The 144,179-nt window shown below is 36.4% G+C and overlaps 1 protein-coding gene across 1 annotated transcript; it reads left to right on the top strand.

Annotated features, from left to right (window-relative positions):
* The first annotated feature begins 50,502 nt into the window (after positions 1–50,502).
* Positions 50,503–139,310, top strand: ATG4C (autophagy related 4C cysteine peptidase). The gene is made up of 11 exons (XM_061186492.1): positions 50,503–50,598; positions 79,177–79,315; positions 85,628–85,711; positions 106,094–106,327; positions 108,506–108,836; positions 110,689–110,759; positions 116,678–116,814; positions 120,980–121,058; positions 121,718–121,794; positions 126,704–126,823; positions 138,961–139,310. Exons 2-11 carry the CDS (start codon positions 79,240–79,242, stop codon positions 139,126–139,128), a joined length of 1,377 nt encoding a protein of 458 aa, XP_061042475.1. The 5' UTR covers positions 50,503–50,598; positions 79,177–79,239; the 3' UTR covers positions 139,129–139,310.
* The last annotated feature ends 4,869 nt before the right edge of the window (positions 139,311–144,179 follow it).

Here is a 144,179-nt window from a genome sequence, read left to right as displayed (position 1 = left end):
CAGGGTGGGGGGGGGGGGTTGTGAAATCTTACCTTTGAAGGGATCAGTACCTGAGTTTTTCCCTTATTAAAAATAATGAATTTGTACTGGTACAATCTCTCCCTTAGAACTTTTATGATAAAGAACAGACATTCAAATGCCCACTACATGCCAGTATGTCTCTCTAGTAAATAGGCTGAGTAAGAGAGAAGGTCACCATAGGTAGGGATGGGTAAAACTGAAAACTGAAAATAAATAGGAGTTAGCCAGATGAGGCTGGATGCTGCGGCCAATAAAGAGGAAAGCAGAGCGAGCAGGAGCTAGAGATATCTTCCTGATGCCTTGTTTTAACCTGCACTGTCCAGTTTTGTAGCCACCAGCCCCTATGGCTATTGAGCATGTGAAATACAGCTCGTCTAAATTGAGATGTGCTATAAATGTAAAAATCACACTGCATTTCAAAGATTTAGTACGAATAAAAGAACTTAAAATTTCTCATTAATAATTTTTTATATTGATTACTTTTTAGAATGATATGTTGGATATTTTGGACTAAATAAAATATATTAGGAAAATTAATTTCAGCTGTTTCTTTTTCCTTGTTTATGCAGTTAGTAGACTATTTAAAATTGCATATGTGGTTCATATTTGTGGTTTTCACTGTATTTATACTGAACAGCACTGGTTTGAGCACTTGGGTCCAGCCATGCCTAATGTTACATTAACTCTGGATTAACATAAGCCAGTAAATTCGTATTTTTGCTTAAGCCATTTTGAGTTGAGTTTCTGACCCTTGCCACTAAAATATTTCTAATTAGTATATTAGCTAAAAAGAATTAGTTCAGCAAATACGTTGTTTCCCATACTAGGAAACTGGAGAAGATGCTAGAGACATAGCAGTCTAAAAACTTGATTCCCTGGGAACCAATAATAGAGCGTTTTGTTCAGGCAATATTGCTTAAGAGTAGGGAAAAAAATCCCTTAATTTTATTATGCCAGTGTCAGAAATCAATCTAGTTATTAAAGTATCACTGGTTGTCTGGCTTGACCAGATACAGGTTTTTAGTCATTTATTTGATGCATTTGATGTATTCTTATGGCTTCCCCTGTGGGTGAGCACTCCAGTCCAAAGAATTCTATCTCTGCTTAGGCTGGCTCCTTATATGAACCCTCTATAATCAAAGGCCGAAGCATGGAGCTCTAAAAATCTACAAAATGGTCATTAGTGCTTTGCAAAAACACATAGCATGAAAGAATTGTTTTAGTTTTCATTCATTTTTTATATAAATTTATTTTATTTTATGTATTTTTGGCTGTGTTGGGTCTTTGTTGCTTCACGCAGGCTTTCTCTAGTTGCGGTGAGCGGGGGCTGCTCTTTGTTGCGGTGCATGGGCTTCTCATTGTGGTGGCTTCTCCTGCTGAGGAACATGGGCTCTAGGCATGTGGGCTTCAGCAGTTGTGGCTCGCGGGCTCTAGAGCACAGACTCAGTAGTTGTGGCACACGGGCTTAGTTGTTCCGCAGCATGTGGGACCTTCCCGGACCAGGGCTCGAACCCATGTTCCCTGCATTGGCAGTCAGATTCTTAACCACTGAGCCACCAGGGAAGTCCTTAGCGTTCATTCTTTGATTCTAGTTTTATTTGTGTTGTTGCTGATGAGTAGATTTTGTTTCAGAATGATAAGAACTATGAAAGCACTAACAGACAAAATGAAGAGTTTTACCTGCTTTACACGTAAAAAGTCTGTTTGTAGAGAAAATATTCTAGATATAAACTTCTAGGATAGGGGACTTCCCTGGTGGCACAGTGGTTAAAAACCCGCCTGCCAATGCAGCGGACACGAGATCGAACCCTGGTCCGGGAAGATCTCACATGCTGCGGAGCAACTAAGACTGTGCGCCTAGAGCCAGTGCTCCGCAACAAGAGAAGCCACCGCAATGAGAAGCCCGCGCACCACAATGAAGAGTAGCCCCCAGTAGCCGCAACTAGAGGAAGCCCGCACGCAGCAATGAAGACCCAATGCAGCCAAAAATAAATAAATAAATAAATAAATAAATTTATTTTTAAAAAAAAGTAGTAAAAAAGAAGTAATCTCTGAGAATGTACTTAAAAAAAAAACTTCTAGGACAGCAAAGAAAATGTATAAAGAGTATCCTCTTAAGAAACAGCATAATCTAAATTAAATCAATTTACATTATTTTCCAGTAGAGTTTTAGGTCACAAATTCATATAGAAGTTTTTCATTTATTTGAGCTAAACATGAAAATCTCTAAACCCAATGAACCTTGCAAAGCATGCATCAGAAATATAATAGAAACATACCTGGGTTCTTTTCATAAATCTGTCATCCAGCCACAAAACACTCCATACCTTTGTCAACGATGAATTGAAATCAGCGGAGATGGGCTAGGATGGCAAAACTGTGTTCAGGAAGATGCCTATGAGGGGAAAAAAACTAGATATGTTATGTTGACTCAGACAATTCCATATATGGAACATTAACTTTAAGAATGAGGGAAGGGACTTCACTGGTGGCGCAGTGATTAAGAATCCACCTGCCAATGCAGGTGACACGGGTTTGATCCCTGGTCCGGGAAGATCCCACATGCCATGGAGCAACTAAGCCCGTGCACCACAACTACTGAGCCTGTGCTCTAGAGCCCGTGAGCCACAACTACTGAGCCTGAGAGCCACAACTACTGAAGCTCGCGTGCCTAGAGCCCATGATCCACAACAAGAGAAGCCACTGCAATGAGAAGCCCGCACACCACAACTAGAGAAAGCCCACGTGCAGCAATGAAGACCCAACACAGCCAAAAAATAAATAAAAAATAAAAGAAATTAAAAAAAAAAAAAAGAATGAGGGGACACAAAGAGTCTACAAAAGTAAGATGCCTGATTTGTTCTTTCCCAACACACTTCCCATCATGCCTGACTTCAAAGAAGACCTTAGGACTAGCAAAGTTTTCTCTATGATAATCAAAGGAAATTAACAAACTGAAAATAAACACTTTCACTCCAATTGTGCTCATTATCGCCCCGAATTCTTTCTTTTTTTTTAAGGTTATACTAATTTTTTTTTTATCTTTATTGGAGTATAATTGCTTTACAATGGTGTGTTAGTTTCTGCTTTATAACAAAGTGAATCAGTTATATATATACATATATCCCCATATCTCTTCCCTCTTGCGTCTCCTTCCCTCCCACCCTCCCTATCCCACCCCTCTAGGTGGTCACAAAGCACCGAGCTGATCTCCCTGTGCTATGCTCGCCCCTGAATTCTAAGGAATTTATTGAGTGACCAAATCATTTGAAAACATGCAGTGTTTTACATGAGAAATGTATTTTAATTATGTATTCAAATGCATATTAATGTATTCAAAAGTATTTTAGCTAAGTGATAAAAACATTTCATTTAAAAGTTAAAATTTTTAAAAATTAAGTTTAGTATTATCTCTTTAAAGAGACTTGTTTCCATGAAAGCAGAAATGCTTTTTTTAACTCTCCCAGTGCTGGGTACCCCAAATCACTACTACTGCTGCTGCTGCTGCTGTTACCAGTTACCATTTATTAAATGCCAGGCATTGTGCTTGGTACTTTACATAAGCTATCTTTTTTTCCTGTTTTGGCCATGCCACGAGGCTTGCAGGATCTCAGTTTCCCAACCAGAGATTGAACCCGGGCCAAGGCAGTGAAAGCCCGGAATCCTAACCACTAGGCTACCAGGGAATTCCCTTCATAAGTTAACTTTCATCTTTGCAACAATACTAGACATATTATCCCCAGGGCACCAAAGAAGAAATGAGATTCTCTGAGGCTAGGTGGCTTAACCAAGACCCCACAGCCAGGACTCAAAACCCAGGTCTGATGTCAGACCTTGGGCTCATTCCACTAATTTTTAAGTTTTTCTTTACTTAGTTGTTGGGACAAGTTTTACTTAATTTAAAGGGCCAGTAACTAGCCCTTTTTCCTCACCTGATTTCTGAATCAATGGGAAAGCAAGTCATGAGTACTTCAAGTGGGAGCCAAAAGAAATCACCGTTGTACGGATAAAGGTTAGGTTAGAGGGCTGATGTCTGAGCAAGTGGGCTTCCTAATATTGAGTCCAGAATTATTCAGACATACGTCCCCAGTTGCAGGCAGTGCTGGAGCTGGGCAGACCCCTCGGCTACCCCCAGCATGGGCGGCACCTGTACGCAGAGGGGCAGAGAGATAAACACATGCTCTCTCTCTTTAACTGTATCCCAAGAGGAAGAAGCTAAGCTGTTCATGCCCAACTTCTCTTTTCAAATATCACCTCTCAGGGTGGAGTGAGTGGGGCTGGCAGAAGATCACAAGCTCTACTAATTTACACACTAATGGGCTCCTGTCAAATGGAAAAACATCAGAAGCAGGGAAATGTATCTTCAGTAACACTAATAGCATACTCACAGGTTAAACACATCTATTTGTCTATCTAGAAGAGCCCAATTGATTGATTTATAGCTCTTTCTAATATTCTTGATAAAAATTTATTTTTTCCATTGCCCTGCCTATACTCAGAGCTTTAATAGTATCATCACTTTATCATTACAAAGCGATTATCCTAAGCACCTACCTGCATGTAACCTTGGGATAGATACTTTAATCTGCCATTTTACCACTGCTATGATTTCAACAGAGGGCATTTATTTTAATAGATTATGAAACATGAGAGTATAGATGAGCTCAATGCTAATAAAAGCTCCCAAACGCCTTTATCTATCTTATTCAGCACTGCTCCCAAGTTTAGTGCCTGCCACATAAGGGGTCTCAATAAATATTCGTTGGATATATATGACCATATTTTCCAAAAATCCCACGTTTATTTAGATGGCCCGTATATAAGTTAGCATTTATAGGAGAGCCTTAATATTGGCAAAGAAATATGTTCTGGAAGACTTTACAAATGGGAAAATTCTCAGTACTGTATGAATGTCCTAGAGAGAGAGGAAAGCCAAGAAGAGGCAGTTAAAAGAAAAAATACGATGCTCCTTTTTCAAATGGATATTTGCACATACAGTATTCTTCTCTCCCCAGCATTTTCTCCTCTCCACACACTGTGTTTCCCCACTACCTCCTTCTTTCATTTCTTTGTACTCTTCTTCTACTGTTGCTTCTCCTCCCTCCTATCCTTCTCTCCCTCTTCTACTTCACAGAAAGAGGGAGAGGTTTTATGCAGGAAAGACCTATATCAATTTAGAGAGCCCGATCTGCATTAGGGGAGTCAGGGGGTTCTCTGGACTGGGGAGCTTGAGCAAATTGGAGAAGACTAAAGTCTGCAGCTTTCTCAACCAATCATGATATCAGTATTTCTCAGCACACACCTTGCTCACTATAGCTAAGGAATCACTTTTAGGTCTGTAATGGCTCTGACCAGGACCACAAGCAAAATTAACAAAGTAGGCAAAGTTTGCTGATTCTCATTTACCTTCATACCTGCTTCTTTATTTCTGCTCCACTGAGGATCCATGGTCCTTATGTTGCTGTTCTCCTGTCCAAAGTCCCCCATCCTTCTTCTAGCTGGTCTTCCCCAAAGCACCACATTAAGTACTCCCCTCTTCCTCCCTTCATCTATTAGTCCATGGTATAAGATAGAAAGTCTAGGAATATATTCTAGCTAGTTTTAGCAGAAAAGGAACTCATTAAAGGACATTAAGGAGTTCACAGAATCTCCTGAAAGGTGGGAGAACCAGGCCTGGAGGATCAGTGCACAACTCACATACCAGAGAAACATCACAGCCTCTACCACTGACTCTAATGTAGGGCAAAGACCCTTCCGCTAGAACTTTTGCTACTGTTCCCTGGGAATTTGAACACACCTGCCTCACTCTTGCTAGACTGGGTACTGCCTACTTCTTTATCTCTCTAGCTTCCCTTTCTTTCTTTCTTTCTTTCTTTTGGCTGCGTCGGGTCTTAGTTGCGGCACAGAGCGTCTTCGTTGAGGCATGCGGGATCTTTCGCTTCCGCATGAGGGCTTCTCTCTAGTTGTGGCGTATGGGCTCCAGAGCGCGTGGCCTCTGTAGTTTGCGGCACGCGGGCTCTCTAGTTGAGGAGCGCGAGCTCAGTAGCTGTGGAACGCTGGCTTAGTTGCCCCGCGGCATGTGGGATCTTAGTTCCCCGACCAGGGAAGGCAGATTCTTTACCATTGGACCACCAGGGAAGTCCCTAGCTTCCCTTTCAAAGTCTGGCACAAATATATCCAATTGGAGGAGCCTAACTGCAAGAAAGGCTGAGGAAGTGAGGGTTGGCTTCTATTTAATTGGGTAGAGAAATCACCAAATACAAGAGTGTTCAGAGGTGCTGGGCAGCCAATAAGAATAATAAAAGTGTACTACTCTGCTCCCGTTAATCTCTCAAGTCCTACTAATCTGAGCCAGGCATTCAGCAGCTTGAAGTAATTCACACAGAACTGTGGTTTCCATCTTTGAGAGTTGGCAATTTAAAAGAGTACCTTATTAACTCAAATGAACCTTCAGTTGCTAAGTTATCTGTATGGAGAAAAATACTTTTTAAAAAAGGGAATTTCTAGAGTTCCTTTTATTTCTTCGTTCAATACACATTTTATTGAGTTTACAGTGTGCCATATAGTAGGCTATATTGAGGAGACCTGGTCCATGCCCATAGAATTTGATACTCTCATTGGGAATAGAGAAAATTTAATACATATAAAACAATGCAGTAAATGCAGAAATGGTGATGTATATAACTATTTTATTATGTGCATATGCATATATAAAGCATTCCTAAAATGTATATTCCCTATAGGTGTGTGTATATGTACATGTGTGCATATATATACACATATAGTATTCCTATATTGTGTATATGTATGTGTGTGTGCATATATATATGCACATAGCGTGTAGTATTCCTATATATTTTAAGGCAGTTAGGGAAAGTTCCTTGGAGGGCAACTTGAGCAAAGACATAAAAAAGAAATAATTTGGTAGTGAAGATGGGCAGAGGATGTGTATTTGAGGGAGCCTCATGCAATATGATTTTACTAGAGGAAAGACTAGCAGGGAATAAAAGGGTGAAAGATAAAATGGCAGAGACATAGGCAGGAGAAAGATCAAGAATCACCTTCATATTCTATGTTAATGAGCTTAGCCTCTACCCTGTAATTGATGGGAAAACTTTAAGTGTTAAAGGTGGGGGGTGCAAAATGGGTAAAAGTGGTCAAAAAGTACAAACATTTAGTTATTAAATGAATAAGTACTGGGAATGTAATGTACAGCATGATGACTATAGTTAACAATATTGTATTGTATATTTGAAAGTTGCTAAGAGAGTAGATCTTTGGGGGGGGGTTGTTTGTTTTTTTGCCGCACCCTTCGGCATGCAGAGCTTCCCCAACCAGGGACTGAACCCACGCCCCCTGCAGTGGAAGTGCAGAGTCTGAACCACTGGACCATCAGGGAAGTGCAAGAGAGTAGATCTTAAAAGTTCTCATCACAAGAAAAGAAAATTTGTAACTATGTGTGGTGATGGATGTTACCTAAACTTATTGCAGTAATTATTTTGCAGTATATACGTATGTCAAATCATTATGTTGAACACCTTAAATTAATACAATGTCATATGTTAATTACATCTCAATAATTTTTTTTTAATGAAACAAACAATTCAAGTAAGAGATAAGATGATCAAATTTGTGTCTTAAATAAATTGCTCTGGCTGGTGGGGGAAAGATGGATTTGAAAGGGTTCCACACTGGAGACCTGGAGAATGTAGATTGTTGGCAGCCATCCAGCCAAGAAGTTTTGAGGGCCTGAGTTAGTGATTTTAGGAATGGAAAGGAGGGAACTTGGCTAATAAATAACGTAAGCTTGGTCTTGAAGAATGACTAGGCATCAACCAGGCAGAAAAGTGAAAGAACATTCCTAAGCAGGTGTAGAGGCAGGGAGGTGTGGAAAAGCAAGAAATGTTCTGAGAAGTGGAAAATAATTCAGTATGACTAGAGCACAGGATCCCTACAGGGGATTGCCAAAGAAAAAACAGTGCTGGATGGTAGTTAAAGTGGTAAAATTGTTGTCGAGTCCAGGTTCATGTGCCTGACAGATGCACAGTGAGGCCAAACAAACCAAAATGTCAGAGTTTGGAGCAGAGAAAGGCTTATTGCAGACCGCCAAACAAGGAGAACGGGCAGCTCATGCTCAAAAGACCTGAATTCCCCAATAGTTTTTGGGGAAGAGTTTTTAAAGGCAACATTTGGGGTAAAGGCTATAGGGTGGGTGACTTTCTTCTGATTGGTTGGTGGTGAGGTAACAGGCTGATATTTCAGGAATCTCAACCTTCTGGTTCCAGCCAGTCTGGGGTCTATGTGCTTGTGGTCAGCATGCCATCACCATCCTCCACCTGGGTGGGGAGATGTTAGTTTCTGTAGAACAACTCAAAGATATGTATGAGATAGTTTTCTGTATCCCTTCAGGGAACTAGGAGCCCTGTGACCCTATTGTCCTATTTTGGGACTTGGGAAAGGCCTAAGAGACTAAGGTCTTTTTTTCTTCTACAAATAAGAAACAGGGAACACAGAGGGGCTTTTGTACCTGGGAGGGCCCCGCAGGGTCCTGCTCTGTTTCAAAAGCAGATTTTATTCAGGAACTATTACAATAGGGGAAAGGGGACCTCAGGATAGAACTGGGCTCAATTTGGAATATAAGGGAACGTGGGGATTTAGAGCCAAGCAGTGGGGTGGGGGCATGAGGGTGACAGTGTCAGTCAGTGGATGGAAAATTACTAAGGGGGTAGGATAATTCTTGCTGAACTGTTCTAATAGGATTCTTGCAGAAAGTAGGACAGAGTGATCGGATATCACCTGGGAGATGGTGGAGGATGACGAATTTGACCAGATTTTGAGGGTGATCAAGGGTGGGGGATTCTCTCTAAACTGATGTAGCAGAATTCTTTTGTTTTTTTGGCCACGCCCCATGGCTTACAGGATCTTAGTTCCCCAACCAGGTATCGAACCCAGGCCCCAGCAGTGAAAGCGCTGAGTCCTAACTACTGGACCGCCAGGGAATTCCCAGATGTAGGAGAATTCGTGCTAAAAATAGGTGGTGTGGGTCCAGCAAAATTGGATGCTGAAGCCCAAAGTCAAGGCCTAGTTGAGAGGAGAGCTTACAGGAGCCTGATTAAGTTTGGTCAAGGAGACAGTCATTGTCAGGCTGAGGCAGAAGGAAAGCTGTTTGGGTAGTTAAAATCCAATTCTATGCTATGCTTAGGAGTTTGGTCTCCTTGGTAGGTTATGCTTGTATATTATGCACACCCACCTTTTCCTTCTTCGGAAGACAGAGGCTCTGAACTTCATAGGGTGCAATAAAATCAAGGAGTCATTGATAGGAAGCCCACAACCCTTCCAGAAATACTCAGAACCATAATCAAGAACCCTCACACTGGGAGGACCTGTAGTTCTTTTGTGAACTGCCTTTCAATCCTGCAAACCTCATCGCCTAAATTACCAGTGTTATCTGAATACAGACTGTCCCTGAAGCCCCTAATTTCATTGCATTGACTGAGGCTTTAGTGAGTCTATTGTTGGAAAAGGAAGCATTTGTGCCTCAAGTACAGGAAATCACCAAACAATTAACTTCCATGGACTCGTGCAGCCTGGGTCAAATGCCTCAGTATGATTGTCTTTGTTTCATGTCAGGCTATTGAGGAAACATTTTACAGGCCAGAATCTTGGCCTCAATGTGTTGTTTTGTGTCAATGGAGTCAGCTGTGAGACCTCAAACAGTGATAACTATCTATAGTAAAATGTGAATATAGCAGTCAGTGGTCTGCCAGGGGAAGGGAAGTTTTCACGGGGGCAGAGAGTTTTCTCAAAATACATTGTAATTTGGATATTCAGAGGTGGGAAGGGCCACTTATACAGACCAGAAGAGAAACTAGTGTGGGAAGCAAGGGAAAGGAAAACAGTTATTATATTTTGTGGTCAGCGAAGACTAATCTCTTGGAGGCAGAGAAGTTGGTATGTGTTGCACGCAAGGCCAGACTTATGGGCAGGCAGAAGCAATTGAGGGGCACTAGAAAGACTTCTCTGACCCAGCATATGCCTCAGAGAGAAGTGTCAGAGAAGGCCCCCAGAGCAAAAACAGAGTAAGATGTCAGTAAGGATGAACTTCCACAAAATTTTCCAAGAAATCATTTTGGATGGATCATTTTGCCAGGTGAAGAAAACTGTATTCATACTCTGGGACAATATTATACATATATTAAGAAAATGACAACTGATTACTATTATTTTTTTAATGAAAAAGGCAATAGGAGCTAAGGGCACAAGCTTGAGATCAGGTGGTTCTAGGTACAAAGCCTGGCTCTATTACATACTTTGTCACTACAGATAAGTGACTTAATTTCTGTGTTATCATTTTCCTCATTCATTCTAAAATATTTGCTGAGCAGTGTAGGGGAGGAAAAAATATTTTCCCCTCTACCCATCTTAGGTTCATTAGCTGGGGCTCTATAAATTAGGGTGACAAAAGAGAGATTAACAAAGACAAAAGACAGAAGAACAAGCAGAAGTTTATTAACATGGCATGGAAGCATTTAGAGATGGGTAACTTAAAGGAATGGCTAGAACTTGGGTTTATGTATCATCCTAAGAAAAGAAAAATCAATAAATTATTAGACAAGTGACAAGACAATAGAAAAAGGTCTTTGAATTTCTAGGGAAGGCAAACATATGGGGGAACTAATGCAAGATAAAGGTTAATTAGTAAAGTTTGTTATGTAGATTCCTCTGGTGCCATCTCTGGGCTATTAAGGATCTAAAGTTGTCTCCAGTGATTAACTTTTGTCCGTCCCAGTAGAGATGGGAGGGGAAATATCTATACAGATTTGCAACCTGCTTTTAGGCAAAGAGGAGGAGGGCAGAGAGTTTTTCTTATATCTACTCCTTTTCAATTTCCTTCAGCCAAAATAGTTCTTATGCCAAAGTGGCTTATTTTGAGGTGGCATATTTTGCTACCCTTCAGCAGCTACTATGTGAACAGACAAATAAGATTCCTACTTTTGAGAAACTTACATACTAGTTTTGAGTGTAGAGGAAGAGAAAAACAATAAATAAGTAAATAAAAAACAAGATGATTTTAGAATGTGATTGATAGATACTGTGGGGGAAATACAGTTTTAAGTGTGTAGACTCTGGAATTTAGTCTGCCTGGGTTCGAATATTGGCTCTGCTATTTACTAGCTATGTGACCTGCATGAGGTATTCAATCTCTGTGCTTCCATTTCCTCGTCTGTAATTGGTGATCGTAATAGTATCCACTTTATAGTCTCATGAGGTTATTATGGAGATTAAATGAAGAATCCATGTAAAGTGCTTAGAACTGTGCATGCCACATATAAGTCCCTAATAAAAGCTACCTACTAACACTATGAATAAAATAAATGGGATGATATAACAATAAATTGGGAGGGTGTAGCTTAAAATAGGGTAGTCAGTGAAGGACTCTCTGATGCTCTTACAATTAAGCTGTCACCCAAGGGATGAAAAGAAGCCAGTCATGATTAGAATATTTCAGGAAGAGGGAAATCTAAATGCAAAGATCCTAAGGCAGGAAGAAGCTTAGCACATCTGAAGAAGAGAAATTTGACCTGTGTGATATAAAACACAGTGAACAAGAAAGAAAGTTGCATCGTATTAATTTTCTATTGCTGTGTAGCAAATTACAACAAACTTAAAACAATGCGCTTTGCCATATAACAAAATATAATCACAGGAATAACACCTGGGGTGAAGATCATGGGGGCTAGAATTCTGCCTACCACATGCATGAAGGAAATTGGAGCCACATCATGTAAAGCTTTATAGGACTGATAGGGAATGTTGATGTTATTCTAAAAGCTAAAGGAAACCCTTAAGGTTTCAAGCTAAGTGTCATGATCTGATTTATATTTACAAAAGTTCATTCTGGTTACATGTGGAGAATGGATTGTAGAGATGGTAAGTAGAGGCAGAGAGGATGGCTGTCCAGATGTGACATGAAAGTACCTTGGACTAAGGGAGTGACAGTGGAGACAGAAAGAGAGGATGGATTTTGGCCTTCTTTAGATAAGGCCAAAGAAGTCACTGATCAGATTTGATGTAGGAGATATGGAAAGGAAATAACTTAGAGGATGGTAATGCCATTACTGAGATGGGAAAGAATGAGGAATGGTGAATTAGGGGCAGGGGATGGGCTTGGCAATCAACAGTTCTGTTTGAGATGCATAATAGGAACCCAAGTCTTTTCACTGGTTTTCCTGCTTCCGTTCTTGCCCAATTCCTCCCCCTCTTCAACTACTCTTAGCAACTACAGTGATTCTTTTAAAACGTTAAGTCCTAGTATATCACTTTCCTGCTCTCAACCTCCAAATGGCCTTGGTTCACAGAATAAAAGGGTTTTTACCATAGTTTACAGAGTTGTACACAATCTGACCTCTGGCTACCTCTCCAGCTTCACTTCCCGTCATTCTTCTCCTTGCTTACTGTGTTTCAGCCACTCTGGCTTTCTCCCCGCTCCTCAAACTTGGCAAACCTCTTTCCATGTCTGAGCTTTCAAAATTGCCCTTTTCTGTAGATCCTAGAAAGCCCACTCCCTCATTTCATTCAGGTTTCTGCACAAATGTCTCCTCCCCAGATAGGCCATATTGACTAATCTATAGTAAATAGCAACATCGTCACTTTATTTTATTTTTTTGACCATGACGCTGCACAGCTTGGGGGATCTTAGTTCCCTGACAAGGGATCGAAACCGGGCCCCTGGTGGTGAGCACACCGAGTCCTAACCACTGGATTGCCAGGGAATTCCCGTGACATTGTCACTTTAACTCTTTGTCCTACTTTACTTTTCTTCAAAGCACCTGTCAGTATGTAACATTGTAATTTAAGTTTGTTTCTTATCTGTTTCTCCCAGAAGTTTCACCAACAGAACTTTCAAACGTTTACCTATCTGATCTATAAAAAGTTGTATATATCAGTGAGTTTTAATATGCCTTTCTATGAATGAAGTTGAAAAGTTTTTCATAACTGTTTTGCGCAAATTTGTTTTTTCCTCACTTTAGTAAATATTACATGTTATATACTTTAGGACCTATCTTCTCCTACCCACCCCCCTTTTTTTAAACATTTCCAGCCTATTTATTTATTTATTATTGAAGTATAGTTGATTTACAATGTTTCAGGTGTATAGCAAAGTGATTCAGTTATACACATATATATATCTATTCTTTTTTAGATTCCTTTCCATTATATATTATTACAAGATATTGAATATAGTTCCCTGTGCTATACAGTAGGTCCTTGTTGGTTATCTATTTTATATGTAGTAGTGTGTATATGTTAGTCTCAAACTCCTAATTTATCCCTGCCCCCCCCTCCCTTTTCCTTTGGTAACCATAAGTTTGTTTTCTATGTCTGAGAATCTGTTTCTCTTTCGTAAGTAAGTTCATTTGTATCATTTTTTTTAGATTCCACATATAAGTGATATCATATGATATTTGTCTTTGACTTAGTTCCCCTTATAATAAAACGTTTACTTTTATATTAAGTGTGTGTCTTAGTCCATTTGGGCTGATATAACAAAAATACCATAGAATGGGTAGCTTAAACAACATTTATTTCTCATAGTTCTGGAGGTTGGGAAGTCCAAGAGCAAGGCACTGGCAGATTCGGTGTCTGGCGAGAGCTGTTTCCTGGTTTATAGACAGCCTTCTTCTCTCTGTGTCTTCACATGGCAGAACAGGTTAGGCAGCTTTCCTTAGTCTCTTTTATGAGGTCACTAATCGCATTCATGAAGGCTCCACCCTGATGACTTAATCACCTCCCAAAGGCCCCACCTCCAAACACCATCCCATTGGGGATTAGGTTTCAACGTATGAATTTTGGGGGTACACAAACATTTAGTCCTTAACAGTATGTTAAGTGTATTTATTTATATACACTCCTTTCCACAAAATATTTGAAAAAGTTTTTGGAGGCACATATAATAAAGTAGTAAATTATAAATAAAAGAAGAAAATGAAGACTAAGATAAAGAAGAATGTTAGCATGACTATCCATTGGGAGTTAACGTAAATTACTATGTTTAAATTACAACTTTTTCCATCAACTTCTTAGTGTTACCAGGTATAAAATTGTTCTAAAATTTGTATTATAGACACAAAGATGGCCCCAAATTATCCTCACTTCATGGTATTCATGACAGTTTTACCTTGTGTAAAACTCTCTCATTGGTGTGGGCAGGGCCTGTGACTTGCTTCTAACCAATAGAATATGGCAAAGGTAATGGGATGGCACCTCTGTGATTGCATTACGCAAGACTGTAACTTTGATCTTGCTAACAGACTCTCTTTATTGGCTCTCTGATTGATGGCTTTGATGAAGTAAGTTGCCATGTGGAAAGTCCATGTGGCAAGGATCTGAGGGCTTTCTCCACTCAACATTGGAGGAACTGAGGCTTCCAGTCCAACCACGTGCAAGGAACTGAATGCTGCCAGCAATGATATGAACCTGGAAGAAGAACCTTCCCCAAATGAACCTCAGATGAAACCTCTGCCCTGGCTGACACTGACTGCAGCCTTGTCAGAGACTCTGAAACAGAGGACTGAGCTAAGCCATATCCAGGTTCATGACCCAGAGAAGCTATGAGCTAATGCATGAATAATGTTTTAAGCCCTTAATAAGTGAGTGATATTTTATATCACTCAGTTTGTGGTAATATTGCTACACAGCAATAGTTAACTAATAAAACTAAGGTATAGGAAATAACACATTTCATTGTTTTTCTAAATTAAATTAAATCCTTTGGACTCTCACCTATCAAGGTTGATAATTCGATCAATGTTATTTTTAGAGGGCCCCATCTCATTCTTCATAAAAGGACTCTAAAGCTTACCTAATTCAGGGAAATTGAGGAGAAGAGGTATATAGAGAGTTCTCAATCCATCAATTTGTTGCTGAAATGCACATTTTGTAAATCTATCTATCTATCTATCTATCTATCTATCTATCTATCTACCTGTCTATCTACCTGTCTGTCATCTATTCTAAGGGGGCTACCTCTGCTGAAAACAGCATCTACTCCCTCTGTGCCAGATTTGGCAACTGGAAACTTCACTACAGACGGATGTTTACAACTTAGTGTTCAGTCCCCAGGTACACACAAAGCCATGCCGTCAAAATTCCTGCAACTTTTAGGCCACTGTGAGGAAGTGGAGTGCAAAGCCCCACAGCTAGAGGACAAAGCACTATGCATCTGCCTACTCTAGATAATTTACCTCTGCTCCAGCCCCTCCTCTCTTAACACCGGAAGCTCTTTCTCTTTAGGCCAGTCCAGCAGCAAGCCTCCAAAAACCTAGATTTCAAAAACAAACAATGTTCTCTTAACTAGGTAAAGGAAGCCTAGATCTTACCAAATAGTACACAAAGTCCTGGCTACTTGCCCTCTCCCACCCCCATGCTCCTCCCAGACAGAAAGGGAAAATGGTGTGTCATTCTTTTGTGATGGTTCTACAGCAACTGGAAGTCATTTAATTTGTCATTTAGGTTGCTAGCCACACAGTCTATCGGGGTATGATGAAAACAAATACTCAATCATGAAGTTCTCAATATTGTGAAAGATTCTATTTCCTCAAGAAAAACAGTACTTTTTCTAGCTCCAGGTTCTACAGGGGACTTTTCTTTTAAGAAATAAGAGGGTAGCAGTACTAAGATTTGCAAATTCTAGTCAACTTAAAGTCTGGATGTTGGTGAAACCCTCATGCAGTGACCCCGGGCCTGGGCTCAGTTAGGGTATAGGGTATAGAGCCCAAATAGTTTGAGGTAAGGAGAGGATTGAATGTGTGGTAGTAACCATATTGTGGAGGGACATGTAGGCACCATAAAGGAGATAGATTAAAACTGAACCAAATATACACATGTATATTTCACTAGCTTTAAAAAAGATCTATATTATTTACCACCATAGTCTTGACTGTTATGGTTTCTGATGCTCTTTTTATTTTTTTCCTTTGAAATGCATTGGACAACATTCCAAAGGATTTATATAACCAAATCTGTGTTCTTCCGCAGAGTTATAAATTTAGTTTTTCAGCTGTTCAAAAACATTTTTTTCCCTTTTTTCTTTGCCATTATCTCTGATAATGCTGTGTTATTCCTCCCACTCAAAAGCCAAGAAAGACAATCTAACTACTTCCTCCTCCAACGTACTTACAGGAAAGAATAGAAACAATTTTATCAACTCCAGCTTGGGCAGCACAAATGCCAGAAAGATTTTCTTAATCCTTCGTGACACACACTGTAGGTGCTTTCCAACACTTTGGTTTCTTTTTCTTGAATTCTGTTCTTGCTACAGAAACCTTCAATTGTCTAACACTGGTGGCATTTAGTAATCTTTGCCAAGTTTAATTCCAATTCTGTCACTTGGAAGGTTTCAGTGACCCTGGAAGAAGGTTTTGTTTTGTGCAATGGGAATTTGCTCAGGAAGTGTGAGTCAGGCCCCCTCCCTCTCCCTCCCAGCAAAATAGATTGAACGATTTCCTTTTTTTTTTTCAGGATAGAAACTGAAGACAAACCAAAAAATATGACCATCACCCTTGCTCCTACCTCAGTACAAGTTAAATCTGCCGCATTGCAAGAAGCAGTGTTTACCTCAGGGAAGTATATGTATCTCTGATAGTACCCAAGGTCATTTTAGGTAGTAAGCAGGCAAAATTTTTTGTTTAATAATTATGTATTCATGTTAATGTGTATTAGAAAAGTATAACAACATATGAATCCATCATTTCATGGACGTTATTATTTCAGATTAGGCTAACAAATAATAAAAGAAGGTCCAAGGAAAATATGAAGTAAATGATAATATGATTGGCATGCATATCCTGAAAGTGGTACATGAACAATGGTGTATGAACAGCAGACGTTTAAGAACACTGTCCAATTAAAATACAGTGGAATTTGTCTTAAGACAAAACTGTTTTGAATTCCAGTATTGCTACTCTGCAGCTGTGAGCTTTAGATAAATTTACAAATCTCTTTGAACCTCAGTGTCTTCATTTGTAATGTAAGGATAATTTCTACCTTGTAGAGTTGTTGAGAGAAACCAAGCTACTGGATTTAAGTGTAGTTTTATAATGAGCATAGTGGGTGCTCATTAAATGGTAGACATCATATCTGATTCCTCCCGACTCTGTTTATTGTCATTTATCTTAAGGAAAAATCTTGTAGCCACAAAGCAAGTAACCAGCTTTCCTGTTCAACTTTAGTGTCAGAAAATACTGGTGCCCTTGAGAAATAGGGAATCTAATGAATAGGGCACTGTTTCCGGAATCAGAGATCTGGCTTTCACCCTGGACTTACTGCAGCAAGTGACTTAACTTGCAAAGCGACCGTGAAAACAAGCCTTGTGCCTGAAAAAATAAACCATCTCAACTCTTTTCCTTGATGCGTTTGATTGTCATGGGATTTTTTTTCAGGATTAGGAGACTATGACTCAAGTTCAGTTCAGGTCAGCAAACATTATTTTTTTCAGCACTTAATCTGTGTCAGGCACTGTGCTACTTCTCAGATATGAAAATGAATAAGGCAAACTTCTTGAGCTTTCGTTCATTCATTCAGTAAATGTTTAGGGAGTACCTACTAGGTAATAAAAACCTTGCAAGACCTGGGGAATCAAACAGAAATAGTTACTGGCCTCATGGAAATTATAGTATAGGGAAAATTATAGAAAGTGATGTATTAGTAATTGTTTAAGAACTAGTTCTCCAAAAAATAAATTAAAAAGTATGTGTATGTGTATGTTAAATTTTATTAAGACAAAGGATGTGTAGCACACAATTTATAAATAATAATATATACCTTATTGTAAAATCATTATAGCAAATTGATTCTCACAGAATGATTTTGTAGATTGCAAAACTCTTGTAAGCATGTAACCAAACTATGGTTACAACGGACAAATGAGTGTGGGTCCACCTGAATGTTGGTTGATATTTTCATTTCAGTTAAAGATTAAGATGAAAGTGAAACAAGAAAGAGGAATGTCAGAACTTCATTTGTTTGTCAATGACTGATTTCTTTGCTGAATGAGATAAAAGTTTTCAAATACCGGAAGACTATATCCTTAATTTTTTTGTGCTATTCACAATCTAACCGTTACAGACACAGCATACTTTTAAGTTTAATTTGTATTATTAATATTTTCTCCATCACATTCTTAAGTCTAGACAATGAAAAGAACAATATCAATTCCTTATTTGTAGCATTTTCTGATTTCTATGATATAAATACTCCCACTATAGCCACTTTTAAGCTACTAATATGACTTCACTGAATATGGAGTTGGGAAGAGATATATAGCACATCATTACAATAGATGTAAATAACCTGAAGAACATAGATGATAGTAAAATTCACTAAACTAATGAGGAAGTGATAAATTTTGAGTATTTATTACCTATGTTTTTAATATAGTTTATTTCACTGTAAGTTGTAAACTATAATAAACATTGTAAGTTTAATTAATTTTTAATAATGATTACCAACTGGCTCACAAATTCCTGAAAATAAAACCATGTATTCTTGTGAGCCAGTATGTGCTAGCTCCAGTACTGTTGGAAATGTTATAATATCATGAAATATTAACATTTGTGTTTTCTCTTTTTTCTGCTTTCTTGTACTTGATCTTTTCCCTGTAACTCAGAGGTAGCCATGTTGCCTTGAAAAGAAGCATAACAGTTATAGTGGGAAAGTAACAAGGGTTCTGACTATATACAGTGGATTGAACTCATGTATTCACCACAGTTTTCTCCTGAAATCCCAATAAAGGCATAAGCCGATAAGGACCAAGAGAATGGGAGAGGAGACAACATAACAAAATTTGAAGCATGGAAGCAGGTGAATAAATGAGAACTAATATTCTAGTCTAGAGAAAGCTCAAATCTAAACTTGCAGAGGGGAAGGTAATAACAATCTGATTCATGCTGTGAAATCTCAAAAAGCTCAAGAATTAGAAGAAAAAATTGGAGGAAATCCCTGAGAAAGTAGAACCAAAAAATAAAAATGAAAATGAAAAAGAGATGGAAAATAGAAAATATAAGATAATGAAAGACAGTTCAGCATCTACATAATAAAAATGTCATGCAAAAAAGAATAGAGAAAACAGAGGGGAGGAGATTATCAAAGTAGTAATTTAAGAAAGTTTTCCACAACTGAAAGACATGACTTTCCAGAGTTAGAGAGCCCACTACATGCTGAGCACAATAGATTTAAGAAGACCCACACCGGGCTTCCCTTGTGGTGCAGTGGTTGAGAATCCGCCTGCCAATGCAGGGGACACGGGTTCGAGCCCTGGTCTGGGAAGATCCCACATGCCGCGGAGCAACTGGGCCCGTGAGCCACAACTACTGAGCCTGCGCGTCTGGAGCCTGTGCTCCGCAATAAGAGAGGCCGCGATAGTGAGAGGCCCGCGCACCGCGATGAAGAGTGGCCCCCGCTCGCCACAACTAGAGAAGGCCCTCGCACAGAAACGAAGACCCAACACAACAAAGGATAAATAAATAAATAAATAAATTTATAAAAAAAAAAAAAAAAAAAAAAAAAAAAAAAAGAAGACCCACACCAAGGCATCTCATGGGAAGTTTTATTTACTAGGGACAAAAAGAAGCTCCTAAACATTTCCAGAGGAAAAAAGAGGCCACAAAGAGCTAGAATAAGGAAGGAATTGACTCTTTCAGCAACACTCCATGAAAGAAGGTAGTGGAGCAATGTCTCCAGAATTCCAAGGAAAATGGTTTCAACCTAGAATTCTATATTCAGCCAAACTGTCAAGTGTGAGGATAAAGACATTTGCAGATGTTTGTGTTCTTAAAGATTGTGCTTAATATGTACCTTTTGTCAGGAATTACTGGAGAATGTACTCCACAAAGCAAGGGAGCAAAACCAGGAAGAAAGAAGTGAGATACAGAAAATAGGGGATCCAGCACAAGGAGGAGACGGGAATCCTCAGGATGAGCATGAAGGAGATCCCAGAGCAATAACTGCACAGCATTTCTAGAGAACAGTCTGTTCACTTTGGGGACAGGAAAGCAGAGGTATCCACCAGGGATGTTGCCATGAAAAGAATAAAATAAAAACAGCCTGATGTATTTGAACATCATGAAAGGAAATGTATAATTCTGGAGGAATGTTTGAGGATGAATTAGTTATAGGAACATAGAAAACTAAGCTAACAATAAAGGCAATTTTTTTTATTCCAGGAAAAACAAAAAATTGTACAAGAAAGGAAGTATAATTGTTTTATACTGCATGGTCCTGTTGAGTTAACCAAAAGTTACGGATCGTGTAATCATATAAGTAGACATGAGGGCGGAAAAGAATGTATGTGAATGTGTGAGATAGGGTGTGAGGTGGGCAGTGTTGTAAGAGAGCTTAATCTTCACCCTCCATAGTAGGAAGCTAAAAGATATGAAACTGAGCAATGTCAAAATAGCAGCAATACAAGGATGTTATTGAGGAAGATGGAAGCAAGTACCAGAAGAATATTCAGCTAATGTAATGGAAAAAATGTTGTGTTTGAGAAGTGGGAATCAAGGGTAGAGAAGGAGGAACAGTGTACCACTTTTTTTTTCATTATGAGTCTTATAGTATTATTTGATTTTTAAAACTCTGTGCAAAGATAAACTACTGTCTTAAATAAAAGAGCAAGAAATAACTAACATTTTTTCCAAATAATCTTTTGAAAATAAAGGGAATGAAGTGAGGGAAGTAATAGTGATGTATAAGGGAAAGCTTCAGCCCTGATGGTTATATAGTACTGGACAGTGGTAATTACCATCCCTATTGCAAAAATAATCACATCCATAATTTCTTTTTCAAGATTTCATTGTATTTTACTTTTTAATTTTTGGCTACACCCTGTGACATGCGGGATCTTAGTTCCCCGACCAGCGATCAAACCTGTGCCCCTGCAGTGGAAGCGCGGAGCCCTGGACCACCAGGGAATCCCCACACCCATAACTTTTATAAAGAAAAACCATAGGGAATTGGGGATACTTGCAGCAGGGGAACTCAATCCCATCTGGAGTGTGTGGAGGGTTTCCATATAGAAGCTTACAGTTCAGCCAAAGACACAGATTATGAATAGATAATTTCAATACAAGGCAGAAGTAGAAACAGTAGAAGTATACATAGAGGGGCTTAGAGCACATAGGAGGGCATTTAGCCCAGCCTGGATGGGTCAGTAAAGACTTTCTAGAGTAAAGAATGACTAAAGATGTGCAGGAGTGTAATGAAGGCTGTAAAACAATAGTCAAGTGTTTCCGAAAGGTTTTGAACCTTTGCATAGATAGGTTGGAATTTTCTAGACAAATGTTTTGACTCAACAATCAGAATCATATCTGGTTTTGATATTTTAATATCTCTTTATGGATTTGGTAAAGAGAGGGAAAATAGACCACATAATGGTAATGTTTTTAAACAACTGTTATAGAAAAACTTTATTTATTTGGGCATATTTCTTTCACGTTATATTCCTTGTCTTGTTCTGGAGATATAAGAAAACAGGAGAAGGCAGGGGGTGTTGGGAAATATTCACCCTAATCCTTACTCTTTTTTTTTTTAACTTTAAAGCACTTATTTCGGGACTTCCCTGGTGGCACAGTGGTTAAGACTCCATGCTCCCAATGCAGGGGGCCTGGGTTCGATCCCTTGTCAGGGAACTAGATCCCACATGCATGCTGCAACTAAGAGTTCACATGCCACAACTAGGAGCCGGTGAGCCGTAAGGATCCCGTGAGCTGCAGCTAAGAAGCCCACCTGTCACATCTGAGATCCAGTGCAACCAAATAAATAAATAAATATTTAAAAAATAAAGCACTAATGACTCTACTACCCAAAGCAATCTACAGATTCAATGCAATCCCTATCAAACTACCACTGGCATTTTTCACAGAATTAGAACAAAAAATTTCACAATTTGTATGGAAACACAAAAGACCCCGAATAGCCAAAGCAATCTTGAGAACGAAAAATGGAGCTGGAGGAATCAGGCTCCCTGACTTCAGACTATACTACAAAGCTACAGTAATCAAGACAGTATGGCACTGGCACAAAAACAGAAATATAGATCAATGGAACAGGATAGAAAGCCCAGAGATAAACCCACGCACCTATGGTCACCTTATCTTTGATAAAGGAGGCAAGCATATACAGTGGAAAAAAGACAGCCTCTTCAATAAGTGGTGCTGGGAAAAATGGACAGCTACATGTAAAAGAATGAAATTAGAACACTCCCTAACACCATACACAAAAATAAACTCAAAATGGATTAAAGACCTAAATGTAAGGCCAGACACTATCAAACTCTTAGAGGAAAACATAGGCAGAACACTCTATGACATAAATCACAGCAAGATCCTTTTTGACCCACCTCCTAGAGAAATGGAAATAAAAACAAAAATAAACATATGGGACCTAATGAAACTTAAAAGCTTTTGCACAGCAAAGGAAACCATAAACAAAACGAAAAGACAACCCTCAGAATGGGAGAAAATATTTGCAAATGAAGCAACTGACAAAGGATTAATATCCAAAATTTACAAGCAGCTCATGCAACTCAATATTGAAAAACCAAACAACCCAATCCAAAAATGGGTAGAAAACCTAAATAGACATTTCTCCAAAGAAGATATACAGATTGTCAACAAACACATGAAAGAATGCTCAACATCATTAGTCATCAGAGAAATGCAAATCGAAACTACAATGAGGTAATACCTCACACCGGTCAGAATGGCCATCATCAAAAAATCTACAAACAATAAATGCTGGAGAGGGTGTGGAGAAAAGGGAACCCTCTTGCACTGTTGGTGGCAATGTAAATTGATACACCCACTATGGAGAACAGTATGGAGGTTCCCTAAAAATAGAACTACCATACGACCCAGCAATCCCACTACTGGGCATATACCCTGAGAAAACCATAATTCAAAAAGAGTCATGTACCAGAATGTTCATTGCAGCTCTATTTACAATAGCCAGGACATGGAAGCAACCTAAGTGTCCATCAACAGATGAATGGATAAAGAAGATGTGGCACATATGTACAATGGAATATTACTCAGCCATAAAAAGAAACGAAATTGAGTTATTTGTAGTGATGTGGATGGACGTAGAGTCTGTCATACAGAGTGAAGTAAGTCAGAAAGAGAAAAACAAATACCGTATGCTAACACATATATATGGAATCTTAAAAAAAAAAAAAAAAAAGGTCATGAAGAACCTAGGGGCAAGACGGGAATAAAGACGCAGACCTACTAGAGAATGGACTTGAGGATATGGGGAGGGGGAAGGGTAAGCTGGGACAAAGTGAGAGAGTGGCATGGACATATATACACTACCAAACGTAAAATAGATAGATAGTGGGAAGCAGCTGCATAGCACAGGGAGATCAGCTCGGTGCTTTGTGTCCACCTAGAGGGGTGGGATAGGGAGGGTGGGAGGGAGGGAGACGCAAGAGGGAAGAGACATGGGGACATATGTATATGTATAACTGATTCACTTTGTTATAAAGCAGAAACTAACACACCATTGTAAAGAAATTATACTCCAATAAAGATGCTAAAAAATTTTTTTAAAAAAGCACTTATTTTAACTTCACTCACTTATTACGTTTCTTGGATTGGAAATACATACATTATTTACCAATAAATACTTAATGCTTTACCATTACATTTGCAGAAACTTGAAAACAATTCCAATTAAATGAAAAAAAGGTACAAAAAAATCTTTATTTTGCTTTTATAATTCAAAGTATATTCAAAATAACGTTTTTGTAGCAGCTAAAACTTCAACCAAAAATTCAGAACTGCCGTTTTATAAGCTCAACAAAACTTTAAGTTAAATTATTTTGATGACCCTGACTCTCTTTGCTAGTCTGATTAATCCAAGAATTTACAGCTGCTGGCCCATAAAAAACAAGCTAAAGAGGAATTCCCTGGTGGTCCAGTGGTTAGGACTCTGCGCTGCCACTGCCGGGGGCATGGGTTCGATCGGGGCTGGGGGGGCGGGGGGGAAGAAAAAAAAGCTAAAGGAACTCTAGTCTGTTTCTAGCTGTTATCCAGGGCTTCTATGTTTCTATGCTTCAGTCTGGCTCCTCAATCAGATTCATCATCCAGCAGGTTCTGGACTTTGTCTCCTCATTCTGGCCATGTGTTTCATTGCCTCCAGGATTTGATGATGAAATCTGCCTTCCTAACTTTGACTGTTGGCCCAAAACCTCACTTATCCCAGCTCCATGGAACGATGGGAAAGAGATTTCATTCTGATCAACCAGTCACCTGATCAAGTTTGTTTGAAGATATTCTTTGGGGTCTGGAAAAACATAGTTCCACAAACAGTTCTCTATGTGGTAGAATTATTACTGATTTTTGTTTTTTCTTCTTGTTCCAATTTTTCTCTGATAAACATAAGAAGAAGCAAGAGTAACATACCAAATTTGTATGAAAGGCTCTGCCCTTCATAACCTCTTCAACCAGAGCAACTCAGCCTTTTTGTGTTGTATTTTTTAACTTCCATAGTAAGATTTTAACAAAGGACTCTTAGCAAATAGAAACAGTGCTTTTTAAATCACTTGTACATTCACTATTACATTTGATCCTCAAACAACCCAGCATGGCTGATAGATCATTTTTCAAAATTCTACTAGAGAGATAAATATATGAAAGCAAGTGACTGATTGAGCGTCTTTTATACAGCTAGTTAGCTTTATATATGAGACAAGAATTCAAGGTCAGAAGTAATTAAGATGCAAATTGGGAATTCAAGGTGGTAGTTTCTTGTAGTTACCAAGTGTGAGCCCCAAATTAGATTTTTAATATCCACAACATTCATATCTCTCCCTGATCCTGTTTGGGTCACCAGTACCACATTACCCTATTGGAGGATTAATTGTTCCAATCCTGATGCTTTGTTGGATCATCTTTCTAAATTAAAAATGGGATTTGTAATCTAGCAAAAGATATTTTACTCAAATGCATGAATTTATTTACAGGAAAACTCTTTGAGAGATATAAAAGTTAAAATCCAATAAAGGAATGACCTTTGCTATGGAAAAACAAAAGAAAGAAAGAAATCAGGTCTTCTCTGGAAAATCTGGGACATCGAATCATTAGACATAATGTGCTTCCCCCTAGGGACATAGGTCACTTTCAATATTTGCCAAAGCATTAGATCAGCCAGGCACTAGGAAACATTTCTAAGCTTAATAACTGAGCTGCTTTGATGTGTTTTGGTAAAAGTTTAAAACCTCTCCGGCCCCATTTTATCAAACATATACCTTTAGTATACAGCATCTCTCCCTTAGGATATTACTGAGAGAATAACCATCTATTTAACAATTTTTATTGTTCTTCTAGTAAGTGTACCGTGTATACGGTTGTTAAGTTGTAAAAGTGCAAAGATTAGAGCTCTGTAAGAGGGTTTGGGGAAATAGGAGCAATTTGTAATCTGAATAGGAAAGGACTTAATTATTCAACTGACTAAAATTATGTCAACCTTCTCTGCTTTGCAAATAAACTGGAAATTGGGGTAAACTTTAGATCAAAAACAAAACCTCAGAGGTCAACTAAGACAGGCAGTAAAAAAAAGAGTTGAAACAAATTTGTTGTAGGATGGATAATCCAAAAACACAGATACTTTTCTTTTTAAGGATAAAAACTACCTGAAATTCCACCAGCCAGAGAAAAGGATTATTAAAGTTTTTTTTTTTTTTAATTTAATTTAATTTAATTTATTTATTTATTTTTGTCTGTGTTGGGTCTTCGTTTCTGGGCGAGGGCTTTCTCTAGTTGCGGCGAGCGGGGGCCACTCTTCATCGCGGTGCGCAGGCCTCTCACTGTCACGGCCTCTCCCTTTGCGGAGCACAGGCTCCAGACGCGCAGGCTCAGCAATTGTGGCTCACGGGCCTAGTCGCTCCGCGGCATGTGGGATCTTCCCAGATCAGGGCTCGAACCCGTGTCCCCTGCATTGGCAGGCAGATTCTCAACCACTGCGCCACCAGGGAAGCCCTATTAAAGTTTTAAGAAACACTCTTCCACACTTTATATGCATATATCCATATGCACAATAAAAACTATATATTCTGTTTTATAACTTGGAATGGAAATATTTAATTTTTTAAAAAACGAATCAATATATCATAAGCATATTTCTATGTCAAGTGAGAAACTAAAATGTCCTGTTAGTTATTACATAGTATTTTATTAGATTAATTTGCATAGAAAAATCTTTGGGAATATCAGAAAATCTGAGTTTTGACATTTATAAACATTAAAATGATAGACATTCTTATAACCAAAGTCTTTGGAATTCTTTGTTAGTTTCTGAAGATAACTTCGGAAGTGGAATTGTAAGGTGTATTGGCTAAGATTCTTTGGTTGCAAGCAACAGAAACCCAACTAGAACTAGCTTAAGGAAAAAGGGAGAATGGACTGATTTGCATTCATTCAAGAATTGTTTTTAATTACTAGAGTTTTTGTTCATCGGAAACTATAAAAATATATTTATTTTCCAAGTTGGAACACAGATCTGCTCAAAGAAAATTATAGGAAACTTTTTTTTTTACAGTTCCCACTTCAGATTGTTCCTCATATATATCCTCTGATCAATAGTCAGCTAAACAATAAAGAAGAACTCTGCAGATCTTCCGAGCGCTCTCTCTGTGCAGCAATCTCCTCTCTGGTATGCTGCCCTGAGAACTCGAGCTGCCTTGTCGTCCCACGACCCCAGCTCCATCTTCTCAACTCAGAGAGACTGTGAGACTCCACCAGCATTCCCCCTCTTTGCAATGCAGTATGAAAACTCTCCAGACAATAAAAAGGGGTACTTATAGGGCTCACTTTGTTTCTTCTCTCTCAGAAATCACACTGTTCTGTACTGTCTGAAGTCCAATGTCTAAAAACCATTTTTGGGGACTTCTCTGCTGCTCCAGTGGTTAGGGCTCCATGCTTCCACTGCGGGGGGGTGCAGGTTCCATCCTTGGTCGGGGAACTAGGATCCCTCATGCCACGACCAAAAACATAAAAATACAAAAATAAATAAAAACCATTTTTTTTCATGTATTTTCTCTGTCTTTTAAATTGTTTCAGAAGGGAGTGTAAATATGGTTCCTATCATTCCATCTTGGTCCAAAGTGAAGTCTCTATCTCAACAATTATTCTTGGAGTGGCTGTCATGTGCCAGGCTTTTCTAGAGCACATGATCGAACTACAGGAAGGTCAGAAGTTGAGATAGCTCCCAGGCCAGCAAGACCCAGGGATATAAATGCTACCAGATTTCAAAATCTCTGTCTCTCTGTCTCTGTCTCTCTTTCCATATCTTGTGTCTCTGTATCTTTTTGCACAGTGGTGTCAATCTTTCCTTCTATAGATGAACTGAATTCATGAAGAGTACACAGACAAAGCAACCTGTAATTGCCTTCTTTCAAGCTTATTTTTTTTAGAAGAAAGTGAATCTCTTTTTCTCAGAGTCAGTTTGAAAAATCTCTAGGAAGGTATGATGAGCCCATCCATTGGATGAATCACTGTGGCTGGGGAATGAGGAATTTAAACTGACTCAGTCTGGATCATATGTCTCCTTTGTGCCCAGTGATCTGGAATTTCTTAGCAGATAGAATCACAGGGGAATTATCAGATGAGCAGCCATCCCAATCTGTGTCTACAATTTTGGGTATACTATTTTTTGATACTTAAAGAACTACTTTGAAGTAATTTCAAACTTCATGACATTCGCCACTGGTTAATATTAAGGGTCAAATGCTTACCTAATATAGTGTATAAAGAAGCTAAGGTAGAAGTAGCCTTAACCTTTAATTAATGAATATGGTTCAGACAAGCAGTACGTTATAAAAAGAAGCATATGAGGATCCAGAAGAACAAGAGAGAACTTTAAAGGGCAAAGGAGACATTTATAAGCTTAGTTTAGAAAACACCAAAAAGGAACTTTATGATAAGCTCGGGGAATCTTTTCTCATTCATGGACCCATAGCCAGGAAATTCTTAGGACATCTAGGCTAACTGTGTCACAGCCTGAGAAGGAAAAAAATTTAATCTTGGAGTGATCTTTGATTAGTCTCCCCACTCTTTACCTTTTTATCCAATTAGTTCTCATGTCCTGTCCATTCTCTCAAGCTTCACTGGCCTCTCCTTATCCAAGTCACTTTCATCTCTCACTTGGATACTGGAAAGGTCTTCTAGCAGCCTCTGTGAATCAAGTCTTCCTCCCTATAAAGGGGTGCTTGTGCTTGCTGCTCAGCACAAATTTCTGCTTTTTCTTTGTAGCTGTACCCAAAAATCTTCTTTGGGAAAAAATCCCTCCCCCATTCTCAATCATGTAATTTGGGTGGGATTAACCTCACCTTCAGCTCCAGAAGGGGATTCTGGTTAGTTTAGCTACTCAGTGAATTCCTATTGAGTGAATTCATCTATTCCTCAGACTATACGGATTATTTCAGGCCTAATGAGACACAGTAACATGTTTGTTGGGGGCTTCTGGGAGCTAATTTCTACTCTTCCTTCAGTTCTCTATAGAAATGTCACTTTCTCAGGGACGATTTCCCTAATCTCAATTTAGGTTGTGCTATACACTCCCATAATTACCTTTTGTGATACATATTGCGTTTGTAATTACTTGTTTAAAATCTGCCTTCTTTTTAAAGAATATACACTCCCTGGGGACAGGGCTTTCTGTCATACTCATTGCTATATTCCCAGAGTCCAGCACAGGGCCTGGGACCAAATACACAGTGAACAAATCACTAGACCAAGAATGAACATGGAGCTCAGAACCATAGAAAAGGCAAAAAGTGTATTTTAAGAATAAATGAGCATTCCACCACACTTAGCTTAAATGTCAACCAAAGGCTACGTAATATTGATGAATCTGAGTATCTTGGGTGAAATTCCAACTTAGATTGGGCTAAAAGAAGGAAAGTGAAATCTGATAGGCCAAATATGCCTTTCAAGTCAACATTTGACTATCCTTCCCTTACTTAATGTGCTCTGTGAACTTATCCATGTCTATTCTTGTGCATTATCTATCGTTTTGGTGTTTTCTTTCTTTCTTTTATTTTACTTTTTGGCTGCTTTGGGTCTTCGTTGCTGTGCGTGGGCTTCCTCTAGTTGAGATGAGCGGGGGCTACTCTTCGTTGCGGTGCGCGGGCTGCTCACTGCGGTGGTCTCTCTTGTTGCGGAGCATGGGCTGTAGGCGTGTGGGCTTCAGTAGCTGTGGCACAGGGACTCAGTAGTTGTGGCTCACGGGCTAAGTTGTTCTGCGGCATGTGGGATCTTCCCGGACCAGGGCTTGAACCCGTGTCCCCTGCATTGGCAGGTGGATTCTTAACCACTGCACCACCAGGGAAGCCCTGTTTTGGCATTTTCTTATTCATTAATTCAACAAATATTTGTTCATTATCTCCTTTACTTACCACTGCCATAGATGCTACAGATAGGATGAATGAACTATGATCCTATAAGAAATTTACTGTCTAATTAGAGAGATAGATGTGTAAACAAATAAATTATGACCTTGTAATTGCTGAAAGAATAGAAGAGTGATTATTGCTTTCTTCAAACATGAGGTGTTATTGATCAGAGATCTTTCAGTTACAAGTGACAGAAACCCAATTTCAAATAACCTAAGCAGAAAATGGAATCTATTGGCTCATGTAACTAGGAATCCCAGGGATGAAGCTGAGCTGAGGAACCCAAATAATATTATTGGGTCTCCATTTCTTTCTGGATTTATTTCTTGCTGTTTGGGACTTATCTTCTTCTTCTAAAGATGGACTCTGAAGTAGATTCTGTGGTGCACCACCCAGACGCCACTTTTAGGATGGAAGCACTGGTTTCCCCCAGCTTTGGGGAGTGTTGGCTGCTGACGGCTTAAAGCTGAGTCTCTCTCTCTGGGCATTGCCCTTAGACAAAGTGGGGAGCCTCAATCAGGGTGGGGGTTATGACACTTCCCTGGGAGCAGCTTGCATCCAGAAACTGATCAATGAGGGATACCAAGGCCTGGCCTCTTTCCTTGACTGAAGACATATCTGAAGAGCCATCCCAGCTTTAGGGCTACCCATGGGATCAGCTGAGAAGTCTGTGGAACTTGAGGTCTGACCTCTGGCAGATCTGTTCCATAAAGAAGAGGGTTGAGTTTATTTTTAGAGTTCTGGATATATAGGGAAGAAATGGAGAGAAGTGAAGAGGAGGAGATACGAAGTGAATCAAAAGAATACTCCAACAAGCACCTTGCCCTATGACCCCTCTCTAGGATTCTACAGATCTTTATCAAGTGCTTGAATGCAAGTATTTTTTTGTTTTGTTTTGTGTGTGTGTATGTGTGAAAGCAGTGAAGAGACTGGGCATCCCCCACCAGAATGGCCTAGGAAGGGATGGAACTGTAGAGCACAGGTGTATTCAGGAGTTTAGAGATATAATCTGAGAAAATAAGTTCTATAATTTTGCAGAAACAGTGGGTAGGGTTATGAACACTGTAGGTTATAAGGTTTAAATAGTGAATATCTGGATATACCTGTCATAGCAACAAATATTTTGGAGACTAGAGTATAGATTTGTTACCCACTGGAGTTCTTGGCCTTCCCCAATCATTAGAAATTGACTAGAGGCCAGACCAGAAATTCAGGCAAGGCTTCATTGAGGCCCCTGCTGCAGCAGCAGGGAGCGAGAACAAACAACAGTTTCCCTTGCTTGCTCGCTTGCTGGGCCGGGGTGGGGGGGGTGAGCTGATCCCTTATATGGGGTGAGGGTAGGGGTGTGTCCAGGCTTCTGGCCGGAGGGGTAGCTTAGGTGGTTTGCCCACCCCTTAGGTGGTGTTGTGTGCAGGGGGCGTGCTCAGTACCCTGCTTTTGCTCCTGACACCCTGTTTTTGCTCCAGGCTCTTCAAAAGTGGCAGTTGGGTTTTTTGGTCTCTTTGTATCTTTTGGGTCCAGAATTTGCCCCAGCTGCACATGCACGCAGTTATTTTTAGTCCTATATAGTTTCTTTGCATTTTGTTGCTTGAGGAGAGGTATGTCCTGGTACAAGCATTGCAGCACTTTAGCAAAGGGTCACAGGTCCCAGCAAAGGGTTCCAGATCCCAGCCTGTCTCAGCTTTATTCTCCAAACATTTGATGAACTAATAGTAAAACTAGTAAAAGCCAATAAATCACAATATAATAAAATAAAGGTAAAATGCTATGGGAGGGACTTCCCTGGTGGCGCAGTGGTTGAGAATCCGCTGGCCAGTGCAGGGGACACTGGTTCGATCCCTGGTCCTGGAAGATCCCACATGCCACGGAGCAACTAAGCCTGTAGGCCGAGCGCCTAGAGCCCGTGCTCCACAACAAGAGAAGCCACCACAGTGAGAAGCCTGCGCACTGCAACGAAGAGTATCCCCCGCTTGCCAAAGCCCGCACATAGCAATGAAGACCCAACGCAGCCAAAAATAAATAAATTAAAGAAAAATGCTATGGGAATAGAAAGGTCCTGCACAACTAACTGATATAGTAAAGTTAGAGTTTTATAAGTCATTGCTTATCTTTATAACACGAAGAAAAACTAAGGGAAGAATTAGCCATGTCTAAAGTTATTATAAAAAAATGACATATCAAGAAAATTGGAAGTCCATTTTCCATGAAAAATTCAAGGTATAAATTATGTTCATCCGTCTATCATGACAGATAAAAATAGGCTCCAATGAAAACATTTCCAAAATGGTTTTCATATGTTTTCTTACAGACAAACAAAAAACCCCGCAACTATCCACTGAAGAAGTACCTCTGCAAATGAATTTACATTTCCAAAAGGGCTTTCTTATGTTTTCTTAATTAAAAACCAAACAAACAAACAAAAACCCTACAACTATCCACTGAAGTACCTCTGCAAATGAATTTGCAACTGCGGATTGTAAATCCTACCAGAAGATAGACAAATAAATTATAATAATTCCTGGAGAGCCATTTCTACCCTGTTACCAGGGTTTTTTGAAGGTGTGACTCCATGCATAAAAGCACAAATCTGAACTGAAAATAAAATAGCATATTAAGAGAGCCATCTACTGGCAGCTCATTGAAATCTGTTTAATTCAGTAGGTTTCTATGCCAAATATATTTCCATATGTAATACTGTGATCAACTTTCCGGAAAAATTTAATCTGACCAACTTTCATGCTATACTTTGTATGAAGGAGGGTATCTTTAGTATCACAGTTATAATTTGAAACACAGATACCCATGTTACGGAGTTATTCTTTGAAATTAGCCAACTTGGCTATTACAGTAAGAATGATAACAACAGGGTATATGATGTTTACTAAAGTGAACATAATAAGAGCAGAAAATATATGTCCAGCACTGTTCCATTCATGTACTTTACTTACATGAATTCTTGTAATCGTCACAAGAACCTTATAAGGTTTGTGCTATTATTTTTTTCTCTTCTTTATTTCCCATTCATTCTTCTTTTTTAAAAAATTATTTATTTATTTATTTTTTTGAAGTATAGTTGATTTACGATGTGTTAATTACTGCTGTACAGCAAAGTGATTCAGCTATATATATATATATATATATGTACACATTCTTTTCCATTATGGTTTATCATAGGATACTGAATATAGTTCTCTGTGCTATACAGTAGGACCCTGTTGTTTATCCATTCTATTATAAAAGCTTGCATCAGCTAACCCCAACCTCCCATTCCATTCCTTCCCTAAACCCCTCCCCCTTGGCAACAACCAGTTTGTTCTCTATGTCCATGATTCAGTTTCTGTTTCATAGATATGTTAATTTGTGTCATATTTTAGATTCCACATATAAGTGATATCATACGGCATTTGTCTTTCTCTTTCTGACTTACTTCACTTAGTATGATCATCTCTAGTTGCATAGTAGGTGCTGCTATTATTCTCACTTTACAGGTGAAGAAACTGAACACAGAGAAGTTAGATATCTTGGCCAAAGATCAAGCAGCTACGAAGTGTCAGAGCTTGGATTAGGATTCAAGTAATTTGGCTGCAGAGTGGATACTCTTTAACCATAGCCATATACAAACACCTATTGAGTTCGTATTATTTAATCAGCATTGTTATGGCTTACAAAGATGGTAAGTCAAATTTGAGAAGGTTACAGTTAGGATGAAAAATGCAAGTGTAGATAAATTTTAACACAAGTGATGTGGTAAGTTAATTAAAACATGTAAAGTGTGCTCTGAGACCACAATGAAGAGGCACTTAGCTCAACTTTATGAAGAAAGAATGGAATAGTATCTTAGCTTGTTCTCCTAATCATAGCACCAACCACACTAAAATATAACTACTTGTTTACTTTTCTAAACTGCAAGCTCCCTGAAGTCAGGGGCTATCTATGTCTGCTTTGCTCACTCATTTATTCCTTGTATTGAGCACTAAATATTTGTTTAATGAATGAATATAGTTCAGTTTGTTGAGAAAAATATCTGAGACACAGAGTGATGAAAGATCAGGCTGAGAAGAGTGCAAAGGTCATTGCTAGAGGGCTTGATATGCTGTATTAAGGAGAGATTTTGTTGAACTGCTCTGCTCTCCATACATGATCTCACATTTTTCGTGGTTTCAAAACTCACCTGACTTTTGGACTGTCTCCAGAACCGTAGTGAAGTAATTCCAAATGCCTGCTTGGGGTATCTACCAGGATACTCTGGAGGTACCTAAGGCTTAACATATTAATATCTTCAAACAGAACACATTTCTCCTCCATCACCAAATCTGTTCCATTACCTACATACTTTTGTTGTTGTTGTTGAGATATAATTCACATATTATTAAATTCACCCTTTTCAAGTGTACAATGTAACATTTTTTCACAAAATTTTCACATTCACAAAATTGTGCAACCATCACCACTAATTCTAGAATATTTCATCACCCCAAGAGAAATCCTATATCCATCAATAGTCATTTACCATCCTCTCCTTCCCCCCAGAATCTGGCAACCACTAATTCAGTTCTGTCTATATGGATTTGCCTGTTCTGGACATTTCATAGAAATGAAACAATACAACACATAGCCTTTTGTGTCTGGCTTCTTAACATAACATAATGTTTTCAAGGTTCATCTGTGTTGTAGCATATGTCAGTACTTCATTCTTTTTTGTGACTAAATACCATTCTATTGTAAGGATTTCTTTATGTATTAAACAATTGATGGACATTTGAACTGTTTTCACTCTTTAGCTGGTATGTATAATGCTGGTACAGATATTTGTATACAAGTTTTTGTGTAGATATATGTTCCCTTTCTCTTGGATATGTACCTCAGAGTGGCATTGCTGGGTTTTATGGTAATTCTATGTTCAACTTTTAGAGGAACTTCTTATTTTCCAAAACAGCTGCACCCTTTTATATCCCCACCAGTAATACATGAGAGTTCTGATTTTCCACATGCTTGTCAACATTTGCTATTATTTCAATTCTTTTTTTAATGGCTGAGTAATATTCCACTGTATATATATATGTATGTATGTATGTATATATATATATATATATATATATATATATATATATATATATATATACCACATCTTCTTTATCCATTCATCTGTCAGTGGACATTTAGGTTGATTCCATGTCTTGGCTATTGTAAATAGTGCTGTTATGAACATTGGGGTGCATTATCTTTTTGAATTACAGTTTTCTCCAGATATATGCCCAAGAGTAGGATTGCTGGATCATATGGTAACTCTATTTTTAGTTTTTTAAGGAACCTCCATATTGTTCTCCATAGTGGTTGTACCAATTTACATTCCCATCAACAGTGTAGGAGAGGGTTCTCTTTTCTCCACACCCTCTCCAGCATTTATTATTTGTAGACTTTTTGATGATGGCCATTCTGATCAATGTGAGGTGATACCTCATGGTAGTTTTGATTTGCATTTCTCTAATAATTAGTGATGTTGAGCATCTTTTCATGTACCTCTTGGCCATCTGTATGCCTTCTTTGGAGAAATGTCTGTTTAGGTCTTCTGTCCATTTTTTTTTTTTTTTTTTTTTGGCCACGAGGTGCGGCATGTGGGATCTTAGTTCCCTGACCAAGGATCAAATTGTGCCCTCTGCACTGCAAGCACAGAGTCTTAAACACTGGACTGCCAGGGAAGTCCCCTTCTGCCCATTTTTTGATTGGGTTGTTATTGTTGTTTTTGATATTGAGGTGTATGAGCTGTTTGTAAACACTTGCTATTGTCTGTGTTTTAGATTATAACCAAAACTAGTGGGTGTAAAATGGCATCTTTGTGGTTTTGGTTTGCATTTCTTTGATGCTAATGATGTAGAACATCTTTCTCCTTTGGAGAAATGTCTATTCAAATCCTTTGCCCATTTTTAAATTGGTTTGTCTTTTTATGGTTGAGTTGTAGTGTTCTTTATATACTCTGGAGACAAGTCTTTTATCAGCAACATGATATGCTTATTTTTTCACTTTCTTAATGAAATTGAAAACCTTTTGAAGCAAAATACATTTAATTTTGATAAAGTTAAATTTGTAATGTTTTTGTTTAATCATTTATGCTTCTGGTACTGTATCTAAGAAATCTTTGCCTAACCTACAATCATGAAGATTTACTCCTATGTTTTCTTCTAATAAATTTATTGTTTTAGCTCTTACATTTAGGTCTATGATATATTTTGGGTTGATATTTGTGTAAGGCATGAGGTACATGTCTAAATTGATTGCTTTGCGTTTGGTAATACAATTTTCCCAGTACCATTGAAAAGACTATCCTTTCCCTATTGAATTGCCTTAGCACCTTTGTTGAAAATCAATTGATTGTAGATGTAAGCACTTATTTCTAGATTTTCAATTCTGTTCCATTGATATATAGGTCTACCTTTATGCCAACACCATGTAGTCTTGATTACTGTAGTAAATTTTGAAATTGGGAAGACAAATCCTCTAAAATTTGATATTGGGAAGGATAAATCCTCCAACTTTGTTCTGCTTTCAAGATTGTTTTGGCTATTCTGGTTTCCTTGCATTTTTATATTAATGTTAGAACAGTTTGTCATATGCCCATGCTTGAATTGATTGACTTAGGGGTTGAAGAATTATGGGCCAGCCTAGGTCTATGGTCATAGAGGGGTGGGGTCTGAAGAAGAAGGGAAGGTGTGCCTAGTGAAAAAAGCTAAGACTAGAATGGAGTTGCTGTGTCTTTCTTTAATCTTTATTCCTGGAGAGAACAAAAGGTTGTGTAATGGAGGAGGGAGGTAAAGAGGAAATTTGAACTTCCTTGCTAAAGATCAACAGGTGTGGATAAGAAATGCCTGATTTAGGATTTTTTGAGGTAGAACCAGTGGAACCTGGAGGCTGAATAGATATTGGAGGCAAGGGAGAGGGAGAAGTAGATTTCTCCAAGGATTCTCATTTATTCAATTATATAAGATCATTAATACAGGTAAACATAATCCGTATATATGTATATCATATTCATAGAATGAACAACAAAAGCAACATGATCATCAATCATACATTTGAAAAAAATCTAATGCCCTTTCATGATAAACAACACTCAACAAACTAGGAATACAAGAGAACTTCCTCAAACTGATAACAGACATCTATGGAAAATCCATAATGAACATCATACTCATTGGTGAAAGACTATGGTCACTAGTTGCCTGATACCTGGCCCTGGGATCATTTAGAGCAGGGGAAATAGTGGCTTAGTGTGTGAGAGTTAGATAAGGAGATGGTTGAGTGTATAGACTCAGTATTGGTTGGTTTACATATTAAACGCATGCTCAATTGGCAAATTGTTATTATCTTTAGGAATTAGCCAGCCCTTGGAGGGGTATTCTCTCTCTGGGTCTGTAGGGCCCCCAAATGCCAGAGCATCAAGAATACAGAAAATAGGGACTTCCCTGGTGGTGCAGTGGTTAAGAATCTGCCTGCCAATGCAGGGGACACAGGTTCAAGCCCTGGTCCAGGAAGATCCCACATGCTGTGGAACAACTAAGCCCACATGCCACAACTACTGAGCCTGCATGCCACAACTACTGAAGCCCATGCGCCTAGAACCCATGCTCTGCAACAAGAAAAGCCACAGCAATGCAAAGCCTGTGCACCGCAACGAACAGTAGCCCCTGCTCACTGCAACTAGAGAAAGCCAGCGTGCAGCAATGAAGACCCAATGAAGCCAAAAATAAAGAAAGAAAGAAAGAAAGAAGGAAAGAAAGAATACAGATAATAAGAAAATATAAGTAATATAATATTTGCCCTGTGATGAATGGATGCCAAATAGACAAACAGAATCTAAGAAAATACAGTTAGAACAAGTTCACACCTACTAAGATGCTATAAGCAAAAAGTGAAAAATAGGGACTTCCCTATTTTCCCTATTTATCCACTGGTAGCGCAGTGGATAAGACTCCATGCTCCCAATGCAGGGGGCCCAGGTTCAATCCCTGGTCAGGGAACTAGATCCCACATGCATGCCACAACTAAGAGTTTGCGTGCCACAGCTATGGAGCCAGGGTGCCACAACTAAGGAGCCTGCCTGCTGCAACTAAGACCCAGCACAACCAAATAAATAAATATTTTTTTAAAAAGTGAAAAAATGATGTGTCATAATAAGTGTTGGAAAAGATGTAGAGAAGTGGGAACCTTCACACATTTGCTGATGGGAATATAAATTGGTTCAGTTGCTGTGAAAAAGAGTTTGGCAGTTCCTCAAAAAGTGAAACATAGAGTTACCATATGATCTGGAGTGGAGTTACCAATTCCACTCCCACATATACACCCAACATAATTGAAAACAGGGATGTAAACAGATACTTGTATGCCAATGTTCCCTACAGCATTTTTCACGTATCCAAAAAGTGTAAATAATCCACATGCCCATCAAGAGATGAATGAATAAGCAAAATGTGGTATATCCATACAACAGAATATTTTTCAGCCATAAAAAGGGATGAAGTACTGATATATGCTACATCATGAATGAACCTTTAAAGCTATATGCTAAGTGAAAGAAGCCAGACACAGAAGACCACGTGTTGTATGATTCCATTTATATGAATAAACAAATCCATAGAAACAGAAAGTATACTAGTAGTTTCCAGGGGTCAGGGGAAGGGACAAATAGAAAATGACTGCTTAATCAGTATGAAGTTTCTTTTTAGGGTGATGAGAACATTCTGGAACTAGATAGTAGTGATGGCTCTACAACATTGTGAATTTACTAAATGGAACTGAACTATAAATTTTGAAATGGTTGAAATGGTGAATTTCATGCTATCTGTATTTTACCACAACAACAAAAAAAGCAGCACCAAAAAAAAGTCCATCTTCTGCTGGGTACTTTAGGTCTGAATGTGATAGCTACAACTTTAAGAGTTATTAAAAGGACAGAATGAGATAATATATGTAAAAGCTCCAGTCACAATAACAGGCACCCAATACATAGTAGCAATTATTATTCTGAAATAAATGAATATTAATATGTAGATATTTGGGTTTATGACACAATAGAATAACTGTCTCTCTACTAGTAGCCATTGTATTACCCACTATCATGAACTTGAAGTAAAAATGCCACCTTAATTTATAATTGTCATTGATGAAGCAGTAGAAATGACTAATTTCATTGAATCTTAACTCTTTTTAAAATAATTAATTAATTAATTTTTGGCTGCGTTGGGTCTTCGTTGTTGCGCCACAGACTTTCTCTAGTTGCGGCAAGCAGGGGCTACTCTTCATTTTAGTGCGCGGGCTCCTCATTGCGGTGGCCTCTCTTGTTGCAGAGCACAAACTCTAGGCACACGGGCTTCAGTAGTTGTGGCGCACGGGCTTAGTTGCTCTGCGACATGTGCGATCTTCCTGGACCAGGGCTCAAACCTGTGTCGCCTGAATTGGCAGGCGGATTCTTAACCACTGTGCCACCAGGGAAGTCCCTGAATCTTAACTCTTAAGTGCAAACCTTTTGGGTGATAAAATAGGCAGTATGACTAAAGCACTTCTGCTGCATACCAAAGTGGGATGGTTGTCTTGAGAAGAAGCATATGTGTGATTATTTGAGTTGCCAGCTAAACTAGACAATTTTTCTTGGAATGCCATTTTTTTCATGAAAGAGTAACTGACAAACCACATTTATTTAGATTTGGCATCTGACAGAAAATTTTTTAAAAATGAGTGAAACGAACCTGTTACTTCAAGGAAAACCAGACTAATTTTAAGTGAAAATTAGAATGTTGGAAAACTAGTATCAGCCACAGCAAGCTTGTCAGCTTCCATATACTTAAAAGATCTTTTCTGACTAGAAAAGTGCACAGGTAAGGCACATGCCCACCTTAGGACTTTTGTACTGCCTGCCCCCTCTACCTGAATGCTCTTCCCTCATATCTGCTTGCCTCATTCCCTTATCTCCTCTAAATTTTCATTCACATGTCGCCTTCTAAATGAGATCTACCCTGACCATCATTTTAAAATTGTAATCCATCCTTCAGGACTCTTGGTCCTTCTTTTCATCCTCTATTATTTCTTCCTCTCTCCACCTCTCTGTAGGACTTATCACCTTCTAGCATTCTACATAATTTACTTGTTTTATTTTTTGTTTATTCTCTGTCTCAATCCACTAAAATGTAAGCTCCTTGAACAGAAATCCCTGTTTTTGTTCAGCTATAACCCCAACATCTAAAACAATGCCTAGATCATTGTATACAGTCCAGACATACTCATTAACATTAACAAATGTTACGGCTTCCCTGGTGGTGCAGTGGTTGAGAATCTGCCTGCCAATGCAGGGGACACGGGTTCGAGCCCTGGTCTGGGAAGATCCCACATGCCGCGGAGCAACTGGGCCCATGAGGCACAATTACTGAGCCTGCGCGTCTGGAGCCTGTGCTCCGCAACAAGAGAGGCCGCGATAGTGAGAGGCCCGCGCACCGCGATGAAGAGTGGCCCCCACTTGCCACAACTAGAGAAAGCCCTCGCACAGAAACAAAGACCCAACACAGCCATAAATAAATAAATTAAAAAAAAAAAAAAACAAACAAAAAAACATTAACAAATGTTTGTAATAATAATATTTCATGTTAGCATAGTCATAGAAAGTTAAGATTATACATCAAGTTATTATGGGTCATTATTTTGGTTGTGTTATATATTCTTTAATGTCTGAATTTTTATCAAACAACTGGGTTATTTTAAAAATCAGAATATATATATTCTGAAGTATACACATACTTCTATGCCACAATAAGACTTTGTATCTTTATTAAGTCCTGTTCACATTCTGCCTTGATTTATAATTTAGTATGTACATACTTGTCTTCCTCAGTAGATTTCTAGCTCCTCAAGGGCAAGATAATATCATGTTCTCCTAGGCACCTGACCAACTGAGTGCGTGACTGGCCATGCCTCAAAGTCTAACTATTTTCAAAACTAGAGTAGATTCATTTAAAAACTGGCTTTTGGCATTCAGAGGTACAAACTTTGTGAATTATTAAGTAAATAATATCCTTTAACTAAGTACTGAGACTTAATAAACAAGATCCTTGCCAGCTTTCGTGTTTCTGTAGAGAAGTCAAACAGAATTACATGAGGTCGCTTCTGGCTGTCTTTTTACTTTAAAATATATAAATTGAAGCTTTTTATAATTTTATTTAAAAACTAAAGTTTTTGTGATATCAATATTTAATATTAAGTTAGTAGTTCCTTTCTGAACATTCCCCCAATTCAGAGTTTGAGTTCTGGTTTTTGGTTCAAGTGACAAACTGCTGGTATTAGACTCTTTCCTCTTCCTCCAAGCTCACTGAATTCCTTAGTTTCCAAACACCCCAAATAGTTTTCTATCAAAAGAAAGAGAGAGAGAGAGAGAGAGAGAGAGAGAGAGATTATTTTAGATTCAGAAGAATCTGAAATTGGGTCAGGCTGAAATTTAGACTTAACAGAAGTAATGTTTATGAGCAGTATTTAGCTTGCTGTTTTTCCCTGGAAAGCAGTGTAAGGTGGAAAAAAGAGCACAGGTTTAAAAAATTAATGTTGAAAAATAGTTCGTAATAACATGGAAAAGTGCTTTATGTTTTAATGGTAAGCAAAAAGAGCTGAATAAAAAATTGTTTGTAAAGTAATCACAACTCTGTCAAACAAACACATGAAAAACTACATTTAGAAGAAAAGATACCAAGAAATACAGATCAAAATGTCAACAATGGTCACCTTTAGATAACAAAAATAATTTATTTATTTATTTTTACAGTAGGTCCTTTTGGGTTATCTATTTAAATAAAGCAGTGTGTACATGTCAGTCCCAAACTCCCAATCTATCCTTCCCCCCCATCCATCCCCCCTGGTAACCATAAGTTCATTCTCTTAAGTCTGTGAGTCTGTTTCTCTTTTGTAAATAAGGTCATTCGTAACCTTATTTGGTTTTTTTTAGATTCCACATATAAGTGATATCATATGATATTTGTCTTTGTCTGATTTACTTTACTTAGTATGATAATTTCCAGGTCCATCCATGTTGCTGAAAATGGCATTATTTCATTCTTTTTAATGGCTGAGTAATATTCCACTGTGTGTGTGTGTGTATATATATATATATACACTTATCCATTCATCTGTCGATGGACATTTAGGTTGCTTCCATGTCTTGGCTATTGTAAACAGTGCTTCAATGATCATTGGGGTGTATGTATCCTTTCGAACCATGTCTTTCTATGGATATATGCCCAGGAGTGGGATTGCTGGATCATATGGTAGCTCTATTTTTAGTTTTTTTGTGGAACCTCCATACTATTCTCCATAGAGGCTGTACCAATTTACATTCCCACCAACAGTGTAGGAGGGTTCCCTTTTCTCCACACCCTCTCCAGCATTTATTGTTTGTAGATTTTTTGATGATGGTCATTCTGTGTGGTGTGAGGTGATATCTCATGTAGTGTTGATTTGCATTTCTCTAATAATTAGCGATGTTGAGCATCTTTTCTTGTGCCTCTTGGCCACCTGTATGTCTTCTTTGGAGAAACATCTATTTAGGTCTTCTGCCCATTTTTTAATTGGGTTGTTTGTTTTTATGGTATTGAGCTGAATGAGCTGTTCATAAATTCTGGAGACTAATCCCTTGTTGGTCGCATCATTTGCAAATATTTTCTCCCACTTTGTGTGTTGTCTTTTCATTTTGTTTGTGGTTTCCTTTGCTGTGCAAAAGCTTTTGAGTTTAATTAGGTCCCATAGATAACAAAATTTTGAGTGATTCTTTTTTCTTACTGCTTTTTGGCAGTTTACAATGATTTACAATCTATATATATTTTATTTTATAATTGGAAAAAATAGTAACTTTCAAAAGAATGGAAGGAATAAAGAGAAGCAAAGAGAGAAAAATGTGAATTTTGAATTCATGCTTATCTGAGTTCAAATCATCTGAAAATTGAGACATGTTAGACAAGCCAAAGAGTATGACTTTTATTACCCACTGGGTTTCAGGTGCCTTAAATACATCAGTTCTGCCACTAGCTCCAAGCAAGAGGAACCATGCCTTAGAGCAGCAGTCCCCAACTTTTTGGCACAAGGAACTGGTTTCATGGAAGACAATTTTTCCACAGATGGGGGTGGAGGATGGGGGGTGGGGTGGGGAATTGTTCAGACGGTAATGCGAGCGATGGGGAGCGGCAGATGAAGCTTCGATTACTCGCCCACTGCTCGCCTCCTGCTCTGTGGCCCGGTTCCTAACAAGCCGCGGACCTGTACTGGTCTGCGGCCCAGGGGTTGGGGACCCCTGCCTTAGAGGGCTCTACGTGTAATATGATCACAAAAATCATACTGAAAACACAAGAGTATGTTTATCATTCTCTAACTGGCTCTCAGCACTAACCTGGTGCCACCCCTCACCCTAAACAGCTGTTCCTGTGACTAACATTGTTCAGGTCCCAGGAAAATGCTTCTCCACATCTTTTGCCCTACGAAAGACAGCTATATGCAAATGCTGTAAAGTTCTGGGATTTGCTGGTAGCAACATCAAATATAAATACTGCTTCAGAGTATGGAGAGGATTTGAGTGGCAAAATACTTAGGTAAGAAAAAAGACAACTTGTCAAATCTTATGTTTCAAAAAGCATGAATGCCATAGATTCCTGTATAGCAGAGACTCATTTCACAATAGAGCCAGGCATTCATTTTCTTGCTTCTGTTCCTATTCCAATGTGTGGTTCCAAGTTAATTATGAATTAGCATGGTATTTGCAACAGTTGTGTATGGTGACTGTGGTGAATATTTCTAAAATGGCCTACTGTGATCCCCACCTCCTTGCATGTATGCCTTTGTATAATAATCTCCCCTTGCGTATGGGCTCAGCCTAGCAGATTGTTTCTAATAAGTAGAACACAGCAAAAGTGATGGGGTGTCACTTCCATGATTGGCTTTTAAAAGCGTGTGACTTCCATCTTGTTAGCAGACTCTCTCTATTGCCTTCTTGGCTCACATGCTTTGATGAAACAAGCTGCTTTTTCAAGAGGCTCATGTGGCAAAGAACTGATAGAGGCGATGACCAATAGCCAGTGAGAAACGAAGGCCTTCAGTCCAACAACCTGCAAAGAACTGAATCCTGTCAACAACCACTGAATGAACTTGGAAGCACATTTTTTCCCAGTCATATTTTCAGATGGGATCACAGACCTTGGCTGACCTTGATTGCAGCCTTGGCAGAGACCAGGAAGCAGAGGATCCAGCTAAGTCATGACCAGATTCCTAACCCACAAAAATTGTGATAATAAATATTGTTTTTTAAAACCACTAAGACATGGATAATTTGTTATACAAAATACATGATTAATACAGTGGCTGAGAAACATTTTGCAATTTCAAGCATTATACATTACTCTTTAAATGTATGTATATGCATGTTTAAACATAAAATACACTTTTTGATAAAAATATGATTAGCAATGTTGAACACCTTTTCATGTGCTTTTTGGCCATCTGTGCATATCCTTTGGAGAATGTCTATTCAAGTCTTTTGCCCATCTTTTAATTGGATTATTGTCTTTTTGTTGTCTATCTTTAAGTTCTTTTTATATTCTGGATACCAGACCCTTATCAGATATATGATTTGCAAATATTTTTTTCCCCATTCTGTGGATTGTCTTTTCATTTTCTTCATAGTGTCCTTTGATGCATGAAAGTTTTTAATTTTGATGAAGTATGATTTCTCTATTTTTTCTTTCTTGCTTGTGATTTTGGTATCATCTAAGAAGCTGTTGTCAAATCCCAGTCATGAAGATATACCTGTATGTTTTATTCTAGGGGTTTTATCATTTAAACTTTTATATTTAGATCTTTGATCCATTTTGAGTTAATTTTTGAACATGGTATGAAGAAAAGATCCAACTTTATTCTTTTGCATGTGGAAACCCAGTTGTTCCACCACTATTTATTTGTTGAAGAGACTATCCTTTGGCAATTGAATGGTCTTGGCATTCACTGCTTTTTTTCTCTTCAATTATTTTTATTGTGGTAAAATACACATAACATAAAATTAACTATTTTAACCATTTTAAGTGTACAGTTCAGTAACACTAAGTACAGACACATTGCTGTGCAACCATCACCACATCTCTAACACCATTCATTCACAGAGTCGAAGTTCTGGTCCACAAACCCTTCCCTGTAAGAGGTTCAATGCTTGTGAAAGAATTTGTAATAAACCAGGCCTCCCAGGATGGCTAGCTCCAGAAAAAAAAAAGAAAAAGAATCCATTTTATTTTACAGAATCCATTTTACCTTACAAAACTGAAACTCTATATCCATTAAATAATGACTCCATTCCTCCCTCCCCATAGCCCCTGGTAATCACATTCTACTTTCTATCTCTATGAATGTGACTACTCTAGGTACCTCAGGTAAGTGAAATCCTACAGTACAGTTGACCCCTAAACAACATGGGTTTAAACTGAATGGGTCCACTTATACTCAGATTTTTTTCAATAGTAAATACTAAAATGCTACAGAATCCATGGCTGACTGACTCTGTGGATGCAAAACTGTGGTTATGTAGGGCTGACTATGAGTTACACGTGCAGATTTTCAAAAGCGCGGGGATGGGTGCCCTAACTCCCTCATTGTTCCAGGGTCAACTGTATTTGTCTTTTTGTGATTGGCTTATTTCACTCAGTATAATGTCCTCAAGTTTCATCCATATGGTAGCATGTGTCAGAACTTCCTACTTTTTTAAGGAGTAATAGTTCATTATGTCCATACACCACATTTTGCTTATCCATTTATCTGTTGATGGACACTTGGGCTGCATCCACCTTTTAGCAGTTGTGCATAATGCTGCTATGATGTGGGTACACAGCATGTGCTGCTTTTTGTTAGAGAGAAACACTTTTCCCAGAAGCCCCCCATAGCAGATTTTCCCTCACATCTCACTGCCAAGAATTATCTCACATGTTCATGCTTAAACCAAGAGAAATGGGCCACAGTGTTTGATTTAGGGTTCCATTGTGAAAGAAGGTTGTGAGTATAAGTCAGTAAGTTACACACTCTGCTGTCAAGACTAGTGAAGTCTACCTGCACAAGTTAGGGTGAACCTCAGATTTATATAGGATTTCTGTTTTGAGACCTTGAGGCTAGTGAATACTTCCTCATATTCCTGGCATCCTTGGTCATCATCTTTCTTGTGTGTTCTCACATGTGCTTCCTTTCTTATGACTCAATCTCCCGCTACTTTTCTCCATTCAAAATCTTTCCATTGCTTCTCTGATGCTTTAATTCGCTACCTCTGGATTCTCCTCACAGAATTTTTGCCTCACCTTCTGGTCTTAACAAATGCTGACACTTCTCTGAAGATTCTGTCCCCCTGCAACTTTCTTGAAAGTATGTCCTTTTGTCTTTTTGGTCTCATTTATTCATGAACACTGGGTCCAGAGGTGAGTTCAGCTCTCTCCTTATTCTTAAATGTTACATCTAAACCAGTAACCCTCTGTTTTTATGTAAAAATCCCGTTCCTTGAAAAATTTCATGATATTTACATATATTGTTCTCCACCCTCCCTCATTTCTGTCACCTTTTGGCTTCCTGGTTACTAGCTCAGATGCCCATCCACCTGGCTAGTAATCTTATCCATGCCCATGGTTTCAACTCTCACCTAAAGCTAATGAGTCTCAAAGCTATATATTCAGCTCAAATCTTCCTCTTAAGCTCCATATCTAATTGCCTCCTGGGCATAGCCCTCTGATGGTGCTTAAGCATTCCTAACTCAACATGTGGAAAAGTGAAAAAACAGAAACCTGGGAGTCTCCTTTGATTTCTTCCCTCCTTCACCACTCCTCTTGGTTCTATTGTCCTAATATCTCCGACCAGTTTTTTGCTCTTCCCTTATTACTGTTTATTTCAGATCTCCCTTTTTTTAAAACCTGAATTATGAAAACAATCTCCTAACTGTTCTTTCCAGCCCAAGCCATTCTCCATAATCCTGCAAGCAGCAGCCTAAAATGCAATTTAATTATGTCATTCCCTAAATGGTTTCCTTTATAACCAGATTAAAGTTCAACACTCTTATCATAGTATACAAGTACCACTCCCCAACTCTCATGTTCCAGCTATAATAAATTTCTGGGTTATCCTAAACTGGTCGAATCTCCCTCTTCTGAAGCTAGTTATTTTTGTCATTTAAGTTATCTCAGGACTTCCTCCTTCAGGATCCCTCAATTTGAGAATAACTGACACTCCTTGTTCTCTTAATACCCTGTTCATACCTCTATCATAATGTTTATCACACTGTGAGCTGTAAGTTACTTCTCTGAATTCTTTTCATATTTCCATGACTTAGCACAGTGCTGGGTGTTCAGTAAATATTAGCTGTGAATAGATTTTGTGCTGCATTTCAAGGCTAAGGTTTACTTTGTAGCACTTGCTGAAGTCTGGTTATGAAAGGAAAAGGAAGATGGAATAATATTGCATCTAGGAGGGAAACTGAGTCCGCTGAAGTTGCTTTCAGAATTGTGGGGATTCAGTACATGTTTGTAGGCTGAGGCAAAGGGGGCAGTGGAGAGAGTGAGCTTGAGGATGTAGGAGAGGGGATAGAAATAAGGTCACTTGGAAAGGAGAAAACGTTTTCACCAAGTTTTCCTTAAAATAATTTTAATAATTTCCACAAGGTATTCATCTCATCAAGGCTGAGTTCAATTTATCTCAAAATAACGTTCCTGATCAGTCATACATGGTACCTGTTTACTTATTAAACAGGACCTTCATCTTTCTCTGGGTCCTGGAGGGAGATGAATAAGAAGTATACTTGGTAGAAGTTAAGAATTAAAAGTTTACTAGCAAAAATCTGGAGCTGCATCACAATCAATGCTACTAGAATGGCTTCTATGTTTTCAAAGTACACACCTGGGATATGATGAATTTTGGAAAGGGCTTGACGCTTAAGATGAATGTTTTAAATATATATACACACTAAGCAGTGAATTGCTGTTTTTCATGATTTTTAAATGTAGCATTCTATTAGTCAAATATTCTGGTTTTAATAGCTATTTAATTATACAATCTGATTTATTAATTAAAATAATAGGGACTTCCCTGGTGGTCCAGTGGTTAAGACTCTACGCTCCCAATGCAGGGGGTCCGGGTTCGATCCCTGGTCAGGGAACTGGATCCTGCATGCCACAGTGAAAAGATCCCGCACGTGGCAATGAAGATCCCCTGTACCGCAACTAAGACCCGGTGCAGCCAAATAAATAAATAAATATTAAAAAAAATAATAAAGCACGGGTGTTAAAAACAGCTTATGTATGAATGAGAAGGGAGTTTTCAGGGCCTCAGTCATCACCATGAACTCCCACAAGCACTGATGGAGAACTAATTACTCTGTACAAATTACGGTGCTTAGAGCTGAACGGGACACAGATGTTTAAGATGTAGCTCCTGTCTTTTAGAAAGTATATTCACTACTAAAGAGTTCCAGTTAACCAAATGCATAAGTGATTATTGAAAGTTGATGTTGAAGATAGTTTCTAAATACTTAGAACGCTATCTGGTTCAAATATAGTAGCATATTTTTCACTAATTGTATGATTGATATTATTTAGGTACTTTCTAAAAATAGGGTTATAGTTTATTTTTAAAACTTTCAACACCCTGACTAAAATTTTACCTTCAAAAAATATTTTATGTCCCAAGCCCTGTTCTAAATACTTTATGGTGGCTTTTATTGTCATCCTATTGTACAGTTGAGGAAACTGAAACACAGAGAGAAGAGTAATTTGCCCAAGTGTAGAGCTGTGACCCTTACACAGGTATTCCACTGCAACGGCCTTTTAATTTTTAATTAAAAAATTTTTTTGACTAGGTAAGACATTCACATGGTTTAAAAATAAAAGTGTGTATAATAAAAAAAGTTGATGTTACACATATTTTACTTTCTGTTTTCCATTCCGATAAAGCTCTCTTATCTTTTCACTTCTTTTTAATTCTTTCTTAATTATCAAAACTGTATGTGCTTCAGAAAAAGACTATAGTGCCTAGGCAGAGTGCTTTGCCCCTAGCAGCACTTATCATGTATTTGTTGAACCGAAATGAACATCTTGTCCAGTTTTGACTCTGTGTGGTTGGCAATTGGCTGAATTGCAAAGTCAAAGACACATTTGGAGGAGAGAATATTGCTGAGCACTGCAGCGGCAAGAATCTCTTTTAAAAACCTAAAGTCTGTTACATAAATTATGTACTCTTTAGACTCTTTCCCACATTCATTTATACAATTGATCATTGAAACCACTTTAGAAATATGTGTATCAAACATTTAGCATATTTTAAAGCTTCCTTAATAACAACCCTAATAAGTGGATCCAATTACATGTTTATTTACTACAAACACCTATGAATAACAGATAACCTAATTATAGTTTATTGTTACCTCTGAATCATTCCGATGAAAATGTTTTCTCTCACAGAGTTCATATTGCTTTGGTGTATGAGTATCAAAAGCAGCAGATTGTTTTCCATGATCGTAGGTTTTAAATATTTACCTGCTTGTGCTGCATAATTTAGCACACTGGAGTTGGAAAGCAGTTTGTATGGTAGCTGATGCCATGCCAGTGTTAGAGAATATAATTTCCCTGTGTGACTTCTACGTGAAGTTGTAAAAATGGAAAGTATTCTACTCTTTTACTAACCAATTAAAATTTGTTTTTGCTGTAAATCCATAGACTACCAATGTTTGTGGCATACACACAGTTTTATTTTGTATAATTACCATGTAGTTTATTTAAAGAATCAAAGCATTGCTTCTCGCGTCCTGTTAATGTATGATATTAAAAATGAAATACATTCATTCTTGTAATCCGAGTCTTTATGAAAGTAACAAAAAAGCATCCAGACAGCTTGTTTAATGCATGTTATCTGTCCTAAGAAATCAAAACAGAGTTCTGTATTTTAAAATGTGGAACCACTGGCTATCCAATCAGGCAAGAAAACAGTTATTTTGTTTGCTCACTTGCTATATCCTTTGTATGATAGGTTACTTGGTGGCCCTACTGCATAACAGAAAATAAAAAGTTGCATTACCTGTTTTTGTGAGAATAATAATAAAAAAAAAAGATAATTCAAACCATTAAACACATAAAAAAATTGAAAACCCTTTTCAAATCTACTTTTGAACTTTTCAACTCTGCATTCTGAAAGATTTTCTTTCTCTTGTGGTTTCATAGTCTGGTAGTACAGACTGTTAATTTTTCACTTCTCACTCTTATTGTAATTTCCTATGCAATTCGGGAGCACGTTTGGTAACCCTTGTTCCAGCACAACCTTGCAGTACTGCAAAAACGACACAGGATTACACTTTGCAATAATTTAGTATTTCTCTCAACACCCCTTATGAATGAGGATAAAAATTTCCATTTCATAAAAAGCCTTTGCAGACTGTCCTGTTTCAATTCTGGAAAATAATCTGAACGTCGAAAATGAACGCACATATTCCTTGATATTTAATACCTTCACAAAAGGAAAGGAGGGAATACTGGTATTTTTACCAAAGTGGGGCTTGCTAGAAAGGTCTACATTAATCTAAAGGATTTAATGAATCCTCTGAAATCGCCTTTGAGGTCTCCAGGTGTCAGGGGCACAGTGAAGAATAAGGGGCGCAGTGCATGCTGGATCTTGTAGTTCCCACGCTGGAAGCGAGGGAGTGTTGCATGGCAAGCTGGGAGTTGAAGTCCAATTGTTCAGCAGGAAGTCATGGCAGGAATAATGTAGTTTGTCTATCGGAGACACCGCTTATAGATGGATACTTTCTCTTGGTTCTGCGCTTGCTATATTGGTGACTTACAGTCTGAGGCGGCAAACAGGACGAAAAAAGGAAAAAAGGATGAAGTAAACGGACCGGGGGCCTGTAGGCCGCTGCTATTGCTGCTGCCAATCAATAGGCGTTAGTGCCCCGGAAGTGGCTGACCTACTGGGTTTGAAGCGGGGGGTGGGGCGTTTCTCTTACTACGGTGGCCGGGGAGCTCTAGGTGCTTGTAGCTGCGGCGCTGAGCTCGGGGTGTCTGCGTGTGTGTCGGCTGCTTTTGTGGCGGCTGCTGGTGGAGCTGGAACATTTCCCGGTTGGTGGCTCCTGCACATTGTTTACATTTCTCCAGTTCTGTTTTCGGTTTTTCGGTGAGGGGTCGACTTGAGGTTCCTCTGACTCCGCTAGCCTCAGAGAAGGTTGGGACTTAGTGTCTCCGGTCCTTCCAAATGACCGGGTTTCTTGGGGGGCCCTGCCCTCAGTGGAAACCCAGTAGCCAACCGTTTAGGCTCTCTGAGGGTTTTGGCGCCTCCCTCATCTCTGTTTCTGGTGTAATTTGTTTTCTGACTCCTTGCGCTTCCTGGGCTCCAGAGCTAACGAACCGTAAGCCTTCCTGTGGGCAGCTGTTCCCCCTCTCCCAGAGGCTTTTCTTACGTGTTTCAGGCACGATCTCTCGTCCCCTAAGCTATTGCATCCATTTAACTCCTTCCCTGTTTCTCTCCATTAAAAAAAGAACAGAAAAGAGAAAAAAAAATCCCCCCAAATCAGATTCTCAAGATCTCAATCTTCTCATTCCTAACTCCTTTATCCCTTTTTAGGCCTTTGTTACTGCTTCAGACTCTTAACACATTTGCCTGAATATCTTAATGCTTTTCCATTCAGACATTAACGTTTAATCACTTTATTTGATTCTTACTCATCCTCAACTCTTCGGCTTCCATCCACATGTCAGGGCTTTTTAGGTTGGATGTTCAAACACATTGTTATGATGACTGGTGAATACGAGAGACGTCAACGAACAGCCAAGCCTGACTCTGCTTACGAAGTTTATACTTAAGATCTATTTGGCTTACATTTTTGTTTTGTATTGATTATTTTCCCACAAGGGGTTCACTGCTACCCTATGGTTAGAGGAGAATACCTCGTCCTACAGCTCTTTGTATCTGAATTACTTAGATGGGATTTTTTTTCCCTTCTCCTACTCGAAACATATGTCCCCAGTAGAATTTTTGCGGTGATTTTGTGTCAATTAATAGCAGATAGACACAAGGGAATGCTCTTTCGTCCTTGGTTGTTTATGATTTGTAATTAGATTGTGAGTCATTGAAAGTACACAGAGGGATTAGAAAAGCTTTGAAAGGTAAAGTCTGTGTGTGTACCAATTTACAAGTAAATAAAGTGTCTTCCCTGAACAAGGGAGAGTTTCTAATTAGTCGAATAATCTGATGCTATATTGAATTAATTATCAGTTCTTTCACTGTAAAATTTTGGGAAGTGTTTAAAGTTAAAAAGTAGCCAATATGAGAACTTTTATAGTTTAGTAAAAAGAGTTTAAAAACCATTTGATGCTCCTTTTTCTGTAAAATGGAATACAAATATATTGAAAAGTTTATTTGTTGTGATTGTTTATGAGATATTTCTCTCTATATATATTTTAAATTTATTTAATTTATTTAGTTTTGGCTGTGTTGGGTGTTCGTTTCTGTGCGCCAGCTTTCTCTAGTTGCGGTGAGCAGGGGCTACTCTGTTGCAGTGCGCGGGCTTCTCATTGCGTTGGCTTCTTGTTGCAGAGCACGGGCTCTAGGCACGCGGGCTTCCGTAGTTGTGGCTTGGGGGCTCTAGAGCTCAGGCTCAGTAGTTGTGGCGCACGGGCTTATTTGCTCTGCGGCATGTGGGATCTTCCCGGACCAGGGCTCGAACCCGTGTCGCCTGCATTGGCAGGCGGATTCTTAACCACTGTGCCACCAGGGAAGCCCCTTCTGCATAATTTGATAGATCTGGTAAAACAGCATTGTTTACTATTCAGTAATGTTTTGTAGACAGAAATTTTTGTACTTCTTGTCTTTCTGGGGACCATGTAACTTAAATAACTTTGCAGCTTTCTTCTATTCTGAGTATTTTACTATTCTAATAGTAAAATTATTGTTCTTCTTTAGGAGTCAAATATAATCAATAAAATATAAATATTAATACTTGTACCCAGTCTAAATGAGGTTATTCCTAATTAATCAGAAATGGTTTTAGCCATGCTTAAGAGTGGGGCTAAATGTATGATATTTCAGAATTAATTCACTCATGAAATTCTTTATTGGATAAATGATATGAGGCTAGACATTACTCAAATTTGAGATTTTATTCATTTAGTAGGCATTTATTAAATGCTGCTTACTATTTAACTTTTGTCACAATATCATCAAAACATTTATTGAGAACATCCTCTTGTCCTCAGCTCTGTACCAGATGCTTTAAAGCAAGAGTCCCTAACCCCCGGGCCACGGACTGGTACTGGTCTGCGGCCTGTTAGGAATGGGGCTGCCCCGCAGGAGGTGAGTGGTGGGCGAGCGAAGCTTCATCTGCCGCTCCCCATCACTTGCATTACCACCTGAACCATATTCCCCTCCCCACGAAACTGGTTCCTGGTGCCAAAAAGTTTGGGGACCGCTGCTTTAAAGCATTATTGCATTAAATCATTATACCAACTCATTGAGCTATTGAGTATTATTTACATTTAGCAGATGAAGAAACTGAAGCTCAAAGAATTCAAGTAATTTAGTCCAGTTCCTTTTGACTCTTCCCACTTACTACAGTTGCAAAGATTTGTTCACTACTCTGGACTATATAAAGAGCATTAATTCAATAAATACTTGCTAAGCAGCTATTACATACCAGATACTCTTCTAGGTGCTGGGAATATAACAGTGAACAAGAGACAAAAGTCCCTGCTCTTAGGGAGCTTACACTCTATCAGAATGTTTGACATGTAAACCTTGCCTTCAAGAAACAAAATATAGCCAGTATGCGTTAGGTTTTATGTGTTTTAGAATGTTAAGGTTGAAAAGAGAGACTAACCAAGGAATATTTCATGAAGAAGATGAGATTTGATCTAGAACTAAAATAGTGAGTATAAATTTGATAGGTAGAAATTGGGAGGAAAGTAATTCCAGTTTGAGGCATAAAATGAGCAAAATTCTAAATTGTAGGAGAGAGAGATTAGTGGGAGGGACAGTTAACTGGACTGCTTTGTATCTTCATTTCTTTGCATATACGTGCGCAGTGTTGGCTGAATTTGAAACAAATGTTTAAATGAATGAAGCTGTGGCAAGAGCTCAGATACCAGGCAATGAGGAATTAGATAGATCTAGTGTTATTATTGTGGGATTTAAAGAAAAGAATTAATTGGATAACTGTTGGTGAAAGAACCAATAAGCACTGTTAATTATTGCATGTTGGGAGTGGCATGGTGGCCAAAGGAGAAGGGAGGCTAGCCTACCAGGTTTGAACTGAGTGGGTCAGGTGTATTGTAGATTTACCTGGGATGAGGGCTTTTTATTTGTTTGTTTATTTTATTCCAAGATGCACCATTATTTTATGAACTGCCGTGAAAGAAAAAAAATATTGCCCATTAAACATAAAAAGATTGTCAACTGTAAGATGTATTCAGTTTCAGAGTTTAAAATGTAAAAATGTGTGATCTAGAAATGATGAAATAAGGTACTCCTCATGATGGTTCGTGAGCCTTGTAACTACTTAATTTTTTTGGACTGTTTATAAATGTTTGTAATCTTTGACATGCATTCAATCATTTAACACGTATTTATTTACTAGGCACGCTTCTAGGCCACAGTGATATAGTGATGAGTAAATGCAGTCTCTACCTCATAGAACTTATGAGGGGAGGCAGACATAAATCAAATATTCCATCAAAGAAATGTAAAGTTGCAACTATTGTAAGTTCTATGAAAAAGGACTTGATGTTATACAGAAGAAAAACTGTTTACAGAGGAGATAAGAGTGTGGATGAGGAGAGGCCAGATGAGAGATGGTAATATCTTAGACAAGGTAGTGGTGAAGACAGGTAAAAGTGGATGGGTTTTAGAGATGTTTAGGAGGTGGAACTGGGTGATGAATTGGATATGAGGAATGAGGGAGAGAAAGGTGCCATCAGCCACCACTAGCATTTTGGCTTATGTAACTGGATGGATTGTGGTACAGTTCATTGAGGTTGAGAACATTGTAAGATGACTGGGTTTGGGGGGACATGCTTTGTTTGTTGATATTTTTTCACCGTGGCATCAGTGTTCAAGGTTTATGTCGTAATTATTCTTTTTTTTCCTTTTATGTCATTGTTTAAGTTAAGTATGTTTGAGGAATGCTGTACCTGAAATAAGTTTTTTCAGTATTTTTTCCCTTGAGTGGGCAGGGATAAGGTTCTAGATGAAGGCTTTTGGAAATATGTTGGTATTTGTTTTGAATTTATATGTAACATATTCAACCATTTATATGAATAGGTAACTGAGTAATACAGCTCTATATCATTTTTATTTGCACTTGGGATTTGGCAATAAATTGGGCATCTGGTTAAATTCTAACTTCATTCAGTTGGTGTATGTGTAAGTATAAATGTGTATTAGGGAAAAAAGACATGCTTATGATTTTCTTTGAAGTAACTCCATTGTGTAGTTTTTGGTAGATATTGAATTAATACAGTCAGTTATTATTTAAATTTTACATTTCATAGTAAAGCAGTAGAGGGTACAGAGCAAAAAGCTTGGGCTTGGAGTCAAATTGCCTGGATTCAAGGTGTGTTTTGCTATTTAGTAGCAGTATGATCTTGCAAAAGTTACTTAGCCTTTGTTATTTTTTAAATCTATAAAATGAGGATAATAATAGTACCTGCCTTATAGAGTTGTTGTGAGGATTAAATGAGATGTTATGTGTGCATAGGTTTACAAAATTTCTGGTACAGAGTTTGTTTATTATTATTGTTATCATTATTATTATTATAGTGATGTGGTGTTTGGGATCATCTGTACTTCTGTAACAACATTTTAATTTAGAGTTCCTTTTTTTTTTTAAGTTATTATTCGGGGGTGGGTTTTTTTTTGTTTGTTTTTTATTATTTATTTATTTATTTATTTTTGGCTGTGTTGGGTCTTCGTTTCTGTGCGAGGGCTTTCTCTAGTTGCGGCGAGTGGGGGCCACTCTTCATCGCGGTGCGCGGGCCTCTCATTGTCGCGGCCTCTCTTGTTACGGAGCACAAGCTCCAGACGCGCAGGCTCAGTAGTTGTGGCTCACGGGCCCAGTTGCTCCGCGGCATGTGGGATCTTCCCAGACCAGGGCTCGAACCCGTGTCCCCTGCATTGGCAGGCAGATTCTCAACCACTGCGCCACCAGGGAAGCCCCTAGAGTTCCTTTTAACTAATAGATCTTGATTGGGGAAAAAATCGTTTGGTAGTCATATTTGGATTTGGAGACAATATTATACAAGACAGCTTTTGTTTATTCGCAGTTGTCCTAGGTGAGTCAGCACATGTCATCTTTCACAGAATTCTCATCAGAGATTATGGTTAGTCTACAGCTATAATTGGAAGTTAATGATGGATTGGCTTATAATTACTTATTATTTGTTAGGGTTATTACTTTTATTTTTAGTCCAACCTGTCTGAACTTTGTACTGGCTTTTAGGTCTTATGGATAGGGTGAAGACATAGTTAAACGTTATAAAGTCTGATCAGCTGCTCTAAAGTCAATTTAATTTCCATCATACTTTTTTCCCCAACTTTTTTTCTTTTGAAAGTTTCAAACCTATACAAAAAAGTTTAAAGAGTAGTACAACAAATACCTGTATATCCTTTACCTGGACTCACTAGTTGTTAACATTATGCTTCTTTTGCTTTTTCGCTTTTTCTCTAACACACACACACACACAAATGCACACATTTTTTTTTCCTTGCTGAAGCATTTGAAAGTAAGGTGGAAACATCATGATACTTTACTTCTAAATACTTCACCATGCATCGCCTAAGAACTAGGACATCCTCCTACATAACTATAATGCCATTAGCATACCCAAATAATTTAATTTTGATATGATAATATTATCTAATGTGTAGGCCATATGAAAAAATTCAGATTTACCCAGATGTTCCAGTAATGTCTCTTATAGCTTTTTAGGAAAAAAACACTGAATTGAATAAGATTTCATTGAATTGTATTTGGTTGTCGTGTCTCTCTGTTTTCTTTTATCTAGAACAATCCTCACCTTTTCTTTTTCCTCCTATCTTCCTTCCTTTTTTTTTTTTTTTTGGTGTTTCAAGACATTGACATTTTTGGAAAGTCTAGGCCAATTGTTTTGTAGAATGCCTCACAAAATGAATTTGATTGTTTCTTCACAGTTTCAGGCTAAATAGTTTTTTTTCAAGACTGTTACATGGTAGTTATTGTAAACTTTCTATTTGATCACATCAAGAGTAATGTAATGATAATTTGTCCATTTATTGGTGATGTTACGGTTGATCACTTAGGTTAACCAGATTCCTACATTTTAAAGGTGTCTTTTCCCTTTTATACTTAACAATTAATCTGTGGAGGTGATACTTTATCATTAGATATTCTGTTTTCCAACAATTTTTTTTCTATACGGTGGCTTTAGTAGCCATTGATGAACCTTGCCTGAATCAATCATTGCATTGGTTGTTGCCAAATAATGGTTTTCCAGTTCTCTCAATCCTTCTACATATGTTTGCTGGCTATTTTCTTTAAAGAAGAGTTATTCCTCCTCTCTCTTTTTATTTTATTTTAAAGGAAGATACAAAAAATATATATATATTTATTTATTTATTTGGCTGCATTGGGTCTTAGTTGCGGTGAGTGGGCTCTTTGTTGAGGCATGTGCGCTTCTCTCTAGTTGTGGCGCGTGGGCTCCAGAGCGCACGGGCTTAGCTGCCCGGCGGCCTGTGGGATCTTAGTTCCCTGACCAGGGATCGAACCCTCGTCCCCTGCACTGGAAGGCGGATTCTTAACCACTGGAACACCAAGGAAGTCTCTCTCCTTTTATTTTAGTACTTCTATGTACCCAAGGATTCCTTTTTAAAAAACGTATCCAATGTGATGATCTGTTACCATTATGCTTTTTGATGACTGAATTATCTCAAATTTGTTTAGTCCCTTCAAACTAGTTCCTGTGGCCTTTTCATATGTCCACATTGGTATTTGGGCACCTTCTTACTTCTTTGTACAATAAGGTGTTCCAGGCTCACCTTGTATATTCTACTTGGAATCAACTATTTTACAGTGGAGCCCTCGTTCATTTTAGTGGAAAATGGTACTTAGAAACCAAAATTTGGGCATTGAATATACTCACTACTACTACGGTTGTTGCTTCTAGGCCCTTTAAATGGTTACACACACACACACACACACACACACATTTTTTAAAAGAAATCATGATTTTATAGGATACCTTCAATTCAAGTTCAGAACCACAGAGTTCAACTTTACATTTCCTCAGTTCATATTTGTATCTCCCTTTTCCTACAGGGAGAATTCTGATTCTCAACCATATCAATATATTTACTCATTTAATCTGCCCTACACACACATATGATAGTTTTGGAATTGCTATACTGGTACTCTCTCCTGCAACAGATTTACCAAGTAAAGATTTCTTTGCCACTTTATGTCCTTATAATATATCCCACTGAAGATATATAGTCAAAGAAAGCAGGTGTTCAAAGGTATTTGAATGATTTCTTCTGTGATTATGTTATCAATTTAAAATATAGTTAAGTTCCTACTAAACCACTTTTTAATAGACTCTTTTTGTAAAATCGGTTATCTGTAAAACTACTAAAGTAGACATAATAATTTAAAACTTTATCATAATATATAGTAATAGGGAGCTCTAGGATAGTTATATCAGATAGAAAATATGCAGTTTTTATCTTTATAAGGCTTTAAATTTGTAGCTCTTTTTTCAAATTGATATAATTTTTTATTATTTAAAATTAGAAATGATGAGAAAAATGACATCAGGCAATTCCATTTGTAAGCCAAAACAATTATGTTTGTGAACATTTTAAACAGTGCTCTTCTTTTGACTGATGATACAATTCAAGCATTAATCTTTAACAATAGACATAATTGTTCAGGGTACTTTATTAACTCATTCCTAAAAAATATGGCTAGTGTTTTCCTGTATTGACACCCAGAATAGAAAGATTTATGTTATTTGTATGTCCTTGTTCTTTGCATTTGAAGAATGCCAGTTATGACTGTGTGTTACCCTGTGATTTTTTTTCATGTGTGAATGTTCTCATTGGAAATGGAAAAATATTTCTCTTAATTATTATAGCATTTTATATTTTTGTTGTGAGACATAACCACATTCATTCTTAAGTTCTGGTTAGTTATAAACATGTTGCTTATTGGAATGCAAGGTTAATGGGGACAGGAACTGGGTTTCGTGGCTTATTATATTTCCCATAGTGCCTTATAAAAGTAAGTACTCCAGTACTTGATGAATGAATAAATGTGATACTTTGTGTTTAAATGATATGTAATACTAGTCTCAATAATATGGATGCACCTTTTTCTTGACAAAAGTATCTAATGGAATGGGACTTGGAAAAGATCTTATTGGTATTTACTTGTTACAAATCTCAAAGTCACTGTGTCTCACACTGAATTCCCCATCTTCCCTTAGCCTTTTCCTCTTGGGTTCCCTTTTTCTGTTAAAGGTATCATTATTCTCTAAGACATCAGACCTGAAATTTCAGTCATTTTATTCTCTCTCCTGTATGTGGGCATATAAACATTCATATATTTATATGATGTTGCTAGTTCTACCGTCTCAGCTTGTTATTTGTATCTCCTTATTCCTTATCCCCTTACCAGCACTCTGATTGAGGCACTCATTACCACTCATAACAATCTTCTGACTAATTGAAGGAATTAAGAATATTTAATGTGGAAAAGAGATGATGGGGTGGGGTGAAGAGCAGGAAATATGTCTTTGAATATCTGATGGACTATCAAATGGAAGAGGGATTGATTTCAGAGAGCACAGCCAGGACCAGTTACTAGAAATTAGAAGGACATAGACTTTTGGTTCCATATGTCTTTCAAGCAAGTGTAGGTGTTTAAAATTAGCTGATATCATGCAGTTGTATGGATACTCTAGAGCAGTTATGTTAGTAGAAAAAAAATAGTTTAAAATATTATCAGGCTTTTAAACTTGCAGCTGTATATTCAGCTCAATACAAAGCTCATTATACACTGAGCTCCCTGTTTTGGGAGTGTTCACTCAGAGGCTGGGCAAATGCACTTGGCAAAGATGTTGTAAAGGAAATCTTGCTGCCATATGGGTGGATGAACTGATTAGCGATTAGTGAGCCCGAACCAGAGAGCAGATCAGATTCCTAGGGATAGGAGTGATTTTTTGTTTTTTGTTTTTTGCTTTTTAAACTTACACATTTTCTTTCACTGCTCCTCCCCATCCAAGCAGTGCAAGTTAGGAGAGATTACTGGTAGATTGGAGTGTATTGTGTAGGAAAATGGTCAAGAACTATTAATAGTACTACTTAATAGTTACTAGATGCTTTTAAGTTCCCTTTTAATCCTAAGATTCTGACATCCTTCAGTTCTTAGAGAGGTTAAGTTCATTTTATTGATTAAATGATTTGACTCACTATGTTATTTCTTATATGTAGACTGTGTACTTAATACCTTGCAAAGTTGCACTTTAAAGTATGGAGGCTGCAAACATTCATATTTATCGTGGACTCATCAGAGGTTACTAAAGTACTGACAGAGTTCTAGAGTATCCATACAACTACATGATTAAAATTTATTTATCAAACTATAGTCAATATTATGTTCTTCTTAGAGATAAGATCAAGGAATGTTTAAGACAGCCCAGATAACATTAATAGTTCCTACTGTAGCCTTCAACCATTTAGGTTGGTTATGGTGATGACTTTACAGTCTGTGAACATGTAATACTCAGTGCTGCATAGGTGGAGATTTTTGCCTATAGGAACTTGATACAAGTCATATGTCAGGGTAAGTGTCTATTCAGTACTTAGGTTTTTCCATGTAAGTTTCATTTTAGATTTAAGAGAAGAACACCTAAGTTGTACCTTTTATTTATGTCATCATTATGAAGTAGCTGTGCATTGATTTAGTGTCTTTAACTGGAGGATGCAATCCTAAAGAGTTCTAAGAATGCTCACAAGATGTATCCTTTAGGCAAAACTACCAAGCCAGTTTCTGGATGTGCGTGTCTTACCCTTATTATGTTGCTTGTCCCTTTTCTCAATCTTTTTATCTTTATCTCTTACTGCCATCTACGTTGCCTAACTGTTAGCTCTGAAAGAGGGCAATCCAAGTAAATATTTCTAGTGCTCTCCCTATCTTCATATTTGCTACTTACAAAAAAGCGTGCTGGGTTTACAAACTGAACATTTTTAGGCAAGTTCAGGGCATGAAGATAGAAGACTGGCAAGTGTAGGAAAAGCAAAGGAATAGAAATGGATACAATAGTTGACGTTTCTGTAAACAAAGAACTGAGATGGAGAAAAGAAATGAGAGCAGAAATGACAGACCAACATATTGAGAGACATTCAAGGTCAGACAAGGGATTGATATTTGTTACTAAAAATGCAAGCAGGTAGAAGAGGTTACAGTAGATGAAAATCTTCCTCACAGTTCAATTTATTTGATGGCATAGCTAAAAGCACATCAAAAATTCTAAATCAATATCTGTATTTCTTTTGCTGCAGAATACCATTTGGGGAAGATGCCCAACCATACACAAATCCTGGAATCCTGCAGTGTTTTTATTGGTTGTGCTGCATGACTGAGATATATTCTGTAGAATCAGTCCCCTAAAGTTCTGTCAGGAGTTTTTACTGGCTTTAAATCCTCAGTGGATAAAATATTCTATTTATTGCCATATGGGGGAGGCTGATTATCCTTATCTGCTCTTCAAGGACATTGATTTGAGTACCTTTTACATTTATCAGTTTATAATTTATCGACTATCTTAATGTGTGGTTGTGGTTAGAAAAGTGACTCTCTAAAAATGACATTTGGGTCTCAATCGATGATTTTCATATCAAATGTTGTAGTTCTGTCTTCCAAAACTGCTCTGTTTAGTCTTCACTCTGCACTTCAGATCATTAACAATAAAGTTGAGGAATGAACCTCATCTAGTGGCTTTATCTGTGTTTACTGAGGTAAAGAGTTTTCTCCTCTTTAATGCTATTATTTTTAAATTAAAAATGGAATCGTCAGAATGTAAACAGCAAACAGAAATATGGAAATGGTGGATGATAAAATTTGTTGTAGTATGCGTTAGTGAAGAATGTCTACTTGAAAAAAGTGTTACCAATTTCTCTGAAGTTTTAAGAAATAAACCATAAATCCCTTCTAAAAAGTATTTGGAAATTGTGGAGAATGTTATTTGGATGGTTTTTTAGACTGAGGCTCTGACAACACTACATAAAATAACCAAGAGTTTTGGCGTATCATTTTTTTTTTTTCCTGGAGCAGTCAAACCATGTATTTTAAGTATCACAGGAGGTTGAAATATACTGGATAATGGGTAAATCATCTCTTCACTTTATAATTGATAGACTAGTGAATTTTAATTCATTTTTAATTTTTTTTTTAAATCAGGAAAGCTTTGGGAAAGGGAATTTGTAGGTGAGGATAGTTTAGAATTGTGGTTTCTTCATTTGTATGTTTTTTTTTTCTTTTATAGTTAAACTAAAAGTACTGTTTGTCTTGCCTTTCCCTGGCTTTTCTCACACAAAAAGAAAAAATTTCTTTCTTCATTGATTTTTTAAATTATTATATACATTTTCTTCCAGCTTTATTGAGATATAATTGACATACAGCACTGTATAAGCTTAAGATGTACAGCATAATGATTTGACTTACATACATCATGAAATGATTATCACAATAAGTTGAGTGATCATCTGTCATCTCATATAGATACAAAATTAAAGAAATAGAAAAAACATTTTTTTTCTTGTGAAGAGAACTCAGGATTTACTCTCTTAAGTTTCATATATAACATACAGCAGTGCTAATTATATTTATCATGTTAATTACATCCCTAGTACTTATTTATCTTACAATTGGAAGTTTATAACTTTTTTTTTTTTTAAATAACTGGAAGTTTGTACCTTTTGACTACCTTCATCCAACTCCCCCTCTGCCATCCCCTCCTCTGGTAACCAGAAATCTGATGTCTTTTTCTATGAGTTTGTTTGTTTTTGAAGTATAATTGACCTAAACACTATGTTAGTTCCTATTAACATAGTGATTTGGTATTTTTATACATTTTAAAATGATCACCACAATTAGTCTAGTTACAGTATGTCACCATCCAAAGATATTATGTAATTATTAACTATATTCCCTATTCATACCTGAGACTCATTTAAAGAAAATATTTTAGTAGACTGAATGGATGCAAGTATTAATTTATGCTTTTTCCTCTTTCCAGATCTCACCACATTTATTTTTAGGAGAAAAAAAATTGTGAGTTAACAAGGGGTAGCCTCCAAGTCATTTTACTCAGCTAAAGCTGTTCTGGGGAATTACATTGAGGAAGTTAAGTTTTGTAAATGACTAAATAGCTGAATCTGATGTCTTTGAGAAACACAAGAATAATGTTGTTTATCTTAAAAAGGAAAAAAGCACTTTGCCTCAGCATTTTTATCTTTCTCATAGGCTGCTTAGGAATTTTGTAATAGAATGTCTTCTCTGTAGATTTCTTAGTTGAGCAGTTTAAGTTGTTTTTGTTAGAATTTAACATAACCTGGACACATTTGTAATTTCCTGTGTTAAGTTTTTCATTTGAGTGATTTATTTTTGAATAATTCTGTTATTTTAAAAGAGGCTCAATGTAAACAATTTAATAAAGAGAAGTACAAAAAAGAAAGTAGAAATGACATTGCATAATGTCAGCAGAGAGTCTCAACATGAATCGTACCTTGTTAAATAAAGCTTCTCCTAATGTTAAAAAAAATGATATTGTATCTCTCAGAGATTTCCACTTTTAACATTATGGACTTCTTTTTTTTTTTTTTTAAATATTTATTGGAGTATAATTGCTTTATATTGCTGTGTTAGTTCCTGCTGTATAACAAAGTGAATCAGCTATACGTATACTTATATCCCCATATACCCTCCCTCTTGTGTCTCCCTCCCAGCCTCCCTATCCCACCCCTCTAGGTGAACACAAAGCACCGAGCTGATCTCCCTGTGCTATGCAGCTGCTTCCCACTAGCTATCTATTTTACATTTGGTAGTGTATATATGTCAGTGCTACTCTCTCACTTTGTCCCAGCTTACCCTTCCCCCTCCAATGTCCTTAAGTCCATTCTCTATGTCTGCGTCTTTATTCCTGTCCTGCCCCTAGGTTCTTCAGAACCATTTTTTTTTAAAGATTTCATATATATGTGTTAGCATATGGTATTTGTTTTTCTCTTTCTGACTTACTTCACTCTGTATGACAGATTTTAGGTCCATCCACCTCACTACAAATAACTCAATTTTGTTTCTTTTTATGGCTGAGTAATATTCCATTGTATATATGTGCCACATCTTCTTTATCCATTCATCTGTTAATGGACACTTAGGTTGCTTCCATGTCCTGGTTATTGTAAATAGTGCTGCAGTGAACATTGTGGTACATGACTCTTTTTGAATTATGGTTTTCTCAGGGTATATGCCCAGTAGTGGGATTGCTGGGTCATATGGTAGTTCTATTTTTAGTTTTTTAAGGAACCTCCATACTGTTCTCCATAGTGGCTGTATCAATTTACATTCCCACCAACAGTGCAAGAGGGTTCCCTTTTCTCCACACCTCTCCAGCATTTATTGTTTGTAGATTTTTTGATGATCCCATTCTGACTGGTGTGAGGTGATACCTCATTGTGGTTTTGATTGTGGTTTTACATCACATGTAAGTGATATTGAGCATCCTTATATGTGTATGTTGGCAATCTGTATGTCTTCTTTGGAGAAATGTCTATTTAGGTCTTCTGCCCATTTTTGGATTGGGTTGTTTTTTTTTTTGATATTGAGCTGCATGAGCTGCTTGTAAGTTTTGGAGATTAATCCTTTGTCCATTGCTTCGTTTGCAAATATTTTCTCCCATTTTGAGGGTTGTCTTTTCGTCTTGTTTATGGTTTCCTTTGCTGTGCAAAAGCTTCTAAGTTTCATTAGGTCCCATTTGTTTATTTTTGTTTTTATTGTCCTATAGATTTTGGATTGTCGTGTTTTTGTTTCCAGTTGTCTCCAGGTATTTTTTGATTTTTTCAGTGACCTCAAAATCATGCTAGTAGACATTGGTTGTTTACTAGCATATTGCTTAGCTTCCATGTGTTTGTGCTTTTTTGCAGTATTTTTCTTGTAGTTGATTTCTAGTCTCACAGCATTCTAGTCAGAAAAGATTCATGATATAATTTGGATTTTATTAAATTTACTGAGACTTGTTTTGTGGCCTAGCGTTTGATCTATCCTGGAGAAAGTTCCATGTGCATTTGTAAAGAATGTGTATTTGGCTGTTTTTGAATGGTATGTTCTCTATATATCTTTGAAATGCATTTGATCTAATGTGTCATTTAAACCCCTTTCTCCGAATTGATTTTCTGTCTGGATGATTTTCAGTTCATGTAAGTAGGGTGTTAAAGTTCCCTACTATTGATGTTATTGTGTTACTGTCAGTTTCTTCATGTCTGTTAATATTTGCTTTATGTATTTAGGTGCTCATATGTTGTGTGCTTATTTATTTATAACAGTTATATCTACTTCTTGGACTGATTCCTTGATCATTATGCAAGCTCCTTCTTTGTCTCTTGTTATAATCTTTGTTAAAGTCTATTTTGTTTGATATAAGTGTTGCTATCCTGGCTTTCATGTCCATTTGCATAGAATACCTTTTTCCATCCCCTCACTTTCAGTCTGTGTCTTTAGATCTGAAGTGAGTTTCATGTAGGCTGCGTATGTATGGGTCTTGTTTTTGTATCCATTCAGCCACTCTCTGCCCTTGTTTGGAGTATTTAGTCCATTTACGTTTAAAGTAATTATTGATAGCTATGTAATTTTTGCCATTTTGATAACTGTTTTGGGTTGTTTGTGTAGTTCTTTTTGTTCCTTTCTTCTTCTTTTGCTCTTTTCCCTTGTAATTTGATGACTAGCTTTAGTGTTGTATTTGGATACCATTTTTCTTTTTTTTTTTTTCTGTGTATCTATTGTAGTTTTTTGCTTGGTTATTATCATGAGGTTTATATATAGCAATCTCTATGTATTTATATGATTGTTTTAAGTTGCTGATTTCTTAAGTTCAAACACATTTTAACAACAATAAAATTTGTTGTAGTATGCGTTACATTTTTTCTTTTTTTTTTTCTGTGTATCTGTTGTAGTTTTTTGCTTGGTTATTACCATGAGGTTTACATATAGCAATCTCTATATATTTATATGATTGTTTTAAGTTGCTGATTTCTTAAGTTCAAACACATTTTAACAACAATAAAATTTGTTGTAATATGCGTTACATTTTTTCTCCCCCCACCACGTTTACTGTTTTTGACATCATATTTTACATCTTTTTGTTTTGTATATCCCTAACTAGTTATTGTGGATGTAGGTGGTTTTACTACTTTTGTCTTTTAACCTTCCTACTAACTTTGTACTTGGTTGGTTTACTACCTTTATTGCATATTTGCCTTTACCAATGAGGTTTTCCTTTTGTAATTTTTATGTTTCTAGTTGTGGCCTTTCTTTTTCATTTAGAGAAGTCCCTTTAACAATTCCTGTAAAGCTGGTTTGGTTGAGCTGAGCTCTTTTGGCTTTTGCTTGTCTGTGAATCTTGATCTCTCTGTCAAATCTGAGTGAAAGCCTTGCTGGGTAGGTAGAGTCTTCTTGGTTGTAGGTTTTTCTTTTCATTACTTTAAATGTATTATGCCACTCCCTTTTGGCCTGCTGAGTTTCTGCTGAAAAGTCAGCTGATAGCCTAATGGGAGTTCCTTTGTAGCTTGTTGCTTCTTCCTTGGCTGTTTTTAATGTTCTCTTTATCTTTAATTTTTGCCAATTTAATTACTATGTGTCTTGTTGTAGTCTTTTTTGGGTTGGTCTCATTTGGGACTCTCTCCGCTTCCTGGACCTGGACGTCTGTGTCTGTTTCATTTCCCAGTTTAGGCAAGTTTTCAACTATTATGTCTTTCATACATTCTCTGCTTTTTTTCTCTCTCTTCTTCTTCTGGGACTCCTGTAATGTGAATGTGAGTCATTGTGCAGAGGTCTCATAAACTGTCCTTGTTTCTTTTTATTACTTTTTCTTTTTCCATTCAGGTTTAGTGATTTTCACTACTTTGTCTTCCAGCTCACTGATCCATTGCTTATATCGTGCAGTCTTCTGTTGATTTTTTCTGTTGTATTTTTTATTTCAGCTACTGTATTTACCTCTGTTCATTCTTCCTTGTATTTTCTAACTCTTTGTTACAAACTTCTAACTTCTCTCTCTGTTCATCCAATCTTCTTCTGAGTTCTTTGAACATCTTTATGATCATTACCTTGACCACTTTATTGGTTAGATTGCTTATCTCTGCTTCCTTTAGTTCTTCTAAATTTTAGCTTGTTACTTTATTTACAAAATATTTCTCTGTTTTCTCATTTTGCCTAATTTGCTATTTTTATTTTTATGTATTTGGTAGGTTGGTTATGTTTCCAGCCTTGGAGAAGTGATCTTGTGTAGGAGACATCCTATGCGTCCCAGCAGTGCACTCCCCTGTAGTTACCGGAGCTATATGGTCTAAGGGTGCCCCCTTTGTGGGCTGCATGGGTCCTTCTGTTGTGGTGAGCTGGCTACTGTGGTTGGTCTGGTAGGCATGACTGGTCCCCAGTCTATTTCTTTGTCAGGCCCTGTCTTGTGCAGAGGCTGTTGGCTGCTGGTTGGTGGGGCTGGGTCATGAGGCACCTGACTGCAGAGCCCCAGAGGGTCCTGGGGCTAGTGCTGTCCCACTGGTGGGTGGGAACTGGGTTCTGGTGTGAGGCTGGGGGGTCCTGGATCTATTGTCAGCCTGCTGGTGGTCAGGTCCATTTTCTGGCATGGCTGGCTGCAGGGTCTGGGGTTTCCCAAAGCTGATTTTTTACCCACTTGTGTGTTGGGCCAGATCCTCGGGAGGCTGGCTGAGGGGCCCAGGGTATCCTAGAGCTGGTGTTGGCTTGCTGGTTGGCAGGGCCAGGACCCAGTGTGTCCTGTGGGTGGTGCTTTTCTGCTGGTTGGTGGGCTGTGTCCTGACATGACAGGCTGTGGGCCTGTGGTGGTCCTGGGTCTGGTGTCTGCCCTCTGATAGGTGGGTCTGTAGCCCATGGGATTCTGGTGCTGGTGCCCACCCACTAGTGTCTGAGGTCCTGGGGCTAGTGCCAGCCCACTGGTTGGTAGAGCTGAATCCTGGAATCTCTGGCTGTAGAGCCTGGGGATTACAGAGCTGGTAGCAGCCTGTTGGTGTGGGGGCGGGGCGAGGCCCAGGTGGTCCTGGGGCTAGTGCCTGCTCATTGGTGGGTGAAGCTGGGTCCCAGGGTCTTTGGTTGTAGGGCCCTGGGGGTCCTGGAGTTGAGGTGTTGGCACACTCGTGGGTAAGGCCTGGGCCCAGGGAGTTCTGGGGCTGGTGACTGCCCACTAGTGGGTGGGGCCAGGCCTTGGGTTCTCTGGCTGCAAGGCCTGGCGGTTCCGAGGCTAGTGCCAGTGCACTGGTATGTGGGGCCAGGTCCTGGGCCCTCTTCTGTACAGCGTGGGTCCTGTGGCAGCTGTGGGCTCGGGGGAGGGGGGGCGGTCTTAAGGTAGCTGGCCTGCTGGTGTGTGAGGCTGTGTCTCTGCCTGGCTAGTTGCATGGCCTTAGGAATCCCATTACAGGTGGTGACATGCTGGTGGGAGGGGCTTGGTTCCAGAGATTATAAGCGAGAGAGAGGAGTCCAAAATGGTACTTGACAGCACCAGGGTCCTCGCGGTAGAACAAGCTCCCCAAAATGGCTGCCGCCAGTGTGTATGTCCCCAGGGTGAGCTCCAGTTGCCTCCTGCCTCTCTGCCAAGATCAGCAGGTAGATCTGACCCAGACTCCTTTCAAATTACTGCTTTTGTTCTGGGTCCCAGAGAGTGTGAGGTTTTGTGTGCGTCCTTTAAGAGTGGAGTCTCTATTTTGCACAGTCCTCTTCCTCTCCCAAAAGTAAGCCCCACTGGCTTTCCAAGCCAAATCTTTTGGGGGGCTTGTTTTCCTGGTACAGGACCCCTGGGCTGGGGACCCCAGTGTGGGGCTTGGACCCCCTTGCTCCTTGGGGAGAAACCTCTACAACTGTAATTATCACTTTGTTCGTGGGTCAGCCACCTTGGGGAATGGGTCTTTATTTATTTATTTTTAATTAATTTATTTATTTGTTTTCGGCTGTGTTGGGTCTTCGTTTCTGTGCGAGGGCTTTCTCTAGTTGCGGCAAGCGGGGGCCACTCTTCATCGCGGTGCGTGGACCTCTCACTATCGCGGCCTCTCTTGTTGCAGAGCACAGGCTCCAGACGCACAGGCTCAGTAGTTGTGGCTCACGGGCCTAGTTGCTCCGTGGCATGTGGGATCTTCCCAGACCAGGGCTCGAACCTGTGTCCCCTGCATTGGCAGGCAGATTCTCAACCACTGTGCCACCAGGGAAGCCCTGAGGAATGGGTCTTTACTATACTAAGTCTCTGCCCCTCCTATCCATCTTGTATGTTTACTTCTTTATACCTTTAGTTGTAGAAGATCTTTTCTGTTGGTCTTCCAGTCTATAATCAATAGTTGCTCTGTAAATATTTGTAATTTTGGTATGCCTGTGGGAGGAGGTGAGCTCAGGGTCTTCCTACTCCACTAAAGAGGCCACCCAGATGCATCTCTTATGCATTGCTGAATTTGATTTACTAATATTTAGTTGAGGATTTTGCAGCTATGTTCATGAGAAATACTGGTCAGTAGTTTTCTTTTCTTGTAATGTCTTTGGTTTTGGTATTAGGGTAATGCTGACTTCATAGAATGAGTTTGGAAGTATTCCCTCTGCTTCTATCTTCTGGAAGAAATTGTAGAGAATGAACATAACTTCTTTCTTAAATGTGTAGTAGAACTCAGTGACACCATCTGGGCTTGATGCTTTGTGTTTTAAAGGTTGTGAATTATTGATTCACTTTTAAAAATAGATATAGCCCTATTCAGATTGTTTGTGTCTTCTTGTGTGACTTTTGGCAGACTGTCTTTCAAGGATTTGGTCCATTTCATCTGGGTTATCAAATTTGTGAGCATAGAGTTGTTCATAATATTTCTTATTGTTATTTTAATTTCCGTGGGAGCTGTGCTGATGCCTTCTCTTTCATTTCTGGTATTAGTAATTTGTGTCTTCTCTCTTTTTTCTTAGTTAGCCTGGCTAGAGGCTTATAGATTTTATTGATCTTTTCAAAGAAGCAGCTTTTGGTTTCATTGATTGGTTTCATTGAATCTCTATTGATTTTTTTTTCTGTCCTAATTTTTATTATTTCCTTTTTTCTGCTTACTATAGATTTAATTTGCTCTTATTTTTCTGGTTTTCTAAGGTGGAAGCTTATGTTATTAATTTTATCTTTCTTTTCTAATATATGCATTCAGTGCTATAAATTTCCCTGTAGCCATGCATTTGTTGCATCCCACAAATTTTGATACTACTTTTTCATTTTCATTTAATTCAAAATACTTTTCAATTTCCCTTCTTTGACCCATGAGATTTGAGATTTCTTCTTTGACCCATGAGAGGTGTGTTGTTTAAGCTCCAAGTATTTTGGGATTTTTAGGCTATCCTTTCATTTTTGATTTCCAGTTCAACTCCACCATGGTAAGAGCAAACACTGTATGATTTTGATCCTTTTAAATTTGTTAAGGGGTGTTTTATGGCCCAGAATGTGGTCTATTTTGGTGAATATTCTGTGTGAACCTGAGAAGAATGTGTAATCTGCTGTTGTTAGGTGAAGTAGTCTGTAGCTGTCTAGTCTGTAGCTGTTTTTTTTTTTTTCCCTCCCCACAGAGGCCCCTTGGAGGGGTAGTCTGTAGCTGTTGATCGATGCTGCTTTTGAGCTCAATTATGTCTTTACTGATTTTCTGCCTGCTGAATGTGTCCATTTCTGATAGAGAGGTGTTAAAGTCTCCAGTTATAACAGTGGATTAGTCTATTTCTTCTTACACTTTTGCCTCACATATTTTGATGCTCTCTGGATATCTTTTTTTTTTTTTTTTTTTAAACATCTTTATTGAAGTATAATTGCGTTACAATGGTGTGTTAGCTTCTGCTTTATAACAAAGTGAATCAGTTATACATATACATATGTTCCCATATCTCTTCCCTCTTGCATCTCCCTCCCTCCCACCCTCCCTATCCCACCCCTCTAGGTGGTCACAAAGCACCGAGCTGATCTCCCTGTGCTATGCGGCTGCTTCCCACTAGCTATCTATTTTACATTTGGTAGTGTATATATGTCCATGACACTCTCTCACCCTGTCACATCTCACCCCTCCCCCTCCCCATATCCTCAAGTCCATTCTCTAGTAGGTCTGTGTCTTTATTCCCATCTTGCCACTAGGTTCTTCATGACCTTTTTTTTTTTTTTTTCCCCTTAGATTCCATATATATGTGTTAGCATACTGTATTTCTTTTTCTCTTTCTGACTTACGTCACTCTGTATGACAGACTCTAACTCCATCCACCTCATTACAAATACCTCCATTTCATTTCTTTTTATGGCTGAGTAATATTCCATTGTATATATGTGCCACATCTTCTTTATCCATTCATCCGATGATGGACACCTAGGTTGCTTCCATGTCCTGGCTACTGTAAACAGAGCTGCAATGAATATTTTGGTACATGACTCTTTCTGAATTATGGTTTTCTCAGGGTATATGCCCAGTAGTGGGATTGCTGGGTCGTATGGTAGTTCTATTTTTAGTTTTTTAAGGAACCTCCATACTGTTCTCCATAGTGGGTGTATCAATTTACATTCCCACCAACAGTGCAAGAGTGTTCCCTTTTCTCCACACCCTCTCCAGCATTTATTGTTTCTAGATTTTTTGATGATGGCCATTCTGACCGGTGTGAGATGATACCTCATTGTAGTTTTGATTTGCATTTCTCTAATGATTAATGATGTTGAGCATTCTTTCATGTGTCTGTTGGCAATCTGTATATCTTCTTTGGAGAAATGTCTATTTAGGTCTTCTGCCCATTTTTGGATTGGGTTGTTCGTTTTTTTGTTATTGAGCTGCATGAGCTGCTTGTAAATCTTGGAGATTAATCCTTTGTCAGTTGCTTCATTTGCAAATATTTTCTCCCATTCTGAGGGTTGTCTTTTGGTCTTGTTTATGGTTTCCTTTGCTGTGCAAAAGCTTTTAAGTTTCATTAGGTCCCATTTGTTTATTTGTGTTTTTATTTCCATTTCTCTAGGAGCTGGGTCAAAAAGGATCTTGCTGTGATTTATGTCATAGAGTGTTCTGCCTATGTTTTCCTCTAAGAGTTTGATAGTGTCTGGCCTTACACTTAGGTCTTTAATCCATTTTGAGTTTATTTTTGTGTATGGTGTCAGGGAGTGTTCTAATTTCATACTTTTACATGTACCTGTCCAATTTTCCCAGCACCACTTATTGAAGAGGCTGTCTTTTCTCCACTGTATATGCTTGCCTCCTTTATCAAAGATAAGGTGACCATATGTGCGTGGGCTTATCTCTGGGCTTTCTATCCTGTTCCATTGATCTATATTTCTGTTTTTGTGCCAGTACCAAACTGTCTTGATTACTGTAGCTTTGTAATATAGTCTGAAGTCAGGGAGCCTGATTCCTCCAGCTCCATTTTTCGTTCTCAAGATTGCTTTGGCTATTCGGGGTCTTTTGTGTTTCCATACAAATTGTGAAATTTTTTGTTCTAGTTCTGTGAAGAATGCCAGTGGTAGTTTGATAGGGATTGCATTGAATCTGTAGATTGCTTTGGGTAGCAGAGTCATTTTCACAATGTTGATTCTTCCAATCTGGATATCTTTTTTAAGAAACTTTTTATTGGATATCTCTTTATGGTGATAAATATAGGTTATAATATGTATCATCAACAGATATTTGTGTCTACTAGCACTCCTGTGTGCTAGGTGTGAGGATATAGTAGTGAACAAGACACATTCTCTGCCCTCAAGGAGTTTATTATCTGAGAAATAATTTTGTAAAATGCTTGTTACCTCCGGCTTGCCAATATCTCTTGTGAATATGAAAAAAATATTAAATTCCTTTAATGTGCATTACTTTGATCTAGTAAGCTTGAAAATATTTTCATATGTTTATTGGTCCTTTTCTTTCAGAATACTTGTCTTTTTCTTCCATTTAGTTTTTTTTTCTGATTGATTTTTAAGAGCTCTTTGTATATTATGGACAGTAATGCTTTGTCTCTACAATATGAATTGGATTTTTTTCTTAATTTATGAATTGCAAGTCAACCTTGTTAATGCTTTCTTTTTCTTCTTCCTGACAGAAGTTTTCTTTTTTATGTGATTACATTTTCCTTTCTGATTTCTAGTATTGCATACCATGCTTAGAAAGGTCTTTTCTACAAGACTGTTAAAAACATTTAAATCAATACTTCCCTGTAGTATGTGCAAACATGCCATGTGTTTGCATTTGCATTTAATTCTGTGATTGGTCTAGAATTTATAATGTGTGAGGTAGCTTTATTTTTAAACTGGCTAGCTTATTATTTCAGTACTGTTTACTAAATCAGCTGTCTTTTCTCACTGATATGAAATATCTCTTGTATCAGTCACTAGATTCTCAAATATATTTGGATTTATTTCTGCACTCCCTGTTATGTTTTACTCAGTGTCATCCTTTGCTAATAAGATCAATAAATTTAAATATTACTAAACGTAATTACTGTAGTTTTATAATGTGTTTTAATATGCAGTAAGGAAAATCCTTTCCTCATTAGGAATTTTTGGTTCCTTTTTAAAGTGTTTTAGTTTATAGTACTTTCTAATATGGTTCGAGGGATCACCTTTCAAAATCATCTCTGCTCTAAAAAGTTAGGATTTTTAGAAACAGCCATTTAAATTTTTGTTATGGAAATAAAGTGGGTTTCTGTCTTTATAGAAGATTGGAATTCAATTTTAGTTATATGGAAAGTAACTATACTGAATTGTTAAACTAATAACAGCTTAGTTAATTTGACCTTATGATAATAATTTTATTCTTCTCATGTACTCTATATAACAATGGCAATAAATGCATTCTTATAAAATAGTTGAGATGTTCCAAAAACATTTCAAATGTTTCAAGTTTGGGGTAAAATTACTCTGAGTAAATAGTCTATAAGTAGCAGGAGTTTGAAGTAAAAATAACAGGAAAAGAATAATTTAAAAATTTATTCCACTCTAAGTTCCTTGAAGTTAGTATATTTGTCTCATTAATTTCTGTATCTGTCACAGCATCCTACCTTGGTTATTTATTTATTTATTTATTTAGGAGTCTTTATCTAATATACAGACTTTCCTCATAGAAAATGTCTCATTTTGTCTTCATTTTCCCCCAGCACACTTGAAAGGCATGTTGACTTTCACACTGTTGCTAAGGACTATCCAGAGTGTTCCTGGTAGCTGGTATTGGGAACTCTTTGAACCAAGGTCCTCCCTGTGGCCTACTTTTCTTTCTGACTTAGAAAGAAAATACATGCGTGTACATTCTCTTATTTTATTTTTATTTTTTAATTTATTCATTTTTATTGAAGTATAGTTGATTTACAATGTTGTGTTATTTCAAGTTTACAGCAAAGTGATTCAGTTATACATACATACATACGTCTATTTTTTTCAGATTCTTTTCCCTTATAGGTTATTACAAAATATTGAGTATAGTTCTCTGCGCTATATAGTAGGTCCTTGTTGGTTATTTATTTTTTATAGAGTGGTGTGTATATGTTAATCCCAAACTCCTAATTTATCCCTCCCCCGCCCCTTTCCTCTTTGGTAACCATAAGTTTGTTTTCTTTGTCTGTGGGTCTGTTTCTGTTCTTTATGTAAGTTCATTTGTATCATTTTTGTTTAAATTGCACATATAAGCGATATCATATGATGTTTGTCTTTGGCTTGCTTTACTTCATATGATAATCTCTAGGTCCATCTATGTTGCTGCAAATGGCATTATTTCATTCTTTTTTATGGCTGAGTAATATTCCATTGTATATATGTATCACATTTTCTTTATCCATTTATCTGTCGATGGACATTTAGGTTGCTTCCATGTCTTGGCTATTGTAAATAGTGCTGCAGTGAACATTAGGGTGAATGTATCTTTCGAATTAGTTTTATCCCTATATATGCCCAGGAGTGGTATTGCAGAATCATATGGTAGTTCTATTTTTGTTTTTTTAAAGAACCTCCAGTCTCTTCAGTAAGTGGGGCTGGGAAAACTGGACAGCTACATGTAAAAGAATGAAATTAGAACACTCTCTAACACCACACACAAAAATAAAGTCAAAATGGATTAAAGACCTAAATGTGAGACCGACCGGATGCTATAAAACTCCTAGAGGAAAACATAGGCAGAGGGACTTCCCTGGTGGCACAGCAGTTAAGAATCTGCCTGCCAATGCAGGGGACACAGGTTTGATCTTTCCAGGTCTGGGAAGATCCCACGTGCCATGGAGCAACTAAACCCGTGTGCCACAACTACTGAGCCTGCGCTCTAGAGCCCGTGAGGCACAACTACTGAGCCCGCGTGGCACAGCTACTGAAGTCTGCGCGCTCTAGGGCCTGTGTGCTGCAACTACTGAAACCCGTGTGCCTAGAGCCCGTGTTCTGCAACAAGAGAAGCCACTACAATGAGAAGCCCGCACACCACAAGGAAGAATAGCCCCCACTTGCCACAACTAGAGAAAGCCCACGTGCAGCAACAAAGACCCAATGCAGCCAAAAAATAAAACAAAACAAAACAAAACAAAAACCCCCCAAAAAACATAGGCAGAACACTTTTTGACATAAATCGCAGCAATATCTTTTTGGATTTGTCTCCTAGAGTAATGGAGATAAAAACAAAAAGAAACAAATGGGACCTAATTAAATCAAAGTATTTGCACGGCAAAGGAAACCATAAACAAAATGAAAAAACAACCTACGGATTGGGAGAAAATATTTGCAAATGATGTGACCGACAAGGGATTAATCTCTAAAATATACAAATAGCTCATACAGCTCAATATAAAAAAAACAAATAACCCAATCAAAAAATGGGCAGAAAACCTAAATAGATATTTCTGTAAAGAAGACATACAGATAGCCAAAAGGCACATGAAAAGATGTTTGACATTGCTAATTATTAGAGAACTGCAAATCAAAACTACAATGAGGTATCACCTCGCACTGGTCAGAATGGCCATCGTCCAAAAGTCTACAAACAATAAACGCTGGAGAGGGTGTGGAGAAGAATGGACCCTCCTACACTGTTGTTGGGAATGTAAATTGGTGCAGCCACAATGGAGAACAGTATGGAAGTTCCTTACATTCTCTTATTTTAAACATTTTGTATTTAGAAGATTCATGGTTGGTGGCTTTTTAAAAATAAACTTTATATATATATTTTAACATTTATTCATTTGGCTGTGCCGCATCTTAGTTGTGGCACACGAGATCTTCGTTGTGGCATTCGGGATCTTTTTATTTGTGGCATGTGGGATCTTTAGTTGCGTCATGTGGGCTCTTAGTTGTGGCATGCGGGATCTAGTTCCCTGACCAGGGATAGAACCAGGGTCCCCTGCATTGGGAGCTCGGAGTCTTAACCACTGGACCACCAGGGAAGTCCCTAAAAATAAACTTCTTAAATTCTAAAAATTACGTGTGTTTTTTGTATAAGATTTGGAAAAGGTGAGTGATAGTGATAAAAAAAAATAGCCATACACAATTTGTCAGAGAAACTATTGTCAGCAATTTGGTATACTTTTTTTTACTCCTTCACCTCCCCCTCAGCCCCCAGACAGTATTGTGTGATACATAAAGTTTTAGATTTTGCATAGTGTTTCCCCATTTTCACAGACTCTTTGTAAGCATTTTTAATGGATATATAACCCATCATGTGGATGCACTATAATCACACATTTTATAAACTTTTCTCCTTCTTGCTTTTCCAAATTTTGTTAAATAATGCACTTTTGGGAGGAAATTTTTTTCTTTATTCTAGTTGTCAGTTAAAGAATTCTAATTACAGCAGGTAAGACTACTGCTTATGTTTCATAATTTATCAGTTCACTGATTCATTTAATAAACATTTTGAGGAACAATTGTGTGCCAGGCAGAATTTAAGGACATTTGAAAAGTTTACTGTCTGGTGTAAGAGGCAGGTAAGAAGCAAGTTATTACAATACAGTGTGATGAGTGCTGTGATAGAGGAAGACATAGGCTCCTAAGGAGCTAAGAAGAGGGGCTTCTGTCTTAGTTTGAGGTTGGGAGGAGGGTAAAAATTTTACTAATCTTACCAGAGGAGGAGAAACTTAAGCTGGGTCTTAGGGACTCATGATAATAAGACAGTCAAAAAATGAGGGTGAGCAGGAAGGCATTGTAGGTGGAGGGAAGAGCACATGCAAAGGCATGGAGGTATTAGCATGTCAAGTTTAGGAAGCTTTAATATTAATATTAAAAATGGCTTTAGTATATAGTGCATGTGAGGGAGTGGCAAGAAAGAAAGCTGAGTAAGTGGGCAGATGTAATTTCATGAAGGGCTTTGAATATCATCCTCAAGGCTGGGGTGCCATCATGGACGAGGAAGAATCCTTGAGAAACATGTTTATAGCTCTAACTCTTCATTTGTATCTCAGCAATTCTCAAATTAATAGCTCTCACCCAAACCTCACCTTTGAGCTCCAGAGCTATATATCCAGCTGCCTTGTTGGCCTCTCTAGAATGTCTAGAATGTAAGCGTCATAAAAGCAAGTATTTTACTCCCTTTGCCCTAAGCTATATCTGCACTACCTAGAACAGTGCCTGGCAATAATTTATCGAGTGATTAAATAAAAATGAATGATTCCCTACTATATCTCAGAGCCATCTCAAACTCCACATAAGTCCAATTCATGATCTTCTCCCTCTAACCTGCCCTTCTCCTAATGTTCCCTATTTTTAAAAATAATTAAAAAAAATTTTTTATTTAGTTTTGGCTGTGTTGGGTCTTCTTTGCTGCACGCAGGCTTTCTCTAGTTGCGGTGAGCGGGGGCTACTGTTCGTTGCAGTGTGCAGGCTTCTCATTGCCGTGGCTTCTCTTGTAGTGGAGCACAGGCTCTAGGTGCGTGGGCTTCAGTAGTTGTGGCACATGGGCTCAGTAGTTGTGGCTTGTGGGCTCTAGAGTGCTGGCTCAGTAGTTGTGGCGCATGGGCTTAGTTGCTCCGCGGCATGTGGGATCTTCCTGGACCAGGGATCGAACCGTATCCCCTGCTTTGGCAGGCGGATTCTTAACTACTGAGCCACCAGGGAAGTCCCCCTAATTTAATGTTCCCTATTTAAGTGATTGGCACCAACTATTTAATTTCACAAGCCAGAAACCTGGGTGTATCTTTGACATATTCCTCTTTCTCACCTTTCACATCCATTTTATCACTGAGACCTAATGAATTCTTGACGTTTCTTCGTATGTCCATTTCTGTCCATCTCCACTGCTCTAGTCCAAGCTACCATCTCTCTCCTCATCCTATACAATAGTAGTAAACTCTCACCCTTTACTCTTGTCCCTTTTCAATCTGTTCTCTGTGTTGGAGTCAAAAAAACCAAACAAACCCACAGAATCTGATTCTGATATTCCTGTTTGGAACCAGTTGCTCTTTGGTTAAAGAACAAAACCCTTAACATGGTCTACAAGGCCCTGTGTGCTTCGGCCACTGTCTAACCCAATAGCCACATCTCATGCCACTTTTTTGGATTCTGTTCTTAGTCGCATTGGCTTTTTAAATTCTTCCAGTGGACCATGCTTTCTTCTGTCACAGTTATAATGTATAATTAGTAGCTTCTAATACATATTATAAAACGGAACGCCTATTGTCAGAGAAACAAATGTATCGATACCTTTGAGTTGATATCTATAACCCTGAAAGGACAATGTTCTGTGTGGCATTCTTTTCTTGAAAAGAAAACTGTCTGTGAATTATTTCAAATAAGCTCAAACATTTTCAGTTATAATTTGTTCCTCTTTCAGATTACATATCACGTATATCAATTTTCCCTCAAGTAAGTTAAATACTTATAAGCTACATTTATTCTTATTTTAAAGTAAGAAAACATTGTCTTGTAAATTTAAGCCATTCGATTTTTTAAAAAATGCTGTAGTAGGAAGCAAGTATGTATTGGAAATATAGGAAATGCCTTAATTAAAAAAAACAACTAGGCTTTATATGAAAGTAGTGACTTAATCAATATAAATGGAAGCCTCCATTCTGAAGATAGTCTCCATTTCTTATACGATTTCAAATCACCCTCTCTGATTACAAATGAAACAAGTCTTGAATAGTCTCACCAAAACTGACTTGTGTTACTAAGTTATTGTTCTTAATTGTGAGTGTCTGGGGGAGTTTATTGTTTGGTTTTGTGTGATAATTTTTATTCTTGTACATAAAATATACAACAATAAAATATATTTTGTAATTAAAATCTTTATAGAGTATATTGTATTCTATTCTGTAAAATGAAAAATTGATTTGCTCATTTCCAGTTCAAGTTGTATTTAATCACTTAAGTAACTTTAGCAGATAGTGCACCATATAGATAGTGTACCATATAATATGTACTCATTACTTATTTTTCTTTAACTTCTTTTCTTTATGTCAGAACAAAAGTCTAAACTTACAGAAGAATGCAATCAAGTGATGGCTTTTTCTTTAGAATCTGAATATGGAGGCCACAGGAACAGATGAAGTTGACAAGCTAAAAACTAAATTTATATCTGCTTGGAACAATATGAAATATAGTAAGTATCAAGATTTGAAAACTGTATAAATCCAAAGAAATATTTGAAGACATGTATTATCTCCCTTATTAAGTCACTGACAATTGCTGAGATTCTCTTTGAATGAAATATTTCTGTAAGGAATGTAGATAAGAATACTACCTGAAGAAAGAGCCAAATACCATCATAAACATTGCTTAGAAACTCAGGCATATCATGTGGTCCTTTAAAAAAGAAAATTCCAAAGAAGATAGAATTTATTCACGTGATGATAATACCTCAGGTTTTCAGACTCAGCATCAGGCAACCTCACGTATGAACCAGGAAGCAAGCAAAATAAACCTCTGAACACACAAAGCAGACGATTTAAAGTTCACATGCTGATACATATGACTTTCTTCTAGGAACACACTCAGATCCTTATTTTTAACTTAGTTACTCTTGGTTTGCATACAAATCCAATAAGGATCATATGGTGGTTTTGAAGCCCACTTAAGACTAGAAACAAATTGGAGATGAAAAATCCTTCAAAGATGGAGAAATACTCAGCAGAACCAGTTTCAACCGGAAGAAGTTCATATCCATAAGATAGGAATGATAAAATTCAGTAAAACCCCTTGACAGTGCAAATTCAGGTAAAACACAATTGGCTGTTGGCTCCTGGTTCGCTGGAAGTCATGGCCAGCTAGCTATTTAGACAGTTAAAACTTGATAATAACTTGGCATTGTATTTGGAAGCTTATAGACATTAATTTTTTGAAAATTGAGATTTAAATCATATACTACTAAAATTCACCTTTTTAAAGTGTATGATTCAGTGGTTTTTAGTACAGTCACAGGAATGTACAACCATCATCACTATCTAATTCCAGAACATTTTCATCACCCCCAAAAGCTACCTTGTACCCATTAGCGACTACTCCCTATTCCTCCCCACCTCTCTCCAATCCCTGTCATCCACCAGTCTACTTTTTGCCTCTCTGGATTTGCCTATTCTGGACATTTCATGTAAATGGTATCGTATAACTTGTGGCCTTTTGTTTTTGACTCCTTTCACTTGACATAACGTTTTGAAAGTTAATTCATGTTGTAGCATGTATATATCAATACTTCATTCTCTTATACGGCTGAATAATATTTCATTGTATGGATATATCACATTTTCTTCACCCACTCGTTAGTTGATAGATGTTTGGGTTGTTTCCACTTTTTGGCTATATGAATAATGCTGCTATGAATATTGTATACAAGTTTTTGTGTAAACATATGTTTTCAGTTCTCTTGGGTGTATACCTAGGAGTAGAATTGCTGGATCATATGTTTACCCTAAGTTTAACTTTTTAAGGAACTACCAAACTGTTTTCCAAACTGTTTGCACCATTATACATTCCTACCAGAAATGTTTGAGGGTTTGAATTTCTCCACATCCTCAGCAATACTTGTTAATGTCTATCTTTTTAATTAGACCCATTCTAGTGAGTGTGGAGTATCTCACTGTGAGTTTGATTGCATTTCCCTGATGAATATATGAAGTTAATCTTCTTTTTATGTATTTATTGGCAATTTGTATATATTCTTTCAAGAAATGTCCATTCAAATCTTTTGCATGGTTTAAAATTGGGCTGTCTTTTTATTATTGAGTTGGAAGAGTTCTTTATATATTCTAGATAAAAATCTCTCAGCAAATATATGATTTGCAAATATTTTCTCCCATTCTCGGATTGTCTTTTCACTTTCTTCATAGTGTCCATTGAAGCATAAAACTTTTACTTTTTGATGAGGTCCAATTTACCTATTTTTTTTCCTTTTGTTGCTTGTGCTTTTGATGTTGTATTTAAGAAACTGTTGCTTAAATCAAGATCATGAAGATTTGCACCTATTCTTTAAAGAGTTTTTATCTTTTTAGCTCTTATATTGAGGTCTTTGATCCATTTCTAGTTAATTTTTGCATATGATGTGAGTTAGAGGTTCCACTTTATTCTTTGTATGTGGCTATCTGGTCCCAGCACCATTTGTTTAAAAGAATATTCTTTCTCCATTGACTGGTCTTGCCACAGTTATCTAAAATCAGTTGACCATAGATGTAAGGGTTTATTTCTGGACTCTCAATTCTATTCCATTAATCTGTATGTTTGTTCTTATGCCAGTAGAACATTCTCTTGATTACTTTAGCTTTTTGTAAAATTTGAAATTGTAAAGTATGATTCCTCCAACTTTGTTCTTCTTTTCCAAGATTGTTTTGACTGTTCTGGATTCCATGCATTTTCCATATGAATTTTTGATCCTCTTATCAATTTCTGCAAGAAATCCAGCTGGGATTTTTATATAGATTTTAGTGAACCTGTAGATCAATTTTCAGAGTATTGGCATATTAACAGAGTATTGCCATATTAAGTCTTCCAATCCATGGACATGGGATGTCTTTCCATTTATTTAGGTCTTTAATTTCTTTCAATGATGTTTTGTAGTTTTCTGTGTGCAAGTCTTGGCACTTCTTTTGTTAAAGTTATTCCTAAGTATTTTATTCTTTTCAATGCTATTTTAAAATGAATTTTCTAAATTTCATTTAGACTCTTCATTGCTAGTATATAGAAATACAGTTGATTTTTATGATTTGATCTTGTATCTTGTAAACTTGATAATCTCTTTTATTCTAATAATTTTTTGTGGATTCTTTAGGATTTTCTGTGTGTAAATCATGTCATCTGCAAACAGAGGCTTATGTTCTTTTTCAACCATTTAATCTGATGGATAGGTTATGTGATGAAGATTTCATTTATAAGGTCTGAACATTGTCATGCAGGTACTCAACACATTTCAGCAGTGACCTAGGAATTGTTATTTAACCTATTATTTACATATGTGTAGCTTTCCCTATGTAGATATTTAAGTGGGCATCATAAGATTATGGTAATCCTTAATCTCTGAAGAACAGATTGTTCAGGGTAACTACATGTTCTAGATAGTTTTAAGTTATAGAGTAGTATTTTAGTTTTATTTTTATTGGTGAAAATTATTCTAAAATGTTGAATGTATTTTCATTGTTTAGAGTTTGTGTAGTATGGATGGTTTAAGAAGGATTAAAATCGATTGAGCACCCACTAGTATGTTGTAGTTTATGTACCTTCTCATTTAAATTTCATATCTTTCTGAGTTAGATATCTTTCTGAGATTTAAACCTAATATGTTTCTAAGGTATTCTTTTTTTGCAAATTAGAAAACTGAGATTAGGTGACATATTCAAGGTTGTATATCTAGGTAAGTCTTGAAACTTGTATTCAAACCCAGCCTCCCTTGCTCCCTATTCTTGCTGTTCTCTGAATACACTGAACATAATTTAGGATTATTTTTTATCAATGTCAATATTATTATATAAAGATGGAACTAGAAATGGCATAGCACTTAAAATTTAAAGGAACTGGACCTTACTTTCTTGAAAAAGTGTTTCATTTTTGCTTCCCCCCCCATATTTACATGACTTTATGAGGTATGTAAACTTGATTTCCTTTTAAAAATATTAAGAAGTAAATCATCCTTCTGGATGTTTCTGTTCCTCCAGAAAATCATTATCATCTCTACTATTTCTGTGCTCTTTGGCTTGTTTGCATCTTTTAAAGCCTGACTTGTGATTTTCAAATTGCTGACTTAATGGACTATCGGTCTTTTGGTAACATTTTGTTTATGGTAGCTAGTCTCCAAAGACAGTCCTCAGTGAATCACATTTTGTGTTGTCTCTTTTCTCATATGAATCTGGGCTGGCTTGTGTCTCATATCAACCAATAGAATGAGTTAGAAATGAAGCTATGTCAATTCCAGGCCTAGCCATTAAGAGACAACTTCTGCCTGCTGTGTGCACTATAACTCATTGCTCGTGTAAAATGTAGATCGTTGCAGAGCCTCAGGCTCTGACTTGTCAGATTCACTTTTCTTTTCTTTTGGAAGGACTGGTGACTGGTAAGAGGGTATACAGGTAGAGGGTAAAGCATAGGGAGAAAGAGAGAAGTTCCTCCTTAAAGGTTTTTTGTTTGTTAGTTTTTGAGGTTGTTTTTATGAAGTTCTTAGGATTTGCTTTGGAAATACTGCCTTTTGGGGAGAGGGGATTGTTATCGTTTTGGGGATTAGAATCATTCTAGTATGGTACTAATAATACTCCTATGAAACAATGTCTATAAAGCACCTAGCTTAGTTCCTAGTATAAAATAGATGGCCGGTAAATACTATTTTCCCATTGGAGTTCAGAGAAGAGAATGAGAGATAGGTGGGAACAGGAAAAGATGTCTTAGAAGTGTGTGTTTGAGTCAGAAGAAGAAGATTTAAATGGATTTAAATGGGCTGATATTGGGGAGGATATTTTTGTTATGGAATAGTATGAACCAAATAGTAAAGCCCACTTTGAGTATAGATGAGAAGTAGTGGAAAAGATGACTGTAATTTGTATCATATTGTGGAAAGTCTTTAGTATCACAGAGAAGTTCATTATAAATCTGTTAGGTAATGAATCATTGAGGATGGTTTTTGAGCAGACAAGTTACCTAATCAAAGCTGAGCCACAAGGAGATTAATTTGGCAGGGATATGTGACCTATGCTAGAGTGGGGAAAAACTGATTACAGATAAGCCATTTTGGGGGAGTATTGCAGTAATCCAAAGCCTGATTACTGTATTTGACTTTCCATTCTTTCTTTCTTTTTTTTTTGGTTGCGTTGGGTCTTCGTTGTGGTGCTTGGGCTTCTCACTTGCAGTGGCTTCTCTTGGTGTGGAGCACGGGCTCTAGGCTTCAGTTGTTGCAGCATGCAGGCTCAGTAGTTGTGGCACGGGAGCCCTAGAGCATGCGGGCTTCAGTAGTTGCGGCACGTGGGCTCAGTAGTTGCGGCATGCAGGCTCTAGGGTGCGCGGGCTTCAGTAGTTGTGGCACGTGGGCTCAGTGTTGTGGCTCGCGGGCTCTGGAGCACAGGCTCAGTAGTTGTGGTGCACGTGCTTAGTTGCTCCACAGCATGTGGGATCTTCCTGGACCAGGGATCAAACTCGTGTCCCCTGCATAGGCAGGCAGATTCTTAACCACTGCTGTACCGGGGAAGTCCCTCCATTCTTTCTTTTTCACTACCAAACTCAGATACTTGCATGATTTTTATTATAAATACATATTTTAATTTACTTGTTCTTTATGCTTATTTGTATTGTAGTACTTAAGGGAGCACTTTCATAAAAATCACTCATTTAAAATTTTGTAACAACTCTGTTGTTTCATACACTTAGGAATATTCAGGAATGTAATGGGCAAGTGCTTTTCTCTGGAAATTGAGAACTATTAATGGCATCATAAAAAACCAAAAGGATAGTTCCTTTTAGATATAGACAGTTTAGTAGGAAGAAAATAGGAAGAATTAGAGTTTGCAACTAAAAGTTGAGGATTGGGGATTGGGAGGTGGAAAATTGAGATGAAAATGTCTGAAAGCTTTATACATCACTTTCAGAAATCCTCATTTGGCTGAAATGATGGGGTAAAAACATTTCCCTAGGAAACTTCAGAGATCCACTTTTATCATAAGCATTAGTGTACTGTGTGATCTTTTCCCTAAATTACTTCACTGGAATATTCAAATACTTTAAACCTTTAAAATATCTAAAATGGAAGAAAATATAAGAAATTGGTAACATTTGTTGCCTTTGGGAAAAGAGGTTGGTGTCAGGGAAACTGGAGTAGAATTTGTACCTTTTAATTTTTATACCATAAGAACATTGTGACCTGTTTGAAAATAAATTAAAACTAAAATTTTTTGTCTGCCATGTTCTTTTTTAAAAAATTTATTTATTTATATTTATTTTTGGCTGTGTTGGGTCTTCGTTTCTGTGCGAGGGCTTTCTCCGGTTGCGGCGAGCAGGGGCCACTCTTCATCGTCGTGCGCGGGCCTCACCGTCGCGGCCTCTCCCGTTGCGGAGCACAGGCTCCAGACGCGCAGGCTCCAGACGCGCAGGCTCAGTAGTTGTGGCTCATGGGCTTCGTCGCTCCGCGGCATGTGGGATCTTCCCAGACCAGGGCTCGAACCCGTGTCCCCTGCATTGGCAGGCAGATTCTCAACCACTGCGCCACCAGGGAAGGCCTGCCATGTTCTTTAAGTGGGCAGAATGTGGTTAAAATACTTTGCTTTATTTGAAAGTAGCATAAGTGGCCTGTATTTTCAGTTCATTGTCAAAATACTTTTGCTACACTTGTAAAAAATGCACATCCACAATTGAGAATTGGTGATTTGAAATTAAATAAAAGAAAATGCTGCTGAACTTTTAGTCTGAAATCCTTTAATTGCAAAACTGTTTTTCTCTTTTTCTCATTTAGGTTGGGTGTTGAAAACAAAGACATATTTTAGTAGAAATTCCCCTGTATTATTGCTTGGAAAGTGTTACCATTTTAAATATGAAGGTAAGTGCTAAATTTGTGATCCATTTAAAAATCTTTGTAGAAATTCATTGTGTAATTGTTTTCATTATTTTATTTCCAGATTAACCTACTTTTGACATACTTCTTTTTGTTTTTTACTTCCAGTTATTTTTATTGTGGTAAAATACACATATCAAAATTTACCATCTTAGTCATTTTTAAGTGTACGGTTCAGTGGTATTAAATACATTCATAATGTTGTGCTACCATCATCACCATTCATCTGTAGAACTCTTCATCTTGTAACACTGAAATTCTGTACCCATTAAACAATAACTCCTCATTCCTCCCTTCCCTTCAGCCCCTGGCAACTGCCATTCTACTTTTTATGCCTATGTTTTGGCATTTATCTTTTAAAAACCTGTATTTTATGTAACACATAAAATACTGCCATATGGTTTGGGTTTCTTGTGAATTCCTTGAAAATAAAGTTCATACCGTCATACACCATTTGTTATATCCCTCATAATTTTGGACTTACCGTATGAGTGCTAAGTAAATATTATTTGAGTCAATATCTTAATATTCTTTATCAAGTTCTCTGATAATTTTAAAATATATGATAATAATTAAAAGTATCACTTTAGTTAACGTAAAAAATGGTAAGTTTTCCAATTCTTAAGGATGCTCCAATTTCTGAAATTATTTACTGTATTTGATGTTTCTGAATTTTCATATATGCTCATCCTTTCTGTAATTATCATATGTTTTCTTTTAATAATTTATGTCCCCTATTGAGTGCCTATTATGTGTCAAGCATCATGCTAAACTCTTTGGGAAATGTCTTTAATTCTCACAACAAGCCTACAAGGTAGATTTAAGTGTCCCTATCCTATGCGTTTGAAAGCCGGAGTTTAGAGAAGTTAAATAATTTGTCCAAAATCACACAGGTATTAGATGACAGAGCTGAATTTTAAACCAAGACTATGTTTCATTTTAATACTGGCATTCTTTGTACTATATGTCTTTGCTTGGTATTTTGTATGTATGAGTGTGTGTGCTTTTTGTGTATTTGTGTGTGTGTGAGAGAGAGAGAGGAGAGGGGAAGAATGTATGTGACAGTATGTGATTATCAAGGCTTTTATTCATTTTTTGGTTGATCTTTTTTGGTCACATCAGCAGTTGTCTAAAGCCTAAATGGTTTGTAATAGTAACAGCTGACATTTATTGAGTATTTATAATACGCCAGACAGGATTTTTAAGTAATTTACATGTATTAACTCATTGAGTCCTCACAGTATTCTTGAAAGATGAGTAGGAAGTTGATGGATAAAGAAGGCATGCATTTTAGGTAAATAGAGTGGCATGATGAAAGCAATAGCACTGAGATGTTAGACAGTATATTTAGGAAACAGAAGTGTCCAGTGTAACTATGGTGGGAGAGAATTATGAAGAGGATCAAATTACGGAGGAGCATCTTGAATGCTGTGCTAAAGAGTTAGGTCATTTGTTTACAGGCAGAGGAGAGTACGGGCTTTAGGGTGAGACATATGTGGGTTTGAATTTTGACTCTTTTTGCTGATTAGTTGTTATTTTTGGCAAGTTATGTGATTTCCCTAAGTATTACTGATACCTATTTCGTAGGCATTTAGTGATATGCCTTGTACATGTAAGCATTCTAAATGATATCATTATTCATGATAAAAGGAATGTGAGAAAAAGTTATTAGAATTGTTTTTAAGGATAACATTATATATTTTTTGGAAGAAATACTTTGAGCAGTAAGTGGATTCTTGGGGGTCCTCAACTCGAGATGAAAAGTAAATGATATAGGAGATACAAATGAGACAAATAGAAGACTGTTTTGTTTTGGACTAGGATTAGGGATACAGGGAAAGAAAGACAAGGGTATGGGGCTCGGGAGGGAGAAAGGAGAGCGAGCCAGAAAGGTGGTTGGATTCTGCATGTCCACTGAGAGGTTTCCTTGTTGACGTGCTCTGGTCTTCAGCAAAGTCAGGTGAGTTTATGAAATGCTTGGTGTAGGAAAAGTTCTTTTGGAAATGGGATGGATTTGGCATCTGGAATGAAAAAGACAACTCATATCATTGTAGGGGTTAGAAGCGGGAGGGGAGGAACCAAGAGAGTTTAAGCTGTGTAGAATTAACAGAAATCTGCGGGGCTAGCTTTGAACTTCTACATGTCACAGAATTTTTGGTTCAAGCAAGTTTTCTAAGTTATCAGAGAGATAGGGGGTGGTGTACCCAGCTTCTTAACTACAATGGTTATTATTATCCTAGGTTTTTGAACAACAAAATACCAGATTTCATTTAATTATTTTCAATGATCATGTATTGAGAACATGCTAGCTAGGACATTGATCTTGCCCAGAAGGAGCATATGATAATCATAACTAAATACATGCTTTAGAAAAATAACTGATAGCAATGTAGAAGAACATTGGAAGTCAGTTATCAGGCAAGATATGATGACTCTGATATAGGGCAGTGGAAATGGAGAGGATTGACTTGAGGTATTTTAAGGTAGACTTGATAGCATCTGACAAATGATTGGATTTGAGGTCATGAGAGAGATAAGATAAAGAATACTTAAAGACTACTATCTTGGATTATAGGTAGTGTTAGTAACCAAATGTGATATACTAGAGGAAGCGTGGATTTTGCGGGGACATGTAGTGTTTGAAGTAGGCCGTTCAGAAGTAAACAGTCTGAATGAAGTAGGTGGTTTAGAATTGATTGGTTAGTTATTTACAGAGAGGTAGCATTTGAGGCTAATGAATATGGTCACATTGATGGAAAGTATAGGTGGAGAATATTCATCTCTAAGGATCTACTGATGAAGAAGAATCAGTGAATGAAATGTCAATTTCATTCACTGATTCTTCTTCATCAGTAGATCCTTAGAGATGAATGAAATTGAGAAGGAGTAGGACAAAACCCATGATAGTATTTTATCATAGAGACTGAAAGAAAGAGATTTTCAGCAGAAAAGTTGGGACAAAGTGCCTAATGCTCAAAAGAGGTTAAGCAGGAAAAAACCTGAGTAGAGGCTGTAGGATTTGTCAATGAGAAATTGCTGATGACTTTTGAGAGATCAGTTTCACTGGAGTGGTAAGGATAGAAAAGTAAAAGTAGTAAAATTAACAGCAGCTAACCTGCATTTACTGAGTGTGGCTCTTTGTTATGCATGAAAGCCAAAGTGTATTCTATTTATTTATTTATTTGGCTGCATTGGGTCTTCATTGCAATGCATGGGGTTTCTTGAGTTGCGGCGAGCGGGGGCTACTCTTTGTTGCGGTGTGCGGGCTTCTGATTGCGGTGGCTTCTCTTGTTGTGGAGCATGGGCTCTAGGCGCACGGGCTTCAGTAGTTGCAGCATGCGGGCTCAGTAGTTGCGGCATGCAGACCCTATCGCACACGGGCTTCAGTAGTTGCAGTGCGTGGGCTCAGTAGTTGTGGCGCGTGAGCTCTAGGGCACGCGGGTTTCAGTAGTTGTGGCACGCCATTGTGGCTTGCGGGCTCTAGAGCACAGGCTCAGTAGTTGTGGCACATGGGCTTAGTTGCTCCGCGGCACGTGGGAACTTCCCAGACCAGGGATTGAACCTGTGTCCCCTACATTAGCAGGCGGATTCTTAACCACTGCGCCACCAGGGAATTCCCCAAAGCATATTCTTTTAAAGATTTATTGGTTATGATATCGGGGTAGAGAACTGCTTTTATAAAACGTAAAAACACAGCCTGTATAGGAAAATATTGATGTATTTGACCAAATAAAAATTTAAAAATCTGCATCACGAAAGACACCGTAAACAAAGTTTAGAAGCAAGACAGAGAGAGAAGATATTTGTATACGCGCTCTCATTCTCTTTTTCTCTCTCTCTGTATTGGTATATATGTGTGTGTGTGTGTGTGTGTGTGTGTGTGTGTGTGTGTGTACATTGAAGATCTATCTGGCCATCTGTTATCTCTTCATCTATATCTTAGACAAAGGATTAGTCTACAAAATAATATGAAAAACATGGACAATTCAAAAAAAAATGAGCCAAGGAAATGAACAGGTGCTTTTAAAGTAGAAACTTGAGTGGCCAAACATAAGAAAATGTTCACCACAGTAATAAAGGGAGTTCAAATTAAAATGAGATACTGTTTCTTAGTTATCAAGTTTGCAAAAATTTGAAAGCTTCATGATATCAAATTTTAGCAAGGTTGTGAAGAAATAGGAACTCAAACACTGCTGATGGGAGGCAACTTGGTACAACCTCTTCATGAATTTGAAAGTACTTAGAAAAATTGATAATACATACAACTTAGGATCTAGCAATTCTACCTTTAAGTATTTACCCCAGAGAAGTTCTCTGTAAATGTGTAGAACACTTGTACAAGGATGTTTATTGTAGCTTTGTTGAAATAACAAAAAATATTGAAAACAAGTATGCGCTACTAGTGGATTAGATGAATAAGGTTATTCATTCATTCCAAAAGTATTTATTAAGAGCCTGTTATGTGCCAGGCACTGGGGTTACTGCTGAAAGTATTGCAGGCACAGTACTTACACTCAAGGAGCTTACAGTCCAGTAGATGAGAGACATTAAACAAATAATTACAAAATTATTAATTTCATTACGATATTCATGATAAAACAGAAGTACAGGTTCTTATAAACAGAGACCAAATTAGAAAGGATGTGATTGGATCAAATAAGCAGAAAGTCCATTTCAAAATAGCTTAAAAGCAGTAAGGGTATTTATTATCATTCACAAGTGGAAGTCCTGACGTAGGGATGGCTCTAGGTTGGTTAATCAGTGCCTCTGTGACATCATCAAGGGCTCATGTTCTGTCCATCTTCCTACTCTGCTAATCTCAGCGTATTGGTCTTATCTTCATCTACCTCTCCCATAGTAACAAGTGCCTATCTTAGTACCATTATAAGACATATGGCAGATATGACAGAATCCAGTGGAAGTAGGACTTTTTCTTCTTTGTTTTCTTTATTATGTATATGAATTTTTATTATTTTAATAATTTTATATTATTTAAAATCTTTACATTTTTAAAATTATGAATTACTCATACACAGAGAAGACAAAAGCCTTGTGTATACACTTTCAAGAATAGTAATGAAATTTTATTAGACAAGAGAAGTACAACATTATGAATAAGTTTTAATCTCCTTGTGCTTCTACCCAACTGTAGTCCTTCCCATGCCAAAAAACTCTACTATCCTAAAGTGGTGGAATTTAGTGTTTCCTATTTTTGACCTTTTTGAAAATGAAATCGAACTATGTTTTGCTTCTGTGACTTGCTTATGGCTTTTAAGGTTGTGTTTTTAAGATTTGTCCATGTTATGTGTAGGTTCTAGTTTATTTTTACTGCTGTATAATATTCCGTTGTATGAATTACCACAAATTGTTCATTCTACTATTGTTAGACATTTAGTTTGCTTTGGTTTTGCCATTTTAAATAGTGTATAATAGTACATTCTTGTATTTTTGTAGAAATAAGACTGTATTCTCAGAAGTTTTTGAAATACGACATTTGCTGTTTAAAAATATCTACATGCAGAATGAAGGGAATGAATCATTAGCCAGAAGAATATCATATTTCTGTTCTTATCATCCACTTTATAGATTCTCTTTTCTAATGAGTTAACCCCAAACCACCTTCTTACACCTTTCTAGGAATTTTTTGGTATCCTCAGAGAGGGGGAGGCCCTTGTACTTAAAAGCATACAAATTTAAGTGAGTCAAGTATAATTGTGAAAACAGGAGGAATAACACTGAATAAGATCAAATACACATTTGAAAAGAGATTTAAATATACATTTTGAAAATAAGAGGGGTCACAATAATCAAGGTAAGGTAAAAGGGAATTAGAATATTTGTTCAGAAAAACAAAAGGATTATGACATGGTGGAAGTAACATATTAAGGATTTTTTTTGTTGTTAATGAAGTTTTAAAACTTTTGAAATATATGACATAAAGGTCTGTTGATTATGGGGGACTAATTTTCTTTATTATTTCTCCTGTTGTGGGTATACAAACCCATATTATGTAAAGGTTTATTAATCCTATAATTATGGTATTACTTTGGTGAATTTCTAGTTCATAACAAGTTATCCTAAGGTTATTGCCCTGTTTTGTCATGGCTTTCTTTATAGCTTCAACAGAAATATAATATTCTGTTTATCGCATTTGAAATATTTTAATGCTAACCTTTTCTCTCTGTGTGTCATTATGTACTCATAGCTTTTTAGATTTACTGTGCATTGGTCAATCTCCACCAGATTTTCTCTTAGATGGTTCAGGACATGATGGGCCCAGAGACCATTAAGGAAAAACTGTATCTGTGGTTATCTCTAGTATACCAGTTCTATCTTAGGGACCCAAATGATTTAACATGAATAACAGAGATAAGGCTCTCTCCTTCCTAATTTTGGGGCTGAGGAGCATCTATAGACAATGATTCTAACCTATGGACAAAAAAAAAACCAAAATAGTGCATGGAAAAAAGGAAAAAAAAATAAGTAGAGTGGGTAGCACAGAGGCTAGAAAATAATAAAAGTTTTTTCTGCACTGAAACCAGCCCAGGGTGGAGCTTTGCCTAGGGATCTCTTTATAGGACATAAAGGGCATGAAAGTAAGGTATCAAGGGGTCTTCCTTTGTGTGCTCTTGGTTCTTGTACTATCTCTACTATTTTCAGGGATCTGTGTTATTCCACATGTTGCCAAGATTATGCCCAAATGTTGTGGAAATAAGATCCCACAATTTGGAATTTTTTGAAACATGACTTTTGCCATTTGGTAAGAAAGGGTGTGCAGGATGAAATCAATTGTTTATAGGTATATTACTTAATTTGGAAATTTTCCAGATCTTGTTCTGTTATTGATTTTTAATTTAATTCCATCGTGGTCAGAGAAAATATTTTTATGACTCTAATCTCTTTGAAGTTATTGAGACTTGCTTTATGGTCTAAATATGGTATAACTTGGTAAATGTTCTTTGTGTGCTTGAGAAGAATACGTATTCTGTTACTGGAATGTTCTATAAGGACAGTTAGGTCAAGTTGGTTGAGTTCAAGTCTTCTCTCTTCTTGCTCTGTCCTACTTGTTCTACCAATTTTTATGAGAGGGATATTGAAATCTCTGACTATAATTGTGGATTTGTTTGTTTCTCCTTGCAATTCTATCAGTTTTTGCTTCTTCAATTTTGAAGCTTTGTTATTGGGTACATTAACATTTAGAGTTGTTATGGTCAGTTAATGAATTGACCCCTTTATAATTATAAAACCCTTCTTTATTCCTGGTGATATTTTTTTGGTCTGAAATCTACTTTGTCTGATATTAAGCTTTCTTTTGCTTAGGGTTATATGGTATATCTTTTTATGTTCTTTTACACTTAATCTATTTGTCTTTATATTTAAAGTTTGTTTCCTGTAGGAAGTAAATTGTTGGGTCTTGCTTTTTTATCCAATCTGATAATCTCTGCCTTTCAATTAAGTTGTTTAGACTACAGGCATACCTCGGAGATATTGTGGGTTTGGTTCCAGACCACTGCAATAAAGCAAATATTTCAATAAAGTAAGTTGCACAAATTTTTTGGTTTCCCAGTGCATATGAAAGTTATGTTTATACTGTAACATGAATAACAGAGATAAGGCTCTCTCCTTCCTAATTTTGGGGCTGAGGAGCATCTATAGACAATGATTCTAACCTATGGACAAAAAAAAACCAAAATAGTGCATGGAAAAAAGGAAAAAAAAATAAGTAGAGTGGGTAGCACAGAGGCTAGAAAATAATGATAGTCTATTAAGTATACAATAGCATTATGTCTAAAAAAATAATATATGTACCTTAATTAAAAAATACTTTATGACTAAAAAATGCTAGTCATCATCTGACAACACAGGGTTACCACAAACCTTCAATTTGTACAAAATGCAGTATTTGCAAAGCACAATAAAGTGAAGAACAAAAACAAGGTATGCCTGTATTCACATTCTATATGATTATTGATATAGTTAGGTTTGTCTGTTATCTCACTATTTGGTTTCTATTTGTTAAATCTGCTCTTTGTTCCCTTTTCCTCTTTTTCTACCTTCTTTCAGATTGAATATTTTTTGATTTCTGTTTTACCTCTTTGTTGGCTGGTTAGCTGTAACTTTTTATTGTGTTATTTTACTGGGTTACTTTAAGGTTTTAGGGTATATCTTTAACTTATCACAGTCTACCTTCTAATGATATTATACCAACTCACATACAGTATAAGAACCTTAGAGTAGTGTACTTCACTTCCCTCCTCCTGGTCTTTATGCTACTGGTGTCATACATTTTATTTATTTGTATCTTATACATGCCATAATACATTGTTATTATTTTTGTTTAAACAGTCAATATCTTTAAAGAGATTTAAGTAATAAGAAAAATAATATATTTGCTCATATAGTTATCATTTTTGGTGTTCATTCCTTTGTGTGAATCCATATTTCCATCTGCTAAAATCCATTATTTTCCTGCTTGAAAGACTTATTTTAACATTTCTTATAGTGCAGGGTGTGCTGGTGATACATTCCTTCAGCTTTTGTGTCTCTGAAAAAGGGTTTTGCTTTCATTTTTGAAAGATATTTTTGCTGGGTATAGAATTTTGGGTTGATGATTTTTTTTCTTTCAGTAGCTTTAAAGATGTTGCCCTGCTATCTTGTTTATTTTGTTTCCAGGGAGAAATCTGATGTCATCCTTATCTTTCTGTGTACATAATGTGTCTTTTTTTTCTTGACTACTTTAAAGATTTTTTTTTTATCACTAATTTGGAACAATTTGATTATGATGTGAAGTATAGTTTTCTTCATGTTTCTTGTGCTTGGGTTTTGTTGAATTTCTTGAACCTGTTGTTTCATAGTTTTCACCAATTTTGAATTTTTTCAGCCATTTTGTCTTCAAATATTCTTTCTGTCTTCCCCTCTCTTCCCTCTCTTGGGTCTCCAATTGAACATATATTAGCGTGAATGAAATTGTGCCACATCTCACGGATGTGCTTTTATTTTTTAAAAAATTCTTTTTCCTCTCTGTGTTTTAATTTGGATAGTTCCTATTGCTGTGTCTTCAAGTTCACTAATCTTTTGATATTTTCCTCAGCAATGTCTAATCTGCCATAAATCCTAGTCAGTATATTTTTCATCTTGGTCATTGTAGTTTATATATCTAAAAGTTCCATTAAAAAAAATCTTCCTTACTTATCTTCCTTCCTTACTTAATCTTCTTCTACTTATCTTTTTGAACATATGTAATATTGTAATAACTGTTTCAATGTACTTGTTTGCTAATTCTAGCATTTGTGTTAGTTTGGGTTCAGTTTTGATTGGTTGAGTATTCTCATTTTGGCTTGTGTTTTCCTGCCTATTTGCATGCTTGATTGATTGCCAGACGTTGTGTTATTTACCTTGTTGGGAGCTGGATATTTTTGTATTCTGAGTATTGCATTGTGTGAATATGCCACACTTCATCCATTTTACTCTTGGTGGGCATTTGGATGGTTTTCAATTTTTGGCATTCGTTAAGAGCCCTGCTGTGAATATTCTAGTACATGTGCTTTGGTGAATGAACATGTGTATGGATTTTCATTCAGTATGTATACCTGGGAATGTAATTGCTGGGTCATAGGGTATTCATATGTTCAGCCTCAGTATATACTACCAAATAGTTTTATAAAACAGTTGTGCCAGTTTGTATTTCTACCAGGTGTGTATGCAAATTCTGCTTGCTCTCAGCTCACCAATACTTGGTATTTTTCCATGTTTATTAGAGCCACATTTTATTTTAATTTGCATTTGTCTAACTTATGAAATTGAGCATATTTTCATAAATATTTTTCCATTTAAATATGTCTTCTATTAGATTATCTCTCTAGGTTTTCTTAATATATTCTGGATATGAATCCTTTTTTGGATATGTCTATAGGAAATGTTGTCTCCTACTCCATTACTTTTTCACTCAGTTTATCTTTTGAAGAGCACAGTTCTTAATTTTAATATAGTCTGGTTAACTTTTTTATCTTCTTAAATGGTTAGTACTTTTTGTGTTCTGTTTAGTAAATCTTTGCTCACTTTAGGACAAGATAGTCTGTCTAGTGTTTTGAAGCTGTCATTTCTATGTTTTTTCTCTCTGGTTGCTTTTAAGATCGACTCTGTCTTTCATGTGGATTTCACTTTATTCTACTCAGAATCATATATTTCTTAAAATCTGAAGAACTTTCAGCCACTTTTAATTATAGTTTTTCTCCATTCTTCTTGTTCTGTCCTTTTGCATCTCTGATAAGTCTTTCTGTTAGATTGTTTTTCATGTCTCTGAAATTCTTGTTTTTTGTATTTTCTATTATTTTTTCTTTCTGTACTGTGTTCTGAGTAATTTCTTTAGATTTTCTGGTTCCTTGATTATCTTCTGAGCTTTGTATAATTTTCTATTTAACCTATACCAAATTTCTATTTTCATTTATTATATTTTTCATTTCTAGTAGTTTTATTTGGTTTTCTTTTACATGTGCCTGGTCAACTTTAATTGTTTTCTGTTATTTGTCCACCTTTCAGTACCCTTCTACTTTTTAAACATATGCATACTTATTTTATCCCATACCTGATAATTACAATAGTTGTACTCTTTCAGAGTTTATTTCTGCAGTTTGTTGTACTTCTGATTATTTCTCATATTAGCTTAATTGTGATTTTTTAAAAAAATTATTTATTTATTTTTGGCTGCATTGGGTCTTTGTTGCTGTGCGCGGGCTTTCTCTAGTTGCGGTGTAATTGTGATTTTTGATTGCGATAAGCACCCTTGACTGAGCTCTCAATATTACTAGCAGGTCTCTTCTATTTCTTTTATCAGCTTTCTTTCTCATCCTTTGTAGTGGTTCTTTCAGGCATTCTCACTCTTCATAAACCTCTGCTCAGAAGTCTTTTCCATCATAGAAAACAAAAGCAAAGCAAAACAAATATTTATTGTGTATCTACTATGGACTGAACTCTGTGTTAGGTGCTGAACATTCAGAGGTCTAGAAGATAAACATATTTCTTCTCCTCTAGAATACTTGAAATCTGGAGGGGGAGCAGATGTAGATAAAAAGCATTCTAGATATAATTAGTTAATACTGTGAAAAGGAAGGTCAGTCAAAAAGTGGAATAGCAGGAGTAGTATTATAGTGGAAAGTCAACAAGACAACAAAGTTCATTTAGTATGAACAGTTTCACAATAATACTTAGAGTAAATATTAAGAGGAGACTAGATCTTAAAAGGATAAGGAATTAATCACTTTGTCAAGATAGGAGATTAGAACTATGTGTTTGGCAAGCCTCAGGATGAGCTGTGAGAGTTATGTGTTATTATATCCAATTTCAAACAAATTTAAATGTCTCCAAAGTGGAAATTTTGGCCTTATTTGTAGTGCCATATTCAGTTTTCAGGTATTTTTATTTTTATTTGGAATTAAATTCAAACTCTAATCTTGAGAGAAATTCATTGATAATAGAGATTTGCCATGTATTCGTTTTTTTTTCCCTTAACATCTTTATTGGAGTATAATTGCTTTACAATGTTGTGTTAGTTTCTTCTGTATAACAAAGTGAATCAGCTATATGTATACATATATCCCCATATCCCCTCCCTCTGCGCCTCCCTCCCACCTTCCCTATCCCACCCCTCTAGGTGGTCACAAAGTACCAAGCTGATCTCCCTGTGCTATGCAGCTGCTTCCCACTAGCTATCTGTTTTACATTTGGTAGTGTATATATATCCATGCCACTCTCTCACTTCGTCCCAGCTTACCCTCCTCACCCGCCATATCCTCAAGTCCATTCTCTTAGTCTACGTCTTTATTCCTGTCCTGCCCCTAGGTTCATCCGAACCATTTCTTTAGATTCCATACATATGTGTTAGCATATGGTATTTGTTTTTTTCTTTCTGACTTACTTCACTCTGTATGACACACTTTAGGTCCATCCACCTCACTACAGATAACTCAATTTCATTTCTTTTTATGGCTGAGTAATATTCCACTGTATATATGTGCCACATCTTTTTTTATTTAATTAAAAAAATTTTTTTTTCACATCTATATCGGAGTGTAATTGCTTTACATTGTTGTGTTAGTTTCTGCTATATAGCAAAGTGAATCAGCTATACATATACATATATCCCCATATCTCCTCCCTCTTGTGTCTGCCTCCCACCTTCCCTATCCCACCCCTCTAGGTGGTCACAAAGCACCAAGCTGATCTCCTTGTGCTATGTGGTTGCTTCCCACTAGATATCTGTTTTACATTTGGTAGTATATATAAGTCCATGCCACTCTCTCACTTCGTCCCAGCTTACCCTTCCCCCTCCCCGTGTCCTCAAGTCCATTCTCTACATCTGCGTCTTTATTCCTGTCTGCCCCAGGTTCTTCATAACCTTTTTTTTTTCTTTTTAGATTCCATATATATGTGTTAGCATATGGTATTTGTTTTTCTCTTTCTGACTTACTTCACTCTGTATGACAGACTCTAGGTCCATCGACCTCACTACAAATAACTCAATTTCGTTTCTTTTTATGGCTGAGTAATATTCCATTGTATATATGTGCCACATCTTCTTTATCCATTCATCTGTTGATGGACACTTAGGTTGCTTCCATGTCCTGGCTATCGTAAATAGAGCTGCAATGAACATTGTGGTACATGACTCTTTTTGAGTTATGGTTTTCTCAGGGTATATTCCCAGTAGTGGGATTGCTGGGTCATAAGGAAGTTCTGTTTTTAGTTTTTTAAGGAACCTCCGTACTGTTCTCCATAGTGGCTGTATCAATTTACATTCCCACCAACAGTGCAAGAGGGTTCCCTTTTCTCCACACCCTCTCCAGCATTTATTGTTTGTAGATTTTTTTGATGATGGCCATTCTGACCGGTGTGAAGTGATACCACATAGTGGTTTTGATTTGCATTTCTCTAATGATTAGTGATGTTGAGCATCCTTTCATGTGTTTGTTGGCAATCTGTATATCTTCTTTGGAGAAATGTCTATTTAGGTCTTCTGCCCATTTTTGGATTGGGTTGTTTGGTTTTTTGATATTGAGCTGCATGAACTGCTTGTAAATTTTGGATATTAATCCTTTGTCTGTTGCTTCGTTTGCAAATATTTTCTCCCATTCTGAGGGTGGTCTTTTCGTCTTGTTTATGGTTTCCTTTGCTGTGCAAAAGCTTTTAAGTTTCATTAGGTCCCATTTGTTTATTTTTGTTTTTATTTCTGTTTCTCTAGGAGGTGGATCAAAAAGGATCTTACTGTGATTTATGTCATAGAGTGTTCTGCCTATGTTTTCTTCTAAGAGTTTGATAGTGTCTGGCCTTACATTTAGGTCTTTAATCCATTTTGAGTTTATTTTTGTGTATGGTGTTAGGGAGTGTTCTAATTTCATTCTTTTACATGTAGCTGTCCAGTTTTCCCAGCACCACTTATTGAAGAGGCTGTCTTTTCTCCATTGTATACTCTTTCCTCCTTTATCAAAGATAAGGTGACCATATGTGCGTGGGTTTATCTATAGGCTTTCTATCCTGTTCCCTTGATGTATGTATCTGTTTTTGTGCCAGTACCATATTAACTTGATTACTGTAGCTTTGTAGTATAGTCTGAAGTCCAGGAGCCTGATTCCTCCAGCTCCGTTTTTCTTTCTCAAGATTGCTTTGGCTATTCAGAGCCTTTGTGTTTCCATACAAATTGTAAAATTTTTTGTTCTAGTTCTGTGAAAAATGCCATTGGCAGTTTGATAGGGATTGCACTGAATCTGTAGATTGCTTTGGGTAGTATAGCCTTTTTCACAATGTTGATTCTTCCAATCCAAGAACAAGGTATATCTCTCCATCTGTTTGTATCATCTTTAATTTCTTTCATCAGTGTCTTATAGTTTTCTGCATACAGGTCTTTTGTCTTCATAGGTTTATTCCTAGGTATTTTATTCTTTTTGCTGCAATGGTAAATGGGAGTGTTTCCTTAATTTCTGTTTCAGATTTTTCATCTTTACTGTGTAGGAATGCAAGCGATTTCTGTGTATTAATTTTGTATCCTACAACTTTACCAAATTCATTGATTAGCTCTAGTAGTTTTCTGGTAGCATCTTTAGGATTCTCTATGTATAGTATCATGTCATCTGCAAACAGTGACAGCTTTACTTCTTCTTTTCCGATTTGGATTCCATTTATTTCTTTTTCTTCTCTGATGCCATGGCTAAGACTTCCAAAACTATGTTGAATAATAGCAGTGAGAATAGGCAACCTTGTCTTCTTCCTGATCTAAGAGGAAATGCTTTCAGTTTTTCACCATTGAGAATGATGTTGGCTGTGGGCTTGTCACATATGGTAGAGGTAGGTTCCCTCTATGCCCACTTTCTGGAGAGTTTTTATCTTAAATGGGTGTTGAATTTTGTCAGAAGCTTTTTCTGTATCTATTGAGATGATCATATGGTTTTTATCCTTCAATTTGTTAGTATGGTGTATCACGTTGATTGATTTGCATATATTGAAGAATCCTTGCATTCCTGAGATAAACCCCACTTGATCATGGTGTATGATCCTTTTAATGTGCTGTTGGATTCCATTTGCTAGAATTTTGTTGAAGATTTTTGCATCTATGTTCATCAGTGATATTAGCCTGTAGTTTTCTTTTTTTGTGACATCTTTGTCTGGTTTTGGTATCAGGGTGATGGTGGCATAGTAGAATGAGTTTGGAGTGTTCCTCCCTCTGCTATATTTTGGAAGAGTTTGAGAGGGATAGGTGTTAGCTCTTCTCTAAGTGTTTGATAGATTTCACCTGTGAAGCCATCTGGTCCTGGGCTTTTGTTTGTTGGAACATTTTTAATCACAGTTTCAATTTCAGTGCTTGTGGTTGGTCTGTTTATATTTTCTATTTCTTCCTGGTTCAGTCTGGGAAGGTTGTGCTTTTCTAAGAATTTGTCCATTTTCTTCCAGCTTGTCCATTTTATTGGCACGTAGTTGCTTGTAGTAATCTCTCATGATCCTTTGTGTTTCTGAAGTGTCAATTGTTACTTCTTCTTTTTCATTTCTAATTCAATTGATTTGGGTCTTCTGCCTTTTTTTCTTGATGAGTCTGGCTAATGGTTTATCAATTTTGTTTATCTTCTCAAAGAACCAGCTTTTAGTTTTATTGATCTTTGCTATTTTTTCCTTCATTTCTTTTTCATTTATTTCTGATCTGATCTTTATGATTCCTTTCCTTCTGCTAACTTTGGGGTTTTTTTGTTCTTCTTTCTCTAATTGCTTTAGGTGTACGGTTAGGTTGTTTATTTGAGATGTTTCTTGTTTCTTAAGGTAAGATTGTATTGCTATAAACTTCGCTCTTACAACTGCTTTTGCTGCATCCCATAGGTTTTGGGTCGTCATGTTTTCATTGTCATTTGTTTCTAGGTATTTTTTGATTTTCTCTTTGATTTCTTCAGTGATCTCTTGGTTATTAAGTAGTGTATTGTTTAGCCTCCATGTGTTTGTATATTTTACAGATTTTTTTCCTGTAATTGATATCTAGTCTCATAGCGTTGTGGTTGGAAAAGATACTTGATACGATTTCAATTTTCTTAAATTTACCAAGGCTTGATTTGTGACCCAAGATATGATCTATCCTGGAGAATGTTCCATGAGCACTTGAGAAGAAAGTGTATTCTGTTGTTTTTGGATGGACTGTTCTATAAATATCAATTAAGTCCATCTTGTTTAATGTATCATTTAAAGCTTGTGTTTCCATATTTATTTTCATTTTGGATGATCTGTCCATTGGTGAAAGTAGGGTGTTAAAGTCCCCTACTATGATTGTGTTACTGTCCATTTCCTCTTTTATGGCTCTTAGCAGTTGCCTTATGTATTGAGGTACTCCTATGTTGGGTGCATAAATATTTACAATTGTTATATCTTCTTCTTGGACTGATCCCTTGATCATTATATAGTGTCCTTCTTTGTCTCTTGTAATAGTCTTTATTTTAAAGTCTATTTTGTCTGATATGAGAATTGCTACTCCAGCTTTCTTTTGATTTCCATTTGCATGGAATATCTTTTTACATCTCCTTACTTTCTGTCTGCATGTGTCCTTAGGTCTGAAGTGGGTCTCTTGTAGACAGCATATATATTGGTCTTGTTTTTGTATCTATTCAGTCAGTCTGTGTCTTTTGGTTAGGAGCATTTAGTCTATTTACATTTAAGGTACATTTACATTTACATTTATCAATATGTATGTTCCTGTTACCATTTTCTTAATTGTTTTCAGGTTGTTTTTGTAACTCTTTTCCTTCTCTTGTGTTTCCTGCCTAGAGAAGTTCCTTTACCGTTTGTTGTCAAGCTGGTTTGGTGGTGCTGAATTCTCTTAGCTTTTGCTTGTCTGTAAAGGTTTTAATTTCTCCATCAAATCTGAATGAGATCCTTGTGGGGTAGAGTAATCTTGGTTGTAGGTTTTTCCCTTTCATCACTTTAAATATGTCCTGCCACTCCCTTCTGCTTGCAGAGTTTCTGGTGAAAGATCAGCTGTTAACCTTATGTGGATTCCCTTGTATGTTATTTGTTGCTTTCCCCTGCTGCTTTTAATAGTTTTTCTTTGTATTTAGTTTTTGATAGTTTGATTAATATATGTCTTGCTGTGTTTTTCCTTGTATTTATCCTGTATGGGACTCTCTGTTTCCTGGACTTGGGTGGCTATTTCCATTCCCATGTTAGGGAAGCTTTCAACTGTAATCTCTTCAAATATTTTCTCAGACCCTTTCTTTTTCTCTTCTTCTTCTGGGAGCTCTATAATTCGAATGTTGGTGTGTTTAATGTTGTCCCAGGGGTCTCTGAGACTGTCCTCAATTCTTTTCATTTGTTTTTCTTTATTCTGCTCTGTGGCAGTTATTTCCATTATTTTATCTTCCAGGTCACTTATCTGTTCTTCTGCCTCAGTTATTCTGCTATTGATTCCTTCTAGAGAATTTTTAATTTCATTTACTGTGTTGTTCATCACTGTTTGCTTGCTCTTTAGGTCTTCTAGGTCCTTGTTAAACGTTTCTTATGTTTTCTCCATTCTATTTCCAAGATTTTGGATCATCTTTACTATCATTATTCTGAATTCTTTTTCAGTTAGACTGCCTGTTTCCTCTTCATTTGTTTGGTCTGGTGGGTTTTTACCTTGCTCCTTCATCTGCTGCGTATTTCTGTCTTCTCATTTTGTTTAACTTACTGTGTTTGGGGTCTCCTCTTCACAGGCTGTGGGTTCTTTGTTCCTGTTGTTTTTGGTGTCTGCCCCCAATGGGTGAGGTTGGTTCAGTGTGTTGTGTAGGCTTCCTGGTGGAGGGGACTGGTGCCTGTGTTCTGGTAGGTGGGCCTGGATCTTCTGGTGGGCAGGGCTGTGTCTGGTGGTGTGGTTTGGCATGTCTGTGAACTTAGTATGAGTTTAGGCAGCCCTTATGCTAATGCGTGTGGTTGTTTTTTTGTCTTGCTAGTTGTTTGGCATGGGGAGTCCAGCACTGGAGCTTGCTGGCCATTGGGTGGATCTGGGTCTTAGCGTTGAGGTGGAGATCTCTGGGAGAGCTCTCACCAATTGATATTACGTGGGGCTGGGAGGTCTCTGGTGGTCCAATGTCCTGGACTTGGCTCTCCCACCTTGGAGGCTCAGGCCTCACATCCGGCTGGAGCACCAAGACCCTGCCAGCCCCACGGCTCAGAAGAAAAGGAAGAAAAAAAAGGGGAAAAGACAAAAACCAGTTAGAATCCCAAACCAAATGGTAAAAGCAAAACTGACAAAATCACACAAAGTAACGTACACACACAGACTCATAAAAAGAAATAATAATAAAAAAAGAACAGTCAGAACCCTAGGACAAATGGTAAAAGCAAACCTAAACAGACAAAACCACACAAAGAAACATATGCATACACAGTCACAAAAAGAGAAACAAGGGGGAAAAAATAAATAAAGAAGAAATTAAAAAAAGAAGAGAGCAACCAAACCAATAAACAAATTCACCAGTGATAACAAGCACTAAAAACTAAACTGAGAGAAACATAAAAACCAGAAACAAATCAGACACAGAAAGCAAACCCCAAGTCTACAGTTGCTCCCAAAGTCCACTGCCTCAATTTTGGGAACATTCGTTGTCTATTCAGGTATTTCACAGATGCAGGGTTCATCAGCTTGATTGTGGGGATTTAATCTGCTGCTCCTGAGGCTACACAGAGAAATTTCCCTTTCTCTTCTTTGTTCGCACAGCTCCTGGGGTTCAGCTGTGGTTTTGGCCCCGCCTCTGCGTGTAGGTCACCCTCAGGCATCTGTTCCCTGCCCAGACAGGAGGGGGTTAAAGCAGCGACTGATTAGGGGTCTCTTGCTCACTCAGGCCAGGGAGAAAGAGGGTACAATAGTCATAATTGGAATGCAGGGCAAGCCTGCGGCAGCACAGGCTGGCATGACATTGCAACAGCCTGAGGCGCACCGTGTGTTCTCCCGGGGAGGTTGTCCTTGGATCTTGGGACCCAGGCAGTGGCCGGCTGCACAGGCTCCCGGGGGGGTGTGGGTAGTAACCTGTGCTTGCACACAGGATTTTTGGTGGCAGCGGTGGCAGCGTAGCATTCTGTGCCCGTCTCAGGGGTCCAAGCTGATAGCCGCAGCTTGTGCCCGTCTCTGGAGCTTGCTTAGGTGGTACTCTGCCTTCTGTGGGCACATGGGGAAGGAGTCCTCTCTCCTCATGCACCCCGAAACAATGGTCTCTTGTCTCTTCAGCAGGTCCAAACTTTTTCCCGGACTCCCTCCCGGCTAGCTGTGGCGCACTGACCCCCTTCAGGCTGTCTTCTCGCAGCCAACCCCAGTCCTCTCCCTGGGGTCTGAGCTCTGAGCCCGAGCCTCAGCTCCCAGCCCCCACCCGCCCTGGCGGGTGAGCAGACAAGCCTCTCGGGCTGGTGAGTGCTGGTCGGCAGTGATCCTCTGTGAGGGAATCTCTCCACTTTGCCCTCTGCACCCCTGTTGCTGCGCTCTCCTCCGTGGCTCTGAAGCTTCCCCCAGCGTCACCCCCCGTCTCCACCAATGAAGGGGCTTCCTAGTGTGTGGAGACTTTTCCTCCTTCACAGCTCCCTCCCAGAGGGGCAGGTCCTGTCCCTATTCTTTTGTCTCTGTGTTTTCTTTCTTCTTTTGCCCTTCCCAGGTACGTGGGGATTTTCTTGCCTTTTGGGAAGTCTGAGGTCTTCTGCCAGCGTTCAGTAGGTGTTCTGTAGGAGTTGTTCCACATGTAGGTGTATTTCTGATGTATTTGTGGGGAGGAAGGTGATCTCCACGTCTTACTCCTCTGCCATCTTGAAGGTCTCCCCGGCATGTATTCTTTTAATTACCACTGACACTATATGCTACAACTTAGCTCCATTAAGCTGAATATTATAAAGTTTGGGTGATTGTAATTTTTTTCAGAATGAGCTTGAAAAGGGATAGGTGCAGGAAAGATGAGGAATAAAAGCATGATAACACTGCTTTAACATCCTTTAGAAGGGCATTGGAAATTAAACTCCTTGGAATTGAGAGTTATGGGCGGATTTATCTGCCTATGCATCCACCCACCCAAGCCAGCCAACATTTATTAGGATCTATTTGTGCTAGGCACTGTGCTTCATGCTGAGGTTGAAAAGATGACTAAGACTTTCTGTCTGGAAGAATCAAGAAATGTTAGTTCATTTTGAGCACTAGTGTTTTGTAAATTATTGGGCAAATAGTGACCATAGTTTTCACATAGAAATTGCATAAGAGATAATCAATTTGGAAAAGCCTTTAAAAATGATATATGTGGGTCACAACAATTTAAAAATATATATGCTTCAACATGAAAGGATACAAATATATTTAAGAATTTTATATTCTTACTGTTTAGCTTGTTAGTTTTGATTTTATAATTTGAGTATAAATATTCATGACAATAAATACAATGTGCACATTTTATTTGATTTTAAGAACTAGTTATGTGATTACATACATTTTTACATATTGATAAATCATGATATTTTATTTGCAAATCTCATTTTAGAGAGCACTAATATCTATATCCTGAGCCAAATGAGGCAATAAGAAAATATATTTTTATATTATGTCCTCATAAGAGTTGATTATATTCTGAATATAGGATATTATTATTAATAACAGTAGTACTGATAATACCTTATATTAGTTAGCACCAGAGTGTACAGAACATTTCAGCATTCATTCTCATTTGATTTTCATAACAGCCTGAATAGGCGGAATATGAGACTTACCTTCATTTAAATTGAAAAAAAAGAATTAGAAAGATTGTGCTGTGCTCTATATGGAGAGTAATGGGATTATAGTACCATTATTGACATTTCTTTGCATTTATTTAGAGTATAGTTTATATTTTTATTTTGTAGATGAAAATGAACTGTTACCTGTAAGCTCAGGATGTACAGTAGAAGATCATGTGATTGCGGGAAGTGTAGAAGAATTTCGTAAAGACTTCATTTCAAGAATATGGCTTACCTACAGGGAAGAGTTTCCTCCAATAGAAGGCTCAGCTTTGACAACAGACTGTGGTTGGGGCTGTACACTAAGAACTGGCCAGATGCTGTTGGCTCAAGGACTCGTACTACACTTCCTTGGTAGAGGTAAATCAAATCTCTGGTTTTGGGGGGTTTTGTTATTGTTACTGTTTTTTAAATTTGAACTCTAGCTTGCAAACTGAATAAAATTCCCTGATGTTAATTTCCTGAGTCCCATATGTCTTCTAAAGTTGTAACTAATCTAACATGTAACATCTTTGTTGGACTGGGCCATTCACCTTTCAAACATACAGGTTAAACATAAGTATTATTCATGACTACCACTATGAGTTAATTAAGTTCAAATTTTAGTAGTCTTTGGATTTTTTGTTGCTGTTATCATTTAGTTCTTTTTGATTGAACTCTGGATTATCTCCAGTTCAGTAAATTCTGGGCAGGTCAATGGCAGTGACTTTGAGCAGAAAATTATTGAGCAGTTAATGTTTTTACATTATTTAAATCTTAAGAAATTTTACAGTTTTATGCTTTAAAATTATTTTTATCTTTATAAATGTGATTATAATCAGTTAAATTGATTAGGGCATTTTCTTAATAAGGTCATCATGCTTAGACTTTTAGACTCTCAGAAATGTCATTGATACTAACTTACATATATCTATTTTTTCCAATGTGCCACCTTTCTTACCATTTCTATTTTAGTTTACCATTTTAGGCTATCATATCTGGTTATTAGTAAATGTCGTTTTATTTTTTTAAGTGTCAGACAATTTTCTGCAATGCATGGCAAATATTTAATAACCTTTCTGTAGGGATTATTTTTTTTTTTTTTTAATTATTTATTTATTTATTTTTGGCTATGTTGGCTTTTCGTTTCCGTGCGAGGGCTTTCTCTAGCTGCGGCGAGCGGGGGCCACTCTTCATCGCGGTGCACGGGCCTCTCACTGTCGCGGCCTCTCCCGTTGCGGAGCACAGGCTCCAGACGCGCAGGTTCAGTAGTTGTGGCTCACGGGCCTAGTTGCTCCGCGGCATGTGGGATCTTCCCGGACCGGGGCATGAACCCGTGTCCCCTGCATTGGCAGGCGGATTCTTAACCACTGCGCCACCAGGGAAGCCCTGTAGGGATTATTGATGAGATCATTTGGAGAGAATGTTTATTCAAGAGCAGTGTGGATATTGCAAGGAAAAGGAATTTTTCAGCTTTTTCTGGGATGATTTATTTATAGTCTCATGCAATCATGGACAAGAATTGGAATACTTTTCACACTCCTGACTAAGTCTCTGAATCTGTGACTCATTTTGTTAGCTTGAAATTACATGAATGTTTGGGGACTGTTGTGTTATTGAAAACAGTGAGGTAGTGATATAATTGATTTGGGGGGGATCTTTGATCTCTAATGACTTCATTTATTAACTTCATTTACTAGAGAATTGATGTTATTCCCTAAATAATAAAGTTATTTTGAAAGGACTGTATGAGAAAAAAAAACACCTTGCAAAGAAATATTAAACTTCCATGGTCAAACTTCTATTTTAACATATAACCAAAACAAAATCCACTTTCTGAAGTTAAACTCTCATAAATACTATGATTGTTAGTGAATATGTTTATTGTGCCTTTGGGTAGTCAAGACTGGATGTCTGGTGAGCAGTACTGGTAATGGAATACAAAAGTCTTTATGCCACCTTAGCACTGTCAAAAAAAAGAAAAGAAAGAAAAACATATTCCAGAATTGTCCATTTGTACCTAAGTTTACTATTTTTTCTCTTTCATTTCGGTAATTTTTTCCTGATTATATGTAATATATCCCCATTTAAAAAATTTTAGAAACTACAGAAAAGTCCGGAGAATAATATTTCAACTCAAAAGTAAACATCATTGGTATATTGGCATGTTTCCTCTGCTTGTACCTTTATTTGTTTTTTTACACAGCTTTATTTAGATATAATCAACATACCATAATTTCACTCATTTAAAGTGAACAACAATTCAGTGGTTTTTAGTATATTTACAGAGTTCTACAATTATCCCCATAATCTAATTTTAGGACATTTTCATCTTCCCCCAAAGAAACCTCATACCCATTAGCAGTCATTCCCAATACCCCTCCTTCCCTATAGGCAGCCGTTAATCTACTTTCTGTCACTATAAATTTGCCTATTTCTGACTTTGCTATTTTAGTTTAGTAACCCATATGACTTTAAATGCTACATACTTATTTTAGTAGAATTGTTAAAGTCTAACTATTTAAAAGATCTGAACACCTTGCTTTGGAACTGCTATAGCTTGGACCTGGCCTGATGCTTTGAACATTGAAAATTCAGACTCTGAATCATGGACTTCCAACACTGTAAAAAAATTTACTGCATCATTTGAAGCATCGCTTTCAGTGGAAAGAGAACTCAAAACCCCAACAATTTCTCTGAAGGAAACAATCGGGAGATATTCTGATGATCGTGAAATGCAAAATGAAATTTATCACAGGAAAATCATCTCTTGGTTTGGTGATTCCCGCTTGGCTCTCTTTGGTTTACATCAACTAATAGAATATGGAAAGAAGTCTGGGAAAAAAGCTGGAGATTGGTATGGACCAGCTGTGGTTGCTCACATTTTAAGGTAAAATTGTTTTAAAATCTTTCATCTTGTGACAGAGGTCCTCAGGCTCAGAGATAGTGATTTTTGCAGTGCATATGTATTATTGGAACTTTTAAAGTCTAACTGTATGAGAATATTCATAAAGTAGCTTTCATTTACTGTTAGGGAAAAAACAAGACATGTTGTGACTCTAGTTACATTTAATTTACCTACTGACAAATTTTTCTTCTTTTGCTCATAGGTATAGATACCCAAGGTCTCTTTCTAACCAGGTTTTCATTAGACTACCTTATTGAAATGTTCTAAAAACTAACAACTCTTTCAACCTTGGAACATGCATAACATTATAGTTTTTTTTTTAATAGTGTAACCTGGGGGCTGTAATGTACTGATAGTGTAATGAAATGTCAAGAGCTAAAATTGATGTTTTCAGCATTTCTTTGCACACATCAAATTCTTGTGAATTGTAAATGTATGGGACTATTAATATTATAATTATATCATAGTAAAATAAAGTGTCTGTGACATTCAGAGTAGTTAGAAAAAAGTCGAAAGTCAAATTTCACTATACCTCAGCTTTTTATGTGCCAATTATTTGGATGCTACTTAAGTTTTTTAAAAAATTGTCTTATTTATTGTGTCCCACTATTATTATTAACTGAATCATTAATATTGTCATCCAAGTACAGCATGTTATAGTAAATTTAGTCTATTTAGAATAATATACAAAATCCAAATTAGTACAAAGGTTTTTTTTGCTTATTAACAGGCTTTTATATTTTATAGGTCAGATGCTTATAGTTGCAAAAGTAGTTGCCTAATATTATTAAATGGATTGTTAATAATGTCAAGTCCAGCTTGGTATGACATGTATAAAAACATAATCATAAAAGCATGGTTTCTACTCTTCAAGATGTTATGTTCTGTACCCCAGGGATCAGAACACTTTTTCTATAAAAGGCCTAATGGTAAATAGTTTAGGCTTTGCAGGCTATATAAGGGCTCTATAGCTCATTTTGCTCTTTTTTTTCTTTTTTTGTTTTACAGTCGTTGAAAACTGTAAAAACCATTCTTAGCTTGCAGGCTGTACAAAAACAGGCCACAGGTCATGCTTGGACTATGGGCCATGGTTTTCCCATCCCTCTTTTATATTAACACATACAAACATGCATAATAAGGCATGTTAAGTTAAAAAATTATAAAGATACAGTTAAATAAAAGTATTTTTCCACAATTTGTGTTATTTCCTTTTACATATATTATTGTGATTTTTTTTCTCACTTCATGTGCACCATTGAGAATATTATACTCACTTGGAAATATTTTTCAATTTGCAGTTTTACTTATAGAATTCTAAGACTTGAAAGTAGGAAATTCATTTGTTCAGGTCATATAGGTTTTTGAATGAAGGAAAAAGGTCATGCTATTGTTTAAAGAAAAGAAAAAATCTTTCATAAATGTACCAGAGGACCATCATACTTTGCTAGTCAGTAATGTAACTTAATATGAAGCAAACCTTGAAGCATATTGTAATACCACTGGGTAGAAAACATTTAATATAGCCAGGTGAGTTTAAGAGAAATTCTTTTTTGGGGGGCAGGGTGGGGTTCACACCTTTGTACCCAAGAATTTTAAAATATGTTTTTTAAACTTATATTTTAATGTTTTTTGAGTAATTTAATGTAATATTCTACTTTGAAAAAATTGACTTGATTTTTGATACCATTCAGATGATAGTTTTGAAAGCAGATGCTATAGGGTAAATAGGAAAGTCAAGAAAATGATGGCTTTCTTTTCCCTTAAATTTAATCTTTGGTTATTAACTGGAAATGTTAGTTAGGATTTTAAAGGATAATGCTTGTTATTTTCTTAGAAAAGCAGTTGAAGAAGCAAGACACCCAGATTTACAAGGAATAACTATTTATGTTGCGCAAGATTGTACAGGTGAGGAATGTATTATATAATTCTACTTTTTATCCCTTTATTTGGTCAAACCTTTTTAAAAATTTAGGTATAATTGATATATAACATTATATTAGTTTCAGATGTATAACATAATGATTCAATATTTGTATATATTGTGAATGATCACCATAATTAGTCTAGTTAGCATCCGTCACCATACATAGTTAGAAAATTTTTTTTCTTGTGATGAGAACTTTCAAATATACAAAACAGTATTATTAACTATAGTGCCCATCCCCATGCTGTACATTATATCCTTATGACTTATTTATCTTATAGCTGGCAGTTGTACCTTTTAGCACCCTTCACCCATTGTGTCCCCCTATCCCACTTCTGCCAGCCATCAGTCTGTTCTGTGTATCTGTGAGCTTGGTGTTTAGTTTATTCATTTTGTTTTGCTTTTTAAAGTCCACGTATAAGTGAGATCATACAGTATGTGTCTTTCTCTGTCTGACTTATTTCACTTAGCATAACACCCTCAAGGTCTATCCATGTTGTCACAAATGGCAAGATTTCATTCTTTTTTATGGCTAAATAATATTCCACTGTATATACGTACCACATTTTCTTTATCCATTATCCATTGATGGACACTTAGGTTGTTTCCATATTTTGGCTATTGTAAATAATGCTGCAGTGATTAAAGGGGTGCATTTATCTTTTTGAGATAGTGGTTTCATTTTCTTCAGATAAATACCCAGAAGTTGAATTGCTGGATCACATTGTAGTCCTATTTTTAATTTTTTGAGGAACCACTGTACTGTTTTCCATAGTGGCTGCACCAACTTATATTCTCAGCAACAGTGCACAAGGGTTCCCTTTGCTCCACATCTTCAACAACATTTGTTGTTTCTTGTCTTTTTGATAATAACCATTCTAACAGGTGTGAGATGATATCTTGTGGTTTGATTTGCATTTCTCTGATGATTAGTGATGTTGAGCACCTTTTCATGTACCTGTTGGCCATTTGTATGGCTTCTTTGGAAAAATGTCTCTTCAGATCTTCTGCCCATTTTTTAAATTGGATTATTTATTTTTTTGATGTTGAATTATGTGAGTTCTTTGTATATTTTGGATATTAACCCCTTATCAGATTTATGATTGCAAATATTTTCTTCTATTTGGTAAGTTACCTTTCCATTTTGTTGATGGTTTCCTTTGCTGTACAGAAGCTTTTTAGTTTGATGTATTCTCATTTGTTTATTTTTGCTTTTGTTGCCTTGTGGTGTCAAATTAAAAAAATTATCACCAAGACCAATGTCAAGGAGCTTTCTACCTGTTTTCTTCTAGGAGTTTGTGGTTTCAGGTCTTGTGTTCAAATCTTTGATGATCAATTTTGATTTAATTATTGTGTATGGTATAAGATAGTGGTCCAATTTTATTCTTTTGCATGTGGCTGTCCAGTTTTCCCAATACCATTTATAATTAGATTTTTCATAAGTATTTAGCTTATCCCAATTATACTGTAAATGATGAAAGTAGGGACCATGTTTTACACATTTTTGTTCCTACATTGCACCCTGTATAGGCACTGATTAAATATTTCTTGATTGAATATATACTATGAATTATTAGTTGCAATATTAAAATAAGTTCTTAAGGAAAATTTCAATATTTAAAATGACTACTTAAAAAAGATAGGTGGGAAAATTTAACATAGGTATATACTTGGGGTGCATGTCTGCCAAGTCTCATCTCATTGGGGATGTGTTTCAAGGAAGGAAAATTCTCTGTTTGATTTGTTTCTCACTAGTCCTTCAGTAAGTCATCTGATCATGATGCAGCTATTGTCCAGAATGTTGCTTTGTTTTATTGTTATGGGTATTCTGTTTAATGACCAGTATCTATAGTAATTTTGAAACTCTATTGGGGATAAAATAGAGACCTTAATTTCCTAATAAAATAAAAGTGCCTTCAAAATAAACCACCTCATGTTGTTTATTTTTTACTGAAATGCTGTTAAGAGGATAAAATATGTTAATGTTAGGGGAAAGTTAAATATACTTCAATTATGTTTAATATAATGTTGTAATATAATATTTACAAAATGCTTGCGATTACCCTGGTAACTGACTAGTGTTTATAGTGTGGATATAATCGTTACCAAATACACGTGCATTTTGTTCGGCCTTTTGTTAAGGTTAATTGGATTTTTAAGAAAGACTGATAAGCCATGATTATAGCCATATGAACATGAAAGTTTTAAGTTTTCAGATGAGTGTGTGAATTTTGCAGGTACTGTATTTGCTTTTCAGGTAGGAAATCTTGCAAGTAAAATGTACTGTGTTAAGAGTTCTAATTAAGCCAGAGGATGTGCTTAAACAATTAGTCATTAAATAATTTATGAATTTGCCTTTTGTGCTTTTATTGATATCAATCAGCCTTGGTCTTATACGTTACATATTGTTAGTTAATTAAAGAACACAAAGCTACTCAATATCTAAGTGGTTTGTGTAATTTGAAGTAGATCTTAAAATTTTGAACACTGATGTTTAAAATTCTAAAGGGAGAGTTTATATTACTGTAGTGCATTTTGATAGATTGTGAGGTTAGGAACTAGGTGAAGCCAGAGTCTATTAATAATTCCCCTCCACACCCCCATCTTCATTAGTGTTTTTAAAAGCTCCACTTTCTATTCATTTTCTCTTCCTCTCATTCTGTATTCTCTTCCTTTGTAATTGCATATTTTTCCATGCCTTTAAGTAGTTAGGACTGTGCTCTATATACTAGGACTTCTAAAACTGCATTTCTAGTGCTACTTGTGTTGATATGAGGTAACTCGTATTTTCTGCTGTCCTTCAAATATTTCCATCTGGATGTTCTACAAACACTTCAAATTCAGCTTGTTTAAGATTAAACCTGTCATTCCCCTCTACACCACTCCTTTCTTGCTTTCTATTTTCTCTCCACTAATAGCATCATGTCCACATGCGTGCGTACTTATTCTTGACTCTTTTTTCGTTGCTTATATCTGGTTAGTCAACCAAAGCTTAACAAATTATACTTTAAAAAATGCATCTGAAATCTGTTCTCTCTTCTTCACTCTCATTGATTTAGATCAGACCCTTATCTCTAACTTGGACTTTAACTTGATTTCCCTATCTTTCTTTTCTTTTTCTCATTCATCTGATCAAAAGAAATTGATCGTGTCCCTTAATTTAAAACCAATGACTGTCTATTTAGTCCCAAGTTATTGTAGCATGTAAAGCACATGAAGTTCTTTACCATTTGTCTTGACCTACATTTCCAGCATCACCTCTCAACACTATCTTCCATGCTGATACACCAAAGTACCATCAACCTACAAGCCATTCTTTGGGCATACTATCATTATCTTTTTTCCATGTCTTTGCTGATATTATTGCCTCTGCTTAGAATGCCCCTTATTATTAAAATGCCTTTTGTTAACTCTTACTCATTCTTTATGAACACGCTCGAAGGTACACCTTTGGTGAAGCCTTTACCAACTCCCATCAGGTAGAATTAGTTTATTATTCTGTGTTCTGTAACATTTTGGAAATACCTCTATTAAATATTGTGCTTGTTATTCACTTTTAATATCACTTTGTGCTTATCTGTATCTCCTTGTAGATCAATGATTATTAAGGTAGCAGGGGTAGGGGAAAGGTACCAGAACCATTTGGTTGGCAATCACTGCTGTAGTGAGCCTGTGTTATGGAATTGGATTATTTCATAGCCCTTACATATGTTGAAAGTGAAGGAAAAATACCAAAACAATTGAGCCAGACACTGTGAAGTAAGGATCTTATTTGCTTTTATATTTCTCTGGCATAGAAAACTTCAATGAATAGTTGGCCATCAATCAATGTGTGTTGAATTAGACTGAAGGGTAAGAAGCATTTGATAAGGAAGAACTTGTATATGCTAGTGGAAATACTATTACTAGTAGAAAGTGGAAGATAGGGATGGTCATGTGTGCACTGCCTCAGAAAAGTGAGAGAATTTAAAGGTTTATAATTAGAAGGCTTTACTGAGTAGTTTAGCAAAAATAAAATGACAGAATTGAAACATGGAAAGAACTGTTTTTCCATTTTTGTGGCTTTGGTTTAGACTGACTATGGGGGATAGGGAAGCGGGTGAACAGGAGACTATGATAGCTCATAATCTAAATTTGGAATTTAGGGAAGAACTGGGACAGCAGTGGCAGAATTTGTTAATCAGCTAACTGTGGAAGAGTAAAAGAGTTTGCTGACAGGGAGTATGGGTGTAAAGTAAGTTTTGAATAAAACTATTTTTTTTGTTGAACAAAACAAAATAAAGTTTTGTCTGTATTTGCTTCCACCAAATCCACCCATTTTCTCTTGAACTATCCACTTAGGCTCTCATACCCATCACTCTACCAAAACTACTCTTGTCAATAATTTAATCTCACTAAATCCAGTTGTCACTTCTCAGTCTTTACCTCACAATCTGTCAGCAGCATTTGACACTGTTGACTTCTCCCCCACTCCTTGTAATGTTTTGTTTACTTAGTTTCCAGAACACTACTCTTCAGGTTTTCCTTTTACCATTGTGTCTGCTCCTTCACGGGCTCCTGTGCGGATTCTTCCTTATCCCCCTATCTCTAAAGTACTTGGTGTGTTGTGCTACGTCTTTAGATCTCAACTTTTTTTTCTGTGTATACAGATTTGGATTTACCCAGTCTCATAGCTTTACAGTACCGTCTGGGTCCTGTCAATTCCCAAATTTATAGCTCCATCCCAGACCTGTCCCCAAATGCAGGCTTTTATGTCCTTACCTGCCTACGCATCCTCCCTGCTTGCATGTCTAATAGATATCTCAAACTTAGCACGTCTGAAACTGAATTCCCACTCCTCCTTTCTATATTTTCCCTTCCTACAGTCTTCTATGTCTTTGTAAATGGCAACCCGCCTACTCTGTTTGCTTATATGAAAACCACTCAAATCATCTATGACTCCTTTTTTCCTCTCACATCTTATGTTTAATGTATTAGGGAGTTCTTCATTTTCAACTGATCAGTTTTCACCACCTCCACATGATCATCCTATGACCGTTCCATATCTTGACAATTACTGCCTTTGTTCAAGCCACCATCATCTCTTGCTGGGTTCCTGCAGTGGCTTTCTAACTTCTCTATGCTTCAGCCCTTGCCCTCTGCAGTCTGTTAACACAGGAACCAGACTGGTAAAGTATAAATCAGAGCAGGACATTCCTTTCCTAAAAATCTCTTCAGCGGCTTCCCATCTCACTCAAAGTAAAGACTGAAGTCTTTATTAATGGCTTTTAAGATTTCCCACAATCTGTCTTCGTTCTCTCCCCATCTGTAACTTTATCTCCTAACCTCATTTTCTACTATTGTACCCCTTGCTCACTTCCCTGCAGAGGCACTGCTCTCTTGTTCCTGGAACAAGCTGGCAATGCTTCTGCTTTAAGACATTTGCACTTGCTGATCTTTCTATGTGGAATCTCTTTCCCCCAGGTATCTGCATTTCTTGGTTTCTTTCTTTCTTTAAGTCTTGACTTCCCTACCACCTTATTTTAAATTGCACCCCCTCTCTACATTTCTTATCCATCTTTTTCTCCCTTGTTTTTCTTGAAAGCACCTATCATCATCTGACATATCTTATATTTTACTTATTTATTGTCTACTTCCCTGTGTGTTAGATGGTATGCCTTGTGAGGGCAGGGGTTTTTCTCCATTTTGCTCACTGCTGAGGACCCAGTGCCATATAGTAGTTATTTGATAAATATCTATTGAATGCATAAATGAGGTAGGTATTTTTTAACTCATTGAGACCTTGTTAATGATGTCAGAGATCATATGACTGGCCGTTGTGGGGGGGAAATTAGGGTACAAATTGTTTCTGAAAATCATTTTTATAAAATTTAATACGTATTAATTGTGTTTTTCTCAGTTTACAGTTCTGATGTAATTGATAAACAGTGCACTTCCATGGCCTCTGATAATACAGATGACAAAGCTGTTATTATTCTAGTTCCTGTTAGACTTGGTGGAGAAAGAACCAATGCCGACTATTTAGATTTTGTAAAGGTATGAAATAAGAGCTAAAATTTTTTGAAGGCAATGCTGGCTGATATGAAAAATAGAGAAGGTTTGCAGTCTTTTTTCTATGAAATGGGTAGTGATGATTTTATAGTTGTAGATTGTAAAGTTTGACATTAGAGACCTTAAATTTCAGTATTACAAGATCAGATGTGATTTGAAGAGTAAGGTGTTCTATGACAAAATAAAAAGGCTTTTAATCTTTGCAGCTAATTAAGGGGATTCAGTGCAGCAATAATCATAGTCTGAAATATGTCTACAGTTCCCATCATCCTTATTTGTGATTTTTAAAAGTATGTACCTTTGTTTATTCATAAAACCCACATTAAACTATATCTAGGTAATTATTGAAACAAAATGAGTTTTTTTTAATTGCTGCTGCATTATCTCTTAGTTTGTTTCCTGTGCTACCATAAGGTCCATCAGTAGGTAGAATACTTATTTATATAGACCGAAATGATGAAGATAGTATGGGGAACTTCCAACTTTGTTTTCTTCATATTAACCAGTTAAAAATCTGTTCTATTTCAGAACACATAATTCTTTTTTCCAAAAGAACCTGTCTGATTAGGTTATCTTGTCACAAAACTTTAACTTTTGAATTACTTAGTTTCTAGTTGAGAGTATAGTATTTATGTTATTTTCATAGTTTTAATATAATCAAGACCAGAGATAGAATTCCTCTTTGAATGGAGTGTTATGGCATATAGTAATCTTGAAATAAAGTTTAGATTTGTTCCCCACATGAAGCATTAACCCCATATTGTGGTCCCTATGTATATAGGTAGAACATATATCCTCACTCTAGATTGTACCAATTCTAAAAACCTAGAGCAGTTATTTTCAATATGTGGTATATGGAAGTCTTCTAGCTGGTATATTGACTTTTCCTAATCGTTACTAAACTGTTGCAGGCATACTTGTTACTAATAATACCAGTACTCTAACCAATAACATATACATACCCTAGATAAAAGTGGGGTTTTGATTTCTAACGTGGACTTTTTAGTAGAATTATTGGTGGAATGTGGGAAGATATGAACCATTTCATCTAGTGGATCCACTGAGGGTTTCGAGACTTCTCGCATGTTGTCATGTCTCTGTTGGTTGTAACCAAATCTGAAATGAATTCCCCTGCCTTCTCTACTACCATGAGAAGATCAGAAATTGAGGCAGTCTCGGAACTGACTCTTTTGCCACCCCCACTCCTGGTGAAATGGACTGCAGATAGCTTTGAGGCATACTTCATCTGGCTGAGGGCTTTGCTGTTTGGTGGTGTTGATAACAGTTATCAGATGGCAGGACTGCTTAAAGATGTTGAGTGATTCATTGGAGTCTGCATTGTAGTGAAACAAACCACGGTTAGCTGTTAAAGTGATCCTTAGTGCCTAGCATATAGGAGCTGCTCAGCAAATATTTGTTAACTCTCATATTTGTATAACACTTTTAATACAGATTTATCTCATTTTACCCTCATACTAGCTAGGAACTGGATTGTCTTTATAAAACAGAAATGACAGAAGTTAAGTGATATGTTCAAATTCGGATAACAAACTGGTGACAGAGACCAGAACTTTTATTGTTTTTTCATATTTTCCCCTAAAATATGGACTCTCTAAAATGTAACATTTCTTTGAGCTTCTACTAATTTAATTTATGCTACAGTCCCCTTTTAGAGTAGTGACTATTAATACATTTAAAATTTTCAACTCTCAGGTAAAAATGGCTGAAACGGCTGAGTGAAGTAGTGTTACGTTGTGCTTGGTCAGGGCGTGGTTGGGTCAGAAGCCAAAAGGAGAGCATGTAAAGAGTCATTCAGTTAGCAGTGAAAACACAGTGTGTCTAATAGCCCTAAAAGAAAAGTAATCTTTCTCTTCCATTTCCGCTCCCTTTTCTTCTCCTCCTTCTCCACCTCCTCCTGTACCTCCATCACTGCCCCACCCACTGCCCCCCACTACACTTCTTCCTCCTCCTCCTTTGTCAGCAGCTGTATTTTTTCCTGCCAAACCATTGTGCATTATACTCTCTAAAATTCACCGTTCAATTCTAGTTTTAAAATTTATTGATTGAGGTAATTCCACAGTATTTCAGAGATGGTTACCATCTCCTGCTGCATTCTGTGAGGAGAAAGAAATTTGGTGTGGTGCTTTATCAGCTCTTACCACAGGAAGTTTACTTATTTATTTATTTTTAAAAGGACCTGGAATGAGGAAAATCCAATATGTTCTCTTTCTTCAGCAAGACAAATTAGGACTTTCCTTTTTGACTGATTACTTCAGTCTTATTTATTGCTTCATGGATACAGCTCAATCAATTCTCACCACTAGATAACTGTGAAAAAGCTTTTTTAGAAACTGAAAAGTGTTTCAAGTTTCCAAAGATACAGCTTCTTATATGTAATGGCATTTTAGCTCTTAATCTACTTATAAGTGTTTATTGCTAAATCTGCTCTATTCTGTTGAAAAGGAAATATAGGTGTCAAGAACCAAAGTCTTTCTTCCATTACCTGAAATCATTCTTTTTCTGAAGAGAGTCTGTGATGATTCTTGCTATATATATATGTATTTTTTCTTTTTTTTCTTGGCTATGAGGGACTTAGAACTTTCACTTCCTCATGGGTCCCTATATCAGAAACATTGTATTTCAGCTGATCAGATTGCTTCAGATTAAAGTAAGGCACTCTCTAATTGAGTTAAGGATTTTTATTTAGGGGGAAAGCAATAGAATAATAGAACTGTTAATAGAATGATAATAACAATAGAATAATAATAACTATTATTATCAAGTTTTTTGGTATAATTTCATCTTAATTTATTTTTTAGTTAGCTCTAAAATTTTAACTTTATATGCCTTCTCTGTTTCTGTAATTTCTTCAGTGCAGTTCTCCTTTCCAAAAAAACCTCTATGATATTTTCACAAGACTGAAAATATACAAAATTTACAGCCATTAAATATTATAATATAGATCTATATTTACTGATAGGAAAAGATGTTTATGAGATAATGAGTGACAAAAGTTACAATGGCATATGTTGTATGATGCCATATACATAAAATTGTATTTATAAATCTATATGTGAATATATGTAATACAGACAGATGTCAAGAAGGTATTCTCCTAAATGTTAATAATGATGAGTGTTGGGGTTTTGGGAAATTTCTGTGTGTGGTTTTTCAATAACCACCACATATTATTTTTAAGAAAATAATTAAGTTTAAACAAAACTGTGGTTTGTTTACTTGTTAAAGGGAAAAGGCATTTGTTCATACAGTCTTTATTTTTGTATCTTCTAGATTTTGAAACATTCTCTCATTTAAGAGAAGGAAAGTTTATTGTTTAATATTTTGGGGTTTTATAACATATACTTTATCATTATTAGTGTTTTCTAACATAATATATGCTAAAATTAATGCAGAAACTATTGATAGGATATTAATTGATTCCACTGGACATGTTTTTAATTGACTCCACTCCATGGACATGTTTTTTAAAAAAGTATAGAATTATTTGGCCCAGCTTAAATAGAGTTCTGCTTAGAATAGATGCTGAGGGAAATATTAAACAATTTATTGAGGTATCACTGATATTTTATGATTAGTAAAATAAACTGAGTTTAAATACAGTAATAATTATTATTTTCCTTGGATTAAATTGTTTTCATTAGTCTTTATATTTATTCCAAATGAAGTAGCGTAAAAATTTTGTCATGAATGCCATTGATTGAAAGTGGTTTTTAGTTTGTGATTCTAAGACTCAAGTTTCAGTGAAAACAGTAACAATGTCTAATAATTATTTCTAGCATTTCAAAAAGCCTGATGAAAATACTACATTGATCACAGCAAGGCTGCACCAGCTAACTGAAAGGCCAAATATTTTGACTTTGGCAGGCATTTTTATTGCCTTTCCATGGTTATGTTGTTTATCTCTATAACTGGCACATAGTAATTGTTTAATGTTGTTGAATGGTTTAAAGAAAATGGAAGATAGTTTGGTGGACAAAAGGATTTCAGAACATGGGGAAAATGTAATAAAAATAAAACTGGTGGTGAAAAATTTGGGAACTACTACTACTATTAGTAATACAAATTTGGTTGTTTTGAATAATTATCATTTGTCTCTTGACTCTAAATCTGAATTAATTTATTTTGGCAGGGTATTTTAAGCCTTGAATATTGTGTGGGTATTGTTGGTGGCAAACCTAAACAGTCATATTACTTTGCTGGATTTCAAGGTTAGTGATTTAGTAAAATATATTTCTTCTCTGTTTTCTTTTTAAAGTTGGAAAGTTAATATAGGATCATATAGAAACAGGATGATTAACGGAGCAAAATGAGTACCTTATAAATTCATCAGTCCTACCATAGCCACTCATTTGTCATTTGGTCCACAACATAATTAGAGTCTGTAAAATGTATATTTAATTTCTGTTATTGCATAAACAAGGCATAATTTATTGGTTTTACTAAACTTTAGAAGATATTGCTGCCACATTCTGGCAGTTGCTATTTACATATTTACCTTTTACCAGTTTTAGTGGTGCTAGTTGATGATAAAATGACAAGCAATATGTTCTTCCTGTCAGGATAAAGTAGTGCAATACATTTTTCATATGCAAACTGTAGAATATAATTGTGTGTTTGTGAAAGTAATTTTATCACCAAAAATTAAATGACAGTCTCATCACTTTATAAAAATTCTGCTTATACAAGGATATTTGATTATGCAAAAGTTAATCTGTCCTGTGCAAACCTATGTTTCAGTCAATGAATATCAGTCTGGCAAGCTGTTACTCCCAGATTTTTTTCAGCTATTCTACATAGAAATTGGATTGTAAGCAGTGTAATAATAAGGTGTTTTTTGAATTACTTGTCTTCTGTTTTGTCCTTGTAGATGACAGTTTGATTTACATGGATCCTCATTACTGCCAATCTTTTGTAGATGTCAGCATAAAGGATTTCCCTCTTGAGGTACTGTGGATAAAGAGCTGGTACTGTTTTCTTACCATATGAAGCAAATTCTAATTATTTAGAGATGTGCTAGGCAGCTATGCTTTTATGGTATCACAGTTACAAGTTAATAATAAATATTTTACTAATTTATAAAACCATAATACATACAGTGGTCAAAGGTTAAATAATTCATTGCTGAATTTTAATTTACAATACACTTTCTTCTTCATTTATCTTTGTCTCTAACTTGTTAGATACCCTAGCCCTACCAAAATAAATGATCAAGCCTCCAAGTAATTTTGTACATATACAGCTGAATAGTACTGAAGCATTTAAAATGTTAGGTATGTTTAAAAAAAAAAGAAAGGGGGAAAAAAAGAAAAATAAAGAAGATGATGGAGTTGGGTTAGAGTGACAAAGTGATTGAAGGAGCCTGCAAAATTATTTTGCTTTAAGTATAGTAATTAAGTCTTAGCCTCTAGTTAAGTTTTCACAAGTTTTAATTGGGTTTCTAATATTTGTTTTAGCTTTGATTTCTTGAAGTCGTCTTTTCCTTTATGTTAATCATTTTCTGATCCAGCATTTAAAAAAAAATTTTTATTGTATTATAGTTGGTTTACAGTGTTGTGTTAGTTTCAGGTATACAGCAAAGTGAATCAATTATACATGTGCAGCATTTTAATTCAGAAAATTTTGAGAGTGCATAAGTGAGACGTTATTATTACATGGTTTTGGTTCTTGTTTTCCCAGGTGATGCTTTTACAGACTTTTAAAATAATCGCTTGAGTGGCATGGATCACTAATTCTCAAGGGCTTGACAAGTTGGAAATGTGGTTTAGTACTTTGTTTTAGTAATAGCTTGCTAGCTAATATTAATACCTAATAAGTATTTAGGGGGTAGATTATGAAAATGGATAAACCACAAGATTAAAAACTGGTTTTAAAAGATACATTATAAAACAGCCTAGCATTTTTTGTAGACTATTACCTCAACTAAAGTACAAGCGTCTTGAGGCCAGAATCAGCTTTGCTTTCTACTTCCTTCCTTCATAATATTTTGCATGTAAACTTCAATAAATATTTCTAGTTGGCTGATTGATACTGTGGGAGGAGGCACATAGAATTGTGCTACGTGAACCACACTGTAATTCTCTTGCTGCTGCATTGTGGTCTTGTGGCACTGATTCCTATGTCTAAGTTACATTTCCAGTGTGTCTGTGTCAAACTGACTCCTTAAAAAAGTAAATACTTGAGATTCAGATGGAAACTTGTTCACAGTATTCTAACATTATCTAAAATAGGCAAATTAAAAGATTATTAGTGTTGGTTATTTTGGCCAGTAGAAAGAGACTATTCTTCTGATATTTTGAGAGACTCTACAAAGATGCCAGGTCAGTGAATATTCTGGTTATGTCTACACAGTCCATATTAGGAAGGTCGCAGCTCGTTATTGGGAGACTGTAGCAACACTTCAGCACTTCAGTAAAAGTTTGAAGTGGGGTGAAAGTGAGAATGGAAAAGAAGAATTGATTTTAAGAGACTTTGTAAAGTAAAATTTGGTGAAATTAGGTAACTTCTTGAATGCACAGAAGCATTTATTTTTTATATATTGGGACACCAAGAAAGTGGGTTTAAGATGAGCTTTAGCAGCGAGGGTCTGTTGAACTGTGGGTTCACATTGCTAGTGGCTAGGGCAGGGCAGAGTTTCAATTGTTGGGATGAGAGGACTAGTGGATATACATTTTCTTATACATATTTATGAAGTGTGTGTGTGTGTATACACGCATGTATATATTTAATAAGTTAAGATTTCTTAAACCAGAGACTATTGCTTCATGCTATTTATGATATACTTTCAGAATGACTCATTCTCTCTCTTTACAAATACTGAATCTATTCTATTATTAAGGTAATATTGTATTACCTTAATATTAATATTCTATTAATAAGGTAAGAAAAACATTATAGATATGTTAGTCTCTTCTGATTCCTGGGCCCCCAATTCCAAGTTTCAGGTTTTAGGAGGTTTATACAGTGGTGACTATTTTAATATATCCTAGTAAGTTCAGAGAATAGTGGCATTAAAGCTATTAGAATGATGTGATATGGTTATGTAGATAGATGAGTGAATTCATCGGTGAAAGATGTACGCTTTATGAATTACACATGTGAACTGCAGTTCGTAGGAGGTGCTTTTTAGTAAGGATGTATTCTCTAATTATCTTAGGAAGCTTTATCTAAATCACCAGAATAACACAGCTACACCTAAAAGTATTTGTTTCAGTATTATTTGAATGTTTAGGTAATAGAATCCACTATTCCATATAATAAGCCTAGAACAGGCCTAGCATTTAGTAGGTGCCTAATATCTAGCTGTTTGTTGAGGCAATGAATAAACAGTGTGTTGAAAAATGAAATAAATGGGAATTGACTCACTCTGGCCAGTTTTTTCAGAAACATATTTTATTGTCACAGAAGTGTATCTAGTGATACTTGCTAAAATGTGTTTGTGAAGTAGAAGCTGCTACTCTTAGCAGTCATCAGAATTTTAAAAATTAAAAAAGAAACCTAAGTGCCTAGCTCAGAGAATTATCACAAAGTGAACATAGCTGTGTAATGCCACTTGGGAAAACATTTTAAAGTCTAACTTGTTTTACAATAAACAGAAATGATTCTGAATTATAAATTAATGTTGGTTTGTTTCAGAATCTTCTTGGGTGAACAAAAGATTATAATTTAAATGGTATAAAATGCCTCTCTGTAATATGAGTCCTAGTACTCATGTAGGAACACCCAATAACAATTTCACTTTTCAGTCATCAGAGATTTATATCTGTGTTTTGGTGAATAATTTGCAAGTTCTTTGTAGGTATCAAAACAACTATGATTAACTAGTGTTTGTCATTATTATCTATGATGATTGAGGCAATACAGTGAAATAGCACTAAGCTTATTCCGGTTTAGTCTCAATGGTTCTTACATGACAACTTTAATCAGTGCTTTAATATAATTTAGGGCACCCATGTAGACAGGTTAAAAAAAAACTTGTTGGACCGTACAAACTTTTGGCTCTTCTTTCTTATCCCCAAGTAGCAAAAACTGAATAAATATTCCTTATTATTGGCTTTGGAAGGAGTTGGGCAAATGACTATTGTTAGATACCTGGTATGTAGAATAATTTTATTGTAACTATGACCTAGAACTGTCTGAGCCTTAAACAGTAATACTCCTGTATATTGTTAACTAACAAGTTTACCTAGCTTTTCTGTGCCTTTCCAGATCTGTTTTTAATATCTCTTTATAAATAAAACAGGTAAAACAATGTTAGAAAAAAGTCCAACTAAGACAATACTTGTGTTGACTAGAACACTGGACGTTCCAGTTTAGCTAGGTTGGATCTCACTATGAAGTAAGTGTTAGCTAAGCATTTCATAGAAGTCATAGTTTTGAAAACACATTTGTTTGGTCTATGCTTACTAGCATGATGTTGGATTTGAATCTAGTATGTGACTGAACTATCTGTAAGGGAAAAAAAAGCAGCTTGGAATGTATTCGTTTTGCATATCGTCTGATGATAATATGGGATATTAATTGGATCACTAGGATGTATGTAGGGGGAGAGAAAAGAGTGATTTTGACTGATTCACCATGAACATATATATGAAAGCCTATATTTTTCTGTGTTTTAATAGATAGTTTCAAGTTGAAATGCCTTAGTTTCAGGCATTAAATGTAGGGAAATTTTAAGTTTATGGGTTCATATCCAGCCTAGATTATTTCTTGAGCTTCTTCTTTAATTCAAAAATATAAAATATGCAATGAAGAATTTCCCATACCTGTCTCCCATCTGCCCAGTTTTCTTCCTCTCCTTAAACTTGTTAATTTTTGATATCTTTATGCAAATATAAGCAAATATGAATATATATTTTTTTATGGCCCTCCTTTTTAATATAAACTTTTTTTTATACATACAAAAAAGATTTGGTAGCATCAATAATTTTTAAGGACAAGTGTCTGAGCATTCACGCAGTTAAAAAACAAATCTTTTGAACAAAGTACCAGAGTGTAGTGGTGAAGAAAAAAAACATTGGAATGATTAGCTTTATATTCTTCCCTTTTCCTCCTTTTGCATTCTCTAAAGATACCAGACTCTACTGGTAGCCACAGCCTATTGACAAGAGTAGAGAGTCTAGAGCAGTCTCCTTAGCTCATTTATATCTTTAGCACTGTGACCACTTGAGAAAAGTGAACTAAGGGATGGGAGGACTGGTAAGGAGAAGGGCAAGGACCATAAGAGAACAGTTTTCACCTGTATCCTGTGTGGGCCTGGACAAGAACTTGAGGTAAAGCTCAGTAGAAGAGTGGGTTGGGAGAATGTGTAATTATGTGCTAATTGTGTCAATCGCTAAAACTCTCACGTTGATCTCTTTTCATATCATTATGGAACATTTTCGTGAACCCGCGTATTTGTTTACAAAGTCTTCGTATTCTTATTCAAAGGTTTATAAACATTTAAAAAATCTCTAACCAAACAGACTTAATTACACTTTCTTAGAAATAGCTAACTTGATTCTAAACCTTGTACTAGCTTATTCATGTCTTTTTCAGAGACGCATTTTTCTTCCCTTCTGCAAGTGTTAGAAATGCACACCACTTTTGACACACTTCCTTTCTTTTGCAGAATGGCACTAGTGTTGCATAAGGTAGAGATTTGGTGAATTGAATATACACAATGTTGGCGCTTACGTTTTACAGCTTTGGAGATTGGGAGGGATCATCTGCATAGGATAGACTAAAACACCATTTGAAAGCATGTTTGTAGTTTGGAGAAAAGCTAGATAGCAAATTTTAAATTAAGTAATATTTTTGTATACTTAAGTCCATCAAATAAAACTAAATTAATCCTAAAGAACTTTTAAAATTACAGACATTCCACTGCCCTTCTCCCAAAAAGATGTCATTTCGAAAAATGGATCCTAGCTGTACAATAGGATTTTACTGTCGAAATGTTCAGGACTTCAAACGAGCTTCTGAAGAAATCACTAAGGTACTTTTATTTTAAATATTATAATAATATTTGTAAATGACCTAATTTTTATTAGAGGTAGCCTATCAGAAGATAAAAATCTATAGATTATGATTCATTTATAAAATTCCCCCTTGAATGTTAATATTATCAAGAATATTTTGAACCAGAAAATACAACTATTTGGGGATTCCTAGCTTTTGAGGATGATGAAATCACTTAGTGACCAATTGAAAGTATTGATTGCTCCACTAGGTGGCACTGTTGAAATAAAAATCTCTGCAAACTAGTCATGTGCAAGCAATTAGGTTATATTTTATTTGAAGAGGATTTTAAAAGGGCAATACCTTAGGGGGTGGAAAAAAATTAATGAAGTATTTGATCAAGCCAAATTGTGCATTATTTCTTGTTAGTCCAAGTGTTTTGATTTTTTTAAAGAGAAATGGTGTTTTTGGACTTCTCAGAACTGTTTTATCAAATGAGCTGTATTGTTACCTTCCAATAAATTTGTTTAATCTGATCTATTCTACTTATAGGATCTTGGAAATAGGTTTATTTAACTCCTCTTGTTACCTTTAAACTTCTGCATTTTTCTGGGCCTTGAGTACTGCTAAAACATTTATAGGGCCATAAACTCTGTCTATATTTAGTACTTTAGAAAGTAAAAAAATTACTTATTTAGGAAGTAAGCCTAATTGGATGGCTCTCTTTATTCGTATCAATATTATAGGTTATCATTTTTTATGGTAAGTAAAACTAAAACTAGAATCATTTTTGGGAATTCTTAACTTGAGCTCAGTTGTAATATGTATACCTTATTACTGCTTTACTTCCAATTAATTTTATTCAGGAAAATGGACATAGTGGGTTGAAATTTTATTTTTATAATGTAAAAATAGAATGGAAAAGTTAAATAAAAAGTTTCATTTAAGTTAGGTTTAGTTTACTTGACCTGCCATGTAAAAGATGAAATTTAACGGGAACATGACAGAAAAATGAATGAGGAGAGGAGAAAATGAGATATGTGAGAACCTTTTCTTATTCCTCATTTCTCACAGTTGTCGTCTTTTCATTCTCCTTTTCAACCTGAAAGGCCAAGTGAACATAAGAAAATATGTTTTCTCCATTTTCCCCTCTTTTATTACTTGAAATTAGTATATACATTTGTATATTTTAGTTTGACAATTCTCTGGCTTTATAAAGTATCGTGTATGTGCTAAAATATACAAATACAGATGATATGGTAATATAGATTGACGTTGATGAACATTTTCCATTAAAAAGTCCCATTTATGTTTCTGTTAGTTTATTTTTTATCTAGGTTGAAATAAGTATATTTAGAACAGTGATGTAGTCTACCTCTGGAATAGAAAAAAACCCAAATTACTGTTACCAAATTGAGAAAAACGATATTCATAAATGAGTTGCATGTTGATATTTTCTGATTAAAAACAGATAGTTTTGTGGTTTTATACTAATAGTCTTTACACTGGAAAACTACTTAGAAGTTATTGCTCTTGATGCATCCAAGTAATATGCAGTATTAAAGCAATGAGAAACCATGTTGAAATATAATATGGAAGTACTGAGAATTTTGCCAGAGTCAATTAACTTTACTTTAATTATATTGTTGTTCTTAAGTTAATAGCTTTTTGGTAGCAGTATGAAAACCTCACTTTGTCAGTTAATAACTTGATCATTTACTTTTGCTTGGAAGATTGTAAGTTAAGCAATTTTCCTTCTTAAAACCTGAATTCAGCATTTTTAGTTAAACTGTTATTTTTTTCTTTGAAAATTAAAACATCTTAAATTATTTGTTTCTATATAGGATATATTTTCAGTTTTCTCATTTTGAAATTGAGGCCAAGTAGTCTAGATTCTCATGTTTAATTTGTAATGCTATGTGAATGAATATTCTAATGCTTATGCCACATGAGTTTTAAAATGTTAATAAAAATTGTTAAATTAATTCAGTGTTTAGCAGAGCTCAGTCCAGCAAATATCTGAATAACTGTCATGTTGAAAACACAAAATGACCAAGGCTTTGCCCTCAAGTAGCATTTATAGTTCAGGAGGCGGAATAAGACAAGTAGACATGTATTACATTGAATATGATAAGCATTCATACAGAAATAGAAATAAATTGGTAGGGTAAGGAAGAGTGTTAAAATGAGAGAGATGTCACATCCAAGTCAAAGTTCTTTATTGTGATGGTGATATTTAATATGAGCCCTAAAGTGTACGCTTAATTTCTGTTGGCTAAGGGAGAAGGGGGAGGGTATGTCAAGCAGAGGAGATAACAAGAGGAAAAGTATTGGAAAAGAAAAATGTAGAGCTTCTCTAGAGAATGGCAAATAGTCCAATTTGTTAGGTGCCATGGGTACATATAGGGCACGATTTTTTGTCTTCTGATTGCACGAATCAGAATCCCTAGAGGTATGGCCTGGGAGCCTCCATTTCTAACAAACTTCACAAGTAATCTTGTACACCAAATTTGAGAACCACTAGTGTAAGACAGTGCAACCCAAAGTGTGATACTTGATGTTTTTAGGTGACCCTGGGACAAATATTCTGATACTTATATATGTATATTCATATTAGAAAAGAATAGCTGGCTTATTAAACATGTGGTTTCCTACTTATCATTGACCTGCACAAGGCTATTGGGGTTAAAATTATGAAAAGAAAAATATTCATTAATTGTAATAGAGATGGCATATATAGTGAAAATATGGAAGGAGGTATATAAATGTCCAAGACTTGGGAAACACTGCTATAGGAAATAGTGAAGGATGAGGCTAGAAAAGGAGGTTGGAATAATATTGTGGAGAGTATTGAATGCCAGGCTGAAGAAGTTTGTACTTTGCAATATGTTTATTTTATTTAATTAGTTTTTAAAAATTTCAAGCATACAGAAATATAGAGGATAGAATAATAAATACCCATGTGCTACCTCTAAGCTTAAGGGAAAAAAAAAAACCCCACGTATATAATCGAAGTGTATTACCCTTCCCCAATCTTATTCCCTTATTTCCTTCCCAGTGGTAGCCACTATCCTAAATTAGTGTAAATTAGTATACTTGATGTATCTGTAAACAACATACACTGTTTTTTTGGTATGTTCTTAAACTTGTCATTAATTATATATTCATAGAAAAATGTATGTATCCTTTTGCAACTTGCTTTTTCATTTGATAGTGACTTGGAGATTATATCTATTCATGTTGGTCTAGCTTATTCATTTAAACTGCTAAATAGTAGTACATTTTACAATATACTACATTTAAAAAAATGTATTTATTTCTTGAATTTTTTGAAGTATAGTTGATTTACAGTGTTACATTAATTTCTGCTGTACAGTTGTACATATGTATGTATATATATTCTTTTATACATGTATATTCTCAATTGTACATATATATATTCCTTTTTGTATTCTTTTCCATTATGGTTTTTCACAGGATATTGAATATAGTTCCCTGTGCTATACAGTAGGACCTTGTTGTTTGTCTGCTTATTTATTTATTGAGGTACAGATGTTGAACATCTTTTCATGTACCTGTTGACCAATCGGTATGTCTTCTTTAAAGAAACAACTATTTAGGTTTTCTCCCCATTTTTTGATTGGGTTGTTTGTTTTTTTTGATATTGAGTTGTATGAGCTGTTTGTATATTTTAGATATTAACCCCTTGTCAGTTGCATCGTTTGCAAATATTTTCTCCCATTCTGTAGGTTGTCTTTTAATTTTGTTGATGGTTTCCTTTGGTATGCAAAAGCTTATAAGTTTATTTAGGTCCCATTTGTTTATTTTTGCTTTTATGTCTTTTGCCTTGGGAGACTGATCTAAGAAAATATTGCTATGATTTATATCGAAGAATGTTTTGTCTATGTTCTCTTCTAGGAGTTTTATGGTGTCATGTCTTGTATTTAGGTCTGTAAGACATTTTGATTTTGTTTTGTATATGGTTTGAGAGAGTGTTCTAATTTCATTGATTTATGTGAGGCTGTCCAGCTTTCCCAGCACCACTTGCTGAAGAGATTGTCTTTTCTCCATTGTATATTCTTGCTTCCTTTGTCATAGATTAATTGACAGTAGGTGTGTGGGTTTACTTCTGGGCTCTCTGTTCTGTTCCATCAATCTATGTGTCTGTTTCTGTGCCAATACCATGCTGTTTTGATTACTGTAGCTTTGTAGTATTGTCTGAAGTCTGGGAGGGTTTTGCCTCCAGCTTTGTTCTTTTTCCTCAGGATTGCTTTGGCAACTCTGGGTCTTTTGTGGTTCCATATAAATTTTAAGATTATTTGTTCTAGTTCTGTGAAAAATGTCTTGGATAATTTGATAGGGATTGCATTAAATCTGTAGATTGCTTTGAGTAGTACTGCCATTTTAACAATATTAATTCTTCCAATCTAAGAGCATGAGATATCTTTCCATTTCTTTAAATCATCTTCAATTTCCTTTATCAGTGTTTTATAGTTTTTAGTGTATAGGTCTTTCACCTAGGATGCTGCCATTTTAGATTAGCACTACAATTCATTTCCTTCTAATCTTTTTTCTTTCTTTTTTTAATAATTGTGTATTTTCTTTTTCCTTTTTTAAGTTGAATTATAATTGACATACAATATTAGACTAGTTTCAAGTGTACAACATAATGATTCAGTATTTTTACACATTATGAAGTGATCACCATGATAAGTCTAGTTACCATCTGTCACCATACAGAGTAATTACAATATTATAGACTATATTCCCCATGCTGTGCAATACGTCCCTGTGACTTTTTTATATTATTTTATTTTATTTTTATTTACTGATTTATTTATTTAAACATCTTTATTGGAGTATAATTGCTTTACAAGGGTGTGTTAGTTTCTGCTTTATAACAAAGTGAATCAGTTATACATATACATATATCCCCATATCTCTTCCCTCTTGCATCTCCCTCCCTCCCACCCTCCCTATCCCACCCCTCTAGGTGGTCTCAAAGCACCGAGCTGATCTCCCTGTGCTATGTGGCTGCTTCCCACTAGCTATCTATTTTACATTTGGTAGTGTATATATGTCCATGCCACTCACTCACTTTGTCCCAGCTTACCCTTCCCCCTCCCCGTATCCTCAAGGCCATTCTCTAGTAGGTCTGCGTCTTTATTCCTGTCTTGCCCCTAAGTTCTTCATGACCTTTTTTTTTAGATTCCATATATATGTGTTAGCATACAGTATTTGTTTTTCTCTTTCTGAGTTACTTCACTCTGTATGACAGACTCTAGGTCCATCCACCTCACTACAAATAACTCAGTTTTGTTTCCTTTTATGGCTGAGTAATATTCCATTGTATATATGTGCCACATCTTCTTTATCCATTCATCTGTTGATGGACACTTAGGTTGCTTCCATGTCCTGGCTATTGTAAATAGAGCTGCAATGAACATTGTGGTACATGACTCTTTTTGAATTATGGTTTTCTCAGGGTATATGCCCAGTAGTGGGATTGCTGGGTCATATGGTAGTTCTATTTTTAGTTTTTTAAGGAACCTCCATACTGTTCTCCATAGTGGCTGTATCAATTTACATTTCCACCAACAGTGCAAGAGGGTTCCCTTTTCTCCACATCCTCTCCAGCATTTATTGTTTGTAGATTTTTTGATGATGGCTATTCTGACCGGTGTGAGATGATATCTCATTGTAGTTTTGATTTGCATTTCTCTAACGATTAAGGATGTTGAGCATTCTTTCATGTGTTTGTTGGCAATCTGTATATCTTCTTTGGAGAAATGTCTATTTAGGTCTTCTGCCCATTTTTGGATTGGGTTGTTTTTTTTTTGATATTGAGCTGCATGAACTGCTTGTAAATTTTGGATATTAATCCTTTGTCAGTTGCTTCATTTGCAAATATTTTCTCCCATTCTGAGGGTGGTCTTTTCATCTTGTTTATGGTTTCCTTTGCTGTGCAAAAGCTTTTAAGTTTCATTAGGTCCCATTTGTTTATTTTTGTTTTTATTTCCATTTCTCTAGGAGGTGGGTCAAAACGGATCTTGCTGTGATTTATGTCATAGAGGAAGAGTTTGATGGTGTCTGGCCTTACATTTAGGTCTTTAATCCATTTTGAGTTTATTTTTGTGTATGGTGTTAGGGAGTGTTCTAATTTCATTCTTTTACATGTAGCTGTCCAGTTTTCCCAGCACCACTTATTGAAGAGGCTGTCTTTTCTCCATTGTGTATTCTTGCCTCCTTTATCAAAGATAAGGTGACCATAGGTGCGTGGGTTTATCTCTGAGCTTTCTATCCTGTTCCATTGATCTATATTTCTGTTTTTGTGCCAGCACCTTACTGTCTTGTTTACTGTAGCTTTGTAATATAGTCTGAAGTCAGGGAGCCTGATTCCTCCAGCTCTGTTTTTCTTTCTCAAGATTGCTTTGGTTATGTGGAGTTTTTTGTGTTTCCATACAAATTGTGAAATTTTTTGTTCTAGTTCTGTGAAAAATGCCAGTGGTAGTTTGATGGTGATTGCATTGAATCTGTAGGTAGCTTTGGGTAGTATAGTAATTTTCACAATGTTGATTCTTCCATCCAAGAGCATGGTATATCTCTCCATCTCTTTGTATCATCTTTAATTTCTTTCATCAGTGTCTTATAATTTTCTGCATACAGGTCTTTTGTCTCCTTAGGTAGGTTTATTCCTAGATATTTTATTCTTTTTGTTGCAATGGTAAATGGGAGTGTTTTCTTAATTTCACTTTCAGATTTTTCATCATTAGTGTATAAGAATGCAAGAGATTTCTGTGCATTAATTTTGTATCCTGCTACTTTACCAAATTCATTGATTAGCTCTAGTAGTTTTCTGGTGGCATCTTTAGGATTCTCTATGTATAGTATCATGTCATCTGCAAACAATGACAGTTTTACTTCTTCTTTTCCAATTTGTATTCCTTTTATTTCTTTTGCTTCTCTGATTACCATGGCTAGGACTTCCAAAACTATGCTGAATAATAGTGGCGTGAGTGGACATCCTTGTCTTGTTCCTGATCTTAGAGGAAATGCTTTCAGTTTTTCACCATTGAGAATGGTGTTTGCTGTGGGTTTGTAATATATGGCCTTTATTATGTTGAGGTAGGGTCCCTCTGTGCCCACTCCCTGGAGAGTTTTTAATCATAAATAGGTGTTGAATTTTGTGAAAAGCTTTTTCTTCATTTATTGAGATGATCATATGGTTTTTATTCTTCAGTTTGTTAATATTGGTGTATCACATTGATTTTTTTTTTAACATCTTTATTGGAGTATAATTGCTTTACAATATTGTGTTAGTTTCTGCTGTATAACAAAGTGAATCAGCTATATCACATTGATTGATTTGTGTATATTGAAGAATCCTTGCATGCCTGGGATAAATCCCACTTGATCATGATGTATGATCCTTTTAATGTGTTGTTGGTTTCTGTTTGCTAGAATTTTGTTGAGGATTTTTGCATCTATATTCATCAGTGATATTGGCCTGTAGTTTTCTTTTTTGGTGACATCTTTGTCTGGTTTTGGTATCAGGGTGATGGTGGCCTCGTAGAATGAGTTTGGGAATGTTCCTCCCTCTGCTATATTTTGGAAGAGTTTGAGAAAGATAGGTATTAGCTCTCCTCTAAATGTTTGATAGAATTCGCCTGTGAAGCCATCTGGTCCTGGGCTTTTGTTTGTTGGAAGATTTTTAATCACAGTTTCAATTTCAGTGCTTGTGATTAGTCTGTTTATATTATCTATTTCTTCCTGGTTCAGTCTGGGAAGGTTGTGCTTTTCTAAAAATTTGTCCATTTCTTCCAGGTTGTCTATTTTATTGGCATAGAGTTGCTTGTAGTAGTCTCTTATGATGCTTTGTATTTCTGTGGGGTCCATTGTAACTTCTCCTTTTTCATTTCTAATTTTATTGATTTGAGTCCTCTCCCTCTTCTTCTTGATGAGTCTGGCTAAAGCTTTATCAATTTTGTGTATCTTCTCACAGAACCAGCTTTTAGTTTTATTGATCTTTGCTACTGTTTTCTTTGTTTCTATTTCATTTATTTCTGCTCTGATCTTTATGATTTCTTTCCTTCTACTGACTTTGGGTTTTGTTTGCTCTTCTCTCTCTAGTTCCTTTAGGTGTAAGTTTAGATTGTTTATTTGAGATTTTTCTTGTTTCTTGAGGTAGGATTTTATTGCTATAAACTTCCCTCTTAGAACTTCCTTTGCTGCATCCCATAGGTTTTGGATCATTGTGTTTTCATTGTCATTTGTCTCTAGGTACTTTCTGATTTCCTCTTTGATTTCTTCAGTGATCTCTTGGTTATTTAGTAATGTATTGTTTAGCCTCCATGTGTTTGTGTTTTTTATGTTTTCTTCCCTGTAATTTATTTCTATTCTCATAACGTTGTGGTGGTCGGAAAAGATGCTTGATAGATTTCAATTTTCTTAAATTTACCAAGGCTTGATTTGTGACCCAAGATGTGATCTATCCTGGAGAATGTTCTGTGCGCACTTGAGAAGAAAGTGTAATCTGCTGTTTTCAGATGGAATGTCCTATAAATATCAATTACATCTATGTGGTCTGTTGTGTCTTTTAAAGCTTGTGTCTTCATATTTATTTTCTGTCTGGATGATCTGTGCACTGGTGTAAGTGAGGTGTTAGATTACCCCACTATTACTGTGTTACTGTCAATTTCCTCTTTTATAGCTGTTAGCATTTGCCTTATGTATTGAGGTGTTCCTATGTTGGGTGCATATATATTTATAATTGTTATATCTTCTTCTTGGATTGATCCCGTGGTCATTATGTAGTATCCTTCCTTGTCTCTTGTAACATTCTTTATTTTAATGTCTATTTTGTCTGATATGAGTATTGCTACTCCAGCTTTCTTTTGATTTCCATTTGCATGGAAAATTTTTTCATCCCCTCACTTTCAGTCCGTATGTGTCCCTAGGTCTGCAGTGGGTCTCTTATAAATAGCATATATATGCGTCTTGTATTTGTATCCATTCAGCAAGCCTGTGTCTTTTGGTTGGAGCATTTAATCCATTCATATTAAAGGTAATTATCAACATGTATGTTCCTCTGACCATTTTCTTAATTGTTTTGGGTTTGTTTTTGTAGGTCCTTTTCTTCTCTTGTGTTTCCCACTTAGAGAAGTTCCTTTAACATTTGTTGTAGAGCTGGTTTTGTGGTGCTGAATTCTCTTAGCTTTTGCTTGTCTGTAAAGCTTTTGATTTCTCCATCGAATCTGAATGAGATCCTTGCCGGGTAGAGTAATCTTGGTTGTAGGTTCGTCCCTCTCATCTTTTTAAATATATCATGCCACTCCCTTCTGGCTGGTAGAGTTTCTGCTGAGAAATCAGCTGTTAACCTTATGGGAGTTCCCTTGTATGTTATTTGTTGTTTTTCCCTTGCTGCTTTCAATAATTTCTCATTGTGTTTAATTTTTGTCAGTTTGATTACTGTGTGTCTTGGCGTGTTTCTCCTTGGTTTTATCCTGCCTGGGACTCTCTGCGCTTCCTAGGCTTGGTGGCTGTTTCCTTTCCCATGTTAGGGAAGTTTTCGACTATAATCTCTTCAAATATTTTCTCAGGTCCTTTCTCTCTCTCTTCTTCTGGGACCCCTATAATGTGAATGTTAGTGCATTTAATGTTGTCCCAGAGGTCTCTTAGGCTGTCTTCATTTCATTCTTTTTTCTTTATTCTGTTCTGTGGCAGTGAATTCCACCATTCTGTCTTCCAGGTCACTTATCCATTCTTCTACCTCAGTTATTCTGCTATTGATTCCTTCTAGTGTATTTTTGATTTCAGATGTTGTGTTGTTCATCTCTGTTTGGTTGTTCTTTAATTCTTCTAGGTCTTTGTTAAACATTTCTTGCATCTTCTCAATCTTTGCCTCCATTCTTTTTCCAAGGTCTAGGACCATGTTCACTATCATTATTCTGAATTCTTTTTCTGGAAGCTTACCTCTATCCACTTCATTTAGTTGTTTTTCTGGGGTTTTATCTTATTCCCTCATCTGGTACATAGTCCTCTGCCTTTTCATTTTGTCTGTCTTTCTGTGAATGTGGTTTTCATTCCACAGGCTGCAGGATTGTAGTTCAGTATTTATTATGTAATGTTAAAGGAAAAACAGGATAAGCACTATGTATAAAATTTAATCTCAGTTTTGTTAAAGTAATTTTAAACATGTACTTTAAAAAGTCTAGAAGGAAATACAACAAAATATTAAATATTTCCCCAAGTTATTAAATGTCTTTCATTATCTTTATTTTGTATAATATCTCAATTGATATAATACCCCAAGTCATATAGATAACCTAATTTGGAATTTTTTTTGTATAGATTTTACATTATCCATTATGGAGGGACCTTAATGTTTTGACAGTGCATCCTATTTTGTAGTGTAAAAAAAAAACTAAACTTTTCCCTTCTAATAGAAGTTCAAATCAATGGTTATTCTTTAAAAAAAAAAAAGTCTAAAAAATTCTTGATATGGTGCTTAGAGCTTTGAAAAGCATTTGAAAGGCGTCTGATTTTGAAAGAAAGGATGAAGACATGATAATGTTAGCTCTGCGTGTTGAGTTGAAAATGATACAATGATACCTGCTTGTTAGATACTGGACTTTTATAAGTGAGGTTAAATGAATATAAAATGGTAACAATTTTGAACTGTATTCCAGCCATTGGCTCGAGGTGAAAGATGATTGATCAGATGCCGGCCCCCTCTGTCTCTTACTTTTCATTTCCGCATTTGTGCCCTTCTCTCTACCTTTTTTTTTTAGAATGTAAGTTAAATAAATTTGAGACGTGTAAAAAGTAGGAGCACAATATGAATTATAGGATCGATCATACTTCATCACGTCTGGTTTTTTAGTACTTGATTGTTTTTAAATGGTTCATTTCCACTCAATTAGAAAATGGATTTCATATAAAGTGTCTCATTGAAATATTTTAAATTTAACATTGTATCTGTATCCTAGGGCTACATATTTATTTTAGCCAAGAGAATCTATAAATGTAATATATAAGAATTTGATGAGCCTTCAGTTGAATATCAACATTTGGGAGAATTTAGTTTTTACTGCTAAAATTATCCTTAAATTATATTTAATTGATCATGATTAATGATGTATAAGTACTATTGATATTTTTTCAGCATTCTTTGTAACTCACATAAACTTTTCAGAATCCTTCTTATAAGTCCTGGTTACCTATAGAAATGTTTATTTCTATAAAAACATCCTTCACTCAAAAATTTTTATGCACCTTAAAATGAAAATTGTTTTAATTTTTTAATAGACTTTGTTTAACAGAAATATTTAAATGGTTTAGAATGGGTTGTTGGCTTGTCAACGAATCCCATATTGACAGAGGTTATATAAAGGTTGTCGGTGTTCTCACAAAATTCCAGGTATTACTTATTTTACTTCTAAATTGTGTAATGTAACTTTAGAAGGTAATATGTAAAGTGTGGATTGTTACTGTGTATAAGAATACTGTTTTTCATCTTAACTAGATTATTGCAGAAATATATTTTTTTAATATAGAAATCTTTGAAGAGACCAAACTTGATTTTAAAAAATAACTTTTTATTGCTTTTGGTCATCCTAACATTTCTCTGAGATAAGGAGATTGGATAACTTTTGCCCAGTTTTATAGGTGATACTCAGATAGAGTGATTTGTCAAAGATCACATCAAAGTTAAGTTGTAGAAGTGAGATTAGAATGGACCTTTTGACTTAGTTTAATTTTTTTTCTGTGTTATGGTACTAAACAGTCATTCACAGTATTTTACCATAATCAGTGATACCATTTTGTTTTATTGTCTATTACCAGCAATAGAAGGTAAATCTTAACTCACTAGTAAGCCTTCAAACGAATGTGACCAGAAGACTTTACTTTTGAGGGTTTTGGGTAGGAATGATAATATAGTTAATTTCTGATGGTCTAATCCTAATGGGGAAGTAGGTATTTAGCAATAAATAAACTATACAATGCTGATCAACTTTTGTCTTTTAGCCAGAACAGTAAAGCAGTAGCACTGGATAAATGTAAATGAGAGAAGCTAACAAGAGAGATTCAGGGCTAAAACATTAGATTTCATCATGTGGTCCTACTGTGCACTATTGCATCCAATAAGGGATTCTTCTGTTCTTTCTGTTACAGATGCTGAAAATTTCTTCTAAGGAGAAATATCCCTTATTTACTTTTGTAAATGGTCATTCCAGAGACTATGATTTTACATCTACTACAACCAATGAAGAAGACCTTTTCTCAGAGGATGAAAAGAAAAGATTAAAAAGATTTAGCACAGAAGAGTTTGTCTTGCTGTAAAGATTAGCACATTTGTGCTTGATGAGAAGAAATCCTTTGAAGGAAGCAAAATGAAGAGAAACAAGTATACTTGAAACTGGTTTATTTTCACGAATACCTTAATTTTGTACGTTCTTTAAAAAAAGAACATTTGAAAATATACAAGTTTTAAAGATATTTTTTTGAAAGAGAAATGATTCAGTGAATCTTGATTTCTAATAAATATCAAGTGATTCTGGCTGCATTCCTGTTTCCCTAAGATCTGCTAATGATAACTCTACCTTAACTGCAAGTCTTCCAGTCTTCAAATTCTTCCACCTGGGTCCAGTATTCTCCTGAAGGTTTTGTGATATTGGGCCCCAAAATAGGATCGCCAAATAGTTTCAAAAGCTTCAGTTTGTACTAATGACCAGAAGAGCAGAGAATGAATCTTCAATGCTGCCTAAGCCTCCTGATATTAATGCAACCAAAGGATGCTTTTGGATGTATCTTGATATATATTAAATAGTAATTTTTAGCTGTGATATGATACAATTACATAAGCAGAATTTTGAGTTAAGGTAATACTTAGCAATATGATTTTATAATGGCTCCTCATTTTGCTTGCTGTTGAGCCTTGTCTGAGGAGTGAAGGTAAGGTATTGGTTTTCCCCACTGATTTAAAGGTTATGTTATTAATAATAACTACATCCAATCTAACAGGTAAAGGCAACATTGTTTGTTTCCTATCTCAAAAATGAAATTTTATGGAAACTCTACTTATTATGCAGTTTTAAAATCTAAAGATAAGTACCAGGAAAGATATCAGTAGATGCTCCTCCATGTGATTTTTGCTATTTGTATAAATCAGTGCAGTGGTATTTAGAAGCTGAGGCCATCTATAAGGTAAATCTGCCTTAAGTGTATTATGTATTACTTAAAGGCAAATTTGTGATATAAAAGTATGAGTTATTATTGAGCCAGGTTTATAAAATAAGTACTTTAATAAAGATGTAAGAACATAAAATGCCTTTGTTTTGGTTTTAATGGGATTATTTTAATCCTTTCATTTGAAAAATCATTGTCTCAAATGAATTCTGTTTATTTATAATGAAGGCAAATAATATTGTTGCTTTGAAAGCAAGTATTAACTTATTTTATGAAGCTTCCATGTTTCAGTGTGAAAAGGTGACTTATAAAGACAAAAAATTGTGTATCATTTAAAGTAATTGATTTTTTTCCTTCAGGAAGCCTATTTGTTAGGTGTACAGTTACATGCAAAACTGAAAGAGGGTGGGCAGATAGACTGCTTTGGTATGCCTGACGAGAGAAATCAGGTTTGGCATTTCCTGGTGAAGATAGTTTATTGAATTCAAAAAATAGTCAGTAATCTAAAATTTTCCTTTACCCTAGATGAAATCTGGACAAGTTAAGTATGGTACTGATTTTCCTAGAATGCGAAAGCAGTACAGGTACAACAAGAAGCCAGTGGTATGCCTGATTTTATACACTGCAGCTCCCTCGTCTAAAGTACTGCAATTTGTTGTTCCTATACACCTGCAGTAGTCACAGGATTCTACAACAAACACATCAAATGAGAGCACCATATCTTCAAACAAATCAGAACTGACTGTAAGTGTTCTCTTACAAGGACTATATACAAGCTTAGAATTACAGGATAGCATTCTGTTATTTTCACAGCATATTTGGGGATGAGACAAAATTACACCTGGACAAAGTTGAGGTGAGAGGAGAGGGGAACTTCCTTTACATTGCATTATATTGAAAATACTCAGAATATTGCACAGACAAGACAGATCTTACAATACAATCATCCCCATGACTGAGAATAAATGGTTAGGATCAGAAATTATTAGAATAATATGCATATAAAAAATATTCAGCAATATGTATGAATGAATGCATGCATTCATGAAAATTGAGAGATAGGCTGATGGATTTATCTTGCCTATTAATAATAAAAAAATCAGCTTCAGCCAAGGACCAGCCAAAACTTGTGCTAATCTTTTATTGGAAAGACAGCAACAAAACTACATCATTAGATTTAGAATAGAGGTTTCAAACTTTGTTTTGAACACAGATTTCATTTAAAGTTCTGACAGCCAGTAGACTCAGTCAATAAAGCTATTGGATGATCTCTTTCAGCCTGGAATAAAAGAAAGTAATAAAGGACAAGATTCTAAGATGGGTGTTCTGTTAGAATTATGATAGGAGGATCCTCCATTTGGACATCAATATTAAGATACTAGATTTTACCATTAACATTTCAGAAATGAATTTTAAAAATTTTTGATGTGACTTTTTGGTGGCAAAGGTTTCTTTTCTCTCTTTTTCATAAAATTTGACACTTTGAATCCCCTTTTGTCAATGTATTAACCACCAGCAGGCAATCTTGAGAGTCATCATTTGGTGAATGACTGAATGAAAAGATCCTTTATAGTGTAAGTCTATGCAAAAGAATTTCCCAGAGATATCCATTTTTCTGTTTTTACGTTAAACCAACCCCATTGAATTTGTGTTAGTGAGAAGACAACTTTAGAGGATTAAAAATTCTGTTAACCTTAGGATTTAGCATTGTCCAAGGGCAAACATATCTAAAAATATATATGTTAATTTCATCTTATTTTTAGGAGAATGGAAACAAAATAGCAAAAATAACATCTGTATAGTCTATCCAATTTTAGGTCAGAAATCTCTATTTTTTAGAGATCTCTTGTTACTTTCTCTTATTCCATGCCAGAAAGCACTGTATTTCTGGTCAAATCGTACTAATCCAGTCTTTTTTTTTCCTTTTCTCTGCTAATTTCTTTGCTACTAGGAGAAAGATTTATTTTCATGGTTTATCACAGGTCACTTTCAGTAGCTTGCACTGTACATCTAAGTCTTGACTATATTTTCATACACAATCATAAAAACACTATAAAGGATTTTTCAAAAACAGAACACAATAGGAAGAACAGATAATGAAAAAACACTTGAAAATATTAAATCACTATATGAATTTCTATTGAAACAGACATAAGATAAGGAGGAGATTGAGAATTTAAAATAATAGTGAAATAGAAGCAAGATATCCAGAATATAGAGGCAATTTCTTAGAAAGGATAATGGATTATTATTTTCTATAAAAAGAAGAGCAAATGTCTTTCAAAAAATGTTAGGAGAATAAATACTTAACCAGTAATATTTATTATAGCCTCAGTATTGTCAATCAACCACAATTTAATAGTACTATATTTGGTTAAGCATTTAGACTGAATATCTTCAGGCACCGAATTGAAAAGGTGAAACGTCAGACCAGGAAAAATTGGAAACATCCTATTGATTCTAAAATATAAATTTTCTGTCATTTTATAGTTTGAATCTTAAGTCAGTTTAGAAATCTGAAGCATTTTTGTGTGGTTTTCATGGTTATATAAAGACTTTCTCTTTGCCTATAAACTTTGGAAAATATATTTAGAGTCATTATTGCAGAAGTCCTCAGCATTATTGGTGGCAAGCAATGGCCCAAAACATTCACAACTACTATAAAGTTTCACTTACTTTCTCACAATAAGAAAAATATGCTAGGGACTTCCCTGGTGAACCAGTGGTTGAGACTTCGCCTTCCAATGCAGGGGGTGTGGGTTTGATCCCTGGTCGGGGAACTAAGATCCCACGTGCCTCAGGGCCAAAAAACTAAAACATAAAAATGGAAGCAATATTGGAACAAATTCAATAAAGACTTTCAAAAAAAAGAAAAAGAAAAATATGCTAAAAGTGGAGAATACATGTTTGTATTAGGTAGAAAAAAATTTTTTTTTATTGTGCTACCCTCTAACCAATTCCTCCAGAAATTTAGAAACTCAATTTTCCCCTATTTTAAGTCAATAGTCCAGATACTGCTGTCATTCAAGAATGAATCACAAAAAAATTCTACAGAGAATTATCTTTCATTTATAATGTTATTGAAAATTAAATTAATAAGTATAAATATAATACTTATATTTTATAATAAGAATTGGGAATTCATGAGTTTTAAAAGAAGTTATTTTATAAGCAGGAAAGGTAAAGAAAGGAAAGTTAGAAGTCCAATAGAAGTCTGATAACAAAAGGATGAGAGAATTATTGACAGCAAGTTTTGAGTGTGTCTAGGCAAATACACCATATCAAACTGACACAGGTAAAAAGTATGAGTTTAAAGGGCTTGAAGGCTGGGATGATTTAAAATTTTTTTTTAAAATATTTAATTTATTCCTTTCTTTCTTTTTTTTGGCTGCGTTGGGTCTTAGTTGTGGCACGTGGGATCTTTTGTTGTGGTGCATGGGCCTCTCTCTAGTTGTGGCGTGCGGGCTCCAGGGTGTGTGAGCTCCAGAGCGCTTGGGCTCTGTAGTTTGTGGCACACGGGCTCTCTTGTTGAGGCATGCAAGCCCAGTAGTTGTGGTGCACAGGCTTATTTGCCCTGCGGCATGTGGGATCTTAGTTCCCCGACCAGGGATGGAACTCGTGTCCCGTGCATTGGAAGGCGGATTCTTTACCACTGGACCACCACGGAAGTCCCTGGGATGATTTAAAATTTGATGTAGGCATTGGTAGAAAGTAAATACTGACTGATACCAAAAGGTAGATATGTGGCTGCTGTGTTGCATAACTCCAGGGGGGCACTGTTTTCAGTGTAATGTGAATGGCACTCCTGGAGTTGTACAATGTGGCATCCTTGTAGCTACTTGCTATTTATACAGCACTGTTCTGATCAATTCAGTTGTATCAAATTATAGCTAATGAATCTAAGATGGGGAATTAGATCTGGGATTAAGGAGACAATTAAGGAGTCCTGAGACTTGGATGATCCTATAATGGAGCAGGTCAGGAGAGTCCATAGTTAGGACTCTAGTAATTTATCAGGGAGTTTTAATGGAGAGATACACATACATATTTAAGTTATTTCCAAGTTACTTTAACTAGATATCATAGAAAAAAATCCACCCTACACTTCTGCTACCTCAACATAGTATTTTCACTTGTCTATATTGTCTTCTATTTTGTGTTTAATAGGTTGAATTTTGATTCTTATTTTTAAAATTTAACTGCAT

Source organism: Eubalaena glacialis, chromosome 3 (genome assembly GCF_028564815.1).
Source record: "Eubalaena glacialis isolate mEubGla1 chromosome 3, mEubGla1.1.hap2.+ XY, whole genome shotgun sequence".
In the NCBI taxonomy this organism is placed as follows: Eukaryota; Metazoa; Chordata; class Mammalia; order Artiodactyla; family Balaenidae; genus Eubalaena; species Eubalaena glacialis.
This window is presented reverse-complemented; position numbering and strand designations above follow the sequence as displayed.

Bases quoted from the DNA above. Each gene is read 5' to 3' on its own strand.
- ATG4C (XM_061186492.1), top strand. From the start codon at position 79,240: ATGGAGGCCACAGGAACAGATGAAGTTGACAAGCTAAAAACTAAATTT. The intron at 85,712-106,093 runs GTAAGTGCTAAA...TTTATTTTGTAG, and splicing joins TTACCATTTTAAATATGAAG to ATGAAAATGAACTGTTACCT. The intron at 116,815-120,979 runs GTATGAAATAAG...TTATTTTGGCAG, and splicing joins ACTATTTAGATTTTGTAAAG to GGTATTTTAAGCCTTGAATA.